Source organism: Mytilus edulis, chromosome 1, assembly GCF_963676685.1.
Source record: "Mytilus edulis chromosome 1, xbMytEdul2.2, whole genome shotgun sequence".
Taxonomy (NCBI): domain Eukaryota; kingdom Metazoa; phylum Mollusca; class Bivalvia; order Mytilida; family Mytilidae; genus Mytilus; species Mytilus edulis.
The window spans coordinates 66,203,244-66,347,422 of NC_092344.1; the positions used below are offsets into that span (position 1 = coordinate 66,203,244).

The following is a 144,179-nucleotide window of genomic DNA, read 5'->3' on the forward strand; positions in this document are numbered from 1 at the left end:
AATCGGGATGGTTATATGACATAAGTAAATATTAATTTAATTTTCTTATGAATGAAGAAACGCGGGAGCGTTTTAATTCGCAGTTGTAAAAGATGACGCTGATGAATTACTTAAAATTAATGATGAAATAAAAGAAACGTAGTAAGGCGTTAAAAACAGTTTCAAAACTAATTTCAAAACCAATCCATTTCTACATAAGAAAATACATTTACCAAGTCAGGAATATGACAGTTGTTTTCCATTCGTTTGATGTGTTTGAGATTTTGTTTTGCCATTTGAAGAGACTTTCTGTTTTGAATTTTCCTTGGAATTAGTTTTTTTATATTATACGTCTTTTTATATGAAACTATTCAAATAAACAAATAAACAAACAAAACAATAAAAATAAAAAAATCTAAGATCAACTAACAGATTCACTCCAGATAAACAAAACCACATAATACATTTTCATTGGTCAAATCTGTTTGGGTATGCATTACATTTTTCTCATTGAATTTAAGGCAACAACAATAATCAACCCTTTATCAGAAATATATATAAAACCATACAGGAGATAAATAAAAAGTTGGAATAATAATATTTTCAGGAACTAAGAGTAACACATTTGGCAGGGTGAAGAATGTGTTGGTTTCTTTTGATGTCTTTTCTTTTGATTTTGTCTTTCTTGAAATAATTTATTCATGGTCTGTATTAAACAAAGGCAACAGTAGTATACCGCTGTTCAAACTCATAAATCCATGGACAAAAAACAAAATCGGGGTAACAAACTAAAACTGACGGAAACGCATATATAAATATAAGAATTAAGTTAGGAATATGGCAGTTATTATCTAATAGTTCTTTTCTATGTTTGTTGCATTGTCGTTTGTTTTTGTTGCACTTCTGTGTTTCAGTTGATTTGTTGTTTTCCTCTTATAGTTGATGTGTTTACCTTGGTTTTTGTTTGATTTCTCTCAAAAGATGTATGATATTTGAACAGCGGTATGTTACTGCTGTCTTTATCTTTATAGTTATCTCGTTCGATCAATTTAAATCACAAACTGTAAAGTGTTTCTTTGAAGAAACTTGTATCCAAATTCAACTTTTAAAGCATACAAATATTTATATCTATATTTTAAATAATGTGTGCACTAACAAACGTCAGCTAAATAACTTTATTTCTTGTTGATGAGACCATGGGTTAGATGAAAAGTCGATTTCAATTTGCAACACTTTTTCTTAATCATAACTTTCTCTTTCAAGTAGTATATGAATGAAAAAGTCATATACATGTTATATATTTTTGAATGGATTACAATTATTTGTACAAAACAAATGCTGTAACATTATTTTTTACGATAAAAAAAACTAAGTATGACATTTTTTACAAGTAAATCATTGAATTTGCAGCAGATGTGACACTAATATGTTAAACGGGATAGTTTATACTATAATTTCTCAAAAAAATGTAAGGTATTTACTAGAACTTTGGAGTTATTATGGCTTCAGTGAACAGATCGACTATTGTATCGTCAATCAAGGCATTTCAGTGAGCAAGAATTTATATATACAAAATTTCAATCCTGATATCTTGGATGAGTTTATTTATAACGCGGAAAGAAAATACAATTGACGAAACTGAATGCCTATGCTTTATTTTTATCCTGTTTCTCTCCCAATGGTAACATTAGCGCTGTAGTCTGCACATCGATACTGAGATGATTTTTAACATAATTCACTTAAATTCTCCTTTGGTAAATTGAGAAATAATTTAGTGACTAAGTTTCCAACTCACTCAGGCAATATTGACCATAATTATATAGATTTGTCTACACTTTTCAACTGGTCAAAGGTAAACATCAAGTTACTCAAAATAGAAAACGGTGAAAAACTAGCAATTATGGCTTGAGTATTTATGCAGTTTGATTCTCCAAATATATTATTGTTTTGAACCCTTGAAATAAAAATGTTTATCCAAAAAATGTGCAGTTCGGGGGTCTTCAGTGGACATTACCAGCTTTTTTCTTGGTTATCTTGTTTTGTTTATTTAAAGATATTTACGAATTTCGATAATTAGTACACTACTGTTGTCTCTGATTAATACAAAATCAAAAATAGCCCAGTACACAAATAATGTGTCCAAAAATGCTAGTCAAATGCTTTGATGTGAAAATGATCAAGTAAAAAACGTATGCAACCAGCGAACACGTCCCACCCTTGAACTCTCATTGATCCTTAATAAAAATGGCATAGTATTTTATTTCAGGAAAAATTTAAGACTTATAATTGTAAACGTTCAATACAGAGGCAAGTTATTTTATTATACAATAACATACAATAGATTATTTCAATATACAATTGACATACAATAATTCAACTTAATAGTTAATGTATAAATACTACTACTTATCAATAGAGTATAAAACAGACGTACAATATTAATTTACATGGCAAGGGTTGAAAACCATTATTTCTTCGTTACATTTCAAGGTTGTAATGCCACCAAATCAAATTGCGTCACACACGAAAAAGGGTCGAAAAAAATCCTTTGAATCTGACAGTTGTATGTGTTTAATCCTGAATTTCATTGCAGTTATAACAATGTGTGGGCCATAAACACACATGTGGGGTTCTTCGAAGTACCATTCTTTTTTTTTTTTTTTTTGGTGTTTCTATAAAATATTTTGGAAACTTGAGGTGACATGGTTACTAAAGCTTGTTAACAGAAACAAATGGGTGGACATTTGATTGGTTAACTTCTGGTGATGGTTATTATCGTAAATGCAATGAAATGTTATGTGAAATGTTCACTGTATTACTGGACGGGATACAATATTTTCCCAATTTAACAAAGACAAATGGCGGGAATGCAATGGTGGTATCACACTAAATTACACGAGTTTCAAACAAACGTGTCATTTTAATAATTCGATTCATCAACATATTTTCTTAAATTCACATCGAAGATTTCAGTTTCAGCATATCGGGATGTCCTTTTTTAAAAACAACTGCTTACCATATCTGTGTCGGTGCAAAAGCTGAGAAGAACAGTTAATTTTTTGAAACTTGAAAACCAGTTCTTGTGTTAGAAATAAATTCCATTCCAGCTTTCGACACTTGTGAATTTTTTTCAGTTTTCAGAATCAATCAAAAAGACTTGCAAACAGAGGGTATATCAATAACTTTACCACAGGATACATGTTCCTCTCTTTCTAAGCATAACTACTAAATAAAAACATAAAATTTGATCTACAAAATCTTATCAGAATTCAATATCCTCACTTGCTCTTATTTTATGATTGATCGCTGCGTTGATAATGGCATTGCTTATTATCTACTGGTACAATAAAGTACCATTGTTTTATCTTGGTGTGTGGGGGATATTTTTTTTGCCATGGTGCTTGTGAAATATACACCGTCTCTAGTTTATATGTGTACAATACAATACATACACACAGTAAAAACAGTGTCTTTCATTATATGTACTGAGTTAAATATAATGGTAATGTTGAACAACATAAATACATAAAATATATATTTCTGGTATTATGGTTTTTAAAATGTATATCTTGCCGTTTGCAAGCTTAAAATATAATTGCAATGAATCTTGTCTTTATCAATCAGATCTCTGTCATTAATATCCTTCTGATGCGCAGTTAATATAAGAATCATATCCTCACGATGCTTCTGTTTGTTGCGCTACCACACTATCTTGTTCTTGTTTCCACAAAGATTTTATAGCATTGAATAGTTTATTCCATGCAGTTCTGTGAACGTCTGTCATTTCGTCACCCATAATTTCTTCCAAAATATCTATAAATACTGGTTTCAACCACTGAAAAAAAATACATCAACTTATTTAGATTTTTTTGTTTATTATACAGTAGAATGTTTTAATATTCCAAGTAAGCAGTTTATCCAATAGCCTTTATCATAATCCCGTCCTCTTTTTCTCGAATGCGAGCTACCAAATTAGACTTAAAGGTCGATTTTTACTTATAAGCAACACAACGGGTACCTTTAGAGAATCATGCTCTGCTAACTATACCAGAGCACCTGAGCTAGGTAGAAGGTTTGTTTTACTCGAGCAGTCCGTGTTTTTTTTTATGTTGTGTTTTATTTAGGATCGTTGGTCTTTTTGTTCGTTTTTTTTTTGTATTTTTCCATAACATTATCAGTTTTGGCATTGATTTATGAGTGATTTTCACTTTTCTATCTTTCGACTCTCTTTGACTGCTCTGTTTTCATCTATGGTAAGAAGATTTCTTCTTTTTCTATAATTCCTTGTATATTTGATGCCTTGCAGAAAAATTGATTTGTACTAATATGATCGTTAAATAAAATATATTCTCAGGGCAAAAAGGGGGAGAAGATGACGAAGTATAAACCAGATGCTCCGCAGGGCGCAGCTTTATACGACCACAGAGGTCGAACCTTGAACAGTTAGGGCAAGTATGGACACAACATTTAAATTTGATACAGCTCTGAATTTGGATTGTGATTAAATAGTTGACACAACATAGGTTTCTGACACAGAATGAATTTGGTCTAAGAACTTAAACTTAAAAACTTAAAAATTTTAAATTGGACATTTACCTGTTATGGTCCAATATCCAAAATCTAAATACATGGTAAGATTCAGCATACCATAGAACCCAAAGAATTCAATTTTTGATGAAATCAAATGATGTTCAATTTTAGACCCTTAGACCTCAATGTGGACCAATTTGATAACCGGGCCCAAATATTAAAAATCTAAATACATGGTATATAGAAGAACCCCATATATTCAATTTTTGTTGAAATCAAACAAAGTTTAATTTTTGACCCTTTGGACCTTAATGTAGACCAATTTGAAAACGGGACAATACTGTGCAATTGAATATTTCTTGCTATTGCGCAAAACTGTTCAATTGAAAATTGTTTGCTATTGCGCAATATTGTGCAATTGAATATTTCTTGCTATTGCGCAATACTGTGCAATTGAAGATTTCTGGCTATTGTACAATACTGTGCAATTGAAGATTTCTTGCTATTGCGCAATACTGTGCAATTGAAGCTTTCTTGCTATTGCACAATACCGTGCAATTGAAGATTTCTTGCTATTGCGGAATACTGTGCAAATTTCTTGCTATTGCACAATACTTAATGTAATAATTTTGGACCCTGATTTGGACCAACTTGAAAACTGGGCCCATGATCAAAAAGTACATGTTTAGATTCAGCAAATCAAAAAAACCCAAGAATTCATTTTTTGTTAAAATCAAGCTAAGTTTAATTTTGGACCCTTCGAAAACAGAACCAAAAGTTAGGAATCTGAATACACGGTAAGATTTAGCATATCAAAGAACCCTAATAATTCATTTTTCGCTGAAATCAAAGAAAAAAAGTTTAATTTTAGACCCTTTTGGCCCCTAATTCGTTGGGACCAAAACTCCCAAAATCAATTCAAACCTTCCTTTTGTGGTCATAAACCTTGTGTTAAAATTTCATAGATTTCTATTAACTTTAATATACTAAAGTTATTGTGCAAAAACCAAGAAAAATGCTTATTTGGGACCTGTTTTTGGCCCCTAATTCCTAAACTGTTGAGACCAAAACACCCAAAATCAATCCCAACCTTCCTTTTATGGTCATAAAAGAATGACGAAAGCTACCAAAGGGACAGTCAAACTCAGAAATCTAAAATAAACTGACAACACCATGGCTAAAAATGAAAAAGACAAACAGACAAACAATAGTACACATGTATATAAACCTTGTGTTTAAATTTCATAGATTTCTATTTACTTTTACTAAAGTTAAAGTGCGAAAACCAAATGTCTTCGAACGACGACGACGACGACGACGACGACGCCAACGTGATACCAATATACGACCAAAAATTTTCAATTTTTGCGGTCGTATAAAAAACTCACAAGTCGAAACAAATCAGAAATGAATCACTTGTTAACTGAAATTTATAATATCAATTTAGATGTTTTTCTTTAACGTAAAACAAAACAACAAAAGCCTTCTTTTCCGTTATATAGATAAGCAGTTTGTTGGGGGAAAAAACTTTTGTTTTTGTTGTTCCAAAATTACGTATAAAATAAATTAAGTGAAAAATATCGAATATCTAAAGCAAAATCAAGTATTTCAACTGTAAACATCCGTTTCAAACAAAAGTGCAAGACAAAAAATTGAAATTATGAAAAAAGTGTATGTAATTAATCTTTTTTTTTTCCAGTGTCAGTTAATTTCTTTAGCAGTTTCCAACAATAAGACATAACTTGCGAGATTACTTAAGAATTCTGACATTTTATTCATTGATATCTTAAAATCTTTTATCAGTAAGATTTCTTATTCACTTCGATGAAAGAGAAAATACCACCAGGTGTGAAGCATTCTTCAATGTTCATTTTATCTGATTATAAACGGTTATTAATTTTGAACAGGAACTTCAAATGATTATTTCGGTATCTGACGTTCATAACAAAAACTTATGTTGAGGAATTTGAAAGAAAAAAAAAACATTTTGAAAACGGTCTACCTAATAACGAAACATGAGTAGATAAGGAATTCTTGTTCCAACTGATGGTGATATGTTTATGGTAAATCCTATTTTCAAATGGCTCGTCTCTTCTGTTTGTGGTCTGTTGATAATAAGGAATGCAATGCCCCTCATATAGTATATGTGACGGTGTTTTTAAAAAACCATTATTCGTCAAGGACCAATGCACCGAGCAGACTTAGCAGCCAGTGCTTTGGTAAAAAAAATGTTCTGTTCACATAGCTTCTTTGGGATAATTTTGCTTCATCAACGGGTTAGCACTGCCATCTTTACATAAAGTATACAACTGCTTCGGTGGTCTCGTGGTAGTTTATTCGCCTTGACTGCTACTTCTGGTCGAATCCGATCAGAGTTGAAATTGCCCCTTGTTGCTTTCCGTTTAGTATCTGCCATTTAGACATCATTTTGTCATGAGACCTTGACGTCATCAACGTTTTTTTTTTTACATGATTTTCTTCTTAAAATTGGAATTCAGTGTTAGATTATACGCAATTACTGTAACATTTTTCTGTCAATTCAATATTTTATTATTAACATAAAAATGTGTTGCACACTTTTATACAACCTGCTACGCGGTTTATTCAGTGTGTTCCACATTTCATATGTTATTTTATCATTGACAGGAAAAATAGTACACTCCTTGCTTAAATAGATCGTAAGCCAGGATGTCTCCGTCTGAACTTCTCTCTGGGAATTCTTTTATTGATAAGTTGTTGCTCTTGTTTTTCTATACTGTTTTATATATGATTTGTGCTTACCATGATTTGTTTTTCAGTAACTTTCCTTTCAACGTGATTACTGGCGTTTTTCTTTACCAGCTCTACCAATGTTTCCACGTCATCTAGGTTGTCTATAAATGATTTTAAGGCGTATATCACTGACAATGCATGGGCGCGCAACTTTTTGTGTACTTTCACTTCTTCGAGAGTTAAACCGTTGAAGTCTTTAAACCTGCTTATTGCATCAGGATACAACGTAAATAATCTGAAAGATAGTATTATCAAATTATAATGAATTCGTGTAATATTGTTGATTAATGTATTTAATATAATTACACGAGCAACATGATGGGTGTCACATATGGAACATGATCTGCTTACTCTTCCAGAGAACACTGAGATAAGTTAAACCCCCGTTTTTTGTGTGCTTTGTGTTGCTCATTCTTTCGTTTTTATGTAGTGTTTTGTAAACTGTTGACATGATTGTGCTGACTTACGAGTTTCGAAGAAAGAGCAAAGAGGTAGGACCAATTAAGTATCCCTATTTCAGAATCTATATCATATAATTAAAAACCTTTTTTTCAACAATTTTACCATTGTGTTGTCAGTTTTTCTTCGATTAATGAGTTTGAATATCCGTTTGGTGGGGTTCGCTCCTCTTTTACATGTTCTATTAAATCAAAATGTATTGCAACCTCTATGGCTACTGTTGAAGACATATTGATACATTATTGCAAATTATACATGTGTCAAAATTACGGTCTTTGAGCTATCTTCTATCGTTGATAATATTAGGATCTGTTAGAAATAAGCCATATTCTTTTTTATTAACTGTAGATACAGTTTGAAAGACAATTTGAAAATGGGAATACACCAAGTTCACGACAATCTCATTTAAACATATTTTATATTACGCATAGTGATCTCCTCATATGAGAAAAATCTACCAAAAAGGATATCATTCTTGAGACATAAAAGGGTCAAATTAAGATATACAAACTTGACAAATATTTTGATTCCGTTGGTCTTTTTGTCATTCCAGATAACAGTCCAACTTTCCTTTACAGCAGTTTCCTCTTCTTCAGATAATAATTCGTTTGTACCGTTTTCAGACATTTTACTGAAAATAGAAAAAAGCTTTAATAGCATAAAAAAAACTTTATTATTAGCAGACTGCATGCAGATATAACCTTTTCACCCACGAGTTATTAGAAGTATCCATGCAGATATAAACCTTTCACCAACGAATTACAAAATTGAAAGGTATTAATTAAATCTTAGTACTGTCAACTGACTTTGCAAATAATTTAATATGTAAAGACGCATATAAATTATGAAATATAATTTATGAATGAAAATATTTTTCCTATAACACCATTACAACAGGTTACTCTAGCTTTATTGATAAAATATCTGTTTACAACCACCAGAGTCTTACGCAATTAGAATCCCGAGATGGAATAAAACATTCAAAATATCCCAAACATGCCGTTCCAATTTCAAATCTTTCGGGCTTTTACTTGAAAGGGTATCTTTTATTAGCGACATTCACTGTGACAACGTTCATTTTGTAATGCATGGGTGGTAATAGTGGAATATATGAAATATAAAGCAAGATCGGTTGATAGACTTTTACCTAGTAATACCAATATTGTAATTAGTTTGTCCTTTCTTGCTTATAATGTACTTTTAAAACGTTCTATTAATTACCAAGTTTTGAAAAAAATTAAAGTTAAAATTTCCTTCTCTAAGTCAGTCGATACATAAACATACTGTCTGAAATTTAAAAAAAGCATAGGAACCACTGAACGAATGCAAACATCTGCAATTGAAACGTTTATATACCGGCCTTGCAACCCTGTAAATTCTATAATTAGAATGACTTAGTTTTTTCCCCTAAAAGATTGAGTCGTATTTGTTCATGGAGGTAAAATGAAAGTCAATAAAATACTTCCATGCTCTGTTGTGCATGTACTCTAGATACTACAAACAGACGTACGGCCAACACAACACTACTATCTCGTTTCTGTAACGTTGTTACAGACACACGTGTTGACATGCAGTTGCTAACATAATTATGTAGACTCTGGTAAAAAGTGGTCTTCTAATTTTTCATCACGTAATTTTTTCTCAATTGTATACTGTTTTGCTAACTTTAATATCGTCTGATTGAGAAGATATTAAATAAAGCTTAGTACATCATGTACATTCGATATCAATCTGTCAACTTACTTTGCAAACTAATTTAATATGTAAAGACGCATAAAATTGAATCGTATAAAAAAGACAAAAAAATTAATAAATCTGAAGACTCCTTTTTTCAACTGCATGGAAAGGATTTGAAATGTATGTCAGTGTGTATCTTTATTACATAATATTGTTTAATTGAGTGGAAATTATCATATCAAATATAACTTAATCTCTAAACTAATTTCAAAGTCATGTGTTCTTATTGTACTGAGTTATATATATCTTCCTTGGGTACGATAAGATTTAAATTAGAAGAATATAGAAATATGACTTACCAAGTCAAGTAAATCACTTGTTTAACTAAAAAGTATTGCTATCGTTCGTTCGTCGTCTGCTCTTCGTATTCGTAATTCCCCCTAATATATGATGTTTTTGTGCGCCTCTTGTTTTATCTTTTCCGCATGATTTAAGGAATTTCAATTAATTAAGTCACCAACAGATTCGAACAGTTAACAAGTTCTTTATAATTATACATAAAAAAAGGAAAAGTCGTACTTTATTTGCGATTTCATCCTAAAACCAAGACCTTATTTCAATGACTTTTCAAGGACTGTTTCTTTTAAAGCACATCTCTAACTTATCTTATATTTCGATCTAATTAATTTTGCTGTCTTTTTTAGGTTTTCCATAATCATAAATATGTTACAGAATGGGTATGCATTTCTGGTCCTTAGTTTTTTACGAGCAAATTATATATATTGCAACATGTTTTGAACATCCCCGTAGCTTTTTTTAATCAATTTTTTGATGTTTCAATTTCCTGAATCAAAATGTATGTCATTTAGACTTTACAACAGTTTAATAAACCTTCAGACTTTTTTTTTTACATGTATTGTGATCTTCGAAAATCAAATTAAAAACAAATGATCTTTTTAAACCTTTACCTCGACATTTAAAGAAAGTCTATCAAAATATGCCATATGTCACACAATGTAATCCAACTTGTCATTTTACATTTGTCGCATTTATTAAAAAAAATAATAATAGTATTATCAGAAACGTAAAAGGTAACTCACCAGAATTTTTTTTTCTCTACTACAGCATTCCAAGACTCATCTATAACTTATTATTTTCCTTTGTGATAATATATCCTACAACACATAAATTATATATCTAACCACTATGAGAATGTTTATTTTTTTCAAGTACCGGTATGAAATTAATCACTTTGTAACAAAAAGACGGTCTGGTAACCGTTATTCCAAGACAAGCAGAATAACCAAGACTTTAGTTAATAGTACCTACGTCATTCAATTTTTAAACAAGCTCTCTACGGTTGAAGTGAGAAAAGAAATACAACATAAAACGTTGTTTATAAATGCTAGGAACATGTGTTAACTTTAATATATATATCTTATATGTTTCAGCGTCAGTTAATGTAAATAAATCCAGGTGATCTCATTACGTTTTTCTTGTTGACATATTGATCATTAAGGTATAGTGGCATTTATACAAGTAAAATCATATACATAGGACAACACATGCAGGCAGAGAAGTAAAACCCCTTTTTTATCAAAAAGAAAAAGAGAGATACTGCAAGCATATATATAATATATAAGATGACCGTTATGGAAGACATGGACACATGTGAACAACAGATAATAATTTGGGCCAATGCATGTAAAAATGATGTAAAATTTATGCTTATTCAATACATGTAATCTTAATCGTATTAGGTCAAAGGTTTTAATCATAATGTCCCAAGAAGTCCTTGATCGATTGCTGTTCTTTTAACGTCCAGTGGCAAATATTTCCGAATATGAAGGTCGAGATCAAATTCACAATGAATCTAATTGTTGCGTATTAAAGTAAAGCGGGTCGATTGGTAAAGGCGGGAAAGTAAGACTCTACAGGGAACGAAATTGAAATTAGTTTTTGCAAGGGCTCTTTACGAGCAAAGAGTGTCAATTTCACTACGCAATGCATCGGGGGGTTTACTTTATATTTTATTACAGACGTATGGGGTAGTTCATGTGACCATATTTCTATGCCCCAGTTCTTTAGAATCTTTAGAAAACCTCTTTACATTGCAGTAATCTTCCTTAGCTAGAAATAACAACTAAGTTGAAAGCAAAATGTGATACTTGCTAGTATTATAATTAGCTAGTAGCTTCAGTAGTCCTATAACATATGACTTCGCATTGTTATTCAATTTTTAACGTTTTTTTACCGATATTTTAATTTTAACTTTTTTTAATGCGTGGCACACTGATCGTACAAAAAAATAATCATAAATATAGAATAGAAATAGTAAATAATGCCCCATACTGTAAACGAGGTCATATCTTTAGTTAAAGGACTAACGGTGACCAATGGATGCTATAAGTACGAAATTTAGTCTCTGACGGATAGTTATGTCATTTGACATTATTTTATTCGAGCGTCACTGATGAGTCTTTTGTAGACGAAACGCGCGTCTGGCGTAAAGATAAAATTTCCATCCTGGTATCTGTGATGAGTTTATTTGTAATCATTAACATTTACTCAGAACCTCATTTGCTCTTAGTTAAAAAAAAACCAACATTATGTTAAGAATTTATTTGCCTTTTCTTTAACATGTGAACATTAAGCTTAATGAAATGTTGTAAAAACATTGCAGAAATTACTGTAAATTGTTTACGTATATCTTCTTAAATTTAAGTTGTTTTAAAACACTACTGTAAACGAACCAATTCGACGTAATTTCTCTAAAGTTTATTTGAAAAATGTTCTGATAACACAAATATTTATGTTCGATTTAAGTACATCACTTGTTTACTTATTTTTTTTATTACTTAATATTTTCAATTTTCAATGATATTAAATCATCGAAAATATTTTTTTTATAAAGTTAAAGGAAACAACATATTCTTTGTGTGAAATATTTTAAATGAATATGTGTTGTTTAAAAAAAGAGATCTTAAATATTTTCTTATTGTAATGACCTTAAACTATTTATTTCAACTTTTGGTTAAAAACTACTGATACTTACTAAGTGCTTAGTAAGTGCGTAATAATTTAATTCAGAAAAGCAACACGTTAAATATGCGTTTTTGCTTGTATATATAACATAGATCAGAGACATTCAGGTCAATGGTATACTAGTAGATGTATTTTTCATTACGACATAGCAGCAAATCGTTTATTAAACATTAAATATACATCAAAGGTAACTTTATGAACTTTTTAAAATAATGCGAATTCACAATACTTTTTCATCTAAAATGTTTACATGTGACAATAATGTTTTAATAGTACATTTTTATCAGAGGACATTTATGTTTCGTATTATTAAATCATATATTTTTACACTTTTTTCAGAATGAAAATGTAATTTATATTTAGAATTGACTGCTAGGGGAGTAATTGTAGGCATTTTTATTACATAATTCTTGATTTAATTTGCATTTAACCGAAAGCAAATTAATTTGGCATTTCTTCTGAAGATATTAAAGTCTGTATAGAAGAATTAACATGTAATCCCAATTAAGGAATTTTATTGGAATGATTTCTATTTAGAAATTTTAATAAACAATTCAATGACTACTAATATATATATATACAGACTGAGCCTTCTTGATTTGTATGAGTCTTCGAAGAGCTAGAGCTATCTTTGCAATCTTGTTTGTACCAAAAAAACGTTACCACGACTAGTTCTTATATCTAATAACTGGTTTTGGGACATTTTGAGGGTCGTTATGATCTCTGAGCTAATCTATGATCCTGAAAAAAATGTGTGCCGCTCTAAGAACGGCCATAACGAGTCCCGAAAACAAACAGACCACCATAAAGAGGATATCAAAGGGGCCGTATCAAAGGGTACGGATTGACAAAATCAAACAGAGAAGACCTAAGGAGAAGACAGTCGTCTCTTATAGTGTATGCGACGCTTTAACATAACGACTTCGCCGCTTGTTCAGTGTTGTACTTTTATACTTTTGAACTGAAATTTTAATCCGTTGAGCGACATCTTCTTCCAATATGGTACATGTGTTCCTTAATTTCAAAATCATTTGAATCATGCTATCCAGAGGCTGAAATATGCGAAGTTAGGCAATCGTTAGGACGCAACTAAGTTGATTTGATCTTCACGAATGATTAAATCCCAACCGAATGTCGAGCATAAGGAAATCAGTTGTGATCATCAAGTGGTACGGGTCAGTGGCGTTTGACCAAACCAAACTATAAAGATTTACAAATATTCTGTGTCATTCGTTTATTAATTCACCGCGTGACATTCTCTTCTTTTTAAATTATTTAGGAACACTGGGCTGATATGCATAAAACTACATAAGTTAAGATATCCAACCGTAATACTAATTTATCGTAGGTAATGAAGACAAATCCGTCCGTTCGGATTAATCTTAACTTTGGTCGTTTTATGCATTTCAGCCCAGATATTTTGACACCTACCTCTCTGTTTCTCTGCTTCGGCACCTCTCAAAATAGTCACAACTAGATACTTCCGAACGTTTTGCTCATGCTCTACATTTGTTTAAGAGTAGGAAGATTCCCAAGCATTTCTAGAATTTTTCGGATTCCACAACTGATTTACAAAAAAATCAAGATTAGATTATGTCACAATAGCCATAAATCTATTTCTAACAGCTGCATGATGTATAGGCTGAATTCTTTCTTTTTTATTTAACGTACTTTTATACTGTGTGTGCAGTGGCGGATTCAGGTGGCGTAGAACCAACCCCCTACCCTTTGACAGGAAAAGTTATCATTTTATGGCATAAAATCGTCCATTTTTTTTTATCGCCTGAGCGATAATATGACATTTATGAAATTTCGCCCCACCCTTTTAATAAATTCTGGATTAGCTCTTGGTGTGGCATGCAAAACTGGATTCTGTCTATTTCCATACAAGATACACTTTGATTCTTAGTGTTAACCTCCGTAACTGATAAATGAAAACAAAAAGGAACCCCATCTACAGGAAACGAAATTAATGTAATTGTATGGACAAATTAATTATGTATAGATGGATTGTTTGAATGCTTATCAGGACATGCACATGTTGACTTAAAAAAACGTTAAACCCTAAATTGTACTAGTCCAACGTGGGTTTTGGCTTTAAACGTCCACGTTTACAAGGTATATTATTGAAGCAAACATTTCACTCCATCAAGTTCCATTATTCTGACTCCTCGTCTTCGTTTACTCCTCGTCCTCGTTTACACCTAAATATCATGTGCTTATCGGAGTAATTGCAAATGCCCAGTCCTCCATTTGATCAGACCATCGTTCGAATACCCGAAATCCCTCGTCACTCAAGGCAAACACGCTGAACGTTATGGAATATCTGTTTCACAGATAACAAAATACAACGGTTGCCACTAGTGGAGTCGCATCTGCTTACTCGTCCGGAGCTGCCCCATTTTTGGTGGGTTTTGTATTGTTCATTCTTTTATTTTCTGTACGGTGTTATGTTTACTTGTTTTACATGTTTTCTATCATTTTTACAATTTACAAAGGTGTCGCCATTTTCTTTATACTTATGAATGTTGAAAATCTCATTTTCAAAATGGTTACAGCCTTACCTTTTTTCTATTATCAGACCACCGAGGAAGTTTGAAATAAATCAAGAACAATGAAATCAGCACACACAAACAAATAAAATACCATATGCACAGCGATTGGCACCCGTCGTGTTGCTCTTGTGAATACAAACCCGGTGATAAGTCTAAATCGGTAGGTCACATGAATAATTTAACATTTGCACAAAACAAACAATATACTTTAATATATGTAAAAATTAATATTCTTCTCGTTAAAATCAGCTTCATCATGTTTATGATAAGTCGACTAGTAACTGTATATCTGATTTCCCATTTTAGAAAGTGATTTCATATACAAAAATGTAATCTTTCCAAAGCGTACCCGAGATGTTTTGCATAATACAGAATATCGTAAATATTTTATATTTAACCTATGATAAAAGTTAAACGTTATTTTCAATTTTTTGTACGGAAAATGAAATTACTATAAACACCCTGAAGATTCTTCAACGGCAAATTAACTCTATGCCTGATTTCATATTCTATAATAACTAAAAACTTTACCGAAAATTTCAGTCGATTTTGATAATCCCATCAATTTTTCAATATTTCAAAACTAATTTGCCATATCAAATATGCAGTAAATAGAATACAATATTTTATCTAATAAAAAAATTTAAATTTAAAACAAAGATGTCTTACCTGTTATCTGAAATTTATCTCGATATAAACATCATTTCATAATTTAATAAAACGTTGAAGATGTCTAATTTGTCTGAGTTCGTATTAAAATGTAATATCCATCATGTCGATATGGCCATTATTTAGGTATTTATTCATTGTATTACAATGGATTTGTTGTATTCTATCTTGTAAGTCAGGAGATGATTACCATTACATAGATTCTCGTTATAAATTCATCTCTTTAGAAACTCCTTACATAATTCAAGTGATCAGCTGTAGAGGTATTTGTTGAATGAAACATGTGCTTTATTTCACAAAAACACGCTGATCTTAATACTTTGATTTATCTCCTTTCCGTATGCTCTGACATTTACAGTTTCAAGGTCCATTTATCAATTATTATATAAATTTCAACATACGAGTAAACCTTTTAAACTTTGCGAATATACCCATCCTTCGTTCAAAACGGGATGAGAAGTGCACTTTAATAATTGTCTAAAACTTTTTATTTTTATTGTACAGCTCAGATTCCTTATAATTGTGAAACAAATTAAAAGTCTTTCCCAGGATTATAGGATATGTTAGTGCTAATGAGAACATTCATATTAGCTTTACTATCCTTCCTACATTTTGTCCTGTAATAGTACAGATAAATAAAATAGAAGAATACTTACCGAAATAAGTTAACCACGGTGGGTGGATAGAATGACAGAAGTATTAATTCAAAAATAACAAGACAGAGACACAAAAAGAAAGGTGTCAATTAATATAATTGCAAATCAAGGCAATTTAAATGATACTTTACAATCAGTTTGGATAATACGAATCCGTTTAAAAGTCGGGACGATATCGCATACGGAACGAGTCCAGAACTCAGAGCATTAGTTATCAAAAACAATTGCAACCTCATCTTTATCATAAGTTTATAATTTCGTCGTCATGTCATGGCAATGGATGTTCTTGCCTAGTCTTACCTGTGTTAACTTTTCTATAATCTATGCAGATACATGTATCTAAAATAAAAGCGTTTATACCTGGTATCCTATCAATCAAAATGAGCGACGAAATGATTAAACGACTGTAAATAATGGAATGGTTTAAATTATATGCTTAGAGTGTAAATCTGCTGTTTATAAATAAGAGTAATGTTATAAACTAAGAATGCATCCCTTTAAGTCAAGTATGGCTTTCTTATCTCCATATTCTGTTTAAATATGTATCTGCATCCATAGCTTTTGAGTCGATCGTATTGACATTTATTCAATAACAACGGATTATACATTCCAAAAAAATGCAATACACCGCATCCATACTTAAATCGTTACCATACGTATACACAATGTAAGCGTATTAAAAATGCATTTTAAGCAAGTGGTAATTTTTCAACGTAGTTTCGAAAGCACGCGCATACCCTAGATTGTGATAATTTTTAAACTATAGAACAATACAGAACAAATAGCAAGCTCTAAGTACTTAGGTCAGTACTGGTAATATGTGAAAATGCATTCCTGCACTCTCGTATCGGCTTTGAAGACTATTTGAAATAAACAAAAAATACAGTTAGACAAGACCTTAAGCAATGCTAAGATTAAATGTATTGTACCTAATGAAAAAGGAAAAAGGAAAGAAGCAATGATTTAAACAACAGCATCGGCACAAGTTTTTATCGATAAGATAGTTAATACAACAATTAAAATATGAGGCGCAATTCCTCAATCTTCGAATTATATAAGAAAAGTGAAATACCAAAAATACCAAATACCAAGGAAATTCAAAACGGAGAGTCCCTTAACACAGGGCAAAATCAAAAGCTCAAACACATTCTCGAATATGTTTCTGACTTGATACAATAAAGTTCAAAAACAAGTTTGGTGTTATTACCAATTTCCCGGTTGTTATACTTGTAATAAATGATTGTTTGTTGATTGCTTAACATTCGGTGGTTAATATTGCATGTATTTTTAGAATGAGAACACATGAAAAATCACTGCAACAGGAAGCTTCTAGAAAGTGAGACAAAGAGAGTCACCTGAAAATGTGGTCAGTGAATAATGGATACGAGCATCAGTTTGGTTTGGCAAAATGTAATTGCTGACCTCTCGAAATTCTGCTAGAATGATGCACACTCTAACTACACTATGGACGCCTCCGGGTGCGGGAATTTCTCGCTACATTGAAGACCTGTTGGTGACCTTCTGCTGTTGTTTTTTTCTATGGTCGGGTTGTTGTCTCTTTGGCACATTCCCCATTTCCATTCTCAATTTTATGCACCAGGTTTATCGTCCTTACTTCGACCAAACGTGACTGAGTATTAATAAATCATGCTCAGTCGAAAGGCCCAGCCGTAACAACAGTAACATACCCTCCGTTCCATCACAGAACGACTGGATTTTAAATACGATGTGTCGGTGTCTCAACGACATGCTTTCTGAGTCTTGGATCTCAATGTACCGGTAAAGGTTTACGATCTGTTATTCTACCGAGTGTGTTCTATTTCCAACTGTGACACTTTAATGAGTGCGAATTCGAATGGGGGTTGGGTGATGGATTCTAGCAGGATACGTATACCGTAATGACAAAACCGGTCCCTTAATTTCTGAGGTGTATGCAATTCCCTCGGTTTTGGTTTCCTGGTTTTATTCGTCACTCTGTATCCATTTATGAGATTTGAACATTGACAATCTACTGTTGGCTTTATTTAGCATGTAGTTTACTGTCAGACGGAAGAGGTTTAGGGATGAACATTGACAATCTACTGTTGGCTTTATTTAGTATGTAGTTTACTGTCAGACGGAAGAGGTTTAGGGATGAACATTGACAATCTACTGTTGGCTTTATTTAGCATGTAGTTTACTGTCAGACGGAAGAGGTTTAGGGATGAACATTGACAATCTACTGTTGGCTTTATTTAGCATGTAGTTTACTGTCAGACGGAAGAGGTTTAGGGATGAACATTGACAATCTACTGTTGGCTTTATTTAGTATGTAGTTTACTGTCAGACGGAAGAGGTTTAGGGATGAACATTGACAATCTACTGTTGGCTTTATTTAGCATGTAGTTTACTGTCAGACGGAAGAGGTTTAGGGATGAACATTGACAATCTACTGTTGGCTTTATTTAGCATGTAGTTTACTGTCAGACGGAAGAGGTTTAGGGATGAACATTGACAATCTACTGTTGGCTTTATTTAGTATGTAGTTTACTGTCAGACGGAAGAGGTTTAGGGATGAACATTGACAATCTACTGTTGGCTTTATTTAGCATGTAGTTTACTGTCAGACGGAAGAGGTTTAGGGATGAACATTGACAATCTACTGTTGGCTTTATTTAGCATGTAGTTTACTGTCAGACGGAAGAGGTTTAGGGAGGAACATTGACAATCTACTGTTGGCTTTATTTAGTATGTAGTTTACTGTCAGACGGAAGAGGTTTAGGGATGAACATTGACAATCTACTGTTGGCTTTATTTAGTATGTAGTTTACTGTCAGACGGAAGAGGTTTAGGGATGAACATAGACAATCTACTGTTGGCTTTATTTAGCATGTAGTTTACTGTCAGACGGAAGAGGTTTAGGGATGAACATTGACAATCTACTGTTGGCTTTATTTAGCATGTAGTTTACTGTCAGACGGAAGAGGTTTAGGGAGGAACATTGACAATCTACTGTTGGCTTTATTTAGTATGTAGTTTACTGTCAGACGGAAGAGGTTTAGGGAGGAACATTGACAATCTACTGTTGACTTTATTTAGTATGTAGTTTACTGTCAGACGGAAGAGGTTTAGGGATGAACATAGACAATCTACTGTTGACTTTATTTAGCATGTAGTTTACTGTCAGACGGAAGAGGTTTAGGGATGAACATTGACAATCTACTGTTGGCTTTATTTAGTATGTAGTTTACTGTCAGACGGAAGAGGTTTAGGGATGAACATTGACAATCTACTGTTGGCTTTATTTAGTATGTAGTTTACTGTCAGACGGAAGAGGTTTAGGGATGAACATTGACAATCTACTGTTGACTTTATTTAGTATGTAGTTTACTGTCAGACGGAAGAGGTTTAGGGAGGAACATTGACAATCTACTGTTGGCTTTATTTAGTATGTAGTTTACTGTCAGACGGAAGAGGTTTAGGGATGAACATAGACAATCTACTGTTGGCTTTATTTAGTATGTAGTTTACTGTCAGACGGAAGAGGTTTAGGGATGAACATAGACAATCTACTGTTGGCTTTATTTAGTATGTAGTTTACTGTCAGACGGAAGAGGTTTAGGGATGAACATTGACAATCTACTGTTGGCTTTATTTAGTATGTAGTTTACTGTCAGACGGAAGAGGTTTTGGGATGAACATTGACAATCTACTGTTGACTTTATTAAGTATGTAGTTTACTGTCAGACGGAAGAGGTTTAGGGATGAACATAGACAATCTACTGTTGGCTTTATTTAGTATGTAGTTTACTGTCAGACGGAAGAGGTTTAGGGATGAACATAGACAATCTACTGTTGACTTTATTTAGCATGTAGTTTACTGTCAGACGGAAGAGGTTTAGGGATGAACATTGACAATCTACTGTTGGCTTTATTTAGTATGTAGTTTACTGTCAGACGGAAGAGGTTTAGGGATGAACATTGACAATCTACTGTTGGCTTTATTTAGTATGTAGTTTACTGTCAGACGGAAGAGGTTTAGGGATGAACATTGACAATCTACTGTTGACTTTATTTAGTATGTAGTTTACTGTCAGACGGAAGAGGTTTAGGGAGGAACATTGACAATCTACTGTTGGCTTTATTTAGTATGTAGTTTACTGTCAGACGGAAGAGGTTTAGGGATGAACATAGACAATCTACTGTTGGCTTTATTTAGTATGTAGTTTACTGTCAGACGGAAGAGGTTTAGGGATGAACATAGACAATCTACTGTTGGCTTTATTTAGTATGTAGTTTACTGTCAGACGGAAGAGGTTTAGGGATGAACATAGACAATCTACTGTTGACTTTATTTAGCATGTAGTTTACTGTCAGACGGAAGAGGTTTAGGGATGAACATTGACAATCTACTGTTGACTTTATTTAGTATGTAGTTTACTGTCAGACGGAAGAGGTTTAGGGATGAACATAGACAATCTACTGTTGGCTTTATTTAGTATGTAGTTTACTGTCAGACGGAAGAGGTTTAGGGATGAACATAGACAATCTACTGTTGACTTTATTTAGTATGTAGTTTACTGTCAGACGGAAGAGGTTTAGGGATGAACATAGACAATCTACTGTTGGCTTTATTTAGTATGTAGTTTACTGTCAGACGGAAGAGGTTTAGGGATGAACATAGACAATCTACTGTTGGCTTTATTTAGTATGTAGTTTACTGTCAGACGGAAGAGGTTTAGGGATGAACATTGACAATCTACTGTTGACTTTATTTAGCATGTAGTTTACTGTCAGACGGAAGAGGTTTAGGGAGGAACATAGACAATCTACTGTTGACTTTATTTAGTATGTAGTTTACTGTCAGACGGAAGAGGTTTAGGGATGAACATAGACAATCTACTGTTGGCTTTATTTAGTATGTAGTTTACTGTCAGACGGAAGAGGTTTAGGGATGAACATTGACAATCTACTGTTGGCTTTATTTAGTATGTAGTTTACTGTCAGACGGAAGAGGTTTAGGGATGAACATAGACAATCTACTGTTGGCTTTATTTAGTATGTAGTTTACTGTCAGACGGAAGAGGTTTAGGGATGAACATAGACAATCTACTGTTGGCTTTATTTAGTATGTAGTTTACTGTCAGACGGAAGAGGTTTAGGGATGAACATAGACAATCTACTGTTGACTTTATTTAGTATGTAGTTTACTGTCAGACGGAAGAGGTTTAGGGATGAACATAGACAATCTACTGTTGGCTTTATTTAGTATGTAGTTTACTGTCAGACGGAAGAGGTTTAGGGATGAACATTGACAATCTACTGTTGGCTTTATTTAGTATGTAGTTTACTGTCAGACGGAAGAGGTTTAGGGATGAACATAGACAATCTACTGTTGGCTTTATTTAGTATGTAGTTTACTGTCAGACGGAAGAGGTTTAGGGATGAACATAGACAATCTACTGTTGGCTTTATTTAGTATGTAGTTTACTGTCAGACGGAAGAGGTTTAGGGATGAACATAGACAATCTACTGTTGGCTTTATTTAGTATGTAGTTTACTGTCAGACGGAAGAGGTTTAGGGATGAACATTGACAATCTACTGTTGACTTTATTTAGCATGTAGTTTACTGTCAGACGGAAGAGGTTTAGGGAGGAACATAGACAATCTACTGTTGACTTTATTTAGCATGTAGTTTACTGTCAGACGGAAGAGGTTTAGGGATGAACATAGACAATCTACTGTTGGCTTTATTTAGTATGTAGTTTACTGTCAGACGGAAGAGGTTTAGGGATGAACATTGACAATCTACTGTTGGCTTTATTTAGTATGTAGTTTACTGTCAGACGGAAGAGGTTTAGGGATGAACATTGACAATCTACTGTTGGCTTTATTTAGTATGTAGTTTACTGTCAGACGGAAGAGGTTTAGGGATGAACATAGACAATCTACTGTTGGCTTTATTTAGTATGTAGTTTACTGTCAGACGGAAGAGGTTTAGGGATGAACATTGACAATCTACTGTTGGCTTTATTTAGTATGTAGTTTACTGTCAGACGGAAGAGGTTTAGGGATGAACATTGACAATCTACTGTTGGCTTTATTTAGCATGTAGTTTACTGTCAGACGGAAGAGGTTTAGGGATGAACATTGACAATCTACTGTTGACTTTATTTAGTATGTAGTTTACTGTCAGACGGAAGAGGTTTAGGGATGAACATTGACAATCTACTGTTGACTTTATTTAGCATGTAGTTTACTGTCAGACGGAAGAGGTTTAGGGATGAACATAGACAATCTACTGTTGACTTTATTTAGTATGTAGTTTACTGTCAGACGGAAGAGGTTTAGGGATGAACATTGACAATCTACTGTTGACTTTATTTAGTATGTAGTTTACTGTCAGACGGAAGAGGTTTAGGGAGGAACATAGACAATCTACTGTTGGCTTTATTTAGTATGTAGTTTACTGTCAGACGGAAGAGGTTTAGGGATGAACATTGACAATCTACTGTTGGCTTTATTTAGTATGTAGTTTACTGTCAGACGGAAGAGGTTTAGGGATGAACATTGACAATCTACTGTTGGCTTTATTTAGCATGTAGTTTACTGTCAGACGGAAGAGGTTTAGGGATGAACATTGACAATCTACTGTTGACTTTATTTAGTATGTAGTTTACTGTCAGACGGAAGAGGTTTAGGGATGAACATTGACAATCTACTGTTGACTTTATTTAGCATGTAGTTTACTGTCAGACGGAAGAGGTTTAGGGATGAACATAGACAATCTACTGTTGGCTTTATTTAGCATGTAGTTTACTGTCAGACGGAAGAGGTTTAGGGATGAACATTGACAATCTACTGTTGACTTTATTTAGCATGTAGTTTACTGTCAGACGGAAGAGGTTTAGGGATGAACATTGACAATCTACTGTTGACTTTATTTAGTATGTAGTTTACTGTCAGACGGAAGAGGTTTAGGGATGAACATTGACAATCTACTGTTGACTTTATTTAGCATGTAGTTTACTGTCAGACGGAAGAGGTTTAGGGATGAACATAGACAATCTACTGTTGGCTTTATTTAGCATGTAGTTTACTGTCAGACGGAAGAGGTTTAGGGATGAACATTGACAATCTACTGTTGACTTTATTTAGCATGTAGTTTACTGTCAGACGGAAGAGGTTTAGGGATGAACATTGACAATCTACTGTTGACTTTATTTAGCATGTAGTTTACTGTCAGACGGAAGAGGTTTAGGGATGAACATTGACAATCTACTGTTGACTTTATTTAGCATGTAGTTTACTGTCAGACGGAAGAGGTTTAGGGATGAACATTGACAATCTACTGTTGACTTTATTTAGCATGTAGTTTACTGTCAGACGGAAGAGGTTTAGGGATGAACATTGACAATCTACTGTTGACTTTATTTAGCATGTAGTTTACTGTCAGACGGAAGAGGTTTAGGGATGAACATTGACAATCTACTGTTGACTTTATTTAGCATGTAGTTTACTGTCAGACGGAAGAGGTTTAGGGATGAACATTGACAATCTACTGTTGACTTTATTTAGCATGTAGTTTACTGTCAGACGGAAGAGGTTTAGGGATGAACATTGACAATCTACTGTTGACTTTATTTAGCATGTAGTTTACTGTCAGACGGAAGAGGTTTAGGGATGAACATTGACAATCTACTGTTGGCTTTATTTAGCATGTAGTTTACTGTCAGACGGAAGAGGTTTAGGGATGAACATTGACAATCTACTGTTGGCTTTATTTAGTATGTAGTTTACTGTCAGACGGAAGAGGTTTAGGGATGAACATTGACAATCTACTGTTGGCTTTATTTAGTATGTAGTTTACTGTCAGACGGAAGAGGTTTAGGGATGAACATTGACAATCTACTGTTGGCTTTATTTAGTATGTAGTTTACTGTCAGACGGAAGAGGTTTAGGGATGAACATTGACAATCTACTGTTGGCTTTATTTAGTATGTAGTTTACTGTCAGACGGAAGAGGTTTAGGGATGAACATAGACAATCTACTGTTGACTTTATTTAGCATGTAGTTTACTGTCAGACGGAAGAGGTTTAGGGATGAACATTGACAATCTACTGTTGACTTTATTTAGCATGTAGTTTACTGTCAGACGGAAGAGGTTTAGGGATGAACATTGACAATCTACTGTTGGCTTTATTTAGTATGTAGTTTACTCTCAGACGGAAGAGGTTTAGGGATGAACATTGACAATCTACTGTTGGCTTTATTTAGTATGTAGTTTACTGTCAGACGGAAGAGGTTAAGGGATGAACATTGACAATCTACTGTTGGCTTTATTTAGTATGTAGTTTACTGTCAGACGGAAGAGGTTTAGGGATGAACATTGACAATCTACTGTTGACTTTATTTAGCATGTAGTTTACTGTCAGACGGAAGAGGTTTAGGGATGAACATTGACAATCTACTGTTGGCTTTATTTAGTATGTAGTTTACTGTCAGACGGAAGAGGTTTAGGGATGAACATTGACAATCTACTGTTGACTTTATTTAGCATGTAGTTTACTGTCAGACGGAAGAGGTTTAGGGAGGAACATTGACAATCTACTGTTGACTTTATTTAGCATGTAGTTTACTGTCAGACGGAAGAGGTTTAGGGATGAACATTGACAATCTACTGTTGGCTTTATTTAGCATGTAGTTTACTGTCAGACGGAAGAGGTTTAGGGATGAACATTGACAATCTACTGTTGGCTTTATTTAGTATGTAGTTTACTGTCAGACGGAAGAGGTTTAGGGATGAACATTGACAATCTACTGTTGGCTTTATTTAGCATGTAGTTTACTGTCAGACGGAAGAGGTTTAGGGATGAACATTGACAATCTACTGTTGGCTTTATTTAGCATGTAGTTTACTGTCAGACGGAAGAGGTTTAGGGAGGAACATTGACAATCTACTGTTGACTTTATTTAGCATGTAGTTTACTGTCAGACGGAAGAGGTTTAGGGATGAACATTGACAATCTACTGTTGGCTTTATCTAGTATGTAGTTTACTGTCAGACGGAAGAGGTTTAGGGATGAACATTGACAATCTACTGTTGGCTTTATTTAGTATGTAGTTTACTGTCAGACGGAAGAGATTTAGGGATGAACATAGACAATCTACTGTTGGCTTTATTTAGTATGTAGTTTACTGTCAGACGGAAGAGGTTTAGGGATGAACATAGACAATCTACTGTTGGCTTTATTTAGTATGTAGTTTACTGTCAGACGGAAGAGGTTTAGGGATGAACATTGACAATCTACTGTTGGCTTTATTTAGCATGTAGTTTACTGTCAGACGGAAGAGGTTTAGGGATGAACATTGACAATCTACTGTTGGCTTTATTTAGTATGTAGTTTACTGTCAGACGGAAGAGGTTTAGGGATGAACATAGTTCTCTATCCCAGTAGACCTGTGGTTATTTTTAAATTTAAAGATAAAGATATTACGATCATAGAAATCTGCGAATTCACTGTTACAACTTTTGCCTTTCTTTGTATTTTATACATACAGCTTTTATACTTGAACCATGCAGACCTTTACTTTTGTATGTATCGTCTTGGTAAGAAAACGATAATTATATCACTGAAGTTAGTTGACCAATGATACCTTTAACTTAATATTGGAGCAGAAGCGCAGTTTTGACAGATGAAACGTTGATAGTGCTTATTCTTAAAGAATTATATTCAAAAACTGAATTTCGGTGTATGAATGTAATGTTTGAATATTCTTTATTGGAGGCAGATGAAACTATTAAAAAATGGTAAAACATTAAAACAATAACTATTTTATTTAATCTTTTACTTGGACTGTATCTCTATACTAAGTTAACATTTCCGCTCAAAAAGTAGAACAGATATCAAGGGAGGCAGGTCAAATTATTCAGTCGACATATTATCCAAATCTGGTGCAAATTTATCTAAATGTTATATTATAGACATACAAATCAGCTAATAGATTTCCCCAGTCACTTAGTTTACCAAGCACTTAGTTCCTGTGATCGTACTGGCGTTCATAACGCACAAAAAGGACACAAACTAATATAAATATACATTTTTCTAAATATCCAATTCATTTTTATTGGTAATGAGATACTTGAACTTGTACATTCTGTCATTATATTTATAATATTCTCGTATTCTTGTCTTTCATTTTGCTAATGTGATTTGTCTATATGCCTTTTGGTGTTACTTCGAAAACTTGTTTGTTGCTCGTCTTTCATTTTCCTATATGATTTGTCCATCTTCGTTACATATATGACGTAGCTCTGTACTTATACATCCCGTCATTGTTGTTATTGTACTATGGTAAATTTGTGTATTCTTGTCTTTAATTTTTACTAATATGCTTGGTCTGTATTATGCCATTTTGTTCTTCTTTGTTACATGTTTATATTTTTTTTAGTGATTAAGATTATATCACAATGTTGAAAGCTGCTTAATGGACATTTTTAACTAGTATGTCTGTGTGTTTTGTTCACGCATCGTTGTCAATAAATATACGAAATAAAATTTGAAGCGACTGTAATACAAGTTAGAGGTTTATATAGATATAAAACCAGGTTCAATTCCACCATTTTCTATTGCATGAACCAATTCAGGAATATGACATTTGTTATCTATTCGTTTGATGTGTTTGAACTTTTGATTTTGCCATTTGATTAGGGACTTTCCGTATTGAATTTTCCTCGGAGTTCAGTATTTTTGTGATTTTACTACCTCTATAGTTTATTGTATCAATGATCAATGGTAATTTTAGTTTTACTAAAAATTATTTGCTTTAAAGTTAGTAACTTAACAAATTATGGTTACTTATGGAAGCTTAACCCCTCATTTATACATACAAACTAAGCTGTAACAAAATTCAAAGAAGCTTATCGTCTTATCCCAGATACAGTTAATATCAGGAAAATATTCTGTTAATTATTACAGTAAATCGATATTTCCTTATCACTTTCCATCTGTATATCCTTTAAAATTCGATAACAGAAAAAGAAAAAAAAATATACTGAAACAGATTGACCGACATCGTTACTTAACCTACACGTCGCGTTACAACTTGATAAACAAGATGTTTTGGAAATTTTGTTCTAACCTGAAGGCAATTTAACCAATTTCCCCTACATTTCAGTAGTTTATCTCTAAACGATTGCGATATGACTGTTATTATACTAATAACTTTTTAGAGAGAAAAAAAATACTAGTTGGAGCTGTCTGAAGATGTTTGATAAATATACGTTATGCATCAATTGTCGGGAAATGTTTCTATGAGCTATGTAGAATCAGGAAGTCACTATTGCCAAACAGTATTTAAATTAGTACAGTCAAGTTCATTAGAGATACCAGGACTATAATTTGGTACGCCAGACGCGCGGTTCTTATAAAACGAACCTGTGTGACCCTCGAAATAAAAAAAAAAAGTTCAGTTAAATCAAAGTTAAACCGTATTCAAACCAAAAAATGGGATAGAGGGTTGCTGCTCAGAAGGAAGCTTTTAAACCAAGAGTTCCAAATGGTGAAGTTAAAACAACATCTTCGTAAATTTAAGAGATGCCATCACAAGTTGGATGACTATTAATGAATATCCGTTTCACAGATGATAACGGATATGAATTAATGTCGTAACTATAATCCTGTCCCCTTTTCTCGCATATGACCTAGACTACCGAAGTAGACTTGTTTCTGGGTTGTACTAACATGAGCAACACGACAGGTGTCCCATGTGGAGAGGGATCTACGTACCCTTCCGAAGCACCATAGTTTTTGGTGGGGATGTCGTTGCTTTTTCTTTAGTTTTCCATGCTGATGATTACTGCGCTCCATACTGAGTATACTTATTTAAGATTTCCAAAAAAACAGGGGTTATTTTAGTTTTTTTTTTTTTTTTTTAGTAGTATCTTCCAAAAGGCATTTCTTTCTAAGACATTTTATAAACATGGGTTGAAAATTGGCAGGTAGAAAGGTGATACATGATGTACAATTCATGCTATACATGGTTTCTATGAAGTTAAACTTATGGTAAAAAGTAAAATCACAAAAGTACTGAACTCCGAGGAAAATTCAAAAAGGAATGTCCCATGTTCAAGAATATTGGACATTTCCAAGCGAGATAATCCAAGTTGTTTAAGAATTCTTTATTATAATAGTTTTGAATTGCTCACCGAGATATAATTATTATGACACATAATATCTCGTATGTGTATTTAAATTAAGTTTCATATCTTTGGTAAATTGACACTGAAACCTCGGATTTGAATGTATCTGTGTCATTCTATTGTTCATTTTTTTTTTATCGAAATATATCATGAGGGTAGTAATGGGGGTACCTTCATGACGTATAACGGTAAAAATTCTTGCCATACGACGTTAACGTTAATTTTAAGTGCGTGACGATAAAATGTACACTTTCTTTTAGACGTTAAAAAAATCAGCTGAATTTGACGAATTTTCCAAAAATAACGGTAACGATAATTATTTGAGACATCCGACTAATCACGATAATGTTAATTTGACGAAACACGTAAAAATTTTAATCGATTCGATCCATTTGTATACTGTACATACGACATCTGTCGAACGGAGGTTTGGAGTTTGCATTCATGACAAAATGCAGTTGACAACAGAAAACATTGATTTAAAAAAAAAAAATTCTTGATAATTTATTTAGATTGTTTCATCATGTTTCAATCTTATCTGCTATGGAAAAATTAACTGCGACGAAAAATGATTTTTTATGATTTTTTTAAAGCCAATTAAAGGTACACAAATAGAAACATAGGGGAAAAAGAAAAAAATATGAATGTTATTTTCAAATGGCCATTGACAACAGTAAACGCTGACTTAAAATATATTTTTTTTTAAATCATATTTGGAAATACTTCTAAAAGTTCACTTGCTATGGAACATTTTTATCACATTTAAGGTAAAACAGATATATTAAAAATTATAACAGGGTATAAGTGTTTCTCGTATACATCAATGATAACTATATATAGCTATTCATAAGATTTATCAATGACATAGCACGTGTACTGATTAATGTAACAAAAATAAATGTCCTTCATTCTTGTGTATGGCAAAACAGTTGCAGACCAAATCAAAAAAGAAGTTCAAGAGCATTTAAAAACGGGTGCACAAAGTGCTGGTAATTATAATACTTATCCTTCTAGAGAACCTTTGTCCGTTTTTTGAAGGGCCGGATTTACTTTGTTCATTTTTCTCCTTTTAAACTGTGTAGTGTTTCTATTTGTCTTGTTTTCTCTGAAAAATTTAATAAAACATTAATATACATTATAAAAAAGCTTAAAAAATTAAAAAAAAACTTGCTTTTTGAATACTGGTTAGTTCTTTGAATTGCATTTGTGCACACATAAAAGTCAACTATTTCTATAGAAATATTATATTTTGCCGGCTTGAATTCAGATATTCAAATCAAAGCCGGCAAAAAAGCCACTGCCAATAAGTCTGAAAATTACACCAAACAGTGTTAGAGTTAGATTTTCTACTGACAAAATTTTTTGTCCGTCCCTCAGCGGGATTCGAACTCACACCTTTGATACACTACAGCACCAATCGCTTAGCCTCGTGTCCAGCGCTCTAGACCACTCGACCACATCCGCTATATAAAAATATAACTTCAATAGTCGTAGTGTTACCTTGTCACGGAAGGTGAATCTAGAGATAGACATGAGACACGTGTTTTTTAAGCGTGTGTAGATGTTGTATTATTATTTTCATACACAATGTATTTATTATTTGTCAGCAATCTAACTCAACAATTTTTATATATCATATGAGATCATGATTAATTTCATTATACAGTCACTAGAAATAAGTATATTATACAAACAAGTCTAAACAAGTGACAAACCATACAATATACATGTCCACTGGATCTAAGAGTGATATAGATACAAGGTTAATGCAAATATTTATATAAGTCTGAAAATTACACCAAACAGTGTTAGAGTTAGATTTTCTACTGACAAAATTTTTTGTCCGTCCCTCAGCGGGATTCGAACTCACACCTTTGATACACTACAGCACCAATCGCTTAGCCTCGTGTCCAGCGCGATATATATATACGTGTACAAGATCTTGTCAGAGTCATGGATAGAAAACAAGTGCTTGTGATCTATGGTACTCGAAGTTTTTGATAAGTTTAATATGATCACTACGAATTCTGTTAAAAAAATATATAAAAAGTCATTACTATAGTGTTATTAACTGGCTGTTTCTGTATTGGCACTGGTATAGATTCAAGGTTTGCTGTATTGGCCTCGAGACCCGTAGGGTCGAGGGCCAATACAGCTGACCGAGAATCTATACCAGTGCCAATACAGAAACAGCCAGTTCATAACACTTTTATTAAATGATTATAAGAGAATTAAAAACCGGAAGTGAACGTCCTGTATTAGCCCATGGGCCAATACAGCTTTTTTCCCGCTTTTTTCTGTATTGGCCCTGTTTTTTTCGTTTCAAAACTTTAAGACATTACAAAACATTGCACATCATTTAACCTGTTTATTTTATGACTTTAATTTAAAAAATATTATACCAATGTTTTTATGCATAACGATACTTCCAGAGTTAAGTAATGGCGTAAGAAAATTGAAAACCGGAAGTGAACGTCCTGTATTAGCCCTAGGGCTAATACAGCTTTTTTCCCGCTTTTTTCTGTATTGGCCCTGTTTTTTTCCGTATTGGCCCTGTTCGAAGAGCAATATTAAATCTTGATTTATATCGACAGTGGAACGTTTTTAGTATTGCACATGCTGATTTATCCGTCTTGGGGCTTATTTGCTCATATCATTTAATAATTAATGATAAATCATTATAGAAATCACAGGTGAACAAACCTGTAGCAGTCGATCGGGACTATGACCGGAGACATGATCCAATTTTAGAAATACCCAAGGGACATAACCGACAATCGTTGCCAAGCAGTTGTAGCAACAAAAGTTCTCGGGGGTAAAATTTGGTAAGGTTTTTAAACAATACGTCATAGTAGCTGATGCATTTGACATTAGTCTACAAAGTTGAACAAAAACGCACTCTCCTCTTTCAATTTGATTTTCTTTCCTGTCCATTTAGTTTTTCAATGTACACGACGAAAACAACTTTCAAACTTTCTTTTTTCATCCTGTGTCGTCAGATCATAATTCATGTGTGTCAATTTTTTCATTGATTGATAATAAAATATGTGTTTATTTGAAAAAATCCACCTATAATTATTGAATTCGTGAAATTTACACCAATACATACCCGTGAATAAAGAATTGTTTATGTGGCATCCGTAGATAAATATTCCAAACTTTTTATGACAACAAAATTCAAATAATATGATATTGTTTTGAAGCATTAAAATTGTTGGAGATCAGAAATGGTATAGGCAAGTCTTTAAAAAGGCACTTGTTTTTTTATGATTATGGATTATAACCATGTTAACGTTAACAAACTATGCGACTATGTGACTATTTCAATAAAAACATTAGAGACGACTTTCCAGAACATTTCCTATGCCACAACCAGGCAATTAAATTTATTATGTTGCAGTAAAAATGGATTGTTTATTGACAACGTTTACAAATATTTACCCTGGGTCAAGACTTTAAAACTGGCATAACTTGTCCTTTATAAAAACTTAAGATTGTTTTTTTTTATGTAGATATTTTATATGCCCTGGCCCTGGTAATCTTTGATTTCATCGGACACTGATGCCACAGTGCTAAACAAGTGATTGTTGCATGACATCAATAGGGTAGCAAAATATTATCCCCTACAAACATTACAGAAACAGATTTCACCACTGAAAAAAGAGATAAGAATAAAATTTCTCTTTCTTCACACTAAAATTTGAAAATGAACTATGCATGTATGAAAATAAATTTTGTTGTAAATGTACTATAATAAAGACATTTACAAAATGTAGATGTCTTTGTAATTTGTTAAATAGTAGAAAATGCTGTATTTTACTGTTGTTTTAAGGGACCCTTGCACAAGTAATGTACCCGGTAAAGTTTTCCAAATACATGTATAGATCACAACTAATCTTAATTTACCTATAAAGAATCTCTGACTCTGCAATATGGATTTTTTCCCCCTAATATTGTTCTTTTTTTGTCAAAGAATGCATGCAAAAAAAGAATGAACCTAAGAATTCATTGATAGTATTTGAAAATAAGGAATGTTCTCTCCACAAATTTCATATACATTAAGATTCTAATGGGTACACAGTGAATTTTGAAATACCATCTTGTTACACAATCTATAAGAAAATCAGATATTTTCATTAAAAAAAACATTTTAACATCACATAAAATTTATATAATACTAAAATGCACTGGTATTTATAGTACATTTTTGCAACTGTACTTAACCAGAATAGTACTTCATACAAATGCATTCTTATTCAAGTTTTAGAGTTTAGAAAATAAAATAATGCAGTAATATTTAAGCTTACATGTATATTAGAATATTTCAATGTACAACAAAGTTCTGTGAATTTTCATGAATGGTTTCAGCGTCAAGTCAAAACAAACTTCCTACTAATAGCTATATAGTTACTCAATTTCTTGTACAAATTTGGATACTTTTTTATCATTCAAACAACATTTTTGAGGAAGGTGTTGATCTTTTTTTAATGTACAATGTATTTAACCAACATTCTGTTTTTCAGAAGAAGTAATGGGAACTTAATATTCAAGAAAGCATACATTGTAAAGTGAAAGAAAATGGAAGGGGAAGAATCCACCGCAAAGGATTCAGCGAGGAGTGAAAGTGAGGCAAAGATCAAAGAAGATGAAATAAGAACAGAGAAAGAGGAAGAAAGGAAAACTCCTGAAATTGAAAGAAAAATAAGTCCTGAAAATGAACAGAATGAAACACCAGAAAGATCGGGTAGCAGGCAAAGTAGAAAGGACAATGATAGTCCTGCATCAGGAAGAAAATCTGTAGAGAGTCGACCCAAAAGTTCGGAAAGTATTGATAGGCCTAAGAGTACCGCAAGTAATACATCAATTGGTAAAACGAGACGAGGGAAGAAAGGTGTGGCCCAAGATGTTACACATAGTGTCACATTTAAAATTACTGTATCTGTAGCAGTACCTACAGGTTAGTTTATTTTAATAACAAGAATGTGTCCCAAGTACACGAATGCCCCACTCGCACTATCATTTTCTATGTTCAGTGGACCGTGAAATTGGGGTAAACCCTCTAATTTGGCATTAAAATTAAAAAGATCATATCATAGGGAACATGTATACTAAGTTTGAAGTCGATTGGACTTCAACTTCATCAAAAACTACCTTGACCAAAAACTTTAACCTGAAGCGGGACAGACGGACGGACGGACGAACGAACGGACGAACGGACGCACAGACCAGAAAACATAATGCCCCTCTATTATCGTAGGTGGGGCATAAAAATATTTATTATGATGATATCTGTAAAATTGAACAGAAGAAAAAATATTATAACCAAACACTTTAAATCTTTTGATTTCTGGAAACTTAATGAACCCTCAATTTTTAGGTTCATTGTAAAAGTTGTTTTCAATAAATTGTAAAATTTAAGGGCAAAATATATAAAAAAAAAATTATATAAAGCAGTTCCCCTTTTGATTTTTTGATTTCTGTAAAGCCAAGGAGACCACAAAAAGCTGTTTATGGTTTGGTTACAGAAATTTTCTATACATGTAAATGTATTTAGGATTTCAAAAAAAATAATTTTTATTATATGATAAGGATTAGAAAAGACAAGAAAATCAGAAATTATCAAGTGTTTAATGGTTTAGATTTATTTGTTGTTCTATCTGTAATAAGAAATTATCCAGGAATTAGTTTAACAAGGTTTTATTCCAACTGGAAGCACCTTGTAAATTGTAATTTCATAACAACTACATGTACATGTAGCACTGAGATTTTCTGTGAGATTATTGCTGATGTGTATTTCTCATGTAAAGTGTATGAATCTTCCATGTTAACATTTTGACCTTAACAACAGTGAAAATGTGTCAATATAATTTTATATTCTTGAGCGTCATCAATGTATATAATTATATAAGTAACTGTCCTGTTTGAATAAATTTGAATAGCATTACTGTAAGTTCAGAAATTTTGGCTCATATTCATTATGTGATTTTATGCACTAAATGTTTAATGACTCCAGGAAATGCAGTATACGAAAAATGTATCAAAATTTATAAAATGCTTCTTTTTCTTTTTGCAAAACATATTTCGTTGCAATTTTAACAATTATAAAAAAATTGCAAACATTATTGAATATACAATACTGTCCTGGTTTATTTTTTGTATAAGATGTACATCTACACCTATGATTATAACAATGTTTCAGATGATATGAATGCAGCATCTTTGGCTATGAGTGGTAGGTGGTTACGATTCACCTTTATATTTAGGTCATATTATCCTTTTCCTAATTCTTTGGATATAAGATTAATACAAAAAAGATTGAATTTTAATATAGAAAATATTTCTGAATCAATTATTTATCATTCTGTTCATGTGAACATTTTACAGAATAACATAATTTTTAGTTTAATTAATAATTCAACTAGTTTTTAAATTGATTGAAAAATATTTGATTTATTTTGTTAAAGTTATTGGCATAATTCATCACAAGGGAGATAACTCAATTTTCTAAAGAATTAGTGACTAAGCAATGACCTTGGATGTACCTATAGTTGGCACTTGTAGAACATCTTTTTATTTTGTCTTTATAATTTTTTTTATAGAAATTTTATATTTTAATAATGTTTATAGATTTAATATAATGGAAAACTTAAAATGAAACTATCAAACTATTTATATACTTGTAGAGCTCTCATTTTTAAAATTTACTAATAATTTTATTTTGAAAATATTATATTATCTTGTGGTAACTTTTTTAGATTTGAAAATAGTTTTTCAGAAAACTTCATTGAAAGTGCACACTTTTTTGTTTGTGTTTAAATTTTATTCCTGCATGAATTACTGTTGTACTTTAAAGTTAAAAGATATTTTAAATTAGTTGTAAAATTTAAAAAAAAATGTATATATGTTTCAATGAAACTGTTGCCAAATTATTTATATTCTCATTTTTTGAGAGTAAAACTAATATTAATTATTAAATTTATTTATCTAGAATTGTGCTTCTCTGCTTATTAGAATTACACAGCCTAAAAGATATCCTTTCCACTAAATGCAAAACCATTTATATATAATTTATGTCTTCATACATGTATAGTTTCAAGGAATTTTTTAGGAAAATACTCATGATCAATAATGTGTATTTTTGTTGTATTATCGTCTTGCCTGCAACAAAAGTTGCTGAAGTGAGACATAGGCATGCTGTTTCCGTTGTGGATGCTGGTGGTTATGGCTGCATCAACAGTGTATATAGTTGGTGATAAGGTCTTGTCGAGGCATATCTTTGTGTTTACAATTTGTTTTTATATTAAACATTTAGGGTTGAATAAATTAGATGCAGACATTTTATTTTATTTGGTTTTGACTTTAGTATGGACGAAATTATTCATAGAGAAATGAACATTGTTAGAGCCTATATATTTTTTTAATTGGTATTCATGTTCTTTTATATTGAATAAAAGAAGATACAGTGTACACGCCATCTAGATACCGCCTAAAATCAATCAAAAGAGGTCTGTAACTATGTTTATTCAGTCCTTGACAGTGTTTAGTCATTTTGTTACTGTTCAGTGTTCTCCCCAGATATTTCCTACATCATCGACCTGATAAACAGAGAAATTTTAAATACCACCTTGTTTCTATAATTTAAAGCATAACATCCATAACGCAATCTACAAGAAGATTAAGTCAGATAGCATTACATTCAAGAAATATAGCATGAAATTACTATGCTGCTAATAAAGGCTTTGAGGAGAACACTGCTGTGTTTAGTCATTATGTTACTAAGTTAAATCATTCTGTTACTATGTTTATTCAGTCCTTGATTGTGTTTAGTAAGTCCATTACTGTGTTTATTTGTTTTGTTTTTGTGTTTAATCATTCCATTACTACATTCACTGTATGTTGAATCATTCAGCTACTGTGTTTAGTCAGCCTGTTACTGTGTTTAGTCAGTTTGTAACTATCTGTAGTCAGTTTGGCACTGTGTTCAGTAAATCTGTTGGTGTGTCCATTCAGTTTGTAATTGTGTTTAGTCAGTCTGTTGCTGTGTTGAGTATTTCTTATTCTTTTGTTTAGCCAATTTGATACTGTATTCATTCATTCTGCTAATGTGTTCATTCAGTCTGTTACCATGTTCAGTCATTCTATCAGATCTCTGGACTAAGGTTTTACTTTTGATCTCTACAACACTTTTTTTAAGGTACATTGTATAACTGGCAACTGACTCCTCATTTTAGATAAATTTAACTAGCCCAACCATGATTTTACTGGTCTGGGTCGACAGGCTTGTAACTAAATTTAAAGACTGGCGTGTTACTGTGTTAAATCTTTTTGTAACTATTTTTCTTTGACTCAGACTGTTATACAATTATTACATATTAAACAAGTTTATTACAAAGCCAAGTGGTGATGCTGTTTACATCAATTACTTAATCAATTTTGCCATGTCTCCCATAATGACATTTCAACACCTAGTTTTTGTTTTCAAAAACCAATTAATTTACAATGGATTCTCAAATTATTAACTTTCATGACAGACCACCATTATCATTGTCAACATGCCATTTTATGTTGAAGCCCTTCCTCTGCCCACAGCACCAAAAAAACCTTTCATGCAACCATATACTTAACAGGTGATAATGGCTTCGACATGATAAAAGTGTAAACTATTAGACTTAATTGAAAATCTTTAATTGGTTGTGTAAAATCAATCAATTCCAATTATTAATTAATCCTGGAGGAGAAGCTGTTAAAAGATTACAGACTTGTTTATTGACTTGTTTATTGATTAGTGTCCCAACATGGAATATACAGCTATAATCATACTTTCATCTTGTATGCTTTTTCAATAAAAATTGAAAAATTGGCAGATATTTTCCTCAGGGAAAATGTAAAATACTATTTAATATTGTTAATTAATCCAAATTGTTTGTTAAGAACTAATATGTGCAAGAGATTATAGGTGTATATCTGTTTTTATTGGTAATCTTATCTTAAAAGTCAATATTTATTTGTCATTTTCGTTTCAATTTCATCAATTACTGAAAAACCAGACTTTTGTTATTGATTATTATAAGGATGATTTTGTGTTGGGGAGAACATATAATGTTAACTTTTCAATGAGTTATATTGTGATAACCAAAAAATGTCGGGCATTAATCTTAAAAGTAAGTTAGGGCTAAATATGATTTTTTTTTTAAATCCAGACTATAATTTATGGGAACAACAAACTTAAGCTTTAAATATTTTAAGTGCCAAAATAACCCTGGTTGTGTTAGTGTTCAGAGGAGTTGTGGGTAAAGGCCAAAATTTAGAATCGGTCTAAAGAAGTAAGAATGTTAAATCTCCTAGTATACTTCATGCTCTCATGTTATAGTTTTCTCTTAAGTGATAAATTCCTTTTTGATTACATCAAGATTTTATTTCAATCAAGAGGTGTTGAAATAAAATTTTCAAGGCAAAACAGAGGCAAAGCTACGATAATTTTCTGAATCAAACCGTTTCGTCAGAGCAATTTTTAAAAAGATACAGAGTTAAAATGTCTATACATGTAGCCAAAAGTTAAATGTGTCTTCCAATAGTTCAAATTTTGCATTACATAAAAATTGCAAAGACCCTGCCAAAATACGAAGAAGTCTATTAAGTTGCATACATGATCTAATATTTATTGATCAGACAATCCCGTGACAATGTTTGATCCATGGTTCTAAGATTAATTGTAAACTTGTTATATAGCACTGATAGTTGCCATAAAAAGTGAAATAAAATTCTCGTTATTCTAACAGTATTTGATAGACTATTGATTTGTTTCTCTCTATTATACTTTCATTGATTCTTCCCAGGAAATTCTGTGTTTTGCATATCTATACAGTACAAGATACAACTTGTCACAAAGTTATGCAAATTACATTTATTTATTGGATTGGGGTTGTTATAACATTGGACGTTTCATATCGGACTTCAATTTCATCAGGGAAAGTTTTAAAAAATGTATAAGATCATGGGACTTGGTTTTGTTACATAGTTTTGCATATTTCGGCAGAAAAAAAACTTTGTGGATTTTTTTCTGCGGTAGTTTCTCAGGTAATGTGTTTAACTTCTGTTGAAAGTTTTTGTTGTCTTTCAAATTTCTTAATTCTAACCATGTTCATTGTTCATAAATGTATCATAAACCACTCTAATACTAACAAATGATTTTTTTCTCTAGGTTTACATGTATATTCAAGTTCAGAAGACGATTCATGGGGTACAATTTCATGCATGATATATATATAGATTTATTTCACTTATAGGTTGTCGAGCATGTCACATTTGAATTATATTTCTTAATAATTAAGATGATAGAAAAATGATACTAAGTTTATTTATTGGTCAAAATATGTATGATATCCCTTTCCTGCATGTATGGTCAGATACTTTGTAATTTTATACTGATTATGCAAATATTGCATGAGTAAGGTCTTACTGTGTATGTAAAATAACTTGTACTACGTCACTTTGCATGTCATGATTATTTCACAAAGAGTAAAGAATAATGATATATCGGTATATGATATATTATCACAAAACTGTGTGTGTTACAGAAATGTATTAAAACATCTTCATCATTTTCTTTTGGAAAAGGGGCCTTAATTGGTGTACATTTAAATTTTGTAAGATTTGCTTTTAAAATATTTAGGATCATTTTTCAAAATTGTCATACAATTGAGAGATATAGCTAGCTGTAAAACCAGGTTAAATCCACCATTATCTTCATAAGAAAATGCCTGTACCAAGTCAGGAATATGACAGTTGTCATCCATTTGTTTGGTGTATTTGAGCTTTTTACATTCCGATTTGATTGTGTAATTTCTATTTTGAATTTTCCTAAGAGTGCATTTTTTGTTATTTTACTTTTTTCATGAAAGAAAAAGCAGTGTATATGATATATATAATTGGGATAAAATGAAGAAACAAAATGACATAGAAGTTAACAACTATTAGGTCACTGTACGGCTTTTAAAATGATCAAAACTCATATTGCATAATCAGCCATAAAAGGCCCTGAAATGACAAATGTAAAACAATACATGTATTTCTGTCTCCAAAAAAAGTCTCACTATAAATTTTGAAGTGAATGCACTATATTAATTATTAATTTGTTGCATGATGGTAGACCAAATAATTTCAAAAAGCCATTTTAATTTATAATTTGAAAAAAACTAAAAAAGTTTTTTGTTAAATCACTTGTGGGAGGGAAAGCATATAGGATTGTATTAATATTATTGCTGTAATTTCTATTCGATATGAAAAAAAATGTTAAGTAAGAGTTAATAAGACTGAAACTCAAAATAGAACATCTGTTTTTGTCTTTATCTTCGGCAAACTTTTAAAATTTTGAAATAATTGATTTAAGAATAGTTGTGCATGACCCTCTTGCTTATAAATTGCCCTCATGCCTCTATCAAATTAGAATGTCCGTTCAAAATAAATGTCACTAATAATATTTCATTGAATGATTATCCTAGATGTCAAAAAAAAAAAAAAAATCAATGATTAATTATTTTTATTAATTTTGTAGTTGAGGATGATGATGTTCCAGATCTGAAAGAATTAATGAAGAAAAAGAAACGAACTTTTGAAGTCTCCAAACCGCAAGGTTATTTCCATACAGAGTATTCTGTACTTCCTGGAACATCGCCAACGGTTACAGATCTGGTATTGTATGGACCATTGTTTAGACTCTTCAAATATCCAGATGCTGCAAGAAATGAAAGAACTTGGCAGGAAGGAGACCTTACTTGGGTGGCATGGACCCATCAGTAGGTGGCATTAAATTTAAATATTGTACATTGTAAATGTAGGTGTTGATATTTTGGATGCTCTATGCTGTAATTCTGTGGGTTAATGCATTTTATTTAATTATAATTAGTCAGTTTATTGCAAACATAATTCAAATTTTTTAAAATTTATAACATTGATTGAAATTAAAACCCATGAATTCCCAGTGAAATAAAAATCAATAATTTCACTCCTCTGATATCATATATACAATAATGTTGTCAAGACTCACTCAAGAGGTGGTCAATTTCTTTGCATCAATGCAAATTTTTAATGCATAGAAAAAAATTTAGTTCCTTGCAATTTCTACTTTATTCCCATTAAAAAGCTCATTGTAAATGTAATATTAAGAATAAAATTAACTTGTCGAATAATGAAAATATCGAAAAAATATCAAACTAGATATCGGACATAACTGATAATTAACTTTGGCTACACACATTCATGAATTAATGTGTTGTGTTCTGTCACTGGTTGAATAAATTTCTACATTAAAAATCTTCTATTAATTATGCCCCACCTACGATAGTAGAGGGGCATTATGTTTTCTGGTCTGTGCCTCCGTTCGTCCATCCGGTTAAAGTTTTTGGTCGAGGTAGTTTTTGATGAAGCTGAAGTCCAATCAACTTGAAACTTAATACACATGTTCCCCATGATATGATCTTTCTAATTTTAATGCCAAATTATAGTTTTGACCCCAATTTCATGGTCCACTGAACATAGAAAATGATTAAAAGCATAATTCAATTTAGTTTGAATCTGTGTATTTATTTGTTATGACAGTTAACCAAAAAATATTTCTCACTTGTTAGCATTTGATAATTAAGCTTACTGAAAGTGTCTTATTTACACTATACCTAATCATTACAGAGTATGCTATGAATATAATTGATTTAGCAGAAAAAAGAACTGCTTAACTCTGATTAAAGGTGGTGTTGGGAGACATTGATGCGATATTGAACCCAATGACATTAATAAAACAATTAGGGTTAAACATATGGTTAGGGCTATAATATATGTCAAGCTTTTAATTGCTTTTAGTCCTAGCCTTACAACCATAAAACTATCAAGTACGATTTTCATACTCAGAATTGGAAAACAATCAAAACACAGGATTTCAAGCTCAAGTTTTGTACTCCCAGTACTGAGTAAAGTTTTATTAACAAAAGCCCAGCTAGAAAAGTTTAGAATATTCAGTTACAGAGGCTATCTAAGATCTGCCATCCAACACTTTAATATTTGCTTCTGTACTTTTGTACAGACATAATAACAACTGTTAATTTGTGCAGAATTTCAATGTTAAAAAAAAAGTGTCAAACCAAAGATTGATATAGTAAGATACATATATATATATATTGACACCTTATGTTTGTGGCATAACATCTTGGCCACAAGTTTATATTTTTCTGTTTAGTATTAAATTTAAATTAAGATCCATTTTGTTACATCTTGTGATCAATTGTATTTGGTAATTGCCAATGGCAGTCAGCAGGGTTAAAGATCATCAGTTGTTCGACCTGTTAGTCAAATGCGTTTTGTTTAAATATACTTTTTCACCTTTTTGGCCTTTTGGAAAATGTTGTTTGTGCTGTATTTAGACCCTTTTACAAGGAAATTTGTTTTACATGCACATGTATAAAAATTGCAGTTTTTATCCAACACAATCATAGGTTTGAACGTAGTTTTCAATTTAGACTTGTATATACTATATTATATATAAATCCTTGGTCAAACTAAAAATTAGTGAAATAATGTTGTATCATCCATTTTAAGATGAAATGAGGCTTCACATATTCACTGTTCTTTTTTTTTGCTTTTTTCAGTCAAACTATTGATATAAATAAAGATGTATTGTTAAAGTTATTTGACCATACCCTGGAAATGCGTGTGTGGAACATCAAGGAGAAACTGAAACCTACAGCTAAAAATGATAGACTTAACAAACCTATCAAATTGCCTTCCAATAGATCAGGTAAATATCACTTAATATGGTTTCAATCACTTCTAAGATATAACATTTCTCCGTGAATAAGAAATAGTGACCATAGTTTTGAAGGATATCATTTTTATTTTTTAATATTGAAAACCAATTTAAGAAGGCAACTCTTTATATACTGTTGATTTATGTATTTTCATGGTTCCAACTTTTGTGTAGTTTTTTTTCCCCTGCCAGGATGTACGATTCCTTAGTTTAATTTTTGCAACAAGCTTTAAGGAAATAAGTAAATTGTAATTATATGGAATATTTTATCAATATAATTCAGTATTCACCACAACACCCTAAAAAATGAGTATTCTACAAATAATAATGAATCCACTATGCAAAAGCTTATGATTATCTCCCCTTTGTAGTAAATTTGATAAATTTTAAAATGAATATGATGCTTTATATTAAGTCTTATTATTGATGGTGAGGTTAGATGTCACACAGATCACAAGAAAGTGCATGATCACAATTATTTCAGCTACAAACAAATAGTTTATTCTATTTTGCTAATAGAGGGCACTGACATTATTTTAGATAGAGGTTTTAATGCATGGACCAGAATTTATTAATTTTATTTAAAAAAATATTATTGCTGATGGTGTAAGGGCTGTATAGCCAGTCAAGGTCGTTAAAAACTACCATTTGTTGTATTTCTTTAACTAATTAAAAAATAATTTATGTTAGTCAGATGGAAACCCCTTCAGACAAATTAAAACAAATATTTAATGTATAAAAATAGTATTGTAATGTACCACAACCTTTGGTACAAACATTCCATTTTGATTATTTTATCATATGGCCATGGTTATACAATGTACCTCTTTTTTTTTTATAAATACAGAAATGCTTTTCATATTTTATAAATTTGACTTTGATGTTTTAAGGGGGATAACTCAGAAAATTTATTTTTATGATAGATATTTTCATTTTTTTTTTTGCATTATGCAGAAAGAAAACAAATATGATGACCAAATATCTTAATATCTTCAAATGTAAAATTATACATTATTAAAAAGATTTCTGCATGTAATTTATAACCAAATTATCTCACTTATTTTTCTTTTTATTTTCATAATTTTTCCTTTTCACTGTCTAATATTATGACATTCAAATCTTGAGAATTGTGCACATCTCATTGGTTAAAAACTACTACTAAAACAGCTGCTTTGTATTGTAAATTTGGAAATAGCAAAATATGAATAACATTTTTGACAAACAATAAAAAAAAGATATCTTATGTTTCGTTTACACCTTAATTATATAAGAATATGAATTTGTGGTATAATTGCCATGAGGCAACACGCTACAAGAGACCAAATAACACAGAAATTAACGAATATATTTTACCATACAAATGGCAACAACTGAATTACAGGCTACAAGACCAAAATATCAATCAGTACACATCCAACATCAGATGGATTTAATGTTAAAGAAAAACATGAACTTGTGCAATGCTCAGATAGATAACAATATCCTATAATAAATACATAAGCATATTCTTAATATCAAAGAGATGAAAGCTAAAACTAAAAACAAAAGATTTTGCCTTGATACATTAAAAGTTTTTTATAAGAATTAAGTATTTTACACCTCATAAAGAAATATAATGAAATGAATCTATATACTATCCGTACAGCGTATTGCAATTATATAACATATATTGAATTATCAAAAATATAAAAATGGATATAGAGAATTAAACTTCAATATCTTTATATGCCTATTATTATTATTTTTTTTTTTTTTTACATATACAGTTTTATCAATGTATATTTTCTTTATTTTTAGGGGATATAGAGAACAGAGGAGTAAGGGCTAAAGTATCAAAACAGTTCAAGAATTTTAACAAATTACAGCCAAAGAAATCAACAGATTTACGTCCTTTGCCTACACAGGTGTCCTTTACCAATTTAGAAATGGCAAACAAGAAAAAAGAAGGTAAAATCTAGTTTCATCTCACAAAGGAGTAGGTTTTGATATGGTGCCAATTTGGTCTGTACTTCATGCTTTGAAGCTTAAAATGGATACTAAGGATTTATTTATTTTCTGGGAAATAGGTTTCGGTGGATTTAGGAAAAACATATTTTTCTGGATACTTGAATTCCTGGTATTGCTGAATCTGCATAAATGCCTATATGTATTTCATTTAAAATTTAAATTTCTGGTTTACCATTACCAATGAGATCCAGGTATCTGACAAATAATGATGAATCAACTTATACTTAGAGACGACATCAAAAGTTCAATGTTGGATAAAAAACTTAATTCACATAGTTTTTCCACTGACCCCCCACCCCCTCTTAACTTAATTTGGGAAAAAATGATTTACCAATAGGGATATATGTAAAAATCGATTTTAGATGTACAAAACTTGCAGATCATTTGATGTCGTCCCTTACTACTTATAGTGTTGAAAGGAAAATGTTCTTTAATTTTATGATGTAAGAACATGTTTTTATGCCCCACCTACGATAGTAGAGGGGCATTATGTTTTCTGGTCTGTGCCTCCGTTTGTTCTTCGTTCGTCCGTCCGTCTCTGCGTCCATCTGTGCATCCGTTCGCTTCAGGTTAAAGTTTTTGGTCAAGGTAGTTTTTGAAGAAGTTGAAGTCCAATGAACTTGAAACTTAGTACACATGTTCCCTATGATATGATCGTTCTAATTTTAATGCCAAATTATAGTTTTGACCCCAATTTCATGGTCCACTGAACATAGAAAATTATAGTGCAGAGTTCAGGTTAAAGTTTTTGGTCAAGGTAGTTTTTGATAAAGTTAAAGTTACATCAACTTGAAACTTAGTACACATGTTCCCTATGATATGATCTTTGTAATTATAATTCCAAATTATAAGTTTGACCCCAATTTCACGGTCCACTGAACATAGAAAATGAAAGTGCGAGTGGGGCATCCGTGTACTCTGGACACATTCTTGTTTTAAAATGAATTAAGAATTTTTATTTTACAGAACCAGTAGCAGTAGCAGCTGCCAAGTCTCAGGATGATAATGCATCTGATAAAAAATCTCAGAAGTCTCGTCAAGGTTCTCCTACTCCTAAGACATTGATGGGTGTTCCAAGCGTAGCTATAGAAGATGGAAGGTAATTTTATTCTCCCTTGACACTAGAATTGCGAAATAGAGATTTAGTAGGCATCAAACAATTGCATCAGTACAAGTTTTTGAACCGTCATGTCTGTTCATGCATCTGTCAGTTACATCTTGAACACATAAAACAGCCGAAATACTAATCATTTGAACTTTGATAGATTTCAAACATTTGTTTCAATCATTTCTCAAGCTGTTCAGTTTTGCCTAAGAAGATTTATCTGCTTCAAAACATAGGGGATCCCTCCTATTTTCTGGTGTAGTCCTGTCCCTGTGGTGCAGGTCACAATTTATTAACCTGCAACTTGTTGGGAACGGCCAGACAAAATTAAAAAAAAAACACTCACTGCTTCTTGAATAGAACTTGAAGTTATGCACCTGCTATTTTTTTCGATTTTCCCCATTCATATCATAATATCAAGTTTGCAATTTTGCTTACATTATTTGGACTCACGCTTTTATCTCAGAAAATACTTGAGACAACCTTATAAGAATTGTATATCTTGGGACTCACGATTTTATCTCAAAAAATACTTGAGACAACCTTATAAGAATTGTATATCTGGGAAATCCAGATGATTATTAATTTTTGATCAAGGTGGTACATAACTAAACTGGACCCCTGCTGTTGTTTCAATCTTATCTACACAAAATGTGTCGAAGTATCAATCAGAAGTGGCCAGTTAAGTACATAACACTTCAGGGAGATAACTCTGTACTATCTGCTGAACATTTTAATCACTTTCTTTTGTTAATGAAATATTAAGCTTCTCAATGTTCAAAATTAGTGTATGTCAAATTGAAATTCTTTATCACTAAAAAATTTCTGATAAAGTGTGTGGTTCAAGTTTAAAAAAAATTTTTTTTGTCAGAGGGTCAAAGTAAATATATTGTCAAAATTTAATGAAAATTAAACAAGCCAAATTCATTTTAGTCCAGGTGTTTGGTACCACCTTAGAGAAAAACATATTTGGATAGCTAAATGCAATATAACTATAGAAAGAGTTAATCACTTATTTTTCTTGTATCTTTCTTTTATTTTAGGAATTCCTTCAGTAGATTAGGTCGATTAGCTGGACCTGACGCTGCACCAGGATCTCCCAAAAGGGATTCCCCAAAAAGAGATTCTCCCAAGAGTAAACAAGGAAGTTCAGGAAAACAAAGTCGACAGTCAGGATCACCAACTCAGAGACAAATCAAGTCATCAGCATCTTTGGGTAAAATGTTTTTTTTGGATCGTATGCCCTGCTTCTTGGTAGGGGGCATTAAGTGGGTTTTTTTCTGTCTGTACATCCCAAAATTAGTTTCCCTGCTCTAATTTTATTTTGCCTCAACTCTATGTTATGAAACTTGTGCACAATGCTTATCACCACATCTTGCTTTTATCATTGTCACTCTTACTGTTCTTGAGTTATGTCAGTTTATAACATTATATGCAATTTGGGGCATCATCCTTTTATTTGTTCTTTTTGTTGGCATGGGTCCAGGTCTTTGTATTGTGAAATGCCTGCCAGGTTTCCTAGTAAATAAAAACTTTGAAAAAAACCTTAATTTGGAAAAGTTTCCTGGTCACTTATATAACTACAGTATTAACAATGCTGATATTCAAATTTGAGTTGTAGAATAAAAAAAAATATGTTAGTTTAGCTATGACAGGTTGAACAGGCCTATAGCAGTGTTCTGCCCTGGCCGTTTTAGCGTCGCGGTACCGCGACGCTATATTTTTTCACCGTGATGCTATAATAATTCCCGCGACCCTATAATTATTCCCGCGACGCTATAATTATTTTGAAGATGCTATTTTACTTTTCCTCAATTTTGAACTTTCATCTATTATCGATTATGATCATAAGAATTATATCACCTTTAATTGTAATCCCTTTAAGTCGGACACTAAAGGCAATTAAGAGATTAAAAATAGCTAGGTGTTAATTGCCCTCAGGGTGATAACTGTTTGGATGCGAATATCCCAAGCTGACACTTGTGACATGACGAATACCACGTGTCTGCAATCACCAATATCTACATGGAAAAATGCAATCACAAAACAATTCGAAATCTACGTTTTGTATTACGAAATTTCAAAGATTGAAACGATTTTTATTTTTTTTTAAAAAGGTCGTTTATTTGTGCAACTTTCCAAAAATTACTTTCTTTCTCTTCTGGTAATACGAGAGCGAGAATTTTGGTTAAGAGCTAAAATAAGTTTAATACTTCTTTAAAAAGGTATCATAATTGGCTTCAGTTTATGTTTAATCCATTTCATGCATTAAAAGCGTCTTATTCATTCACAATCTCTTGTCAAACAATGTTTATTCTCGGACTCATTCTCGTAAATTTTACTACGACCGCCATTGCACATTTTTGTGTTAACTACGGATCGGCACCGGACCAGATATGACAAAAATCCGCATTTTCACGATAATGACAACAGATGGACAGTAGACAGAAAAATTAAACCAAGAGAGAAAACTATGCATTACCATACTTTTTGTTAGATAACTTTGTTAAAAATACATATGATTTTGATGTAAAGATAAGAAACAACTGGGACTAATTCATTGAGTGGCATGAAACAATGAATTTCATAAACATGATAAAAAAAAGTTTTTAAATTGATTTTTTTTGCTTCTTTTGCTACTTTATCTTTACTTGATATAATATAAAAAGCAGTTAATTTTGTGTACTAGATAATTTAGTTTTGTATATATACAGGTTGCACTATAATGAACCATTCATTCATTTGACTTATTGGGTAACTGAAACCACATATTTATTTTTATTTGGCACAAGAGGAAAAAAATAATTATGTAACTATAAATGAATAAAGAAGACATAAACTGAAACAACTGTTTTTGTGGTTATAGTTTAATATTATTCTCAGTTATGAATTGAACAATATAAACTAAAACGTATAAAGGAAATAGAGCATCCACGCGACGTGACAAACGACATTAAAAAAAATACAGTTATTTTTTTTTACGCAAAATGTGATGCTATCCAAAATTTCTGGGGAGAACACTGCTATAGATAGATTCAAAAACTAGGCAAGTTTACTTTTGCATTTCAAAACCATGTTTAATAAAATCTTAAAAAGCACATTGCAAAATAAATGCATATATATTTTCCTGTCTTGAATTTTCATAATTTGTGGAATTGCTGTAATGAAAAGATTAAGAAGATATAAGCATTATACAAAAACTTTGCTTTACTTTTGATTTTATCATATTGTGAATTTTATCAATAGTTGAATACAGTAAAAGCAATATTACTTTTAATATTTACATCTCTTAAAAAAAAATGTTCCAAAAAACATAGTTGTTGAATCAAAAAGTTGTAATAAAAAAGTACCTGCATGAATAGTTCAAGATGTAGAATATATAGATAAGCTTGGTAATTAAATCTGTTAAGTTTTTCATGCTCTTTTAAACAGGTTCAAGTAAAGGTGGTGGATTTGTAGATAAGGAACTGACCCAGATGAGACCAAGACGTCCAAAACGTATGGATGCAGCAACAAGGGAGGCAACTGAACATGCCAAGCAATATGGCGTGTGCATGATACCAATCAAATTATCCAGATTATTTTCAGGTAAAAACTATGATTTTTTGGCAAAGTGTTTTTTGTTATGTCAAAATTTATCAGAAAAAGCTTTGTTGTCTAGCCATGGCGTACAGATAGCAATAATGTCTATCTGGAGTTATTAAATTTAGAATTTAGTTTGCATAAAATAGTAAATTATTTTATGATAATGATATTTCAAAAAATTCTGAATTATTATAAATTTATAGTGAAACATTGATGTGGTGTTTATTCTTCTGTTTAAAAACCCAAAAAGTACTGGTACATGCATATCACATAATATTTCTGCATTTTCCCGTACATTTTTAAGTCCAAATACTTATGTTAAAAGTAAGAACCAATTGTTTAATGACAATTTTATGCCTATTTACCTCGAGTCATCTGGTATTACTCATTGATGAAAAAAACTTTAAATTGTCCATAGCATAGACTTTTTTAAGATAGAAATTGTGATCTTTCTCCTATCCCCATTTGTAAAAATTCTTCACCCATTCTATGAGTTATCTTTATTTTTTCTAATATAGAGCTTGAGGGCATTGGTAAGTTAACTGGCTAGTAGTTTTGTCTTATTCTAATTGAAAGGAAAATTTGGATATTGATTTATTTTCATTATAACATATGTTTGATTGGTAGCTCTATTTATTGTTAATGTTAACCATGTTAATTCAGCTTTTGCAATTTTCAGATTAATTAAAAACAGGATATCTGTTGTTTTTGGAAATAATTCTTTATAAAAAATTGTAATGTATTTACAAAATGCATATCTAACCAAATGTAACATTTGTTTAAGTGGGGTTTAGGTTTTGGTTTGACATTTGGTATGGTTTATAACCAACTAGTTAGACCTAAAATCATTGTTGAATCTCAAATGGGTCATCATATTTTTGAAACACTGTTTGTTTAAAGAAAACCAGACAGCACTATAATGTTACAAAGCCTCTTGTTTCAATATTTTAAGTATTATTTATATTAAAAAAAGGTTGTTTGAAAGTTAAGTAATTTATTTTACAAGATCAGAAATTTTAAGACAAGCCCCTTTGTGGGTGCCAGTTTAATGGATTTAGGGGGTAAAAGATATGTATTGACTGTCAATTTCTTTGTTTTTATTACTGCTTTTGACCTAAACAACTGCATTCAAACCTTTGGGAAATTTGTACATTGTTGAACAATTAAAATTTGCAGGTTTTTTAATCTGCGATTTCATTGCATGCAACTTTTTGAGTAAAAATATATTTTGTTTATCAACAGTACCAGTAAGTTGGAAATTCACATCAATATATATATAATTGCTGTATACAGCCTTTTTGTGTTGGGATAGAAAAATAACCAAAGAGTGATATAAATACAGTATGTTGTAAATTCAGAAAATATTGTGTGCATTTTATTTTCAATTTATGAAGAACAGACAAACATGTAAGATTTATTATTGGGATTTCAGGAAAATCTATTTACAGATACATGTATCATATATTAGAATGTGAGTTCTTATTATTGTGATACTCAACCAGTTGCATTATTTACAATAATAAAAACCTCCCAATAATTTGTGTCTAGCTCTTAGTCAATTCAGGAATTTGTTCAAAAAGTAGTGAATTAGTTAATCAGACTTTGATAGACATGCAATGACCTATAGTTGTTAATTTCTGTGTCATTTTGGTCTTTTGAGGAGAGTTGCCTCATTGGCACTCATACTACATCTTCTTGTTTTATATAAAAAGCATGTTTTCTTTGTAATTTCAGGAGTGAGGACAGTCACAAACAGATTAGAGAGCCCTGTACCTGGAGTAGAAGATTGTTTTGTAACTATAGAACTTAGTGATCCCTTGATGGCAAAAGAACACATAAAAGAACTTAATCCTATGATATTTAAAATATCTTCAGCTAAAAATATGCCAGATACACCATTATCATATAGTGATCTTAGCTTAAGGTAATTATAGTTTTTTACAAATACAGTTAACTCTTGTTGTCTCGAACTCAGTTGACTTGAAATTCTGGATGAGCTGAAGTTTTCTTGTGGTCCGGAACTTTGTTCCATATAAATTTATGTATTTCGACTCCTGATATGTGGAACTAAATCTACGGCCTAAAGGTTAACAAAAGCGTCCAAAATTCATTATTGATCTCGAACTAATACACATATGTCAAGACAATGATCTCCCAGATTGAAGAGTTAATCTGACAAAACGTGTGTAATTAAATTCCCCTTCACTGACCACCGTATTTATTTATGACATGCTATTTCCAAGAGTGTTTACATAAGATTATCTTTGTTCACCTTGATAAATAATTAGTGATACATTTTTAAAGTTAAGGACAAATTATTTGAAATGTTTATAATTTTTTTTTATTGCTATCCACACTAATGATGAGCTTGGATGTGTCTTAAGTGGGGGTTAAGACTTCTGTTAGGGATCACCTAAAATCTACTCAATTGGCATCTTTAATCTTTCTGTATTTTATATTGAAAAGATAGATTGAGATGAAAAGAATTTTTTTTAATTTCTAAAAAATCTCTTCTATACGAGAAAAAACAATTTTGTCAATTTTTAAAGACTTAAATAAAACTCAGATGGATTGGAAATTACTCTCTTGGATAAAAGCCATAGGAAAAGTTGTAACTGTTCAAAGAAATAATTAAATAAATGAAAACAATGATATTATAATAATAAAAGACCATAACATACAAATACATCAATGTGAGACCAAAATATTGAACCCCTTCCCATATTCATCCGGATTTAATTAGCATTACCAAGTTAAGCAAGAGTTGTGTCCCTTGTTCTGTAAAACGGCCGGTTTTCGTTTGAGTCAAACTACGGGTATCTCAAAACTATTCTCTTACTTCAAGATAACATGAGTGGACTGTATCAGTATCTTTAAATTGTTGTTTGTTGAATACACTTAATTTCTTTTTATGCCCCATTTATGGGCATTATGTTTTCTGGTCCGTTTGTCATCTGTCGGTTTGTTTGTATGTCAGTCTGTCACGCTTCAAGTTAAAGTTTTTGGTCAAGGTAGTTATTGATGAAGATGAAGTTTAATCAACTTGAAACTTAGTACACATGTTCCCTATGATATGATCTTTCTAATTTTAATGCCATGTTATAGTTTTTATCCCAATTTCACGGTCCACTGAACATAGAAAGTGATAGTACGGAAGGGGCATTCGTGTACTATGGACACATTCTTGTTATGAAATACTTCATGTGCCAAAATTTAAAACAGATGTGCCAAAAGTAAACAGAAATAAGTGAAGTGAAAGTGTGTTAATTCAAACATACATTGACCTATAATGGTTTACTTTTATAAATTGTTTTTTCGATGGAGAGTTGTCTCATTGGCACTCACACCACATCTTCCTATATATCTATATAATTTCTACACATACTAAAAAATAAGGATAAGTTGTATGATTAAAGATGAGACAACACCAAAGAAAGATCGATTGATTGATTACATTAGTGTATGCTTTACCAAAGATGAAAGTTAGTATGCATCAATGTAATACATGTACCTTGAAAAATCAAAAGTAAAAGAAAAACACTTTTATTATGGTTCTTCATCCTAAAATCGTTCTTTAAAATTACAAGGAGGCTTTCAACGAGGAACAAAACAACTCACACCTCACTACGCTACTTAGTTTACTAGAAGTGTTTATGTTTTCTTATAAGTGAAATTACTCTTTTATTTCAGATGCCAGCCTGTATATTGTAAATATAAGTTCTACAAACAGCCAGAACATATCAGTGTAGGCAGAGAACATGGAAAAAATCTCTATTGGGATGACATAAATGTTATTTTAGCAGGTAATTACCACAAATACATGTTTAGGGGCCACAGTGGCCGAGTGGTCTAAGTAGTTACTACTGTAATCACTAGCCATTCAACACTGAGGTTGTGAGTTCGAACCCCACTCGTGCAGATGCACTCGACTCCAATCTTAGTTGACTAGGATTGTCAGTTTTTCCATCGAAGGTCATGGGTTTCTCCGGGCACTCCTGCTCCCTCCACCAATAAAAACTGGTCGCCACGAAATAGCCTACATGAGGTGCTAAAAAGTGGTGTTAAAACACCAAACATCATCATCAAATAAATGTTTAAGATGGAATATGATGTATTAACTGCATGTCACACAATCCCATCAAACACTTGACAAAAGTCTAGGCAAAAGAACAGCAATTTTGTTTCTGCTTCATATCAAAATTACAGTGGAACGTTAACAATCAACATGAATTAATGCTTTTGCACACTTTTCTTTGCCTCTAGCACCTATTTCTGAAGATGAATATAAAATGCTACCTCTGTGCACTGACGAACACTGATGGGGATAATATCATGAGATCACATACTATGATCAGCAAAAAAAGCTAAGAAATGGCTGAAGATGTTTGATGTCAAGCAATCAGTCATCCATAACACTGATTTTTTGGATTTTTTTTTTAAATATCATCTAGATGCAGTTCTCATAAAAATTATCACTAATTATCAGTTATCAGGGAGGAAGAGCCTCATGAGTTTTAGTTACAAAACAAAATGAAGCATTCAAAATATAAATTCATAATTTCAGGTACAATAGAGCCTTCAGAATTACGGCAATATCTGAATGGACCAGCTTTTGAATTAGAAATACATGATCGTGATAGGAAAGGGGAGGAGTGTAAACCAAAACCAGCATTGTTTGGTGATGACCTTGAGGATGAAAAGATCAGTAATGTTGGCACTGTAGCAAGTAAGTTCCATTTTGGAAAAAAGTATAGGGGTAAATTTTGGAACAAAGTATACATGAAGGAGTAAAAATGTTTTCACTAATTAACTTTTTTGTAAAAATTTGATGTAAAATTTAAAGTAATATGGAAGTATCATCTTTTAAAACTATACATGTATTTTACCTATATGAACTCTAATAGAAAAGTTGTCTTTCTGGGTCTTTTATATCCAACTGAATGGTATGAGTTTTGTTGCTTACATGAACATCCACATCATTTGGTCTCTAGTGGATAGTTGTCTGAATGGCAATCATACCACATCTCCTTATTTTTCTACTTATTATTTTTTAATTTTCTAGATTGTCTAAAATTTTCACACATTTCTGTTCTTAAAAACCAGATTCATTCTATAAAGGTAGACAGTCACAGACAAGATCCAGGATTTATTCATTTTGTGTGGTTTTTAATGTATCAAATAGAACTTTCAAATACTCATTTGTTAAACATTTTTCATTCAATTCTCTTCTTGTTTACAGGTCGGAGGACAATAAATAACCCATTTGTAGGTAGAAACAAACCATGGGATCCATATGGTGTTGCCAAGTTAGATTTATCAGAGCTTTTACTAGGGCATCAGTATATACATTTAAAAGTTCCCATACATAATTGTGCAGTGCCTGAAATCTTAGGAAGTGGCGATAAAGTAGAAGGAAAGATCGTTGGAATGACTGGAGCTGTTGATGGACCAGGTATGTTTGGGTTGAGAAAAGGGAAATAACTCTTCATAAAGTGTGTATGTCTGAAGTACCGGGTTTATCTTCATCAAGGAATGTTCAAACCACAACATTAGAAAGCCATGGATGTAAATATATTCGAATAATTAAAGATCTCTATATGATCAAAAGGGTCTCATAAAGAATAGGGAAATCCCATAATGCTATCTTTGCCCTAGGGAGTTTGAACCTCACTTTTTAATAATTTTTAAATTATCTACGAATAATAACTGAATGGTATATGATAAATCATGTCATTACTAAATCATTGAATTCTGTAGTGATGATCGATACTGTTGAGGAAAAACTGTCCATCAGCAGCATTTTTCACCAATTTACCTTTTTGTTTAAATTCTTTTGTGTCACAATAAATTGTGACTTTTATGTACTCTGGATAGTTTGTTTCTTATAAAATTTGACAAATTATTGTTTATTTTCACATGTTAAATCAATGTCTACTGTTTTTCTTTCAGTTGATAAACCATTACCAGCAGGACATTACATTCAAGCACATACCATGCTAAAGGTCAAAGTTGAAGTGGCCTATCCTTTGGTCAGTGTAGGTTATGTGTCAGCCAAAATTGAATACCCACTTACAATAGAGGTTAGTACATATGAAATATTTTGAGTGTAAATTTACTGTTAAGTTCTTAAATTTACTCTCGTGTTCCAAAATTTACTCTTATGTTCTAAATTGACCATTCAATTTTGTTTTTAGATTTCATATTATAAATCTTTGGGATATTTTATAACCTCACCATTTCATGATGAAAATAGATCACACTTTCTTATTTTACAGTCTTTAATTTTCAATATTCATTTAAAAAAAAATTGGTCCAAAAAATGATACAGCAGTACTAAGAAGTTCCTGTCTTAGAGCAGCTGTTGTCTCTGGTACAAGTCATGTAGTCTTGAGTACTGTTTCATTAAAGGGAAAATAAGAAATTCAGTTTGATCATGTCAGATCTAGTGGTTAGAGTTTACTTATTTTGATGTCAAAAATTTAATACTATAGACTTGTATGTAGAATTGGTCAAATCTACAAAATAATTGGTGTCACATGCCAAAAAGTTTTTTTCCTCAAAACATAAAAATTGGTTACAACAAACAAGTTAATCTACAGTCCTTATATATTCTTTATTGATAGTTTCTATTCATACTTATATATTTTCTATTTTTAGTGTCCCTTCAGTAGGATAGTATTTATGTTTGACTACAAGAACACCAGCATGTTAACCAGGTTACAAGAACTTGTTGTGGAGATCAATGCCACAGCTCTAGAACTAGACGACATGCCTCAACATGTAATAAATGCTGCATTGTCAACTTATAAACTTTCACTGTAAGTATTATACAATGTTTTTGAAATTGGATTCATTGGTCGTAGTAAATAAGGATTATAAGGTTCTTTTTTACCAAAAATCTTACGACCAAATTGATTGTAAGTTATATACTGTAATGTTATAGTATAGAACCACTAATACGAGCCTGGTCAGAAAGAACATCAAAGAATTTAGTACATATTTTAAACAAAATAATTCCTGCATATAGCTGTATCTTTGTCAATAGGTGAAATATTTGGGTAGGTTTGGTATCAAATGAAAGCTTGGGGACTTGGGATCACTGTAGAAGCCACGATATATAAAATTATAATAGGAGTGCATATTTGCCATGTTATTTAAACAAAATAAAAAGTTATAAATTATTATATGAAAACAGGATAGATTAATTTTACAGCTGATTAATTTGATTTGTTTAAAGTGAAAAATAAATGAAAATTAAGACAGCATGGTTCTTATGTTGACCATGAAAGCAGGGTTAAAAAGTAACATTTTTCTTTATTAGCTAATCAATATATTAGTTCAGATCTTACATCAGTGTAAACTTAGTTACCAGATAAAAAAAGAAAACTTAAATTTTATACTTTCAATCACAGTTTGATAATTTAGCTGTTACAATATTTCAGAGAACAACAAAGAAGTAGAGATTTAGATATAGTAACAGGTTTCCAGCTTATGGATGGAGACATGCATCTGTTTATACTAGAGGGAATGAGAGAAAGGGCTGTGATGTCACTATGGGACTCCCTTCCTAGACCAGAAAATACAGGTATTAGGCTATGAATAGTTTTAGTTTATATATATTTACAGGAAGAATTATTGTTGGATATCATGCTTTCTGCTACTCATTTTGTACTGAAAGTCTGTGTTTTAAAGTTGTGGGGGTTATCAAGGGAAATACTTTTGATTTAACACTTTTTGTGCAGAAAAGAAGCATGACATCTGTTTGAAAATAGGAACATGGTTAGATTTGCAAAATGGTGCTGAGTCTATATTAATGACAACTAAATGAATGCTAACCTATCAATATATGTAAGCTCAAGTTTACTTATCTTCATTCATTGAGATAGATAGAGCCAGTAAAATAGATTGAGGAGTTTTTTCTAAGCTTTTGATGAAAAATAAAATGGAAACACAAATAATTATTATAAAAGGGTAGAAACAACTTGGAATAGTTGATTACAGGTCATGGATACCGCCAGTGTCATTAATTACCATAGAAATGGAATATATTATAATTTAATGTGCTATTTCAGATATTTATGTTTTATTTCAGATGTTCGTGTATTATATAACTCTGACTATAGTTTTGGTGAAAGATTATATGGACCGTTGGATGTTGATCTTTGTAGAGTTAAGCTTCATGAACCCCTGTCTATAATAGTCCAGCAACCGTTATTGTATGTCAGAGACATGGTGCCTAGACCATGTTTTGAAGCTCTAGTCAAATTGTATGAGGTAAGTTGGTTGCAGATATTTTATTTTATTTGAACAAAACCATTTAAAAAACAAAATTAAGGACTTTTTTAAAAATTTGCATGATCACTGTCATATCTAATATTCAGTGATGACTTTTTAATACATATATCTGTAGTTAAAGGTGTTTTGATGAACATCCACATTTGGTGACGTTACTTTAAACTTAAAAGTTTTGAGTGCACTTAACTCTCGTCTTTTCATCTTAATCATTGTAATTCCTACAAATGAATGATAACAGAGAAAAACTCATTAAACAAATATAGTCCAGAAAAGGAATTTGAAAACTTAACTTTATATATGTTTTCATAACTTTTCAGATAACAAAGTTAACTCAGATGAAAAATGTTGTGAGGAATGGATTGTTTCCAACAGCTGATATGGTAATATCTATGAGTAAAGAGTTTGGTGTTCCTTTAACACAGGAGGACTTTGAAGGTAAGATTATAGAACATGGTGGAAGGGTATACATAAGTGGAGTTTGGTTTTCAGAAGTGTTTAAATTGAGATATCTATGAGTAAGGGATTTTGTGCTCCATAAAAATTTGAGAAACGTTAGGTGAGAAAGGGAAACTTGAATACAAGATCAACAAAAAAGATATTTTGTCATAATTCCTACAGTGGAATGATAACCGTGGTGTAGTGGTTAGTGTATCAGACTACTAATACAAAGGTTCCTGGTTCAATTCCTGTCTGGTATGAAAGTTTCAGGGACTGAATTTTCGGCTCTCCCTTGACACCATTTGCGAGTATGGTCTTGAGGAAAGGATGATAGTCCGTCGGAAGGGGACGATAAATGGCTGACCCGTGTTAAGAGAGCGCCATACCTCTTGCACGTTAAAGACACCCTTGTAGATTTCAAAAAAGAGCAGGCTAATGCCGCTACAAGGCAGCACTCGCACCTGCAAAGTGGAAAGGGATTAATATAAGTTGCAAAAACTTGTTTCCCAATCCATTATAAATAATTATCTTTAAACAGTGGAATGATCTTTTGTTAGTCTATATATAAAGATGATATAGTAATCACCTATCAATCAATCTTTTGTCAGTCTGTGCATCCTATTTAGCAACAAAGGTCCTCTAAAGTTAGGTGACCTTATACTTATGCATCAAATGGCAATGTTAAGGTCAATATTTAAATTATTTCAAATCTATGGGGAATATCTTGTTGGTGTCTTTTGTTAAGCATCAGAGGTCAAGACTAAAATAAGGTGACCTTAACCTTCATTAATGGTATGAAAAGGGGAAAAAGAGGGATAACCTGTTGTAACAATATTTTTTAAATTGATCTTGTGAATTATACATTTTAACATTATTTCCACAGTAAATTTTCAGAAATTAATGTGTGCAATTGTTATTGGGAATCCTTAACCACTAGCTAAAATACTAAGTCTAATGATTGCACAAATTTTATGAGGGAAAAATCAAAACCGAAACTAAGAATACAAGTTTTTATTATTGCCAACTCAATAATTTTTTCACATTCATGAAATTATGAATTATTTCTGAATTTATTGTATTGCTTATACATTTTTCACAGAATTACAGCCAGTCAGAGAAAAGACAATGGAGGAAACAGAAGTCAGAATTGAAGAAGAACCAAACATACTGAGGCAGACGTCACGAATCTGGACTCCTATTGACCACTTGAACAAAGATTATATAGACAAATTGGCGTCACCAGAAAAAGAAAAGACAAAATTAGATTTTATTAAGGAAAATAAGGTACCTTTTTAAATTTCAGAATGAATTTTATATATAAACATGTTGAAATATTCTCTAACTTCTCAATTCATTGGAATTTTCATTTTCAATTACAATGTAAAAAAAATCAGGCATTAAAATGAAAAAAAACACATACATTGAAATGAGAGAAAAAAAGAGAAGCATTGAACATACTTATGAAACTAATAACTTGAAATCAATCCATTTTTTTTGTAACCAATCCAAATTCTCAAGCCTGAAAGTAATTTTGTTATTTCAAATTTGACTACATAACCTTGAAAATTTAGAAATATTATTATGACATTTTTTTCTTCTTCCAGGAAATGATTAAGTTTGCCAGTGATATCAACAAAGCTGAGAATGACATGAATAAAGTTCCTACAGTTAAAGCTGATGTCAAGGTGGCACATAATTATAGCACACATCATCTCAATTCAACAGAACTTGCTAAAGAAAAGCTCAGACAAATGTTGGCTCAGGTAAGTTTTTCAATACACTAACTGTGGATTTTTGTTGGATACCAATTTTCGTGGGCTACAGTTAACCAAAAATTCTCATGTACAATAAAAAACAAATTTTCTATAGGCTTTGTATTCAGGGGTTGGCGAAACCATGAAATCAAATATCCATGAAAATGCATGTTTTCCTCAATCCACAAAAATTGATCCCAACGAAAATTGATAAAACAACAGAAGTTAAAGCAATGGAAAAAATTAAGAATTCAACTTCAATCTTTCTGAGTTATGGTCATCAGGTTCAATACTTTATAAATAATTTTACGACCAATCGGTTACCTTAAAAAAAACAGCTTTCCCCATAATGCAACTAACTTCTAAATATGTCCTTGAAAGAATGCCAAAAAAAATATACTTCCAACTTTTGCTGAAGAATAATAGTGATGATGCATAGATTTTTTTTAAATGTGGTTTCATCTAAATATGCTTGCCACTGGATGTTTGCAAGAGCCAATAAATCAACAGTATTTAGCCACTGCCACTTAAAAGAAGAAAGTCTTTGAGTAACTATTGTTCATCTTTTATTTCTATTTTTGGCTCATTACTGATCAGTATCTATCTTTTCTTCAAACATTTTGTTGATTCACATGCAAACATAAGAAAATCTGCCAATTGTTTTTATTGTATGGTAAATATATGATTTCTTACAGAACCCTGACACAAGATATACATACTGCCAAGACTATCATCACTCTATGACAGTAGTACCAGTTAATGTGGAAGCTCTGAAGAAACAAGCAGAGGTGGAGTCAAAGGCTCGATGGAAGACGGAGAAAGGATTGATTTATCCTGGTTTCAGAACAATGCAGGAGAGTAACATACATCCAAAGAAACCAGGAACACCAAGAAGGGACTCTCTACGAGAGGTAAATAATTATCATAATAGTAGTCATTTGTTCTTAATACTAAGGATTTCTAGCTTTATTATGCAAAATCTATTTAGATTAGTTTGTGTCCTCAATGCTCTTCAACTAATTTTATATTTGGCCTTTTATTTAAGTCTTTTTTTTCTTTTTTCGTTCAAGCCTCAATAATGAGACTTTTGCATTAATATATCTGACTATATAGAACTTTTAAAACTGGATTATATAAATGAAATTATTAAAGGTTTATGGATAGAACAAATTATTTTTTGCTGTTTTTGAACAACAATACTGTGTTTGTCATTTCTGTTTTGTGTGACTTGATTTGACTACTCAGGCAAGTTTGGTACAATATTTCTCCATCAAAAGAATTTATTTTTCAAATTTAAAACTTGAGGATTTTAATATAAAAAAGACTCAATTATTGAGATTATAGAGAATTTGTTTTTCTAAATGATTTGTGGGTCAGATGCAAACTAACAAATAGCTTTTTCTGTGAAATGTCATTAGGAATGGTTTCTTTTTTTAGTGATGTTAAAATGGTAAATCAAACCATGGCAAGAAAATTGGCACCATCAATATATTTCGATAAATCAAGAACTGAGAACAACCCAGCCACTTGCTGATTATCAAAATATAATGAACTAGTCTGTGAATGTATAAATCTGCCAAGAACATATTTATTATTTTATTTTTTCAGCAATGGATTGAAAACATACTTCACGTTGGATTGCTACAACCACCACTTAATAGAGACAAGTTCCCATGGCAACACAGATCAGAAGACCTTGAACTTTATAGGAGACCAGCTACAACATTTGGTAGGGAACCAGTTACAATTCATCTGGCAGGACAAAAACTTAAACAAGAAAAATTAGAAAGTTTTAAACAAGACTATGAAACTTGGAAATCTAAAATAATTGTGAAAGATCCAAGGGGACATTTTCATAGATGTTTACCAGAAACAGAAATGAACGAGAAAGGCCAGAATCAAATCGATAAATTGAAAGGTTTATTAAAAGAAAAACCAGAAAAATTAAGTTTGAAGCGACCAGGTTTTTCCTTGAGAGATATACCACCTTTAAATGTTGTTCTCAATCCAAGTGTAGACTCTTTATCCAGACTGGAAGGCAAGCCTTTATTACCTGCTGTTCCAGGAGAAGGAAATGAGAAAAACAAAGGATTCAATCCAGGACCCTTTGAGGAAAACAGCTGGGTGATGGAAAAGAATAAAATACCAGTACCAGACTATGAACATCAAAGATTCAGGTTCAAGAAAGGACAGGACTTTAAGTGAGTATAGCATATATTCATTGTCATTGGAACCAATTTTTTGATAAAAAATTTGATCTAAATTAATTATAGATCATTATATTTGGTCAATCCTCCTCAAAGTAAGATGGTACTAGTTTCTAGTTGTAATATTTCTGTCATTTGAAATCATGCAAGTTTTGAACATTTGTCAATTTATTAGAAACTCAATTAATGCTATTTAAAGGGATAGAGTAGTAAGAAGTTGCTAAAAATATAGTATATACCAATACACATAATTAACAGCGCCTGGTGATGTTTGATAGCCTGACCGGTTTCGGTCCATAAAGGACCTTCATCAGAGGCAGAATGGTGGATTAATGTTTGCACCCTATTTATATAGATATGGTAACCGGCGGTTGAGTTAACCAGCGGTTGAGTTAACCGGCGGTTGGGTTAACCGGCGGTTGGGTTAACCGGCGGTTGAGTTAACCGGCGGTTGCGTTAACCGGCGGTTGAGATGACCGGCGGTTGAGTTAACCAGTGGTTGAGTTAACCGGCGGTTGAGTTAACCGGCGGTTGAGTTAGGCGGCGGTTGAGTTAACCGGTGAAAAATCCCAGTGGGATTTTCCATGGTTACAATTATCTATATTTAGCTAATGTTCATGTTACAGTAAACTTTTTGACATGTTACGGTAAACATTTTTACACTATATGGTAAACATGTGACCTGATGATATAACCATATTTGGGCTTTAGCATTGGATAAAGGGTGTTTTACTAATTTAAGAAGTACATAGTAATCATTTAGTCTTGATCTTTGGCTTATGATCCACCTAAATATCAAGTCTTGGAATAGTATTTCATGGTAGTTATGTGATCTTAATATTTGGCTTATGATACACCTAAATATCAAGTCTTGAAATAGTACTTCCTAGTAGTCATGCAGTCTTGACCTCAGGCTTATGATACACCTGTATATCAAGTCTTGAAATAGTAATTCATGGTAGTCATGCAGTCTTGATCTTTGGCTTATGATACACCTAAATATCAAGTCTAATAATAGTATTTCATGGTAGTCATGCAGTCTTGACGTTTTAGCTTGTGATACACCAAAACATCAAGTCAAAACTATTACCCCCCCCCCCCTAACCAAACAAAATTTGGTTTAGGGGGGGGGGGGTTCTTATTGAGAATGCTTCATTTAAGCCTTTAGTACTCCTTTCAAGATCAAAGGTAGATGAATATTAATCCTCAGTGTTAAAAAGTTTTCAACACCTTAAGTTTGTAATGTAGGTATTACATATATACATCAATTTCAGGTAATCGCTAGGCTTACGCTTAGAGCTCCTATGCCAGTGAAAAATCAATAGGCAATATAGGAAAGGTGTACTGACATAAGTAGTCTCTAAACACATTAGCTCCATGGAGCTTTCGTTAGTAGAAGCCATATTAACTATGTGTATCAGTGAGAAAAATGTAAAAGCATAAAAATATAGTATATACCAATACACATAATTAACAGCGCCTGGTGATGTTTGATAGCCTGACCGGTTTCGGTCCATAAAGGACCTTCATCAGAGGCAGAATGGTGGATTAATGTTTGCACCCTATTTATATAGATATGGTAACCGGCGGTTGAGTTAACCAGCGGTTGAGTTAACCGGCGGTTGGGTTAACCGGCGGTTGGGTTAACCGGCGGTTGAGTTAACCGGCGGTTGAGTCAACCGGCGGTTGAGTCAACCGGCGGTTGCGTTAACCGGCGGTTGAGATGACCGGCGGTTGAGTTAACCAGTGGTTGAGTTAACCGGCGGTTGAGTTAACCGGCGGTTGAGTTAGGCGGCGGTTGAGTTAACCGGTGAAAAATCCCAGTGGGATTTTCCATGGTTACAATTATCTATATTTAGCTAATGTTCATGTTACAGTAAACTTTTTGACATGTTACGGTAAACATTTTTACACTATATGGTAAACATGTGACCTGATGATATAACCATATTTGGGCTTTAGCATTGGATAAAGGGTGTTTTACTAATTTAAGAAGTACATAGTAATCATTTAGTCTTGATCTTTGGCTTATGATCCACCTAAATATCAAGTCTTGGAATAGTATTTCATGGTAGTTATGTGATCTTAATATTTGGCTTATGATACACCTAAATATCAAGTCTTGAAATAGTACTTCCTAGTAGTCATGCAGTCTTGACCTCAGGCTTATGATACACCTGTATATCAAGTCTTGAAATAGTAATTCATGGTAGTCATGCAGTCTTGATCTTTGGCTTATGATACACCTAAATATCAAGTCTAATAATAGTATTTCATGGTAGTCATGCAGTCTTGACGTTTTAGCTTGTGATACACCAAAACATCAAGTCAAAACTATTACCCCCCCCCCCCCTAACCAAACAAAATTTGGTTTAGGGGGGGGGGGGGGGGGGGGTTCTTATTGAGAATGCTTCATTTAAGCCTTTAGTACTCCTTTCAAGATCAAAGGTAGATGAATATTAATCCTCAGTGTTAAAAAGTTTTCAACACCTTAAGTTTGTAATGTAGGTATTACATATATACATCAATTTCAGGTAATCGCTAGGCTTACGCTTAGAGCTCCTATGCCAGTGAAAAATCAATAGGCAATATAGGAAAGGTGTACTGACATAAGTAGTCTCTAAACACATTAGCTCCATGGAGCTTTCGTTAGTAGAAGCCATATTAACTATGTGTATCAGTGAGAAAAATGGCATAGGAGCTCTAAGCGTAAGCCTAGCGATTACCTGAAATTGATGTATATATGTAATACCTACATTACAAACTTAAGGTGTTGAAAACTTTTTAACACTGAGGATTAATATTCATCTACCTTTGATCTTGAAAGGAGTACTAAAGGCTTAAATGAAGCATTCTCAATAAGAACCCCCCCCCCCCCTAAACCAAATTTTGTTTGGTTAGGGGGGGGGGGTAATAGTTTTGACTTGATGTTTTGGTGTATCACAAGCTAAAACGTCAAGACTGCATGACTACCATGAAATACTATTATTAGACTTGATATTTAGGTGTATCATAAGCCAAAGATCAAGACTGCATGACTACCATGAATTACTATTTCAAGACTTGATATACAGGTGTATCATAAGCCTGAGGTCAAGACTGCATGACTACTAGGAAGTACTATTTCAAGACTTGATATTTAGGTGTATCATAAGCCAAATATTAAGATCACATAACTACCATGAAATACTATTCCAAGACTTGATATTTAGGTGGATCATAAGCCAAAGATCAAGACTAAATGATTACTATGTACTTCTTAAATTAGTAAAACACCCTTTATCCAATGCTAAAGCCCAAATATGGTTATATCATCAGGTCACATGTTTACCATATAGTGTAAAAATGTTTACCGTAACATGTCAAAAAGTTTACTGTAACATGAACATTAGCTAAATATAGATAATTGTAACCATGGAAAATCCCACTGGGATTTTTCACCGGTTAACTCAACCGCCGCCTAACTCAACCGCCGGTTAACTCAACCGCCGGTTAACTCAACCACTGGTTAACTCAACCGCCGGTCATCTCAACCGCCGGTTAACGCAACCGCCGGTTGACTCAACCGCCGGTTGACTCAACCGCCGGTTAACTCAACCGCCGGTTAACCCAACCGCCGGTTAACCCAACCGCCGGTTAACCCAACCGCCGGTTAACTCAACCGCTGGTTAACTCAACCGCCGGTTACCATATCTATATAAATAGGGTGCAAACATTAATCCACCATTCTGCCTCTGATGAAGGTCCTTTATGGACCGAAACCGGTCAGGCTATCAAACATCACCAGGCGCTGTTAATTATGTGTATTGGTATATACTATATTTTTATGCTTTTACATTTTTCTCACTGATACACATAGTTAATATGGCTTCTACTAACGAAAGCTCCATGGAGCTAATGTGTTTAGAGACTACTTATGTCAGTACACCTTTCCTATATTGCCTATTGATTTTTCACTGGCATAGGAGCTCTAAGCGTAAGCCTAGCGATTACCTGAAATTGATGTATATATGTAATACCTACATTACAAACTTAAGGTGTTGAAAACTTTTTAACACTGAGGATTAATATTCATCTACCTTTGATCTTGAAAGGAGTACTAAAGGCTTAAATGAAGCATTCTCAATAAGAACCCCCCCCCCCTAAACCAAATTTTGTTTGGTTAGGGGGGGGGGGGGGTAATAGTTTTGACTTGATGTTTTGGTGTATCACAAGCTAAAACGTCAAGACTGCATGACTACCATGAAATACTATTATTAGACTTGATATTTAGGTGTATCATAAGCCAAAGATCAAGACTGCATGACTACCATGAATTACTATTTCAAGACTTGATATACAGGTGTATCATAAGCCTGAGGTCAAGACTGCATGACTACTAGGAAGTACTATTTCAAGACTTGATATTTAGGTGTATCATAAGCCAAATATTAAGATCACATAACTACCATGAAATACTATTCCAAGACTTGATATTTAGGTGGATCATAAGCCAAAGATCAAGACTAAATGATTACTATGTACTTCTTAAATTAGTAAAACACCCTTTATCCAATGCTAAAGCCCAAATATGGTTATATCATCAGGTCACATGTTTACCATATAGTGTAAAAATGTTTACCGTAACATGTCAAAAAGTTTACTGTAACATGAACATTAGCTAAATATAGATAATTGTAACCATGGAAAATCCCACTGGGATTTTTCACCGGTTAACTCAACCGCCGCCTAACTCAACCGCCGGTTAACTCAACCGCCGGTTAACTCAACCACTGGTTAACTCAACCGCCGGTCATCTCAACCGCCGGTTAACGCAACCGCCGGATGACTCAACCGCCGGTTGACTCAACCGCCGGTTAACTCAACCGCCGGTTAACCCAACCGCCGGTTAACCCAACCGCCGGTTAACTCAACCGCTGGTTAACTCAACCGCCGGTTACCATATCTATATAAATAGGGTGCAAACATTAATCCACCATTCTGCCTCTGATGAAGGTCCTTTATGGACCGAAACCGGTCAGGCTATCAAACATCACCAGGCGCTGTTAATTATGTGTATTGGTATATACTATATTTTTATGCTTTTACATTTTTCTCACTGATACACATACCGGTAGTTAATATGGCTTCTACTAACCAAAGCTCCATGGAGCTAATGTGTTTAGAGACTACTTATGTCAGTACACCTTTCCTATATTGCCTAGTAAGAAGTTGCTACTTCAATGTGCACATGTTTACACATTTACACGATAGATATAAGAAGATGTGGTATGAGTGCCAATGAGACAACTCTCCATCCAAGTCACAATTTGTAAAAGAAAAACCATTGTAGGTCAGTATGGTCTTCAAAATGGCTCACACCAAACAGCAAGCTATAAAGGGCCCCAAAAATGATTAGTCTATTTTTTTCATTAAGATAAAAAAAAAAAAAAAAAGCATTTTCACAAAACAGGCAAAAACTTAGACTTTTCAAAACTTCCAAGTTTATATTTGTCAGTGATTTAACAACAAGTTAGAGCCAGGTGAGTTTAATAAGTGATATTTTTCTATTTCTGTACTTACATGTTTGAAAGATGTAAATGAAATAAACGTTTCTCTAATTTCAGTGCAATACATAAAGAAAGGGCATTACTTCACAGAAAAGATATCATCCCTTTGACAGATTCTGAGAGAGATAATCATTTGTTTAGGATACCTGACGATCCAAAAAGATTTGGAGCACTGCCAGAATTGACATTGGGACCAGAGAACCCTGCCCAGGAATCAAGAACATCAATTAACCAGTCAGTTGTAGACCCGATGAACTCACAAACGAATATGATGACTAACAGTCAAGCACAATTAGAAACTGCTGTTCAGTAGTGTTTTATCTTAGAGATCTCATGAGATAATTCATAACATGTGCTTGTGCTTCATGATTCATCTGGAGATACTGAATTGAATTTGAATCCTTATAAAGGGAGGTCATTTGTTTTCACAATTCAGTGCTGTTTAAATTGTCTCCCTTTGCTTGCATGGGTATAGTAAATGTTTTACCATTCGTGTTTAAATGTGCACAAAAGGGATGCAGTGCAGAATATTTATAAGCAACAGTATGTACTGTTATATTGCTAGAGTGAATTATAATGAAGTAAATATATGTAGTATCAGAAGTCCATCACTAGTAATGAACAAGAAATGGACTAGTTATGGACTAGTTATGGACTTCTGGTATTATGAGTTAGTTGTTTCTTTTCTTTTTTTAAGATCAGATGAAAGCTTTCGAGTAGAAGCATGTTAATTAAGAAACAGGGTTCTGTAAAAAAAAAATATTTGTGGTGCATACTAATTTACATTTTACATTAATTTCTTTACCCTACCACAAAGTATTAATTTTCAACAAAAATCACCAATAAAGTATTAATTTTTCATTGATTATCTTTAATTTCAATATTCAATCTTTTAAATTGAGATCCCACCAATCAATAAATATTCAATAAATCACAGAATTTGATCAATAATTAATGTTGATTTTATCATATTGAGTAGTTATATCTATTTTCTGTTCTTTTCAACTAAAATTGATATTAAGAAGCCGCTTTTGTGATTCCTATTCTTAAAATAAATGGATGTGGACATAGTATGTGTTTTTCAGCTTAGGAAAACCAAACAAAAAGTTTCACCTGATAGTTGCTCTACAAAAGATTACTTATGGTGCTTAAGTTTCCATTATAAAAGTAATTAGTTGTTCATTCTTGAGAAAAGCTTGCATTTCTGTGCATGTATGCTAACTCTTCCAATATTATTTTCTATTCTGTTCTAAAATTGAAGGCAAATCCTTTCTATTTAAATTTAATGGATGATGATTATTTAAGAAAGAAAGCTTAAAACTTTATAGGAAATAATCAATTAAGATTTTATGTAGGGGGAGGTAATATAAAAAGTGCCTTCCAATCCCTGTTTGAACAGCCCTAACCAATATTGGAAACCCTAATTGGTTTTTGAATTTCTATATTATATTATTAGTATTGGTATTAAATAATACAAGTACACTAGCTAATTTATGCCTTAAATTATATTATTTTACATGCAATTAACCTTACTTTAAATGTAAATACTAAGTATCAGTCAATAGTTTTTCTGTGGTCTTTAACTGCTGTGTATATATTAGTAATTAACTGCTGTAGTACTCTGCTGAATTGTATATAGTATTTTAGATTTCGTTTTTACATTATTTATATATTTATTTTGTATAAAGGACATGAACTTAAGATTTGTCTTACCAAATCGGTGGTAAACTGCTGACATAATAGATAATAATTGTATAGAATAAGATAAGAGGTGTCAATTCTCCAAATGTTGGTGACAGGTCCCCAATGGAAAAAAACGTATTCCCACAGGTGACAAGTTTTCTTAAAACTGGACTGCCCCTGTCCCCTACAAGAAGTCTGTTGTTTTTTTGCTTAAGCAGTGTTCTGTAAAGCAGGAAACACAATGAGCTTATTTTCCCCATGCTTTGTGATTAAGGTCAATTCTTAAAGATATTCCCTGGATTAAATTTAATTTTGACAAAGATCAAAATTCAAAGACAAGGAAACCTCACAAACTGGCTTAGCTCTTCAAGTTGTGAAGATGTGAAATTTGAAAACAGCCAACATAAACCTTTTTTTCAATACATTTCTTTATCAGTTAATCTCCCAATAGAGAAAAATTCCTCAGATGGAAAAATCCTTTTTTTGGATATTTGGAAAGTTGACATCTAATATATTGTAGTATAGTATAGTGCCTTGTACATTTAGGACTAGGTGTCAGTATTTGATATTTCTAATATTGATGTTTAGTAATTGTTTATGAGCAAAATGTGATATTTTATTTTTTTTAAATATTTTATGAATATGTTATTCATGTGTGACTATTCCATCCAATTATTTTGTTTTATTATTTTTATTGATTTGTTCCAATCATTCCAAGTTTGTTGCTCAGTTTAAAAACACAAAAAAATATCTATAATAATAAATAATTTCTATTTAGAAATTAGGAACCAAAGATGGAGCCTTTGAAATTAGAAAAATAAACCATAAATTCAGTCCTCCATTTTGGAGTTCCAGTGATATTGTACCTTAAAATTTTAATTAAGCTCTGTGGCATGTTGCAAATTTTTGGAGTGATGCTTTATATGTTAATACCATAATTATATTAATGGAATTTTTCTGTTTTAATCTTTATTGTCATGCACAGATATCATCAAAATTTTAATTATATTTGTTTCAATAGTATTTTTTTTATTTTTGTTTATATGAAATCATTATTTCACAAATGGTGCCTAGAACTTTATTTTCCAGTAGATAGTCAACTGTTATTTCTTATACGTTTGTCATTTAAAATAATTTAGTCAATATCAAAGTTTACTGAGAAAAACTGCTGAATGTTGTTATATTGTAAAATTAGCAGTAAAATTGTAATTTTCTAAAAAAAAGAAGTGTTTTAACATTTTACTATGAAGGATCAAGTTTTATCCTAAAAAGCAACATTTTTTTTAAAAAGAATGTTTTAATTGAATTTTATTTAAATTTCTGGTGTTTAGGAATTTAATCTTTAAAAAAAAAACAGTTGAAAATATGTCTGGAAATAGTTGATACAAATTAATGGGTTATCACCTAAATTATTTAATTTTATTCAAGTAAGAGTTACATAATCTTTTTTTCTTTGTGTATCTACTTTCATTTCAAGAGAATCCTATCGAAACAAGTTAAAATGATATCTTATTTAAATACAAGCATCAGTTATATAAACCATGCAGACATGACATAGTTAATTAATTATTGTTAATTTTACACTTATGTATTCTGTTTTCTGTGATAAAACACTTGTTATTTTTGTGATTCAGTATTGAATACAATTTTGTCTCGACCAATATTTGTAATTTTTATTCATTTTTCTTTTTCTCTCCTTTTTTCTTTGTGTTCTATTTTGAATAGGGAGGACTTAGTGTCAATGGTCATACAGCTGTTTAATTCTAGCTTGTCAGAAAGAACTAAGGAACTGTATGTGATCATACACACCAATTTCAAGGTGCAATTTATCTATTAGTATTATGACAGTTTGAACATTACTTGCAAAATGTCAACAAATTACCTATTTGAATTCTGATTTCCTACACACCATGGCCAGTTCACCTCAAAATATAAACAGAATAGAAATAATGGTAAATATGTCAAACTTCATTGATTGATTGATATTTGGTGTTAAACAACGCTATCTGAATTGTAGTTTTTATTAGTGGAGCAAGTCCGATTCCCTGAGAGAAACCGAAGTGACAATCCTAGTGTATTGAGATTGGAGTCGAGGGTAACCTTGCCACAAGCAGGTTCAGAACTCACATCCTCAGTGTTGATAGGCTAGAGACCACCAATAAATGAATGACTTATGCCACTAAGCCACCCTGATCAAACTAGGATCTTTTCTTATATGAACATATTGTTTGTTTGTTGTCATTTGTTGATGTGGATTAGACCTTTAGTTTTCCTGTATGAATGGTTTTAGCCAAAGCTCCATGTTGAAGACTGTACTTTGAACTATACTGGTGATGGTTTACTGTTACAAATTGTGACTATGATGGAGAGTTGTCTCATTTGCACTCATACCACATCTTCTTATAATTATATATAAACAACTAATGCGCTATGTGGTGGCGGTCAGTTTTATGTTAGTGGAGGAAGCCAGAGAGAACCACTGACCTTTGGTACAAAAACAGACAATCATAGTTAATTAAGATAGGAGTCAAGTGCACCTGCCACTTGTGGGCTTAAAATTCACATCAGTTTTGACAGGCTATAGTGATACCGCAGTTTATACCACTTTGCCACAAGGGCAACCAATAAAATAAAAATAAATATAGTATGGATTTAAATATCAATGAGACAACGATCCATCAGACACCAAATGATGTAGATGCATACCACAATAGGTAATCATATGATCTTCAACAATGAGCAAATCCTTATCCATGTAGTAAGATACAATAGTTCCAAACGTGAAATATGACAAAATGTTCTGAGACCAATGGCCTAATCTACATTCAAAACAATAAACAGAAAGCAACTAACAACAAGCACTGACTTACAGAACATGGTAGGATTAAATATGATAAAGTAAGCTAGAAAGGACAAGATTGCCAATTAATCCAGATACACTTGTACATACTGGTTCCAACCAACTCCTCATGAATTCCTGAGAGAATTAATGTCTGTGTGTAATGTGATATTATTCAGGCAAAGGCTATATTCTAGTCCTGGCCCAGAACACAATTAGATGTATAACCAGATCCTGAAGAGCTCATGTTTTCCCAAGACAAACAGAAACTTGTACTTCAACCACTACGCACAGGCTAGAGTAGTACGCACAGGCTAGACCAGATAAACAAATATACCTGTTAAGTTGGAATGAGACAAAATACTGGTTTTTGGAAAACTCATCACAGTTTTATTAATTTCTTTCATTATACATATATAATGAACAATGCTAATAAACAATGAAAGAATCATAAAAAGTCCATTGTTTCGCAAATATCAATTCACTGATAAGTCTGTGGTACTCTGAACACTTGTCCGATGTTGCTTTTCCAGCAGTTGTTTATTGTTTCGTTCATGTCAAATTCGTGTGAGAAAAATTCAAATAAGAATATTATTAATCTTAATTTATGTGAAATTCACATGAAAATTTTCACAAGAGTTTCATGTTTTTTCCAAATCATTAAAACCATAACTCTTCACATTATTGAGTTTAGTGAAATATTCCATCACAATGTTCCGATCTGTTTGATTGAAGATGTCATAAGGAATTGAATAGTAAAGTAATGCTCTGTCCTCATCATTTAGCTTTTGGTTCTTCCTCAGCTTCTCCAGATGTGAAACTCTTATTTCTAATAAGGTGAAGATGACCTATAAAATAATCATACATAACTTATATTTAACCTATTAAAAAATCCTATATAATTACATTACAAGTTTATTTTATTATACTAGTAATATGTTATTTTGATTGGCTAACAATAATCTTGGTTCATTCCGAAATAAACTTTCATTTCAAAATGAAAAGTAATATTCATGATGACACTTGCTTCCACAATAAAGTGCACAGGTAAAAACTTGATAGAAATCGTGTTTTCATGATCCTATAAAAAATAATAAAATTTTAAGTATTGAATGCGCCATCATTAAACAAGTTATGGAGATCCCTGTATAATGTATGTTTTGAAAATTTTACTTCCCCATGGTATTTTTACCCCCCTTCTATAGACCATTTAATTTTAAAGTTCTAGTTATTCTTACTCCTTTACATAATAATTAAATACTCCAATAAGTAGTTTGTATGTATTTAACATGCTGGAAAAGATGTTTTGAAAATTTTACTTTGCCATATTATTTTGACCTCCTCCCCCCTTTTTACCATTGGAAATTTCAACTCCCTGTATATGTTTTCAAATAATCAAAGCATTCAAGGTACATGGTCTAGTGGTACTGCTTCAATAAGGATTTTAAATGAACTTTTGTTGGTAGGGACTGCAGCATGTTCAGAGCACTTTTACCAAGCCATGACATTTTTTCGTACCATGGGGGGTCAATTTACCAAGGGGGAGGCAGGAATTTTACCATAGCGGTATTTTGACACCAGGGTCAATTTTTCCATGGGGTTCAAAATACCATATGCCACTGGTGATGAAATCTTACTTTTCTGGAAATTGTTGATTAAATTTGTTCACTTTTTTGTACAATTAGTTTAAACATATTTATTTATAATGGATTGGGAAACAAGTTTTTGCATCTTATATTAATCCCTTTCCACTTTGCGGGTGCAAGTGCTGGCTTGTAGCGGCATTAGCCTGCTCTTTTTCGAAATCTACAAGGGTGTCTTTAACGTGCAAGAGTTATGGGTCAGCCATTTATCGTCCCCTTCCAACGGACTATCACGGAATTCTCAGTAGCAGCATGTAACTAACTATATCTCATTGGGTACCAATTTTCTTGGATTTTATGGTTACCTGGAAACCACAAATATCAATTTCCAACGAATTACAAATGTTATATAAAAATGTATGCAGACTTTGGCAAAACCACGAAATCAAATATCCAAGATAGTAAATGAATCCACATTATGTAAATTAAACAAGAGGCTCTCAAGAGCCTGAATCGCTCACCTTAATTCTTTTGGTTAAATCTCTCATCAATGATTATTTTGGCTTTTCAATTTATTTAAATGTTTTTTGGATCGTCCTATTTTCTTCAAAAGCCAAAAAAAATAATCATTTTCTCCTATGTTCTATTTTAGTCATAGGAGCTATGTTTCTTGACATACAAGGAAATAAAATATAAAATTTATACTAGATACTCTGAAACTCATTTAGCCTAAGTTTGGCTGAAATTGATACAGCAGTTTCAAAGGAGAAGATTTTTTAAGTAAGTCAACATGATGAACAAATTGTGAAAAAAGTCTTTAAAGGGCAATAACTCCTTAAGGGGTCAATTGACAATTTTGGTCAAATTGACTTAATTGAAGATCTTACTTTGCTGAACATTATTGCTGTTTACAGTTTATTTCTATCTATAATTATATTCAAGATAATAAACAAAAACAGCAAAATTTCCTTAAAATTATCAATTCAGGGGCAGCAACCCAACAACAGGTTGTCTGATTCATCTGAAAATTTCAGGGCAGATAGAAATTGACCTGATAAACAATATTACCCAACGTCAGATTTGCTCTAAATGCTTTGGTTTTTGAGTTATAAGCCAAAAACTGCATTTGACCCCTATGTTCTATTTTTAGCAATGGCGACCATGTTTGTTGATAGATCATAACTTCGGATACAATTTACAAACTAGATACCCTAAGGAACATTCAGTTAAAGTTTGGAAGTATTTGGCCCAGTAGTTTCAGAGGAGAAGATTTTTGTAAAAGATTACTAAGATTTACGAAAAATGGTTAAAAATTGACTATAAAGGGCAATAACTCCTAAAGGGGTCAACTGACCATTTCCGTCATGTTGACTTATTTGTAAATCTTACTTTGCTGAACATTATTCCTGTTTACAGTTTATCTCTATCTATAATAATATTCAAGATAATAACCAAAAACAGCAAAATTTCCTTAAAATTACCAATTCAGGGGCAGCAATCCAACAACAGGTTGTCTGATTCATCTACAAATTTCAGGGCAGATAGATCTTGACCTGATAAACAATATTACCCCCATGTAAGATTTGCACTAAATGCTTTGGTTTTTGAGTTATAAGCCAAAAACTGCATTTGACCCCTATGTTCTATTTTTAGCAATGGCGACCATGTTTGTTGATAGATCATAACTTCGGATACAATTTATAAACTAGATACCCTAAGGAACATTCAATTAAAGTTTGGAAGTATTTGGCCCAGTAGTTTCAGAGGAGAAGATTTTTGTAAAAGATTACTAAGATTTACGAAAAATGGTTAAAAATTGACTATAAAGGGCAATAACTCCTAAAGGGGTCAACTGACCATTTCCGTCATGTTGACTTATTTGTAAATCTTACTTTGCTGAACATTATTCCTGTTTACAGTTTATCTCTATCTATAATAATATTCAAGATAATAACCAAAAACAGCAAAATTTCCTTAAAATTACCAATTTAGGGGCAGCAACCCAACAACGGGTTGTCTGATTCATCTGAAAATTTCAGGGCAGATTGATCTTGACCTGATACACAATATTACCCCATGTCAGATTTGCTCTAAATGCTTTGGTTTTTGAGTTATAAGCCAAAAACTGCATTTGACCCCTATGTTCTATTTTTAGCAATGGCGACCATGTTTGTTGATAGATCAAAACTTCGGATACAATTTATAAATTAGATACCCTAAGGAACATTCAGTTAAAGTTTGAAAGTATTTGGCCCAGTAGTTTCAGAGGAGAAGATTCTTGAAATAGTTTACGACGACGACAGACGACGGACGACGACGGACGCCAAGTGATGGCATAAGCTCACTTGTCCCTTCGGGACAGGTTTAATTAGTTTAAACATATTTTATTTGCTCAAAGCGAAAAAGGATCAGACACAAGTAAAACATACTTATAAAGTCTTCTCCACAATACAATATATATAACAATACAAATTGAACGTGAGCATACATCATATAATATAAACAACATAAATATAACTTATCTATACTGAAAAAAGTAGAGGGAATGAGGAAAGAACGACAGAGATTAGGTTGATGATGATAATGATGATGATGTGTGTTTTACCTATGTTGATACTATACTACGAGGAATCGTTTTGATCTCTTTATAAAATTGAATACTTGTTTAACAATTTGCACATTTTGATCATAGGAAAGAGTGTCTCTTCCAAAAACCAGTAGTGTTAAGTCCAAATCGCAGCCTTCGGGAAGCCAGCTGAGACCATTAAACAGAATAGCCCTTTCATTTAGATAGAAAGGACAATCAAAGAAAAAATGGTGCATGTCCTCAATATCTAAACCACATTTACATGTTGGATCAGATATAATGTTAGCTCTAAACAAGTCACAATTCAAGAACGATGCCGAACATCTAAATTGGGTTAATATTATGTTCAATTTTCTTGGACCATATAAATAATGTTTTAAGTTAGATTGATTCTCATTTCGAATGTCGTAGTTTTTTTTCGGGACAGGTGAGCTAAAAGTGTTTGCTTATTTAATGGGTGGATAGGGAGAGGATAATCTACAAGCTTCTCTTATTTCATTTCTTAAAAAATCACCTTTACACCATCAATTATCATGCCAGGCATTCTTCCAACTTTTGCATTTGAGTCTTTTATACATCTGTTCAGGTCAAAAAGCAATTCTCCTGCATGCTGGCCAAAAACCTTATTACTGTTGTATATAGGCAGGAATCGTGAGCTGTTGATCACATTTGAAGAACTTTTCTTCTTTCTACGGACTCTTGAGAGATCAGCGGACAAATTGTCTGAGGATGTTGATTCCAAAGATGAACTATTTCCTGCAGATTGTTTCAGTTTTGTTAACTCCATTCTCCTAGCAAGTTCATCGACTGAATCCTTTCCAGATTCATTCATAAATTTTAAATCGGATGGAATTTTTACCTGAAAGAAGAAATTGTTCTTGTTATATTATTGTTTAAAAGATAGCCTAACAACAAAAGTGAGTCGATGATTAACAACTGTATATAGAGTTGCTAAATTTATAGAAGTCCTCAATTATTGTGGAAAATTGATATGGTCAAACATTTTTTTATATGGGTATAAGTCACTAAACATTTTCAAAAATCTGTCTGTAAATTTTTCATACTTCAGCTTTTTTTCAGATTTTTCAGGACTGATTGTAAAGTTGCTTTTAATGCTAGAAATGGAATCTGTCCATTTTCCAATAAAGGGCTGCGCTTTAGCGCATGATACGCCCGTTGCTCTTTTAACTTGTTTTTTATGCTTTAAATGAATTTATATGATCAACTAGAAATATATATACAAATCAAAAGAGATGTTACATTAATATATTCACCCAAGTTTCATAAAATCCCCCTTTTTTAAGTATAAAAATTCATTACTTAAGAAAACGTAAAATCTAAAATTTATAAAAATGGAAAGGGAGCTTATGTCAATAGATATAAACAATTTATCAAAGTTGCATAAAATTTTGTGAAAGTGTTAGTTATTGTCCCAAAATTGGAAAATCCCCCCTTTTTTGAGCATAAAAATTCATAACACGGAAATGTAAAATCTGAAATTTATAAAAATTGAAAGGGAGCTTACATCAATAGATATAAACAGTTCACCAAAGTTTCATGGACATTGGTGAAAGCCTTTTTGAGTTATTGTCCGAAGTGTTGAAAATCCCCCTTTTTTTTATGAATAAAGCCCCATAAATCCAAAACTTAAAATCTGAAATTTATAAAAATTGAAAGGGAGCTTACATCAATAGATATAAACAATTCACAAAAGTTTCATGGACATTGGTGAAAGCCTTTTTGAGTTATTGTCCGAGGTGTTGAAAATCCCCCTTTTTTATGAATAAAGCCCCATAAATCCAAAACTTAAAATCTGAAATTTATAAAAATTGAAAGGGAGCTTACATCAATAGATATAAACAATTCACCAAAGTTTCATGGACATTGGTGAAAGCCTTTTTGAGTTATTGTCCGAAGTGTTGAAAATCCCCCTTTTTTTATGAATAAAGCCCCATAAATCCCAAACTTAAAATCTGAAATTTAAAAAAAAAACGAAACGGAGCTTACGTCAATAGATATAAACAATTCACTTAAGTTTCATGGAAATTGGTGAAAGTGTTTTTGAGTTATTGTCCGAAGTGTGGACGACGGACGGACAACAGTATACCATAATACGTTTTTTGTTACATTTAACATGTTCAACTCCTAAAAAATTATCCAGATTGATTTAAAATTATGTGAAAGCCATTTTACATGTTTTATGAATACTTAGTAATTTTTCTGATCTGATTAATTTTTGTACCTCCACAATAGAAGCAACTGGCCATTCTGTTTCCTCATAACTGGAACAGAATTCTTCTGGTAGACCTCGTTTCATCAATCTCATATCAGGATTTGAAAATGCACACTGCGAACCTCTAAATTTTTCCCAAATAGTTGGCTCACCTTTAGCATTAACAAGCGAACACCTAAAATATAAAATCTTGTATTGATGGTATTCAAGTAGTCAACTGATGAGATATTCTAGCACAGCAGATTTGACAAAGGAAAATTCTTTGTATTTAGTCATTTTGATTATTTTGTTTTTGTGAAGTGTGGATCAACTAAGCTTTATTGTTTGTTAGAATGTTGTGTTGTTATGACACTCTCCAAGGTTTTTTTTTAGAGTTGAGTGCTCACAAACATCCTGAACATACTTAACTCCGCGACATAAATTATGTACCTGTATCATGTGTATATATACATGAATATGTACCATGCCAGAAACAAGTATTTCTGAGCTTTGCCATTGTCTGTGTATTAATATTCATTGTTTATTATTCTAAGTGAGCTACCATTTGATTTAAATGAGGGGAGCCGGGCTAGGATGAAAACCTTTGTCCTTCCTTCTTATTTTTCTTTATATCATGTCCATTCGGTCCTGCCTTTTTTAAATTAGTTTATCCAGACTTTTTTTTAATATAAATTGTAATTTTTTATGTAGTTTTAATGAGATTGGTTCAGAAGGAATTGTGCTTATTAGGCCCATGTCAAAAACAACTTAAAAAGTTTTAAAGCGCAGTTATCTCCCCTTGTAGGATTTAGATCATGATCATTATATATCATCATGCAAATCTACCTATAATGTTCTTCTTTTCAAAGAAATCCATTGAAAGGTTTAGGAGGAGTTGTGCTTACAAAACTAAGACAGTCACACTGAGTGATTCCTATCCCACTTTGTTTGCATGTTTGCAGGGAATATAATTAGAAGTTTTGGGAGATGATTTATCTATTAATTGTTGATATGTACATGTAGTGACTTAAAGTGATGGCAATAGTTCACAGAGCCTTTTGGGCAAAGTGAGCTAAAAAATTTTTGCATACTGACTAACAGCAGTCTTTCTAGCATCTTTAAAGCTTTGCATTTGTATTTGGAAGATTCATTTATGTATCTAGAGCTTACTTACTCTGGTTTCAAACAGCATAACACAGCAAAATCACTTATGAAACGTATAAATGTTCCTTCATATATTGTTTTTTTCAAATGTGTTCTGTACTCTTCACATTTTCTAGCAAGTGTCTGGACTGCTATCATAAACTCTCTAATAGTTGATCTTACAAATCTGAAAAAAAAATATGAAAGTACTGCAAATGTCTCACGTGGTGTGTATTAAACATGTTTACCGTAAGGGACGACATCAAAAATTCAATGTAGGATAAAAAACTTAATTTACATAGTTTTTTCACTGACCCCCACCCCCCTCTTAACTTAATTTGGGAAATATTGATTTACCAATAGGGATATATATATGTAAAAATCGATTTTAGATATACAAAACTTGCAGAATTTTAACCCCCCACCCCAAACTATTTGATTTAAGTTTTTTTATCCTACATCGATCTTTTGATGTATTCCCTAAATGTAAAAGTGACAAAAGAGAGAAAATTGGTTGAAAAAAAAATCAGCCAGGAACATCAAGAAGGATGACAGACGTACAAATGAGAACCTACAAATGTACATGTACAAATGTAGAAGTTATGGGAACTTCATTGACCTTGTTAAATCAGAGACATATATATACACATGTATGTCTATGGTTAAATTTGTCTATAAACAGTTTTCCTGACCTATTCATATATTTTCAAGATTGAAAAGGTGACCAATACAAGATCATACCAGCGGCCCGTCATTACGTCCTATCACTTTGAATATAGGAAGTGCCCCTCCTCCTCTATTGAAAATGTATATTTTGAATATTTACCTATCTGGATCCTTCATAGACCTCTCTATAGTGTCCTTTATTACATCTTTCAGGTGTTGGGTAATGCCTGTTGCAGGATAATGAGCCACCGACTGACATAATATCAGTTCCAGAAATCTAATATCAAAATTTAAATAACGCTTCACCTTCTCCATATATTCACTTTGCTTTTCGCTTAGTTCTTCATTTGTAATTTTTTCCAACATCGATGAAGGAGTTATCGCTGTGCCGCTACAAAAAATGTGTAACTCTTTCTCCACATCTTTTCGTAACCATTGCGATACCCAAATATGTAAATTGGAAGAAGGTGATAAATGAGCATTGCGTTTACTTTTACAGGACCCGCCGGACACATTGTTATCCATGTCATGCATTTTTAATTTATCTGACATGATCGCCAGATCGGTAACCACAATTTGTTTGTCTGAGTGGCGTACAATTTCGGTTAAAATGAAAGGGGAATGAAACGAGCAGATTGATCTATTTTTATATGCAACTTCTTCCAAATACGGAGAACCTCTCTCGTTTTGTAAATGTAAAGCTGATACTAGTCTCAGTGTAAACTCAAAATTGCTACACTATTTCACTCACAAAAATCATTTAAATCTATAGATCCCTTTGTGATATAATCAGGATTTATACTTGTCCGTGAATTAAAATCACTAATGAGGCTCAGGCTGAGAATTTTCGCTGCATTTGCAAAAACTACTACTTTCCTTTTTCTAAAGATTCGAAATCATTTTCATTTGCATGTACTGTACAGAGAAATAACTCTGTTTTCCTATGTGTCAAGTAATTTGGGTGTGTTATCCTATGAGAAATCTATGGGAAGAAATCAAAGAATTAACCACAAAAGAAATGTATTTACAAAACAGTATAAACAACTTAATCAATTCGAAAGAGGATGTCCTAAATTTCAAATCATATCATGGTGATTATTTACTCTCAAGCTCAAAATCCTATAAATATATATCTGAAATAGATGTTAACCCATTAATCAATGCTAGATGTATTTTTTGTTTAGTTTTGTCAGAGACATATATACACATATGTGTATATGTCTCTGGTTTTGTGTTTTATTTCTCAATTCAAACTTCTAGAACTTTTTCCCTCGTTTTTTCAGACCACTTCATACAAAATTGTAGATTATTATATATTATGAGTATTATTATAGGCTAATAGATTATATATAAGTATTAACTACCAGTAACCTATATAATTGATAATCTCTGATTTGAGATTTTAGAACCAGTGTCTTCAACATTGCAGTAAAACTTCTCGAAAAAGTTTTATAAGAAGAGATCATTTTAAATTTGTGTTCGTATGATTTTAATTCAAAGACATACTTTGGTTTAACTATCAAAAAAGTCTAATTCATATTTCTATCTAGCATAAATTATAAATTTGAGACCACAACTTATCATGAAAATGGAACGCATTTTTTATCACTGGTCATTTTCTATTTTTGTAATTTCAATCGATAAAACATAAGGTCAAATAGTTATAAATATAAATAAAAAAAGAATAAAATATTTCCCACTATTATGCTGAATACTATTAAACGTACTAACGTATATATATTTTGTTCAAAAAATGGTCCAATATCTTATCAGCAGGAAATGGATTGACAGTTCATTGTTCAGCAAAAGTAACCCAAAGTCAGCGAATGTTGGCCTGGTATTCCTATAACAGTCACTGGGGTAAAGCTGATGACCGTAACTGCATTCACGGTCATCCCAAGATGTCGGATGAAAAATTAGGTCAGTTTCTGTATTGTCTGTTAAAGTGTTTCTATATCATTTTCTTTACAAATCATACATTGAAACGATGTAAATTTATAAAAGAATCACTCGAAAATCACTAATTACTTCCGAGAAATGTGCATGAAACGGGAAATTCGATTTGAAAAAATCGTTAAGATGACCGTAAATCATAATCAAAATATTTTCAAGATGACCGTAACATAAAACAAGGATGACCGTGATTGGCAAAAAGATGACCGTAACTTGTAAAGGATGACCGTAATTTGTAAAGACTGACTGTAATTTATATAGGACGACCGTAACTTTTATAGGATGACCATCAATTCTAAGAAATATCCGTATTGTATTCAAAGCTTTTTTGTTGAGTTTGTCGATCTCAATAAGGGCTCGGTTAGCGGATATAAATATGTTTCATAAATTTCTTTTTAACGGATTTTTGTTACAAAAATGTCGGTTATTGATTTGGGGATGTACGGCGGGCGGGCGGGCGGCAATCAAATGTTGTCCGTGCATTAACCCATAAACCGTTCAACCAAAGCTTTTAAAATTTTAATATGTTGTTACTAACAACTAAATGAAGGTCAAGTTCAATAATGGCGATTTTGACTTGTACCGTTCAGAAGTTATGGTTCTTGAAAGATTGAAACATGGAGTTTCCAGTCGTGTCCGTGCATTTACTCATGCACTGTTCTACCTAAGCTTCCCAACTTTTAATATGGTGTTACTGATGACAAAATGGAGGTCAAGTTCAATAATGACGATTTTTACTTTTACCGTTCAGGAGTTATGGTTCTTGAAAGATTGAAAAATGGTGTTTCCAGTCGTGTCCGTGCATTTTCTCATGAACCATTCAACCAAAGCTTTTGAAATTTTTATATGTTGTTACTGATGGCAAATTAGAGGTCAAGTTCAATAATGACGATTTTGACTTTTACAGTTCAGGAGTTATGGTTCTTGAAAGATTGTGAAATGGCGTTTCCATTCACGTTGTTGCATTTACTCATGAACCATTCAATCTAAGCTTTTCAAATTTTAAGATGTTGATACTGATGACAAAATGGAGGTCAAATTTGATATTGACGATTTTCACTTTCACCATTCAGTAATGGTTCTTGTGATATTGCCAGGACACAAATAAATATTAATAAATCCGGTTTGCTGTCGTTGTGACAGCCTCTTGTTTTGAACTATAATATAATTGGCCATATTTAGGATTTATAACAATGATAGTAAATTGCATATTTCTCGTAAACAATGAAATATTTATTGATATCGACTTTAAAATTTTAACACAAATTGACAGCGATACGACGAAAATTTGAAGAAACATGAATGTGTCCCTGGTACACGGATGCCTCATCTACACTATCATTTTCTATGTTTAGTGGACTATGAAAATGGGATAAAACTGTAATTTGGCTTTAGAATTAAAAAGATCATACCATAGGGAAAATGTGTACTAAGTTTCAATTTTATTTAACTTGAAGCTGGACAAACGGACAAACAAACAGACGAACGGACGAACGTACGCACAGACCAGAAAAACATAATGCCAATAAATGGAGAATTAAAAACATTAATAATACATACGAATATTTGGTAATCGAGAGTATGGTTCCAGATGAAGCAGATTAAAATCTTAATTTGTCTTGATATATGCAGGCGGAAACACTTTTGAAATAGAACAAAAGAATCGAAGCTCTGTGTTTATCGAGAAAGCGATAAATGTTAACTTTAATGTTTGATATAGTAACAAAATTTTAAAAAGTTAATAGAAACAAATAAAACGACAATTTTCTTATTTTAAAAACACCATTTGCATAAGTTTTCAATGTATCTATTACATAGTAATGCAAAACAATAAGATATAAAGTCGACGACATGGTTCTTATCGGGGCCTTTTATAGCTGACTATGCGGTATGGGCTTTGCTCATTGTTGCAGGCCTTACGGTTACCTATAGTTGTTAATGTTTGTGTCATTTTGGTCTTTTCTGGATAGTTGTCTCATTGGCAATAATACCACATCTTCTTTTTTATATATAGTATCTAGAGTTGGATGTAGAAAATGCATAACCTCCGATTTTTTTTTATCAAGAACGGAGAACATATCAATATTTTAGTTCAGAAATTTTCGAGTCTGCCCTTCCATTATGTGAATCAAGAAAAAATTCCCCAAAACAGGTAACGATTGTATCGAAAAGAGAAAAATCGAGTGCACCTTTTTATGTTAGGGCATGTTTGGGGTGTATATTTTGTCTTTAAAACGTACAAAGCAAGAGTATTTTATATAGCATCTCGCTTCGGATTCTATCATTATTATATATCAAAGCTACAGGTTGACTTTATAACGTAAAAAAATGACAGTACGAAAAGATGAAATATAAGGGTCAAATGAGATACCTATCTAATGAATCACAAAAATAGAGTAGGTGTGTTCGAATAGCTATTTTTTCTATAAGTACTTGACGACAGTCTTTTAATTTGGATGATGAAAATGGATATTTTCGAAAAAAATATGACTTTCTTGTGTGTGATAACTAGGGTTTATAATCTTCAACCACTGAAAATGTTTAGTCTGCCCTTCCACGAAATATTTAATAAGAATTTTTTTAAATGCTTAAGGTTTATGTACCCTTCTGTAGCCATTTTTGTACGAACTTTTCAAACTTCAATTGTATCAAAACTACAGATATTATGAATAATAGAGATAGGCCATGTTGTATATATTCCAAGGGGAAACTTGATGCAAAGCATTATTTTTTACTGTTCCATTGCATTTAATAGAAAAAGAGGACTTTGTGGCAAATAAATCAAGATGTTTATAGAAAATCCATAAAAATCTTGATTTATTTGCCACAAAGTCCTCTTTTTCTATCAAATGCAATGAAACAGTAAAAAATAATGCTTTGTATCAAGTTTCCCCTTTGAACATGTACTAAATGGCCTATCTCTATTATTTATTATATCTTTAGTTTTGATACAATTGAGGTTTGAAAAATTCGTACAAAAATGGCTACAGAAGCGTACATAAACCTTAAGAATTTTCAAGAATTCCATCTGACATCCGAACAGATAATATTTTTAAGTTGAATCAATGTAGACAAGATCATTAACTAATGCTCATTAGCTAGTAGATACATTTGTCTTTTAAAATATAACTGACATATAACGATCGATCGTAATGGTGCGCGTGCTATGTGGATAAATTTATCAGTTTTCAAGAGCAAAATTGGCAGAGCGTCATCCCTACAATGGCTTCCATTTCTACGATTGTGGGCATGAACTGGCGTAATGGGGAGATAATTTTGAAGAAGTAGAATCCTGACTGTATGAATAACATTTCTGTATATATACAAATTGACAACGTTCCGCCTTGTGATACGCTTTTCGTACAATACTATTTTAAGGATCTACTTTGCTGGAGCTCACCTTCACTAGTTTATTCGAATGATATTTTCAAAATGTTTCTGTTATTTTATTTGCACGACAAAATGAAAGACGATATAATATCAATGGGTGTACATGCAATTTTTTTGGCATTTTTAAAAATGTGTATTTATTATATGTCATTAAAAGGAATCCCAGAAACAAACAAAAAATTTTTGTCGAGCAGTTGAAGGCTGTGCACCACATTTTTTTTTATTATGCTTGTAAGGTGTCATTTTATCGTGCTTTTGTGGCATGTTTTCCCTTCCTGTTCATTTGCATGTCTTTTGGCAATCATTTCATACAAAAAGACAGTTGTATAATTACGGATATTTCTTAGAATTGAGGGTCATCCTTTAAAAGTTACGGTCATCATTTACAAATTACGGTCATCTTAAAAGCAGTTACGGTCAGCCTTGTTATGAATCGCTGATTCTGTTACGGTCATCTCGATTGTGATTTACGGTCATCTTGGCGATTTTTTCAAATCGAATTTCCCGTTGCATGCACATTTCTCAGAAGTAAATAGTGATTTCCGAGTGATTCTTTTATAAATTTACACCGTTTCAATGTATGATTTGTAAAGAAAATGATATAGAAACACTTTAACAGACAATACAGAAACTGACCTAATTTTTCATCCGACATCTTGGGATGACCGTGAATGCAGTTACGGTCATCAGCTTTACCCCAGTGACAGTGTGGACAACCGTTATATTTATGTCGGAAAAAATACTAAATCATTTACCTTAAACTTGGTTGTTATATACTATCGATAACACGGATTTTATGCTCACTCAGTCTAACAGAGGCCTTTCAGTGGGGATATAAATAATCACTTGCTACATATTTCGATACCATAAGATGAAAAGAAAACAATACAAAAAAAAAACGAACTCAGAGGACCTGCTCAAATGGCAAATCAAAAACTTAAATACATGAAGCGAATGTATAACAACTGTCATATTCCTGACTCGGTATAGTCGTTTTCTTTTATAGAAAATGGTGAATAAAACCTGGTTTTAGAGTAGCTAAACCTCTCACTTGTATTAACTTTTTTTGTTTTAAACATTTTTGCATCCACACACACTACAGTATCATCTTAAAGAATAGTAATGTTCAGAACTGATACCTACTACTATATTTTTCAATGCATACATGTAGGGTTTGTTTGTGAAAAGAGTTCCGGACCATGAAAAAATAATGTTGTGCTTTGTTACCTGGAATTATTTTCCATGCATCCTCGTTTGATTAATTCAGTCATATAGAGAATTCATATGATTAGTTTGCCTTGGATGTCCAAGTCCCACACAACTTCTCACGAAATTGGTCTTTTTCTTCCATACTTATTTTCTTGTGGTGTATTCTTTAATTGAAGAATGCATGTTGCCCAGTATACTTTATCTTTTTTGTCCATTTTCCCCTATTATCTATATTGGGGGCTTTTTTAGGCTCTTAATTATGCCCCTTTCACCAACATTCTCTATTCTGTAAACCCATTACAGCAGGTAAAACACCCTTTTAAACTCGAATCACAACTACATATTTTTAATCTATTTTGACTAGCATTAATTTGGGTATAGTCATTAACACCAGTCTGGTTAAAACACCCCCCACTATCCTGTGGAAACTGGAAGTGGAGACTGGGGATGGTTATTATCAGACAGCTGGTCATTAACTTTTAAAGTTGGCGGCCTTATTAATTACTTTGAACAGGTTAACCGTTAGCCTTATGTGTCACTTTATTCACGCTGGTGAAATAGAACTTTATTGCTATAGAAATATGCTACGTAGCATGTAGGCTTTTTATTTAGATAAGAGCTGGCTAAATGGCATATTTTCTATGTTCCCGGCGCTGGCAATCAAAAACCAACACATGTTTTGTTTTTAATTTTCCACCACAATCAAAACCCACCAAAATCATTTCTTCATATATTGTTGTTGTTACCAATTATGTAAATCAATTGTATCTGATTTTATGCCCTTTGGGCCCTGTAATTTGGGAAATAAAAATATTCTATTCTATTCTATTCTATTCTATTCTATATTAGTACCTATTTATTTCTATTCTTTCTTTCTTTTGTCGATTTTTTTCTATTCATTTATTGTTTTTGTCACATGCATATTTTTTCTATCAGTCTGCATCCAGACTCTAAACAGTCTTTCGGTTCGTGGTTTGACACGGCAACCACCGGCACTGGGCTATATGTTCAAAAGTTCATTTTCAAGGCGAGAGAAACAAAAAACCGCATGTGTATTAAAGTTTGTTGAAATACAAGGTTTAATCTTAGATTGTCTCTTCAAATATTACTCTCAAGATGGACTCAGTGTTCTATAACTTGTTAATTTTTAACATTCAAAAGTTACACAGAAACACAATGTAATTATCAGCCATTTTTTGTTTACATTCGTCGTGGGTGCTGTCTATCACGTCCGCGTTTAAATTATAAAGGTAGCAACGTTAACGTTTGACAATCATTCCCGCCGTAAGCTGCTTTTGGACAACACGCTCCTTCTGGTTGTTGGTCATGGATGTTGAAGGAAGAGGAATGGTGGAGCCATGTGGTGAAGATTGCAGTAATAGTGTTGTGCATTGGTTGATACGATAGAAATTTGCCCCCTTTATTTTGAAGGGAATTTCACGGAATGTAAGAGCTATTAAGCGATAGTTATTTACAGGTGAAATTGACAAGTTTTCAACTGTGAACGCGTTCGTAACAGTTGGAACACGACGGTAGCTTTCGTGTTGTTTACTTGTTAGAGATCGCCTATGAGCATCCTTAGTTACAAACAACAGAATTTTGACCAAATTTCTATTGTTATCGGCCGATGTTACATATTAAAGATTGGATATATTCAGTGAATTGTGATTATTGTGATTATTGTGATTATTGTGATTATTCAAACCATGCAGTAACACCAGGCCAATGATTTGGAAGCAGTAGTTCAAGGCACCAGAAAGCGGGGATAAATAATTCAAAAAGAATCTATCAATTGTTGTACATCAGTGTTTTGTTTCTTTATTAAAATATGGCCATGTCCCTTTTTTCATATCAAGAACATTTTCTTTTCTCGTTTTCAAATTTCTTTATCCCCTTAACATATATCATAACTAAATTGAAATCTAAAAATACTTTTTCTTGTTTTATAATTTAATTTGTTTCTTATTTTAAAAATAGCCATGTCCCTTTTTTCATATCAATAAAATTTACCATTTGATAAAATTTTCTTTTCTCGTCCCCTGAGCATATATTTTTACTAAATTATAAATCTGGAAAAATTCTGTTTCTTGGTTGTTAATTTTTTGAGTGGTCAATATTTTTTTAGGGGACTGTTTTTTTCTTCAAAAAAATAAAATAATATAAAAAGGTGTCCTATACTTTTGAGAAAGAATGATTATTATAAAATTGAGAATGGAAATGGGGAATGTGCCAAAGAGACAACAACCCGACCATAGAAAAAACAACAGCAGAAGGTCACCAACAGGTCTTCAATGAAGCGAGAAATTCCCGCACCCGGAGGCGTCCTTCAACTGGCCCCTAAACAAATATATACTAGTTCAGTGATGATGAACGCCATACTAATTTCCAAATTGTACACAAGAAACTAAAATTAAAATAATACAAGACTAACAAAGGCCAGAGGCTCCTGACTTGGGACAGCGCAAAAATGCGGCGGGGTTAAACATGTTTATGAGATCTCAACCCTCCCCCTATACCTCTAGCCAATGTAGAAAAGTAAACGCATAACAATACGCACATTAAAATTCAGTTCAAGAGAAGTCCGAGTCTGATGTCAGAAGATGTATTAACCAAACAAAATAAACAAAATGATAATAATACATAAATAACAACAGACTACTAGCAGTTAACTGACATGCCAGCTCCAGACTTCAATTAAACTGACTGAAAGATTATGCATGCATCATATGAACATCAGGCACAATCCTTCCCGTTAGGGATTTAGTATCATACCATCATAACATATATGAGAAGAACATAACCCGTGTCATGCCAACAACTGGTTTTTGAATAAATGTGTTTAGTTCCGATGCAAAGACCCTATAAGTGAATCAATATTAACGCCAAAATATGCAATCTTTAATGACCTGACAACAGTATCGTAACTATATCCCTTCTTAATAAGTCTATTCAAAGGTTTTGTTAGTTTTTGAGGTGAATACTGACACCTTTGTGCTTTATAAAGAATATTTCCATAAAAACTTGGATGTGAAATACCTGAACCTATAAGAAGTCTGCATGTTGAGCTATATTTACGAATGATGTCCTTATACCGATGATAAAATTTAGTAAATGTTTTGACTAGTTTGTGATATCGAAAACCCTGGTGTAATAATTTTTCAGTAATACATAAATTTCTCTCGTTAAAATCTAAAACATTGTTACATACACGAGCGAATCGTACAAGTTGAGATATATAAACACCGTAAGATGGTGACAAGGGAACGTCACCATCTAAAATGGATAATTAATGATAGGAAATGAAAAATCTTCTCTTTTATCATAAATTTTAGTATTCAGCTTTCCGTTAGTGATATAGATATCAAGATCGAGGAAAGGGCAGTGGTCATTGTTAGTATTAGTTTTATTTAAAGTAAGTTCAACAGGATAAATTTCTTTAATATACATACTGAAGTCGTCATTATTGAGAGCCAAAATATCATCCAAATATCTAAAAGTATTATTAAATTTGTTTATCAGATGTTGTTTCGATGGGTCTTTGCTTATTTTTGTCATAAATTGTAACTCAAAGCAATACAAAAACAGGTCCGCAATAAGTGGTGCACAGTTAGTCCCCATTGGAATTCCGATAATCTGACGATATACGGAATCCCCAAAGCGAACAAAAATGTTATCTAGTAAAAATTCAAGGGCATATATAGTATCAAAGCATGTCCAATTGATATAGTTTTTTTGTTTATTGCTACTAAAAAATGACCTAAAAGAGTTGATTATGTTTACCATAAAAGACATTTAATTTATGATATCGGGCTTTACAAAGTAAAATATGAATAAAGATTGTCCTTTTGCTATTCCCTCTCTCTTTACATACGTGCACCTCACTTCATCTCTATGTCCGTCCGAAAAAAAACTTTCATCAAAGTGGTCTTAGCTTCTATAAAAAATATCGTCGTACAGGTTACCTCAATCAATTTCATGCAACAGAGTAAGTCCAGACCCGTAATTGTTCTAGAACTTGCTTTAAAAAAATACAAATTTAAATTTTCAGCAAAAAATTACTTATAATAAGTTTTGATGACTGTCTTTAAATATTAAAGAGGAGTTGGTATAAAGAAAACATATGGGAAATGGTATCAGAAAGAATATCCTACTCTCAAAATAATTTTGATGTCGTCCTTTTTTCATTCCTGCATTCCTAGCCCCTTTTTAACCCTTTTATCTATTTTTTATAAAGTTTGCATGCTATTTTCTATTCTCTATAAATTAGCACCCTATTGTTATCTTTTCTTTAATTTTCTTCCTATGTTTTCTTCTTTTTTTTCTCTCTCAAGTTATTCTGCAAATTTATCATTCTCTAAAACTATTATGTATGATTATGTATATAATCCTTCCACATCCGACAATATTGCTTATCATTCACAATATTATAACAATTTGTTTATAGTTAGTCAGCATGTGGTCAGGGGTTCAACATTCCAATCCACAATATTTTTTTATTACCCAAAATGAATTAAATCTGTAACCGGCGAGTTTAGGCCTACTAAGTTTTATGCCAAACTCCTTCGGTCTACAGATGATGACACCAAACAGAGACATTTCTGTATTAATGCTTTTTTTATTAGTAAAATACAAAAAGGATAGTTAGGGTATTAACCTTATATACAAGTACAAACCCATGCTTATTTTATATTAAACCCGCCGCAGTTTTGCGCCTATCTCAAGTCAGGAACCTGTAACCTTTGTTTGTTTTATGTGTAAAAATTCTCTTCTCTTTAAAATTTGGTTCGTTTGTATGTGACGGAGTGTTGCATAAACCAAAAACAGCAAAATTTCCTTAAAATTTTTCCGGGGCAGCAACCCAACAACCAGTTGTCTAACCTCCGCCCGATGCGAGTATGTTCGCTGTGTTGAAGACTATTGCGTTGTCGCTCTGTTATCATGTTGTTATCTCTTTGACAGATTCCACGTTTCCATTCCCTTTTCTACTTAATGTATATATGTTATGTACAAGTTATCATTTTGTACAAAAATATCGTACAAATTATAATTTGTATTTTGACTTTGTACAAATTGTAATTTGTACAAAAAGTGCCTGTACACATTATAATTTGTACAAAATAAGGCATAATTTCACTTATAACTTGTACAATATTTTGCATATAATAAGTGCTCAATCAAATGATAAAAAAATAATTTCAATTTTAATTACGAATTAATATGAAACACACTGACAACTCTATTTACAATACTATACAATAATATACAATGCTTTTATTTGTTGGAGCAGGTGAGCGAACCATGACACCTTAAATTACACAATACATTCTGCTTTTTGCATTTACACTTCTGAATTGTTACAGCCGCCTTCAGATTTGCAAGAGAGATAACCCTGTTCACCAGTTTTTGAATTCTTTTTCACAGCTTTTTTGTAAATCTGGAATTTGTGTAACGGACAAAGAAGTCACTAATTTATTCTAGTTGGTTTGTGCTTAAGACTCCTGATAAATTACCAGCTATTGTCCCTACACGATAGCCAAAATTTACTTCTTTTACAACAACACCTTGTATATTCCTCTTTCTGATTCTACCGATTCAGCATCTGTGTTTCTCTAGATCTCCCATTATCACTTTGGAGGATATGGGTGAACCAAAGAGAAGACAAATGTCAAGTAATTGATACGCAACTTCAGCAGCTCTCTTAGATTTCAGAGCTCTAAGCACGCCGCTAAATTTAATCAGATGATCTTGATAGTGCATTATCCATTTAAACTCATGGTTAGGGACAGATTGAAGGTATACAAGGTCAATCTGCCCTCTACAGTTGAAATCAGCAGAAAGTATTGGTTTAACAACTAGTTTTGGTGTGTCAGTACGTTTTCGTTTCAAGATACATTGTTCACAGTTGGTTGTAAATATGCGTATAGCTTCCCGGCTAATGTTAGCAAAATGTTTTTTTAAAGGTCTTTGTTAGTTTTATGGAGACCTCAAAATGTGCTGTTTTTATAATATCATACATAAATTATCCTCAAGGGATAGCCATTTTTTTTAACACCTTAACTTTTACTTGTGTTAATGACCATGTGAAAGACAACTGAACAGAAGTTCAATTTATAACCTCACAGCAATATAAATGAATCAATATGACTTTTAAAATAGCATTGAAAAGTTTTTATAGTGGGTATCAACACTTTTTTTTGTCACAATATCCATATGAAAAATTATTGTACAAGTTATAAGTGAAATTAAGCCGTATTATGTACAAATTGTAATTTGTACAAGCACTTTTTGTACAAATTATAATTTGTACAAAGTCAAAATACAAATTATAATTTGTACAAAATGATAACTTGTACACAACAAGTGTATATTTTATTTATTCATTTATTTGAAAGTAATTCCAGATACAAAAACCTTGAGATTATCGTCTTTGAGCAAGTTATTTTTTTCATACAGAAAATTTAGGGACTAGCTGTTTTTGTAATCTCATCGCTTCGTAAACAGAAGATTGAAAGAAATAAAAACAAGAAAATTGGTATGATTGCCAATGAGACAATCATCCTACAATATGAATTTTTGATAAATCTTTTATTAGAAAAATATAACATGCATAATCAGGACCAGGAGTAACAACGAATTATATAATTATTTGGAAGTTTATCTTTTTTCAGTTTCCTACTTGCCATTAGGGTCTGAAATAGATTTATTTCGATTTGTTAAGCATGGATTTTTATTATCAAGAGGAAAAAAAATTCTCAAACATGTCAAATTGGCCGTCTTTTAACGATCCTGTAATGCCGTTGATCGTCGTTTAAAATTATTTTCTTCTATTTTTCACAGATTAACAAAGACTATATGTACTATACAAACAATTAATAATAATTATCTCAAAATTTAAAAAAAGCATCAAGTATAACGTTTTATCACCCCTTGGGAAACCCCGTTTGAACTAAATTCCAAAAGAAAGACATTTTTTGACATGGTAGTTTTTCGGTCTCACACATCGATGTCACCTTGCATCTAAACACAGTCAATGTAGATCTATGTACACATTTAGTATGTTTGTTTGAAAAAGTAATGGCGAGATCAGCTGTGAATATTTGACTGGATTTATTCTCTTTAAGTCAGTGAAATAAAATTGAGAAAGGAAATGGTGAATATGTCAAAGCGACAACCACCCGACCATAGAGCAAACAACAGCCGAAGGCAACCAATGGGTCTTCAATGTAGCGAGAATTCCCGCACCCGTAGGTGTCCTTCAGCTGGCCCCTAAAAATGTATGAATTAACTAAAACAAGGTAAGGAAATCTTATATTGTCTTTGCACAACCTTAACTGCTTTAGATGACTGACATAAAACTCATTCGTTGTTTATAATATTTTTTTTTTTTTGTGATAGAGGAATCCTGCAAAAGTAAATGAAAAAGTATTGTCCTAAATTTGAACTTAGTCAGCCAACAACCATTTGATTTTCTGGTGGGGGTAGGGGGTGGTGGCTATTGATTGTTTTGAGAAAAAAAGTTTGTTTCCAATTTTTTGATAAAAATAATTTGTTTTTGACCCTGAGAAAAAAAATGTTTGTTTTACCCTCAGCTGCCATTAAATGAAATGCTAAAATTGAAAGAGAAGAATTGTTTTCAACTTGTCTGGGAAAAAATCCATAGTTCCCCCCTCCCTGAAAACAAATAGTTGCTGCCTTCAAAGAGGGGTTTAGATGGGGTTAAATGATTAAAGAATAATGCCCTTAAAAATGAAGATTAGAGAATAACGGGCAAAAAAATGAAGATTAGAGAAAAAAGGGGTTAATTTTGTGAAGTTTAGAGAAAAAAGGGGTTATTTTTTTTAAAGATTAGAGAAAAAAGGGGTGAAAATTAAATGTTTACAGAATAACAGACCCCCATCCAGACCCTCTTCAAACAATCTCTTTCAGAGTATCATTTTAATCAATCTTATTCAAAGCATTATCATACTGACATGAAGTGTGACTTAATTTTGACTTGTGATCTAAAACATAAACATAAAACATCTTAATTGTTGACTTAGCCCCTAGAAACTGCTCTGAAATACTTTTATATAAATATAAAAATGGATAGTTTTTTTTAATGTTATTATTATTTTTTTCAAATAGAAAAAGAAAATATTACTGAGTCTATTGTGTTCTTATTTATTTTCAAGTTCATGATTAGCACCATTTATTTATTGGTTTAGTGTGTTATTTTTATAATTTGAGTCCATTCATTAGAACTATAACTTGCATGAAATCAATGAGACAACATTTATTGTTATATTTAGTTTGTTCATACAAGGATTGCAAACTAATTTCCTTCTATTTAAAATAATGAAGATTTTACATTCAGAATACTTTCATTATGATCTCTTTTAAGTGTAAATGAAAAAGGTAGGACCAACTTGCAAGTGTCAGTAATGAAAAGGAACTCCTGTTTTTTATCATTTTAATACTGTCTTGATCCATTATTCATGAATATTTAGACTACCCCTTGTATAAATAATATTGAGTAGACATTTATTTCTGTGTTAAAATAATTTGGTTGCAGCAGTAAAAATACTTACCATAACACGAATATTAAATTAACTCTTGGAATATTAAATTAATATTAAATTATTAACCCTATTATGGCACATATATAGGGACACATAGGGCCTATATTTCACTGGGACTGAGTTCTGAAAAGTGATAAAATGTGTTTCTCTATTTTTTTGGCACATGTTTACAGTATCAAAATATATTTAATAAGATTATTTTTAATAATATCCACATGTAAATAACAGCATATATATGGTGCTTGATATAACAATAGTTTGTTTATGATAGTGTCAAACGAAGGGGCGTATGACATTTGCGCCGATTTTGAAAATTTTCATTCTTTCATTTGCGCCGATTTTATTTTTTCATTTGCGCCGATTTTATATTTGCTCCTAATTAGATTTACAGGTAAGTTAATATTTGTACATGTACTGTACTATACCATTGATAAAATCTGGTTGTTCATTTATGTTTAAGTTAGTTTTGATTCATATTGTTCTGGAACTTCGTTACATACATGATGGACATATTACACACTGAAACGAACCGAGGAGTCAATTCTTTAATCATCGAGGGGCATACATATCGGAAGGTTAGTGTCCTGAAACATAACAACATATCTTTCAAATGTACCATAAATCGTGTAAAGCCAGAGTCACCACGGATTTTATTGTCAAAACACTTATCGAGCATTTATAAACATGTGGCAGATGTCCGAAAGACAGAGGTTAAAGAACTACGGGTACTGTCAAGGAAAAAGTCTGGAGGTGTATCTTGTAGGCCTTATTCCATCTCCCCATATTGAGCAGGGGACAACAGTTATATAAATGTTATGATTGACAATTCATTACATTTGTACAAATGGCTAATGGAAGAGGTCTAAAATGATGAATGAAAAATAACATGACTTGGATTGAGAGTTCTCTTATTTGCACTCATACTGTACCACATCTTCTTATATCTATCCACCTGCAATTTACCTGTAAAAAAATCGGCGCAAATGAAAAAAAAAAATCGGCGCAAATGAAAGAAAAAATCGGCGCAAGTGAAATGCAGATCGGCGCAAATGCAAAACGCCGAAACGAAGGGACGTAACTCGTGAATTACCGTCGGCCCCGCTTCGTCAGAAATATCGACACATCGAAGTGGCACATTTGCGTATCTTAGCATATCAACTTGCACAAATTTGACATATCATAGTCCAAGTTATATTACATAACATAATTTAAATTCAGCATAGCTTCCCGAGAAGTTAAGAAAGAAAGAAACGATTTTAAGTTTCTGTGACCAATTTTTTTCGTCAACACCTTGACTTTGAAGACACATTTTGAGAGAAAAAAATGAGTTAAATCCATAATTGAGTTGAGTAATATATTTCTTATATACTCAAGAGTGTTCACTTAAAAGGAAATTAGTTTTAATTCATTCAAAAAACTACAAATTCCAAAAAACGAGCTTCACTTTTTTTGGTAAAAAAATGCCCATATATGGTAATCACATGACGTCCATTGTTGCTTTAAGAAATGGGGTCAAACTGGGGTCAGCTTTCCGACTGTAAACAAGCCATAATTTCCCAACCGGGCTGATAACCCATATCATGTGCGTCTCGGGCTGATATGGGGGTCTCGGGATGATACCCAGGCTGATATGGAAAAGGCCATGTATTAATCTCTATATATCCCCTCTCTATTTAATATACTTAGTGACCCGATGAATTTTTGTAAAATATTTTATGACTGGAGAATTTCAGATTTTTCTAGCCTGGCTAAAAAGTGGCTTCTATTTTTCCAAAATTCCCAGTATTTTGTTTTCTATTTATTTCAATAATACATGAAAAATATTTATAGCGCATATTTGTATATTATGAACATTTATATAATAGTTCTTGAAAAAGTGGTCATTATCGTGATATATGGATTGCCCACAGGACAGTGATATTAACTAAGATAGTGATAATGACTGAGTTAATACCACTGTCCTACGGGCAGTCCCTGTATCACGATAATGACCAGTTTTTCAAAAACTATTATGTTTATTTCATTGAGAAACCATGTTTTGGTTAAATTCTTATAAATTCAAAATGCCTCAAGCAAACTCGAGAAAATTTCTATGGCAAGAGTGAATACCAGTCGTAGTAATACTGATATTCTTTTAGCGTATTTTTCAGTATATAAATTCTTAATCAAGTTCTCTATAATTTTATAATTAACTTAAACATATATTTGACAATTCAACAACTTAAATAAAATATTGAAAACAGGAAAATGTTTTTAAAAGGGACATCTCCCTAAACAGAGACGCCACGCCCCACCCGTCATAAACAGAGAAACCACGGTCAGACGGAAACCTCGCCCCACCGGTCATTATCATGTCAAAAGTTCGTTAACGACCGGTTTTCTTGTCCGTTTTGTTCTGTTAATGACCGATTGTATGTATAACTGAAGAACAATGAATGTCATGTGACCTCTTTTATCCAATAGAAGCTTATTCTTAACCGATATGAAATAATACATTTTATAAACCCTCTCTATTCAATAAACTCTCTGACCGCCGTGGATAGTAAACTTGAAAATGATAGCAGATAGCAAATACACTTTATTCATAGTATGTGTGTTCAAAGTATACAGAAAAACGCAAACCAATAGTTTAGTCTGACTTAAAATTTCGTCCAATGACGGAAACACTATCTGGATACCTTTTTTTTTCGTTTTCCTCCCAAAATAACCCATACGGAATAATCATAAGCAAAGATGACAAATGCGACTATGTATGGTACCTATAGGACACAGAGGCATGATGATTAATTTATTGTGGAAGGAAGAGAAGCGACACACAAAATGAGGTCTCCTCGTTAAATAGTATAGATGATTAATCATTCTACCATTTAAATGCAGGACCAGAACAATCAGTTATGTTTCTGCCTCTCAAATTTTCAGTCTTCTTTGATTTATGTTCTAGACTGTCGACCGTGAGTTGAACTTGTTTGTTTTTTCTGCTTCCCATAGATATGCTACTTAATTTGGATTCAACAACAATTTCTCCAAATGTTGAGATACAGGTCTGGAAACTCTGCACATTAGAGCTCACATTCCAAGAAAGAGTGGTACAATTTAAATTTTTGTTCTCGACTAATGTTTGAATCAATTTATCCTTTCCGTCAACATCCTGTTCTATTTGTTTAAGGTACAAGAATGCCTGAAGATCTGATGCATGTTGTTTAATGTTCGCCATACCGTTATTTTGGTATTCTGTGACATCTTTTTTCTGTTTGTTGTACTGATGTTAACAATTTCCGTATTTGATTTCTCTCTGTTACCACTGACACGCTCAGTTCTTTTAATATGTCTTCTTGGAGTTGGTCAAGATAGTTCACGATTTTTTGTTTTGCCATTTTTATTTCGGACTCGATATCTTCTCTTGTTTCCTTGATTGATTTCAAATTTTCTTCTCGGTCTTTTTGAATTCTTTTAATATTTTCGGAAATTTCTGCTAAGGTGTGTTCGATTTCAACGAACGCATTTGAAGATTTAACATTTTTTACGACATCATCAATATCAACAAACGAATTATTCGCCATTATCCTAAAACTTAAATCAAAATGTAACATTACTTTGATTATACGTAATGAATTTATTGCTATGTGAACACAGTTGCTGATCCGGGGTTTGGGTCAGGAAGTTGGACCCACTTTTTTATTTTGACAACCGATGTATTCATTTCGTATGGCAACATTTTGTTGACCCCCCCCCTTTTTTTTTTCTTTGCAGAAATTGCATGTGTTGGAATTCCCCCTTTTCAAATAGATCCACCCCTATTACATATCATTGAAGGCCCGACATATAATAAAAAACTAGAAATTAAACAATTGGAAAAATCGCCTTGGCATTTGATAAAGCTTAACCAAATAAAACTTTCAGTATAAACAAACAGTGTTACTTTATATTAATTTGAATTTTATGATCAAAATTATGAGCAATAAATTACATGTGAATTTTCAGTTAAGGTTTGTAAATTGTGTCTGTGAAGCGAAGTTAAAATAGCTCGATTTGAACAGACAAAAAAAGCAGGATAAACCACAAAAAATGCTCAAGTTGGCAATGTCAGGGAGTCTTTCATTTTAAGTTCGCAAATTGTTTCACTAAAACTTAGTAAAAATGGCTTGAGCAGTCATAAAGCAGTATAAAGCGTAAAAAAATATTACTTTACACCTAATCTTACTCTGAATTATAAAATTGAGAATGAAAATGGGGAATGTGTCAAAGAGACAACAACCCGACCATAGAGCAGACAACTGTATTCAATATTTTTAGGCGCTTAATTATTGAAATGTAACAAAATTCTAACAAGTGGTGGATTCTGGGGAGGTACATTGCATACAGGGAAAAAAACCCGAAAAAAAATTCATTTTTTGTCTAAAAAGGGTCCAAAATTTTTTTCGCCTCGCTCTGCTCGCAATTTACGGCCCTGGTATTACAGAAACTTTAATAAAATAAATGAAATAATATTTTTTTTTAAATTGTGTTATTATAATTATATATAATAAAGATAATACATGTAAAAATTAAAAATAAAGAAGATGTGGTATAATTGCCAATGAGACAACTATCCACAAGAGACCAAAATGACACAGCTATCAACAACTATAGGTCAACATATGTAGCCTTCAACAATGAGCAAAGCCCATAATGCATGGTCAGCTATAAAAGACCCGGAAATGACAATGTAAAACAATTCAAAAGAGAAAACTTACGGCCTTGGCTTATTTATGTACAAATAATGAACGAAAAATAAATATGTAACACATAAACAAACGACAACCATGCACTGATGCTGCGTTCATACGTATTTCGAATTCGATTCGCTTAACTAATTTGAATTAGTTTAAAGTTCTTGGAGATGAGTAAAATTATATTTTGATGCGCAACCAGGTAGTCACAACAGTAGAGTTTGGTGATGCAGCCTCCCACCGTCTTCACGTGGAATAGACTTGTATACAGTGGTTGCCTATTGTTTGTGCTACAAATGTATAATGTGTGATTTCATTTAGTGCTGTTGTATAATTTGTGTTATATTATGCTTGCTTGAATGATTGTGCATATTATACTATGGCGCCGAGGAGAATAGTACATTGAGACATGGGGAAATTGACAATTGGAAAATTAAAATCGCCTGGCTACAAAAGTTTATCATAGAGTTTTGTTTGTAGTCGTCAATCTGTCTCAAAATCAAAGAAAAGGTCAAGATATATGACGCAAACATTCTAGTTTCTGTAGTATCCTTTATCACAATCTAACTGGGTAATGTAAGTACTGACTGACTAATGTGTGGGTAAAAGAGAGACCGGAAATCTCCAATATATCTGAATTTAAAATCAAAGACTTAACTAAGCAAAATGGTTTTCTTGAGGTCTTTGTAAAGGTTCTGCATTTCAAATTGCAGTGTAAACTGTAAATACCACTATGTTATGAGACTTATGCCTCATTCGTATCCACTTGAATTATAAACAATTTTCAAGTGTACGGCATGAACCATATTATTGTCATTTTGTTTGTTTATTTTCTTTGGTTACATCTCCTGACATCAGACTCGGACTTCTCTTGAACTGAATTTTAATGTGCGTATTGTTATGCGTTTACTTTTCTACATTGGCTAGAGGTATAGGGGGAGGGTTGAGATCCCACAAACATGTTTAACCCCGCCGCATTTTTGTCAGATAGTTTCCGGCCTCAAATTAGTTTAGTTTAAACATATTTTATTTGCAAAAGTAGCAAAAGGGATTGGACACAAGTTACAACAACATTAGTGACGTTTTCCCCCTATATAAATATAAACACAAAGTACATTAGGTAATGAAGAAAAAACATAGTAGGAATGCATGTAATACATTATACTACAAACGAAAATAAAATTCACAAAAAAAACAATATAATAAGGAATAATACTGAATACGAACTGGAGTAAAGAGTTGGAAAAGTTACCAGGTCTGATCTAAATAGTTCATCAAATAAACCAGAAACATATTTTGACTCTAATGGCCATCATTCTACTATGTTTATATTTAGAAAGAAAAATACTTAAAATATGCAAGTGTGTTCATATTGTCTAGGATTATTAATTCAATGATTTTTTTTTTATTTCAAAGAGAGTTATTGAAGAACAGATTTTTTTTATTTTTTTTTAACTTTGAATGTTTATTTGTCAAGGGAAGTTTGAGTAGCTGTTAAACGTAATGTTAAAGATTCAGAAAAGCTACATTTGTTTTTGTATTTGTATTGATTTCCAAAAAGACTGCATTGTAAAAAACAAAAACAAAAACTGATAAGGCACCATGCTTACAATTTTGCACGTCTCAGGCGCTTTTCGTCTTGACATTACAAAGTTCAACTATCTCCCAAAAGAGCAAATAATAATGAAAATTAAAACCCTGACCCCATGCACACTATCAATATATGTACAAACAGACAGCAAAGTGAAAACTTCCTACATAGAAAACTAAAACCGTAAAACTGGGTATATGGGAGAAGCAATTCACACGGATGTCGACTTCGATTTGATTAACTCGGGTTACTCGCGTAAACAAAGTTTAAATCGAACGGATAGAATTTTTCTAAAACGTCATCAACTGAACCTTTTGACCTGAGTCGGGTTTTACCTACCTAGATGGCGGGTTTAGTCGAGTCGAGTAGGAAAACAAGATGGTAGAACAAGTGAAGTAAGTAAAAACTGAAAACAAAAGATCTTCAAATTTAAGCTACTACTATCTGACCATGTTTACATTGGGTAACAAATGATAAAAAGTTTATAAAACCAAAATATGAAAAAACAGCTCAGTTATTGATACAATACAAAATGAAAATGTGTTCATCGATTAACTCTTATAGTTTTACTTAAATAAGATATAACACTTTTAACACCAATATCATTACTCTTATAGTTAAATAAGATATAAACAAGAATGTGTCCCAAGTACCCGGATGCCCCATCCACACTATCATTTTCTATGTTCAGTGGACTGTGATAAAATCTCTAATTTGGAATTGAGATTGGAAAGATCATATCATAGGAAATATGTTTACTAAGTTTCAAGTTGATTGGACGTCAACTTCATCAAAAACTACCTCGACCAAAAACTTTAACCTGAAGCGGGACGAACGGGCAAACGAACGGCCTGACGAACGGACGCACAGACCAGAAAACATAATTCGCATAAATGGAGCATCAATATGAATATTTAAGATAATCGTGTAAAAACATTTTTTTTAAGGGTTTGAGAAGTTTACTCGACTTGTAAGTTATTGCTTGATTTAACTGTCCAGCGCGCTTGCGCAGTAACCCGAGTTAATGAAATCAAAGTTGACCCGGAGGGTTAGACTGGTTACCGATCGCAATATTACATATAACAATATGAGAGAGTACGGTTATTAGCTAATACCTGGAAAAGTATATATATAAAAAAGAAGATGTGGTATGATTGCCAATGAGACAACTGTCCATAAGACCAAAATAACACAGAAATTAACAGCTATGGTTCACAGTACGGCCTTCAACAATGAACAAAGCCCATACCGCATAGTCAGATATAAATCAAAAGGCCCCGAAATGACAATGTAAAACAATTCAAACGAGAAAACTAACGGTCTAATATTTATGTACAAAAAAATGAACGAAAAACAAATATGTAACACATAAACAAACGACAACCACTGAATTACATGCTCCTGACTTGGGACAGGCAAATACATATATAATGTTCCAGGGTTAAACATGTTAGCGGGATCCCAATCCCCCCTAACGTGGGACAGTGGTATAACAGTACAACATAAGACCGCATGAACAACATAAGAAGCATGTTTATCTATACCATACAAAAATAACTGCATATACTCTAACTTTTCTTTTACAGTACTTTGTATACCCCCATCCCTGTTTCACTTGAATTATTGTCAGCTTATTCGTATATGTGCATGTTTTCTGACACATAAAAGAAATGAAATTCATCTAATGTTTGAATGTTCATTTATACAGTCATGTAATTATAAACATTTAGCATGTTTGAAAAAGTGCAACACACGGTATTTTGGAACAAGAAATCAATTTTTCTTACAGTTTTAAAATTCAATTGAAGTAAAACATGACATGCAAGATAAATCAATATTCTTGACGCAACAATGACATTCTGTTACACAGAATAATAGTGGTGCATTTCTTTCCAGTGGGTCTCAAATCAACATTTACAGAAAATCTTGGTAAGAATTTAGTCTTAGATGCATATTTTTTTATTAGCTGTTATTGGCTTTGAACAAGCTGTCAGTAACTGCGAGTACTCTTAGATATGTACTTAGTGCCTCTGTTTTTAGGATATACAAGTAAACGGCCACGGCCACTCTGTATATTTGTTAGATGTATTTCTATTTGTATTCAGCCTTTTTCAACTGATTTGTATTGTTCATTCTTATGTTGTACTGTTACACCACTGCCAGGTTAGGGAGGGGGTGGTTGGGATCGCGTTAACATGTGTAACCCCGCCACATTCTTTATGTATGAGCCTGTTCCAAGTCAGGAGCTTGTAATTCAGTGGTTGTGGTCGTTTGTTGATGTGTTACATATGTGTTTTTCGTTCTTTTTTTTGGTACATAAATTAGACCGTTAGTTTTTTCGTTTGAATTGTTTTGCATTTGTCATTTCGGGACCTTTTATTGTTGACTATGCGGTATTGGCTTTGCTCATTGTTGAAGGCCGTACGGTGACGTATAGTAGTTTCTGTGTCATTTGATCTATTGTAGAGAGATGTCTCATTGGCAATTATACCACATCTTCTTTTTTATATATACAAGTAGTGGATAATTTACTCGTTTTAGATTAATTTGATAAAGTATTTTCAGATAGATTCACACAGCAATTTGTTTTAATTCCTTGATGTTTCTATTTTTTATATCAAAGAGACATCAGCCTGACCAAAAAGCAGATAAACATGTTAAATCCCGCAGCATTTTTGCGCCTGTCCCAAGTCAGTAGCCTCTGGCCTTTGTTTATCTGGTTTGTTTAAAATTGTAGGAAATATATGGAATTAAGATATAATAACATAAAATATTTTCCTGACTGCTTCAGACTGATTTCTTTATTGTAAAGGTATGCAATTATCTACTGATATGCTTTACCACTCGAAGTCACGATTTATTCATGTGTAAAATAACGTGAAGAATTTTAAAAGATTAACAGCGGTCTTGACAATCACTTTTGGCACTTTGAAACAAGTTTTGATCGTTTGTATTAATAATTAAGTTAGGTAAAAAGTTTTTACTGTTCATTCTGAAATTATTGCGAAATTTTTCATTAATATGAATAAAGCGACTGTGTGAGTATCGCAAAAATGAGAACTCCCATTCTGGAATCTGATGCATATATACTTCTTTATTTAGTTTTTCCTAAGGTCACAATAACTGATATCGCATTTATATCCATTGTTTAAAAAATGCAACGATAAATGCACGCAATAACTTCTGAATTTACAATACTGGAATATATTTTAAATTCAAATTAAACAAACATTTTAGTGAAATTAGTGGATTTTTACACATTGTATGATTTTTTTAAATATATGTTTCTACATATTGTTGGTACTTGAGTGTGATTCCCTAGGTACCCGACCACATCAACAGACACATTTACATCCGAAACCGGAAGAAAAAGTGTCGATTTTTAACCAATTTTATTTTTGTTATGTTTACAACACAGCTACAGTTATGCTTTTTTTTAAACACTTTAATCATTGTAACACTTTGTTTTTCAATAACAATTATTACACACATTAACATGACTATAAGTATCTGTAGTTAAGACAAGCAATATATATTAGAGGGCTTTGAGTACCTAGGCCTAGTTTTACGAAGCTGACACAGGACTAACACATGTCTTAGGATGGTCTTACGACATAACTTAAGTCTAAGTGGGTTTCACAAAGTGTTTCTAAATTATGACATCTCTTAAAGTTGGTCATAAATATAGGACTACACGAGAGGTGTCTCATGATGGTCTTAAGATAATCATAAGTTTATTTATATAAATTATAATCATTTTTTAGATAAATTTTGCAAATTATCTTGTTATTCTCTAATTATCTTTTCTCCGTTATCTGCTTATAACTAGATCTTATAGGTTAACAGATTAGGATTTGTCAACAATAAAAATTCGATGTAATGATATCAAGAATGCATGATTTTATCCTTTAACTTTATCACTACCGATACAGGGGTAATAGTAAATTGAATTCAACTAACTTGAACCAATTAATTTCTTCATTTTATTCTTTTTTCTCGCAATTTCGTATTTAAAGTTTTATTTGTACATTAAATTAGTATTTATCGATATTCTTTATATGAATTACATTTACTTTTTTTTTTTAAATCAGTTTTTAAAATTAACCAATACTGAGATATTTCCTACGATAGTCATAAGTTGATCGTTCCTACATGTATGTTCTCTTAAGGTAGCAATACCATAAAAACGAGTATCACACAGCACACAATATATTATATTTGCATGCAAACATATATCAATGTCATATTTGTTATGTGCCTCTTCCGTCTTAACTTTTCTTATCCCAGGCATAGATTACCTTCGCCGTATTTGGCACAACTTTTTGGAACTTTGGATCCTCAATGCTCTTCAACTTTTTACTTGTTTGGCTTTATAAATATTTTGATATGAGCGTTACTGATGAGTCTTATGTAGACGAAACGCGCGTCTGGCGTACTAAATTATAATCCTGGTATATTTGATAACTATTAACAACCTATATAAAAAGGAGAGGTGGGAGAGGAAAAGAAGATTTTATAATGCAAAAAAATAAGTAGACCACTTCTGGCTCATTATCGAAGATTAAAAAAAAAACAACAACCCAGGTCATTCAAATATTGTTTGTAAGTAAAAAAAAGTGATAAAACTCAATTAAAATTGAGAATGGAAATGGGGAATGTGTCAAAGAGACAACAACCCGACCAAAATAAAAAAAACACAACAGCAGAAGGTATTAAACTATTTTAACATATTTTGTTAGAATAATGAAAAAGGAGAAAAAAGTTTGTTTAGAATGTGTATAATTTATTTTAATTTGAAATTCTCATTGCGTTATCATTGTACTCATGTTATTACTGTTGAACCGTTGTTTATGATTTATATTACATTACAGGGTGGTAAGTTACCAGCTGCATTTCGTATCATAATAAACGACCCTAAACCTGAGATAACTACGAATTATAATGTTCACACCTCAGTATTTGAAATCAAGATTGGTTCCTTATATAGTCAACAAATGCTGCATTGCAAGACGATATAACATTCTCACAAAAAATGCCACAATCAAAGTTCGAAGAGCTACCTTAGATGATTATGACAACGTTATTGAAATAAGAGACCCGAAAGAACTTCATGGAGGTTATGACCCATTACCAGATACCTACAAAATGCTTGTAGAAAGTCCAATGACCAAAGCATACGTTGCAACTGTAAATGAAAAACCGGTAGGTTTATTACTCATAGTTTTTTGTGTGAACCAATCAATCTGGGGAAATAAATATTGTACGGTACATGGACGTAGATTGTTTTTCAGTTATTGGATAATACAATCTGTTCCTTAATAAAAATAATTGGTGACATAGTAGAATATCAAAATACGAAATCTTAGATAAATTCAAATGTAAATAAAAATTTGATTGCTGGAGTATTTTAATAGTTATCAAAAGTACCAGGATTATAACTTAGTACGCCAGACGCGCGTTTCGTCTATATAAGACTCATCAGTGACGCTCAAATCGAAATATTGATAAAGCCAAACATGTACAAAGTTGAAGGGCATTGAGGATCCAAAATTCCAAAAAGTTGTGCCAAATACGGCTAAGGTAATCTATGCCTGGAATAAGAAAATCCTTAGTTTTTCGAAAAATTCAAAGTTTTGTAAACAGGAAATTTATAAAAATGACCACATTATTGATATTCATGTCAAACCCTTATTAAAGAAAATACCAAATCATTAGAAAACATATTGCAGAAAGTAGACTCAACTAGAGCTATTCCTCAGTTTAAAAAATATAAAATTGCAATCCTGGTATCTATGATGAGTGTATATGTTACACTTCAAAACAAAGATGCACTAAAATTTAAAAACTTACAAGACAAACAAATGCCAGGGGCTCATGACTTTGGATAGGCGCTTAAATGCGACAGGGTTAAACATGTTTTGTGAGATCTCATCCATCTTTTATACATCTAGCTAATGTAGAATGAAGAAACACACATCAATACGCAGTTAAACTCAGTTCCGAGTCCGAGTCCGATATCAGAAAAGGTAACAAAAGAAACTAAGAAAAATGACAATGATACATAAATTTACAAAGGACTACCAGCAGTTACTGACATGTCAGCTCCAGAACTCAATTTGTACAGCGGTTTAGTACTGTTACCTTTCAAGCACAATCACTCCCGTTAAGGGATTAGTATTATACCATCATAAAATATACCAGAAGACCATAACCCGTATCATGCCAACAACTGGTTTTAGAATAAATGTTTTTATTTCCGATGCAAAGAATCTATGAGTGAATCAATATAAATACCAAAATATGCCATCCTTGATGACGTGAAAACAGTATCGTAACAATATCCCTGCTGAATAAATTGAGGTGAATGCCGACTCGACATTTTTGAGGTTTGAATATGAACATAAAAGATTGAAATACCTGAATATATAAGATATCTGCATATTGTTTTATATTAACGAATGATGTCCTTGTACCGATGATAACATTTAATAAATGTTTTGACTAGTTTGTGATATTGAAAACACTGGTTTAATAATATACATACATATACATTATGATGTTAAATCCTTACTGTTCTTCTGCCTGTAATACAAGTCGGTTTTGACTGTCCATTACGTTAAACCACTTATTCCATGGGATGTTTTAGTTGATTTTAGTCTCTGATGTTTGACTTTTTATTGTTAATTGTTTTTGGCTGGTAAGTAGTTTTTGGTAACTTCGAGTACTCTCAAATCGTACTATAGTTTGACATTTTGATAAAATTTGTGATGCATTTTTGTCTTTCAATGTTTACCCATTTTGTGTTATAAATAACTCTCATCTCACTATTTTCAATATATTATACCACCTTTTATAGGTTTAAAGTGTGATGATAAATTTTCAATTCTTTCCTCGCACTTTAGCCCAACAAATTTATTTATTTTTAAATATTTCCGTACTCAATGTACAACAGAAATATTATCTTTACCTGTGTAAGTTATTTTATTACACGCCATTTAGTCAAAGTTTATTCGTTCAGTGTATGTTTGCATGCTTTTATTTATATGTCTTTAGATTCCGTTAAGCTATTTCAATTGATATTTTATAGTGAGTCTTTGTATGTCGTAATGTTCTAATGCACAAACCTATTATTCAGTGGTTGTCGTTGTTTGATGTGGTTCATACGTGTTTTTCGTTTCTTTATATAGATAAGTCCGTTGGTTTCCCTATTTGAATGGTTTTACACTTGTCGTTTTTGGAGCCCTTTATAGCTTGCTGTTCGGTGTGTAAAGTAAAATCACAATAATACTGAACTCCGAGGAAAATCAAAACCGAAAGTTCGTAATCAAATGGCAAAATCAAAAGCTTAATCACATCAAACGAATAGACAACTGCTATATTCCTGATTTGGTACAGACATTTTTTTGGTGAAGAAAATGGTGGATATAAATGTGGTTTAACAGCTAGCTAAACCTCTCACATCTATAACAGTCACATAAAATTCCATTATATTTACAACGATGTGTGAAAAAAGCATACAGCAAACAACATCTTCCTATATCTATTTTATAGGAAAAATTGTCAAAAATAGGGGTACAGCAGTCAACATTGTATTGTTATGTTAATCACTTTAAAAACAAACAAATATGTAAGCAAACAGTTACCACGGCACAATAACACAATGATGGGATGTATAAGTACAGATCCACGTCATATGTAACAAAAAATCACAAAAAGGCATATAGACAAAGCCTATTAGGAAAAATGAAATACAAGAATACAAAAATTATCATACCAAAAACAGACTAAACAGTAAAAGTAATATGCATAAAGACAAACTAAAGAATACTATAACACGCTATTAAGACTATAAACAACGTCAGTGCCCAATGCTACCTCATACAGGCCGTATTTAGCCGTAACACAAAGAGTTGTTCCATCGGCAATAATACCTCATCCGCTTATATCTAATTTAAGTGATTACAGTAACTACTTAGACCACTCGGCCACCGAGGCCCCTATTATGGATTGATGATTTTGATGAATATTTCGATTGTACCTTTCCTTTCAGTAACACCCTTTTTGATAGAGTGTAAGAATCATTACAAAAAAATAAGTTAATTTCTTCTTACAGGTGGCATTGCACTTTGCATCGTTGATTGATGACGAAGAAACTATTGGACTGTTCGGAGTAAGAGTTTCAGCAAAATATCATGATTATTGTCTAACCCCAAAAATGTTTGATCACCATAGAACTGTCAATTATGAAACTGCAATGCAATTCGTTGCTTGCATAGATGGGACATCCAGTCAGAAGTTTTCTAGTGGATTTTTTCTCAAAAGTGCTGACAAAATTATGTCAAAGGTTAGTGTACTTTCATGTCTCTCTTGCACGTTTGACCTTTCTTAAATATTTTTTTCACGGTAATGTTATTGTGCTTTCTTATACATTTGGCGTCGATGATATTGTAACTGCCATTATTGTTGTGATGTCTTCCGTGATGTCATCACTATGACGAGGATATAGAAGTTTGTATGGGTTTAATAATTATTTATTTCATGTACTGCTGAGTGCAACTTTAAATATAAGCATACAGCTAAACACTAAATTGACAATTGGGATATAATCTTTATTATAAAAGATACCAAAGAGACAGTCAAACTCATATATCTAAAACAACTGACAACGCCATGGCTAAAAAGACAAACAAACAAAAGCACACACGACACAACATAGAAAACTAAAGAATAAACAACACGAACCCCACCAAAAAACTAGGGGTGATACTGTTGGGTCAGTTAAAACAAACTATAAATAATGAAGAGACTGTTACATGTTTTAACCTTGTAACAAGCTGGATGTCATAACTTAATTCTTACGTTGATGTTGTCCGAAGAATTCCGAAAATTTACATACGACCAATACTTTCCTGTGTCCCATTGAATGAATGCATTCTATAACTTTATCAATGTTATATTGTTTTTAAGTCTTCCAATATTGACTTTATCGTTTCTAACATTGATTTTTTTTCATGAATTAAACTATTTCAAAATTTATCGAAACACATTGGTCGATGACACTGCTGGTGGACGTTTCGTCCCCGAAGGTATCATCAGCCCAGTAGTCAGCACTTCGGTGTTGATATGAATATTATTGATACGGTCATTTTTATAAATTTCCTGTTACAAAACTTTGAATTTTCGAAAAACTAAGGATTTTCTTATCCCAGGAATAGATTACCTTAGCCGTATTTGGCACAACTTTTTGGAATTTTGGGTCCTCAATGCTCTTCAACTTTGTCCTTGTTTGGCTTTAAAACTATTTTGATCTGAGCGTCAATGATGAGTCTTATATAGATGAAACACACGTCTGGCGTATTGAATTATGATCCTGGTATCTTTGATTACTATATAGGGTGCCATTTATGGTGAAGGATCGGCTTACCATCTTAGATCACCAATTAGCTTCGTTTGTATTGCTGAGTTTTTGTATTTCTATATAATGTTTTGTACGACTGTTGTTTATCTTTTATGTGTTTGACAGATAATGGTTGGTTATAGTGGTTTCATTTTCTCTTATACTTATGGAATTCGATTGCCCTTCTGTATCTTTTGCCGTTTTTTTCAGTCTAAAAATACGATCGTGTTCTTGAGCACATCTCTGTATTTGCCTATCTAGACCATGTGTCGTAAAACTCAAAAACACATAAATTAAGAGTACATAAATGTATAGACCACAACTTATCATTAGAATAAAAACGAATTTATATCATTAATCATTTCCACTTTCTGTAATTATAAACGATAACATAAGGTCAGTTTGTTGTAAATATGAATAAAAAAGAATAAAATATTTTTCACTATTATGATGAATATTATGAAAAGTACTAACGTATACATGTACTTATTCTTTTCAGAAAATGGTCCAATACTTTACAAGCAGAAAAAAGATTGTAAACAAATTAATTCTCAACGAAAATTATCCAGCTTCAGCGCAGGTTATTACCATTAACCATCTTAAAGAATTATTTTCTTCGCATATACTATGCAAGTATCTTTTCCCAGAAGGTCGATTATTGAAATATTGGATGGCGTACCGAACACTTCCTTCAAATATCCCTTTAATTATGAATAAAAGGACAACGACTGTTGCCTCGTGTTTGCATCAACCCAACAACGCATTAATAATCATAGGAACATATGCTTATACTTTCAACGGATTGTTCTACCACCTTGATGTTTATGGAAATACTGACGCAAATTTTAAAGAACATCTTTTCCTTCATTTAAAAGAAATTGTATGTCTTGCAGCAGATAATATTTGCGTGGAAATAGTAATAGCAGACGAAATACCAAGCAAAAGAGTTGACGAAGCTTTTCTCTTATTCGGCTTTGAAAGAAACAACAACAGTAACCATTTTAGGGTAGATGTATGGGAGAGCAGCACTAAATCACTTTTGAGTCTGAGATTTTTTTTTAGTTCAAAATCTGATAACAAATATTGATAATTTTTCTTTTATTTTATCAATCGTTAGTTGTCTACGTCTATGAGTTGTTGTTTGATCGAGGAACACATGCAACTTGAATATGTTTACGTTTTTCGTTTTCGTTATAACAAAATTTTACAAATTTCGTACATCAGAATCGTTTTTCTGCATTGATCGTCACCAGGAACGCTCAAAGCCGAATATTTCAAACCAAGGATGTATAAGAAGTGAACTATTAAAGAGCAATTTTTTTCATAAAAACCATGAAAAAAACCTAAATCCATCAAAGGTCAACCTTACTTCAGCGTGTTGAAACCTTTTTCAGTTTCCTAATTATACTTAATTTTATTAACGGACAATTTTAGAACAATTTATTAGACAAATGGCACAACTAAATTGATAAATGATATAATGCATTGAACATTTCTTCAATTAATACATTAACTATACGAAAGGCACAATAAATGAGACTTCACCCCAACAAAAAGTGTTAACTAGATAAAAAAAAGTTATAGGTTAAATTTGATTGTATGCTGTAGTATAAGGACAAACAAAGAATTTAACAGGATCAAGAAAAGTGTAAAAATGATTTTCATATTATAATGTGTATCGTATTTTCCATCTCATCTCATTTAATATTAGTAGGATTTGACAACTTGGTGTAGACCATGTAGTTTATAAATGTACTCGTATGTTTGAAGTGCTTTGCTCGATAAGCCTTCATCATGAACTCTCATACCTAAACAATTGATACCAAGGGTTGTAAACATACGTAGACAATTTAGAATGTATTTGACCAAAGCGACCTTCTAACGATTTCCAAATTATTCTAATGTAAACTTACTATGAGGGATATGAAAACATAAATCAGAACCTTAATTTCTAAAAAGTTTCTTTAGTTATCAATGAGGAATTTCAGAAATGTAAGTTGACCTTAGATAGATTTGGCTATTTTGTTTAGGTCCCTGTATTTATATTGATATCTAATCAAGGAAGGTGCTTTGGACGTACCCAATTTATAAAGTGTTATTTCCATATTGTACTTATCTAGTTGTTTTAATTTTCATACCAGTTGCAAAATCCAAATAAATAGAGCATACAGATGAAGATCTGATTTTGACACACTCGCAAGGATTTATACCGCGACAGTTTTAACATTCAAATGTCGCGTTATAATGTCATTCTCTAAACTGATTTGGTTTCAAGTGCAATATTAGGCTGATATTCAAAAAGTTTGCTTATCTATTAGTCGTCCCGATTTTTAAAATCATGTTTAGTAACTGAACACTACAATGGTATACTTCTAGTCTAGTGGTGTTCCCACCTGTGAAAAAGGAACAGAAGATACCAAATTGACATTGAATGCGGCTCCACCTGTGAAAAAGGAACAGAAGATACCAAATTGACATTGAATGCGGCTAAGACAAAGAGCAGCTGACAACGCCATTGAAAAAATACGAAAGACAAAAAAATTATGAATCAATGTCATTCCATTCGTTTGGTGTGTTTGAGCTTCTGATTTTGTCATTTGTTAAGGGACTTAAAAATAAAAACTAAAACTAAATGGAGAATGAATCTATGGGCCACAGATGCCCCCGCTTGTAAATATGCCTGAGTCAACTTCCACAAACAAATGCATGATTCATTTAGTTATAAGCAGTGTGTATAAGTTTCATAACATTTGGATGAAGCAAACTAAAGTTAGAGAACGGAAACGAAAAATGTCAGCATTTTTTATGTTTATAAAGGGTAATTTAAAACGGGGCCCAAAATTAAAAAAAACCACTTTAATACTCGGTTAGATATTAGCATTTTAAAGAACCCCAAGAATTCTAGAATAAAACCCCATTGAAATTGGTCAAGAAATAAGCAATTTATACAAAGTTTTAGAAAAGTAGTTTTTGACTCCTTTTTGGTCCTTAATCCCTGACCACTTAGGACCATATTCCCCAAAATCAATACCAACCTTTCTTTTTTGGTATAGAACCTTGTTGTACAATTTCAGAAAGATACATACACTTACACACAAGTTATTGTCTGGAAACTAGAAAAATGCTTATTTGGATCCCTTTTTAGGCCCCTAATTCCTAAACTGTTGGAACCATAACCCCCAAAATCAATCCCAACCTTCCTTTTCAAAGGTGGGTTCAAACCTTGTGTTTAATTTTCATAGAGATCCATTCACTTAAACTAAAGTTATTGTGCGAAAACCAAGTGTCTTCGGACGACGACGACGACGACGTGTTATCAATATACGACCGCACAATTTTTTTGCGGTCGTAAAAAAATGAAATAGAGGTCGTATCAGTTTAACATGTCAAACAGACATGTCAACCTTTATAAGTACAGAATGAATAATTTAGACCTAACAATGATTCTATAGTATAGCAAATACATTTGAAATTCTTCTTACAAACTTTTGACCATTTACCTTTAAGTTAACCATAAAAACTTTACAAAACCAAATCAAGCACCCCATTTGTCTATTTATTAACGCTATTTTGCTAAAACTTGAAATCAGTTGATCTGAATTGTGTCACACAAACGTTATCATTTTTTAACAATCATATTAAAAAAGAAATTATTTACAAAAAGAATGGTTTGCCTCTTTATAATGCTTATAAATTTGGACACCATTTTTTATAAAATAACTACAATGAAAGACATTGGCTTATATAATTGTGAAACAATCAAAAATGAGAAAAATAACGCCATGAATTATGCTTAACAAAATTAATATATACTCCATGGACTTTTAGCTTTATATGGATATTTGTATTTCGCTAATTTATTTTGTACACATGCTGTTAGTTTTCTTGTTTAAATAGTTTTACATTTGTCATTTGTGGACTTATTATAGCTGACTATGCGATATGGGTTTTGGTCAATGTTGAAGGCCGTAAAGTAACCTATAGTTGTAAACTTCTATGTCATTTGGGCTCTTGACGAGAGTTTTATTTCTCAGATTTATTGTGATGTAACTGGATGACAGTTTTGAATAACAGTGGCAAATTTTAAAGTAAAATTATATCTATTATCATGATTATTAACAGATTGAGAATAAAGAATAAAACAAGATGTTAATCTTAACATTAAGTTTAAAATCTTCGAAATTATTTGTATGAAACAACAAAGACTTGTGCCTTTGACTTTATATGTACTAAGCATACGCATATCAATATTACTGATATCTCATTCCTATTCTCCTATATGTATATCCTCAGATATTACAGTTACTTTCCTGGAACGTTCATTGATCAAACTTACTATTTCAATGTGACCTTGTTTAAAAGCTATCTTTACAGGTGACCAACCTTCATTGTCACATTTATTATAATCTGCTCCTATGTCTAACAACATCCTTACTATTTCTGTATGTCCCTTACTACAAGCAAACAATACAGGTGACCAACCTTCATTGTTACATTTATTATAATCTGCTCCTATGTCTAACAACATCCTTACTATTTCTGTATGTCCCTCACTACAAGCACTCATTACAGGTGACCAACCTTCATTGTCACATTTATTATAATCTGCTCCGATGTCTAACAACATCCTTTCTATTTCTGTATGTCCATTATCACAAGCAAACAATACAGGTGACCAACCTTCATTGTCACATTTATTAAAATCTGCTCCTATGTCTAACAACATCCTTACTATTTCTGTATGTCCCTCACTACAAGCAAACATTACAGGTGACAAACCTTCAATGTCACATTTATTATAATCTGCTCCTATGTCTAACAACATCCTTACTATTTCTGTATGTCCCTCACTACAAGCAAACATTACAGGTGACAAACCTTCAATGTCACATTTATTATAATCTGCTCCGATGTCTAACAACATCCTTACTATTTCTGTATGTCCCTTATTACAAGCAAACATTACAGGTGACCGATCGTTATTGTTACATTTATTATAATCTGCTCCTATGTCTAACAACATCCTTACTATTTCTGTATGTCCCTTACTACAAGCACTCTTTACAGGTGACCAACCTTCATTGTCACATTTATTATAATCTGCTCCTATGTCTAACAACATCCTTACTATTTCTGTATGTCCCTTACTACAAGCACCCATTACAGGTGACCAACCTTCATTGTCACATTTATTATAATCTGTTCCTATGTCTAACAACATCCTTACTATTTCTGTATGTCCCTTACTACAAGCACTCATTACAGGTGACCAACCTTCATTGTCACATTTATTATAATCTGCTCTTATGTCTAACAACATCCTTACTATTTCTGTATGTCCCTTACTACAAGCACTCTTTACAGGTGACCAACCTTCATTGTCACGTTTATTATAATCTGCTCCTATGTCTAACAACATCCTTACTATTTCTGTATGTCCCTCACTACAAGCAAACATTACAAGTGACAAACCTTCAATGTCACATTTATTATAATCGGCTCCGATGTCTAACAACATCCTTACTATTTCTGTATGTCCCTTACTACAAGCAAACAATACAGGTGACCGATCGTTATTGTTACATTTATTATAATCTGCTCCTATGTCTAACAACATCCTTACTATTTCTGTATGTCCCTCACTACAAGCACTCATTACAGGTGACAAACCTTCAATGTCACATTTATTATAATCTGCTCTTATGTCTAACAACATCCTTACTATTTCTGTATGTCCCTTACTACAAGCACTGATTACAGGTGACCAACCTTCATTGTTACATTTATTATAATCTGCTCCGATGTCTAACAACATCCTTACTATTTCTGTATGTCCCTCACTACAAGCAAACATTACAGGTGACAAACCTTCAAGGTCACATTTATTATAATCTGCTCCGATGTCTAACAACATCCTTACTATTTCTGTATGTACATTACCACAAGCAAACAATACAGGTGACCAGCCTTCATTTTCACATTTATTATAATCTGCTCCTATGTCTAACAACATCCTTACTATTTCTGTATGTCCCTTACTACAAGCAATCATTACAGGTGACCAACCTTCATTGTTACATTTATTATAATCTGCTCCTATGTTAAACAACATCCTTAATATATCTGTATGTCCCTCACTACAAGCAAACATTACAGGTGACCAACCTTCATTGCCACATTTATTATAATCTGCTCCTATGTCTAACAACATCCTTACTATTTCTGTATGTCCCTTACTACAAGCAACTAATACAGGTGACCAACCGTCATTGTTACATTTATTATAACCTGCTCCTATGTCTAACAACATCCTTACTATTTCTGTATGTCCCTTACTACAAGCACTCATTACAAGTGACCAACCTTTGTTGTCACATTTATTATAATCTGCTCCTATGTCTAACAACATCCTTACTATTTCTGTATGTCCCTTACTACAAGCCCTCATTACAGGTGACCAACCTTCATTGTCACATTTATTATAATCTGCTCCTATGTCTAACAACATCCTTACTATTTCTGTATGTCCCTCACTACAAGCACTCATTACAGGTGACAAACCTGCAATGTCACATTTATTATAATCTGCTTCGATGTCTAACAACATCCTTACTATTTCTGTATGTCCCTTACTACAAGCACTCATTACAGGTGACCAACCTTTATTGTCACATTTATTATAATCTGCTCCTATGTCTAACAACATCCTTACTATTTCTGTATGTCCCTCACTACAAGCACTCATTACAGGTGACAAACCTTCAATGTCACATTTATTATAATCTGCTTCGATGTCTAACAACATCCTTACTATTTCTGTATGTCCCTCACTACAAGCACTCATTACAGGTGACAAACCTTCAATGTCACATTTATTAAAATCTGCTTCGATGTCTAACAACATCCTTACTATTTCTGTATGTCCCTTACTACAAGCACTCTTTACAGAAGACCAACCTTCATTGTCACATTTATTATAATCTGCTCCTATGTCTAACAACATCCTTACTATTTCTGTATGTCCCTCACTACAAGCACTCATTACAGGTGACAAACCTTCAATGTCACATTTATTATAATCTGCTTCGATGTCTAACAACATCCTTGCTATTTCTGTATGTCCAATACAACAAGCAAACAATACAGGTGACCGATCGTTATTGTTACATTTATTATAATCTGCTCCTATGTCTAACAACATCCTTACTATTTCTGTATGTCCATTACCACAAGCAAACAATACAGGTGACCAACCTTTATTGTCACATTTATTATAATCTGCTCCTATGTCTAACAACATCCTTACTATTTCTGTATGTCCCTCACTACAAGCACTCATTACAGGTGACAAACCTTCAATGTCACATTTATTATAATCTGCTTCGATGTCTAACAACATCCTTGCTATTTCTGTATGTCCAATACAACAAGCAAACAATACAGGTGACCGATCGTTATTGTTACATTTATTATAATCTGCTCCTATGTCTAACAACATCCTTACTATTTCTGTATGTCCATTACCACAAGCAAACAATACAGGTGACAAACCTTCATTGTTACATTTATTATAATCTGCTCCTATGTCTAACAACATCCTTACTATTTCTGTATGTCCCTTACTACAAGCCCTCAGTACAGGTGACCAACCTTCATTGTCACATTTATTATAATCTGCTCCTATGTCTAACAACATCCTTAATATTTCTGTATGTCCCTCACTACAAGCACTCATTACAGGTGACCAACCTCCATTGTCACATTTATTATAATCTGCTCCGATGTCTAACAACATCCTTAATATTTCTGTCCAACCTTCTTGGGCAGCTATATTCAATGATGTTACTTCATCACTCCCACACTGATTAACATTAACACCATGATTAACACACCAATGAATCATAGGAATGTCACCTATAAAACAAAACCATGACAGGACAGTATTAATGTTATATACATCACAGGTGTGTGCTAATTGTCTCTGGTAAGATACATCCAGTTTATTCAAAACACATAGATATCTCTGTCTGAAATGAGGTATCTCCATATTGATGTTACAATGCACAACATCGACTTCACCTTTTGACCAGTCATTAATCATTCTTTGTATGTACATTTCATGATACTTATGCGGCACAATTGTCATGAACTGATCCATATTGTCTTGTTTTTCTAGTAAAAATCTTTCCTTGATTAAACTACTATGTGCATTCTTTATTAAACAGTGGATTATTTTCTGTCCATAGTAGTACACTAAAAAGTCAAATATTTTATCATGAATAGTTTTGTATATGTTTTGTTCCTTTTTCAGGAATGTATGTATAAGTGAGTTCAGTTCATCCTGTAAAGTAATCCTTGATGTCCCTCTATCCAGTCTACATGCCTCACAAGTGTTCTCAATAATAGTTCTTGTTTCTGCATTCACCTCCTCTGTAAATATCTCTTCCTTTAAATTGTTGTTAAATATGACACATAGAGCCAAAGCACAGTATTTACTAGAAAACCCTTTTGTCCGTAGTTTGTCAATTTCTGCTTTATAAACTGTAAATGGGTTCTGGAAAAAATCCGTGATATTAATGGCAGGATTTTCATTGTATAACTTACATAAAAGTGGGAAACAATCATATAAATCATAATAATCTATAATCTCAGGAGCTTTAGTTTTCAGATATAACACAGCTATTGACTCCTTTTCAGTTTTTGTCAAGCACATGCTTTCTGATAATAGGTTACATACACATGATTTGAAAACTGATAAACATTCAAACTTGTCATCCTGATAGACTTGTAATCGACATGCTGCAATTATCTTAGCTTGTGTATTCGAAAGGATCTTTTTTAGTCGCTCCATGACTGGTTCCCAAACTTTTATGTCGGTCTGGTTTAAAGAATAATTTCCACATAAATCATCAATAACAAACAATGTTTTCTGATTTGGGTTATAAAACTTGATAATGTCACCTGGATCTGTCACTAGAAGTATATCGTACCCTTTATCTGCCATTTGTAATGCCATATGTCGGAGTATTGCTGTCTTACCAACACCAGAACTAGCAGTAACAGTTACGCAACTGTTCTCCTTTATACATTTAAGTACATGTTTGGTAGCTTCTGTTGTTATAAACACCTTTTCATTGTCCTTCCACTCCTCAAGGATCTCCTTAATTTGTGCTAAAAAATGAATAATAAAATCTTTATTACTGTCTTTATTTAGATTATTCTGCAGTTCGAATATTTGGATATTGTCTGAATTGTGATTTTTCACCACAAACAAGAGTTTGCTAGTTTCAAATAATTCAACTAATTTTGACCATTTAATTGAAGTAAGAAGGCAGCGTCATTGTCTCTATTTATATAGGCATTGGCCCTAGATTTCGTTTGATGTTTGGTGTTGTTGTCACTTTAATTACCCTTAAGTATTTATCCCATAAGTCTATAATATTTTTCTTGCTTTTTGAACTATTTTGATAGAAACTATATAGCTAGTTTCAGCAACATAATTTTTCTTAAAAGTTATTGGTTTTTTTTTTACCTAGTCATTGATGATATTTTAATTCATTTTTGACCAATTTGTTGAAGTTTTATTTTACAGTTGATTTATTTTATTGATAATGCTTTAAAACGTATTTTTAACTTTGTAGTTTTGTGTATGTACGAATTTGTGTATATCTATTATTAACATGTGAAGTAATCGAGTAATGAATGTTGTTTAACACATGCCAAGGGTAAAATCTCTTTGTTCTTACTGTGCTATAATCTATATAATGCACAGCAAAGGTGTAGATTAACTATCTCAGATATACTGCTCAGTTCAAATCTATTTTTACCTTAAGGGGCTATTCCTGAATTTTGAAAGGGACGTTATTCTATAAAATAAAAAAAAATATATCACCGTGTGAAGCGAGACTAAAAAGTGGGCAATTGACCATTTTGTTCATGTTGACTTATCTTTAGTTCTTATATTGCTGTACATTATTGCTGTTTACAGTTTATCTCTATCTATAATAGAATTCAAGACAATAACCAAAAGCTGCAAAATTTTCTTAAAATTACAAACTCAGGGGAAGCAACCCGACAACATATTGCCTGAATCGTCTGAAAATTTTAGGGCAGATAGATTTTGACCTAATGACAATTTTAATTAGTCAGATTTGCTCTTACTGCTTTGGTTTTTAGAGATATGAGCCCAAAACTGCATTTTACCCTATGTTCTATTTTAAGACATGGCAGCCATCTTGGTTCGCGCGCCGGGTCATCGGATACATTTTTGTCTCCCCTTGAAGGAGTCAAAAATCGAGACATAGGTCGGTGGCGATGACGTCAATTGCTACTGGAAGAACGCTAACACCCAAGAAAGACGAAGTCTTGTCCAAAGAGAGATAAAATCTAGAGAAGAAGAAAACAGACAAGCAAAGACAGTAGAATTAGGGAGCCAAGGTGCTTGGTCGAGATGGGATTTGGAACAACGATCCCGTAAATGGTCAGATATATGGTGATATCCGCAATACCAACTGCAGTTCCTTCTGAGATCAGTGTATGATGTGTTACCAACACCTTCAAATCTGCACAGGTGGAAACTTTCAGAAACACCAGACTGTCCCTTGTGCGGAAACAGAGGAACTCTACAACATGTTCTTTCAGGGTGTAATATCGCTCTTACACAGGGGAGATATACATGGCGACACAACCAAGTACTCCGGGAACTTGCTGAAGTGATAAAGAAACAGAGGAAAGATGCAAAACACATTAGAGACAAACCTATCAAAATCCAGTTTGTGAAGGAGGGTGAAGTAGGCCAGAAAAGTAAAAAGAACATATCAGGAATGCTTAACCAGGCGAAGGATTGGCAATTAGAAGTTGATCTAGGAAAGAAGATGCAATTTCCTGATATTGTACCAACTAACCTAAGACCAGACATGGTACTTTGGTCTACAAGCAGTAAAAAGGTAGCAATCATAGAGTTGACAGTTCCCTGGGAGGAGAGATGTGGCGAAGCAAATGAAAGAAAGAGGGCAAAATATGATGGACTGTTGGCAGAGTGCAGAGATAGAGGATGGCAGACATGGAACTTTCCTGTTGAGGTTGGCTGCAGAGGATTCCCTGCACAGTCAGTGTGGAGAATGTTTTCTGCAGTTGGAGTGACTGGCCAGAATAGAAGAGCAGCAATCAAGAAACTGGGCCAAGCAGCAGAGAAAGCATCTTGCTGGATATGGATGAAGAGAGATAGTAGTAGCTGGAAACCCACCACCAATGCGCAGTGATTGATCACCACTGTGGACCCCCCATCCTGAGAGTGTACCGAGCTAGGGGTCGAAACACATGATGACGGATGGCCTCGGCTGAGGACATTGGCGGTGTTTGCAGTAATTCCACCAGTACTGTATGTAAGTAACTTGTTTATGATTATATCTAGTTTATGGTGAACCACAAGTAGTAGGTCAATCATGTTTGGTATGCAGTTGTATAAGCATTGGCACATCTCATCTCCATGGAGATTATTTGGCCCTGCCTCTTCAGTCATGGTCTATTGATCTTGAAACTTATCTTAGTTATCATGTCTTAGTTTGTGATTAGGCCAGTTCTAGTGGAACCATTAGTGGAAGGCCAATGTTAATTTGTATTCAGTTGTATAAGCATTGGCACATCTCATTTCAATAGAGAATATTTGGCCTCGCTCATCAATCACAGTCTAATGACTTTGAAACTTATCTTAGTTTAAATATATTAGCTTGTGATAAGTTCAGTTTAAGATGAACTTCTAATGTTAAGTCAATGATATTTGGTATGCATATTTATTGGCATCTGGAAGTATCGTTTCCATGCAGATTATATAGCCCTGTCCACTCTTCATGGTTCATTGACTTTGAAACTTTTTTTTATAGTTTTTATAGTTTACAAGTTAATGTTTGTATTTAGGTTTGGGAACGACTTAAAATAAGTCAATGGTATTTGGTATACAGTTGTATTAGCTTTGGCACATCTCATTTACTATACAAGGAGATTATTGAGCCATGTAACTCAGTCATGGTTCATTAATATTTGCATAACTTGTGTAAGATGTTAAAGTATTGCTATTTTGATTTCAACATTTGCATAATCAAAATTACAAAAAGGCGAGACATATCTCTGAGATAACAGTTTACTTAAACTAGATACCCTAATGAAGATTATAGACAAGTTTGGTTATATTTGGCCCAGTAGTTTCAAAGGAGAAGATTTTTGTAAAAGATAACAAAAATTTAAGAAAAAAATGGTAAAGTTGCCTATTAAGGGCAATTACCCCTTAAGGGGTCAACTGACTATTTTGGTCATATTCGACTTATTTGTAGATCTTACTTTGTTGAACATTATTGCTGTTTACAGTTTATCTCTTTCTATAATAATATTTAAGATAATAACCAAAAACGGAAAAATTTCCTTAAAATTTTCAATTCAGGGGCAGCAACCCAACAACCAGTTGTCCGATTCATCTGAAAATTTCAGGGCAGATAGATCTTGACTTAATAATCAATTTAACTTGATGTCAGATTTGCTCTAAATGCTTTGGTTTCAGAGTTATAAGCCAAAATCTACATTTTACCCCCTATGTTCTATGTTTAGCCATGGCGGCAATCTTGGTTGGCTTAGTTCATTTTTTAACTAGAAACCCCAATGATTAGTGTGGCCAAGTTTGGTTACATTTGGCCCAGTAGTTTCAGAGGAGAAGATTTTAGTAAAAGTTAACAGATGACACCAGAGGACGACGACGACGACGGACGACGGACACCAAGTGATGAGAAAAGCTCACTTGGCCCTTCGGGCCAGGTGAGCTAACAAAAAGTTATTAATTTAAAACTTACTAAAGTCGTATTTTCCCCCTCTTTACCCTACAATAAACTTTCCTAGGATCCGTAGATTGCGGAATATCGTCCAACATTTCTAAAACGTTCACGTACATTGATTGCGTCATGTGTTTAAACAGTTATTGGCCAATCAAATCGGTATATTGGATTAAATTTGCACGGCTCGTGTGACCCTTTAACCCGAACTCCTGCGTGGTTCGGGTTAATCGGGGTCACACGAGCCGTGCAGATTAAAACCCATATACAGACTTGCTTGGTCAATAACTATAACATAATGCGCTATAACAATGCCTTGTAAAAAACCTGACTCATTACAAAATCATGATTAAAGGACAAACAAGTAGGTTTAAACAGGTTAAACAGGACATATTTAACCCTTAGAATCACACAATGTTTACAGTTTTCAGTTTTGAATATATTACGTAAGAACAGTAAGTTAATCATAAAGCATGAGTGCAAGAGTGCAGAGGTAAAACCCCGAATAGTTGAGCAAGTACAACATTTAAGTGTAAAACTGCTCTGGATTTGGATTCCGATTGAATACAAATTTTAAACGGCATAGGACACAAAATGAGTATGATTAAAGAACTGAAAAATTGATATTGAACATTTTTCTATTATGGTCCGATATCCAAAATCTAAGTACATTGGTGAAAGCATAATTATTAATGAATCCCAAAAATTCAATTTTAATGAAATTAAACAAAGAGATGTCAAAAAGTTAATTTAAAACCATTTGGACCTCAATGTGGTATTATCTAATTAATAATGAAAATAAATACAGATTAAAATTCATCATTCAAGGAACCCTATATATATTCAATTCATGTTGCAATCAAACTAAGTTTAATGTTAGACCCTAATTTGGACCTACTTGAAGACTGGCCCCACAATCAGAAATTAAAATATATATTTATTGACAGACAATGAAGGCTTAGTTTTTCTTAGCTTTTTGAAGGAGTTCACTTCATCAAAAATTTATATATATAGCATTGAGAAAATTAGTTTTTTACAGAATAAAAAACAAACCTGCCACAAAATTCTTAAAACAATTTACCAAAGAAAAAATAAAATCCAAGATAGTAATTATTTTTGTCTTTTAAAAAACTATAGAACTTATCTGTGATTATCTTCAAAATGTCCAATAATGAACAGTAAATTTCTAACTATGTTTTAATACATAGTCCTATCATGGAAGTAAAATTTCCAATATTACTTCCATGGTCCTATATAGCTTTTAATCATCAACACTTTTTTAAAATACATCTGTCACTCAAACTATAATAAGCGTGTGATAAGTCATTAACAATATGCTCTGATAACAGGTGAAAACTATTTATAAAGGCTCAGTGTAATCATGGAAGTAATATTGGAAGGAATAACATCGTCGTCACTTCAAAGGTTTCATCTGCGTTACCGCCCATCTTTCAATAACTCGTTAATTGGTTCAATATCTGGCATGGAAGTTTATTCTCCGCATGTGATCGATCAAATCACTGACACTTATCGGTCATTTTCGTGTTCACGGAGAACTACGAACAGACAAGTTTTTGTCGAATATACATGCGAAGTAACCCGAATAGTCCATTCGTTACATTCCGTTGATGTACGCTGCCGAAAAGAGTCATTCGTTCAATTTTTATTTTAGTCCAATTTTTCCCTAATTTTGGTTAGTTTGAACTTAATAGTTAAAACCGACAGCTATCACATACGAAATTGGAGAACAAAGTTGTGTCATTTCAATTTTAAAATTTACAGACAATTAAAAAACCATTTCCGTATAAAGTTAAGAAGATGACTGTACAAAAAATACGTTTGGACACCCTTTATTAAATACGAAAAATCTAAATCTCTCGTGTATTTATAGTCAATTAAATTATTAACAATTCTAAACGGTTCTATCCTTCGATTTAAGTTCTTGATACATAAACTAATTTGTGTAAAAATGAATTTACCGTAAGACAGATAGATCCAAGCCCATTTCGTCGGTTTGTTATATTTTTTGCTGTATAGCTTATTATATTAATACAAGCATTCCACAATAAACACTTTTTAAATATATATTTACGAAAATATTATCCCCGTTTTAGTCCAGGTTCAATAATGCAATCAATGACATTTATGACATATACATAAATTTAGAATACTTGAAAGTAAATATTATTTCATTGAATCTCGATAAACTTTGCACATTTCAACAGTAAAAAAATCTATGCCTACATTTGCCTACATTATTTTGTTAAACATCATGTGAAACCTGATCGATTCATCGGTATTTAACTGTTTAACTCGGGATCCGCTTTTAACCGGAAAATACTTTTAGAACAGTAAAACAAACGGTAAAAAGCAAAAATATGCTAAATTAAATACAATTTTCCATGTTAAACTGCTGTAGTTTGAACAATTCTCGTCCGTTTTTCAAGTTTTTTTCACCATTCGATTTCTTTCTAAAGGTAGATATTCTATGTGATACAGCGCTACCTTGTTATTAATAAACTAGGGATTTCCCACAGGTGCGCTATAATTACCGGACTCGATAAAACCACGTGACTGATAAGAAATTCCAGATGCTTTTACAACCGCGGTAACGCAGATAGTAACCAAAGGCGTCTTACCGCTGAGACTATAATTGGATGAAATCGTATGACTTTAGTACAGAGCTCAGCATGCTATAAATACATGCTAATTAGTCGTTGTTATTCCTTCTAAATATTACTTCCATGGTGTAATCAAAGTTTATATATTTAATTAACAAAGTAACTCATTAACAAAAAAGTACCACTAATGGGTATTAAAAAGGGCGATAACTCAACAAGGAGAAAAGCTTAAAACGTGACAATTGAACCTGGCCTTCATTTAGTCACCAGACACAACATATCTTTGAGTGATACCTATATACAAAATATTAATAAAAATCTTACTTTCAATTTTATCAAATTGCAGTCCGCTATAACACTGAAGCATTTGACTGCACTTTTAAATAGCAGTCTACCAGTCATTATAAAAATCACCATAAAGTATATTAATGATTGTTTTTTTATTGAGAACATCTGTATAATTATTAATTCTTTTAATATACAACCTAATTTTTGTTTGTGTTCTTTTTTTAATTGGTTATGAACATTAAAAATGTGTTAACTGTTGATATTTTTAGTTTTTTTTCTTCGCTGTGAATACCACTGTCACTCTAATATAATTATAATCAATTTAACTAATGTCAGTTTATTGTTCTAATTTTGTATGTCATAACCATTCATGTAAATGTGTTTGTGCTAATAAATATTGTCTATTGTTTATCTAAATTTGAAATACAATCTTCAAAGCGTTTTCATGTTATTGGACGGACACTGTTTGGTATACGCTCTCCCGCCAGTCTGCCGTGAACCCCAAGAATACGATTTTCCCTTCAAACATCCAGTTAAAACATAACACTGATAAATGAACGATCATGAACCATTAAATGAGGTCAATGTCAGATGAAACCTGACAATCTGCTATAGTAACTGAGAAAATGACTTTACTGTACATCTAACATTAACCCAAATGAACCACAAAATTAGGTCAAGTCAAACAGACCGTCAATTAAACAAGCATTCGGTACACAAAATATTGTTGACCTATAGCAACCAATTAAAGTATCTGAAAAAAAAACCTAATTTAGAAAATTTAACCTTGATCCCTAATCAATGACATGATGCCATGGTCATATGAACCACAACTTTCAGACACAAAACCCCTACAGGGATACCGTATAGTAAATACAGTTATCCTATTACTCATTATAGGTAAGGTGAGACATACTGTTTTTAAGCAGTTGTAGAACCATGAAAATGAAGACAATCAACTTTTTTTCAAAAAGACTTCGTAAGAAATCCATATACAAGGCTTATAAAACTCGTGGTAGCCTTCACCCTGAAGATGAGCATCTCATATTCTGCAACCTTTCTACCAGGAGAGAACAAAGCAAGTTTCTTTTCTAATCTTTATGGGACTGTTTCAGAAAGGTTTATATTCCATGCTCTAACGAAATGGACTGGGTTTTTTTTTGTTGCTTATCACCCATAAAAATCATAATTTGTTTATGAAAGATAATAACTCTGTCGTTAAGCAAAGTGACCACACACTAAATAAATGAGAAATTAAATTGTTTATAACAAAATGTCGTGGTACAACAGTCAAATTATGGTTAAAGTCACAGTAAAATAGAGAAATCAAAATGATGGTATAATGTAGTCAACTACACATGACTGCAAACAATCCTACCAAGTATGAGAGCTTTAAGATAAATTGACTCAGCGAAGTAGCATTCACAAGGTGTCATTGTAACAATACTAAACAAAATGGTCAAAGTCCAATAACTAAACAATTTCAAATCAAACTTAAGATATACCCTAGTCGAGAGAATATTAGACAAATAATTCTACGATATACGAAAGCCTTATGCCAAACGGTCTCTGAGTATTAATGTTTTGAATGGACAAAGGGACAGAGACAACTTCAAAATTCCCTGATTCACTGGGACAAAAAAACTTAAAAAAACCCAGCGTAGAATATAATAAGAGGCTCTCAAGAGCCTGAATCGCTCACCTTAAATGTTTTGCTTAAATCTTCCATCAATGTTTATTTTGGGTTTTCAATTTATATAAATGGTTCTTCGATTCTGTCATATCTTCTTCAAAAGCAAAAACAAGAGTGGACACACTGAAATGTCTCGTTTGTCTCGTGTTTATAATATAATTTATGATGAAAGTATAAAAAAAACATTGTATACCCCAAGCATTACATTATTGCTGTTTACAGTTTATCTACATCTATAATAATATTCAAGATAATAACCAAAAACAGCAAAATTTCCTTAAAATTACCAATTCAGGGGCGGCAACCCAACAACGGGTTGTCCGATTCATCTGAAAATTTCAGGGCAGATAGATCTTGACCTGATAAACAATTTTACCCCCATGTCAGATTTGCTCTAAATGCTTTGGTTTTTGAGTTATAAGCTAAAAACTGCATTTTACCCCTATGTTCTATTTTAAGCCATGGCAGCCATCTTGGTTGGTAAGCCGGGTCACCAGACGTAAGATTTTTGTAAAAGATAACTAAGATTTACGGAAAATGGTTAAAAATTGACTATAAAGTGCCATAACTCCTAAAGAAGTCAACTGACCATTTCGGTCATGTTGACTTATTTGTAAATCTTACTTTGCTGAACATTTTTGCTGTTTACAGTTTATCTCTATCTATAATAATATTCATGATAATAACCAAAAACAGTAAAATTTCCTTAAAATAACCAATTAAGAGGCAGCAATCTAACAATCGGTTGTCTGATTCATCTGAAAATTTATGGGCAGATAGATCTTGACCTGATAAACCATTTCACTTAAGTCAGATTTGCTCTAAATGCTTTGGTTTTTTGAGTTATAAGCCAAAAACTGATTTTAACCCTATGTTCTATTTTTAGCCATGGTGGCCATCTTGGTTGGTTGGCCGGGTCACCGGACACAATGTTTTAACTAGTTACCCCAATGATGATTGTTGCCAAGTTTGGTTCAATTTGGCCCAGTAGTTTCAGAGGAGAAGATTTTTGTAAAAGATAACTAAGATTTACGGAAAATGGTTAAAAATTGACTATAAAGTGCCATAACTCCTAAAGGGGTCAACTGACCATTTCGGTCATTTGACTTATTTGTTACTTTGCTGAACATTTTTGCTGTTTACAGTTTATCTCTATCTATAATAATATTCATGATAATAACCAACTAGAGGCTCTAAAGAGCCTGTGTCGCTCACATTGGTATATGTGAATAATAAACAAAGGACACAGATAGATTCATGACAACATTGTGTTTTGGTGATGGTGATGTGTTTGTACATCTTACTTTACTGAACATTCTTGCTACTTACAATTATATCTATCTATAATGAACTTGGCCAAGTAGTTTCATTGGAAAATGTTAGTAAAAATTACAAATTTTATGAAAATTTTTAAAAATTTACTATAAAGGACAATAACTCCTTAGGGGGTCAATTGACCATTTCAGTCAAGTTGACTTATTTGTAAATCTTACTTTTCTGAACATTATTGCTGTTTACAGGTTATCTCTATCTATAATAGTATTCAAGATAATAACCAAAAACAGCAAAATTTCCTTGAAATTACCAATTCAGGGGCAGCAACCTAACAACCAGTTGTCCAGTTCATCTGAAAATTTTAGAGCAGATAGATCTGGACTTGTTAACAATTTTACCCCACTGTCAGATTTGCTCTAAATGCTTTGGTTTTTAAGTTATAAGCCCAAAACTACATTTTACCCCTATGTTCTATTTTTAGCCATGGCCGCCATCTTGGTTGGTTGGCCGGGTCACTGGACACAATTTTTAAACTAGATACCCCAATGATGATTGTGGCCAAGTTTGATTTTATTTGGCCCATTAGTTTCAGAGGAGAAGATTTTTGTAAAAGATAACTAAGATTTACGAAAAATGGTTAAAAATTGACTATAAAGGGCAATAACTCCTAAAGGGGTCAACTGACCATTTTGGACCTGTTGACTTATTTGTAAATCTTACTTTGCTGAACATTTTTTCTATTTACAGTTTATCTCTATTTATAATAATATTCAAGATAATAACCAACAAGAGGCTGTCACAACGACAGCAAACCGGATTTATTAACATTTATTTGTGTCCTGGCTATATCATAAGAACCATTACTGATGAATGGTGAAAGTGAAAATCGTCAATATCAAATTTGACCTCCATTTTGTCATCAGTATCAACATATTAAAATTTGAAAAGCTTAGATTGAATGGTTCATGAGTAAATGCAACAACCTGAATGGAAACGCCATTTTACGATCTTTCAAGAACCATAACTCCTGAACGGTAAAAGTCAAAATCGTCATTATTGAACTTGACCTCTATTTTGTCATCAGTAACAACATATTAAAATTTCAACAGCTTTGGTTGAATGGTTCATGAGAAAATGCACGGACACGACGGGAAAAACCATTTTTCAATCTTTCAAGAACCATAACTCCTGAACGGTAAAGGTCAAAATCGTCATTATTGAACTTGACCTCCATTTTGTCATCAGTAACAGCATATTAAAATTTCGGAAGCTTTGGTAGAACAGTTCATGCATAAATGCACGGACACGACTGGAAACTCCATTTTTCAATCTTTCAAGAACCATAACTCCTGAACGGTAAAAGTCAAATTCGTCATTATTGAACTTGACCTCCATTCTTTCATTAGTAACAACATATTAAAATTTGGGAAGCTTTGGTAGAACAGTTCATGCATAAAAGCACGGACAACTCCATTTTTCAATCTTTCAAGAACCATAACTCCTGAACGGTAAAAGTCAAAATCGCCATTATTGAACTTGACCTTCGTATAGTTGTCAGTAATAACATATTAAAATTTTAAAAGCTTTGGTTGAACGGTTCATGAGTTAATGCACGGACAACATTTGATTGCCGCCCGCCCGCCCGCCCACCCGGCCGCCCGCCGTACATCCCCAAATCAATAACCGACATTTTTGTCACAAAAATCCGGTTAAAAATAGCAAAAGATTCCTTAAAATTACCATTCAGAGGCAGCAACCTAACAACGGGTTGTCCGATTCATCTGAAAATTTCAGGGCAGATAGATCTTGACCTGATAAACAATTTTACCCCCTTGTCAGATTTGCTCTAAATGCTTTGGTTTTTGAGTTATAAGCTAAAAACTGCATTTTACCCCTATGTTTTATTTTTAGCCATGGCGGCCATGTTTTTTGATGAAATGGGAATTAAAACACAAACTTTATTCTAGATACCCTAGGAATCAATCAGATGAAGTTTGGTTTGAATCGGTTCAGTAGTTTCAGAGGAGAAGATCTTTGAAATAGTTTACGACGGACGGACGACGACGACAGACGGACGGACGACGACGGACGCCAAGTGATTGCAAAAGCTCACATTTCCTTTTGGAAAGGTGAGCTAAAATGTGATAGCTAAACATCTTTAGAATATTTTTTAAGAGCTACAACAGGTATACATAATAATGGAAAATATATTTCCAATTCCATGACCGGATTTTTTTCTACTTTTGGTTCCGATAGTTAAATCAGATCTTTAATATTTGTATTAGGTTTTGGATTTCAAATATGTTTGCCCCAATCATCACTTAAGACACACATATTGTTGAAATGTGCATCTGGTGCATTAAAATTGTATCGTTTAATGTTATAACATAATACAAAAACAAAGGATATGGGGTATCCAACTATGAAACAAAATCAGTATATGCACAACAAAAAAACACAAAAATACAAGGAACAGCGCTTTTATTGTTGTTCTTCATCTAAAAGTCGCAGTGAGGCCTTCAACACGGAGCAAAAAACAAACAAAAAAAACCTCTCACTCCAATGCAAGTTAAAGGTAAGACGACCACTATTACTGGTTTGAATTGAGTTATTCACAAAAATTATTTGGGTAGACTTCGTAAGATGTAACACCACAGAATAAGGCCCGGTCTAAAAAGAACATGCTGGAATGTAGTAATTATTTAAAACAAAATAGTTCCTACGCATAGGTGTTAATATAAAACTAAATAGAATACATTGTAGTAATTAAGGTAACAGATGAAAGGTGAAGGAGTGGTGGTCCTTGTAGAACACATATTGACTGATCATTTTGAATATTACTAATAAATAAAGGCAACAGTAGTATACCGCTATTCGAAAGTCATAAATCAATTGAAAGAAAAAACAAATCCGGGTTACAAACTAAAACTGAGGGAAACGCATAAAATATAAGAGGAAAACTACGACACAACAGACACACAACATTAAAATGTAACATACACAAAAACGAACTATAATATAGCAAAGGCCATTTTTCTGACTTGGTACAGGACATGTTAGGAAAAAAATGGTGGGTTGAACCTGGTCTTGTGGCATGCCAAACCTCCAGCTTTTTACATTTAAGTATAAATTAATTCTAATATTGAGGGCATATATTGCCTGTCTCTCACATATGAAGTACCGGGTTTGGTGTATCCTAATTTCCAGTAACCAGTTATGTCTGATGTATAAAGAACGGGACATAGATCCAGCTCCTTATAAAATGTTTGGAAGTGAAAATGTTAACATGGATAGAAATGAAGGCCAAGAATAGTTAGTACACACACCGTCTTAAAATTTAGAGAATGATGTGGCACACATAAGAGACGTTATCTCAAGAATTAATATACCATAACTTTAAAAAAAATACAGAAGAGAAGAGGTCAGGAAAATCAATTTTAAATACATCCGTGCACAATAAAGAATGTATGTAAATGTTGTCGGCCTGTATTATTTGACTTCCTATTGGTATCTTCCCTCTTTTCCCCAAACAGATGTAACTAATTTTAACTGCAAAACAGACATTGAGAATCAACTTGCAATATCATATTAAACATATCTATAATACTAAAATAACGAGGTCTAATTTATCAGCCGTCATCTGGTAAAAACGACAAATCAAAGAATTCAACTTTATATATAGCTTATATAGGACAATGGTGTTGATTAAAAATTACACCACTCCAGACCCTTTTGTTTTCCCAATAATTAAAATTGCCAATAATTAACAAGTTCTGGGTCGAATCCGATACCGATACCAATAGTACTATATTCACATGTTACCTTATCTGTACGTTCCGCATCTGACAGGCGCACCATCAAACGGTGTATTTAGGATTTGCTATATACACGGGTCATAATCACATAGATGACATTACTAAACTATATCATTGTCACATTGTTTCCTATTGTAATATTCACTTTAAAAGATGACAATACGAATTACTAAAAATCGAGAGTTAAAATTAGGCGTATAGGTAGTTTCCAATTTGTTAGCCGGCATGACGGAAAACAGAGAAACAAAGAATTCAACTTTATTTATAACTTATATTGGACAATGCTGTTGATAACAAATAAATCCATTCCTGGCCCAATTGTTTTTCAAATAATTAATATTACCAATAATTGATAAGTTCCAGGTCGACGGTTTTAAACAGAAAGATTTTGAAAGTAGAGAAAACTGCATCTTATAATCAGCATGACTTTACTAAATATCCAGGCTGAAATAAGGCTTACACATAGTTATATACTTTAATTCAGTCACGGACCAGCGATTTCACGGGTGTGTTCTAGTATATACTAAAAGTCCTAGCCTTGAAGTCATAAAACTTTCGAGTCAGTTTTTTGTACTCATACTCCAAGGCCCTATTTGAAAATATCTTTATATCATTATTATTATTAACATATACAAAGTAAATAGTTATCAAAGGTACCAGGATTATAATTTAGTATGCCAGACGCGCGTTTCGTCTACATAAGACTACAGTGACGCTCATATCAAAATATTTATTAAGCCAAACAAGTAAAAAGTTAAAGAGCATTGAGGATCCAAAATTCCAAAATGTTGCGACAAATAAGGTAATCTATCCCTGGGATAAGAAAATCCCTAATTTTTCGAAATATTCAAAGTTTTGTAAACAGGAAATTTGTAAAAATGACCACATTATTGATATTCATGTCAACACAGAAGTGTTGACTACTGGGCTGGTGATACCTAAAATATCAGATATATAAAAAAAAAAAGAAGATGTGGTATGATTGCCAATGAGACAACTCTCCACAGGAGAACAAAATGACACAGCAATTAACAACTTAAGGTCACCGTACGGCCTTCAACAATGAGCAAAACCCATACCGCATAGTCAGCTTTTAAAGGCCCCGAAATGACAATATAATACAATTCAAACGAGAAAACTAGTGGCCTTATTTATATAAAACCAGGTGCCTCGCAGGGCCTGCTTTATACGACCGCAGAAGTTGAACCATGAACAGTTGGGGCAAGTATGGACACAATATTCAAGCTTGATACAGCTCTGAATTTGGATTGTTATTAAATAGTTGACACAACATAGGTTTCTGACACAGAATGATTGTGGTCTTAGAACTTCAAAACTTTAAAATTGGACATTTACCTATCATGGTCCAATATCCAAAATCAAAATACACGGTAAGATTCAGTATATCAAAGAACCCCAAGAATTTCATTTTTAAAGAAATCTAATAAAATTCAATTTTGAACCCTTTAGTCCTAAATGCTGAACAATTTGATAAATGGGGCCAAGATTCAGCACATCAAAGAACCTCATCATATATATTCAAGTTAACCTCGATTTGGACTAAGTTGAAAACTGCCTTCATAATCAAAAATCTAAGTACATCTTAAGATGCAGCATATCAAAGAACCCCAAGAATTTTTTTTTTGTTAAAATCAAACTAAATTTAATTTTGGACCCTTTTGACCTTACTGTAGACCAATTTGAAAACGGGAATTAATATCAAGATTTTAAATACACGGTTAGATTCTGCATATCAAGGAACCCCAATAGTTCATTTCTTGATGAAATCAAACAAAGTTTAATTTTTGCTTCTGTTGGCCCCTAATTCCTAAACTATTTGAACCAAAACTCTAAAAATCAGTCCGAACCTTTTTTATGTGGTTAGTAACCTTTTGTTTAAATGTCATAGATTTCTATTTACTCATAATAAAGTTAATGTGCGAAAACCAAGAAAAATGCTCATTTGGACCCTTTTTTGGCCCCTAATTCCTAAACTATTTGGACCACAACCCCCTAAATCAAGCCCAACCTTCAATTATTGGTATTGTACTAGTTTGTACTAGTTTGGCTTTATAAATATTTTGATATGAGCGTCACTGATGAGTCTTATGTAGACGAAACGCGCGTCTGGCGTACTAAATTATAATCCTGGTACCTTTGATAACTATTTACACCACTGGGTCGATGCCACTGCTGGTGGACGTTTCGTTCCCGAGGGTATCACCAGCCCAGTAGTCAACACTTCGGTGTTGACATGAATATCAATAATGTGGTCATTTTTATAAATTTCCTGTTTACAAAACTTTGAATTTTTCGAAAAGCTAAGGATTTTCTTATCCCAGGCATAGATTACCTTAGCCGTATTTGGCACAACTTTTTGGAATTTTGAATCCTCAATGCTCTTCAACTTTGTACTAGTTTGGCTTTATAAATATTTTGATATGATCGTCACTGATGAGTCTTCTGTAGACGAAACGCGCGTCTGGCGTACTTAATTATAATCCTGGTACCTTTGATAACTATTGAACCTTCTTTTTAAAATTGATAGAGATCCATTCACTAAAACTAAAGTAATTGTCCGAAAACTAAATGCTTCTTCGGACGAAGACGACTCAGACGACGCAGACGACAACATCATACCAATATACGACGCACAAATTTTTTTGCGGTCGTATAAAAATGAATGTTTAAATACATTGCATATTTGATTTTAGGGCCAATTTAACCAAAATTGAACCTCCTCCTTAAAAATTACAATTGTTGACTGCCAAATATTTACCTCTAATATTCCACGGAACTGTATCTGTATTGGCTTTCTTCAACCTTTTAACTTCTACTGCCATATCTTCATTCGATGTTTTCAACCTTTTCACTTCAACTTTCATAGCTTTTTTTGTTCTCTTCAAGCTCTTCATTGAATTATTCAAGCTCTTCACTGACTTTTTCAGTTCCGACATTTCATCTTTTGACCGTTTAATGTCCATCATTATTTCCTGATTAGTCTGGTCCAGTATCTTCACCTTCAAGTTATAACACTCGTCCTTCATTGTTTGTCCACCTAATCTGCCGATAGCCTAGAAATGAATAAAGATCATTCTCCATCAGTAATAGAATAACAAAGGTTAGTATGGCCAGGTTACAACATTTAGTCTTGAGAGAAAAAAAAAACGATAGTCTGAAAATGTCTTCATCAGTTAAACAACAAAGGTACATATCCTGCTTCGTTGATTGTTCAGCTAATCTACTGATAGCCTAGAAATGTATAGAGAACAGTCTTCATCCGCTAAATAATGACTAATCACACGCCTGCTTCGTTGGTTGTCCACCTGATCTGCTGATAGATATATGAGTGTCAATGAGACAACTCTCCATCCAAATAATAGCCTAGAAATGAACAGAGAACAGTTTGCATTAGTTAAAAAATATAAAGGTGAATTTGACTTATAACACTCCTATTTCATTGTTTGTCCAGCCAATCTTCTAATAGCATAGAAATGTACAAATAACAAAGGTTTAATTTGACTTATCACACTCTTGCATCCTTCATTGGTTGTCCACATGATCTACTGATAGCCAAGAAATGTACAAAAACAAAGATAAATATGACTTATCACACTCCTGCTTCAGTGGTTAACAAAGATGAATTTGACTTATCACACTCCTGCTGTATTGGTTACCCACCTAATCAACTAATAGCATAACTTACTATTTAAGAGATAACTGTATTGTATTATAAGCTCCGACGGCATCAATTGGGGATTTGATGGTCGCAAATTATTTTACTGGCGACGCGTTAGCGGAGACAGTAAACGGGTATTTGCGACCATCAAATCCCCTATTGATGCCGTCGGAGCTTAAAATACAATATTGTTATCTCCATTCGGATGAAACTTACATAAAACAACGTTAAAACATGTAATTAAAATCTGTAATATGCCGTCTGCGCTTGCGCGTTCATCCGATAGCATCAGTTGTCAATTGATGCCATGTAAATAAGTGACGTTATCTAATCAAAATGAACGTTACAAACGTTGTTGCATTAGGATTTGGGTTTTATCATTACAAAAAGGGGGATTTTCCAGTTTTCAGACATAACTCAAAAACATTTTCACCTATTTGCAAGAAACTTCACATGAGCTTTCGAATTTTATAAACTTTCTATTTTACATTTCTCATTTATGGGGTTTTATTCATTACAAAAAGGACGATTTGAGATGGTTGAGATCCTAGGGTCTGCTGAACAGAAAGTTTGACACCTTTCTTCATAGAAGGTTGATGAATGAAGAACATTTTCAATTTCGTTTTGGAAAGACAGCGATGAAACTTACAGTGAGTTGACTATGGGTGTTACTGTAAAACTTTACCTATAGATCATTCTGTTTTTAAAATTGACAATACAATAGGGACATTCAAATTGACCAGTTGGTATTGTTAGATTTAAATCTACCTTGATTCTACCTGTAGTTTTTTTATTTACCAGTTCCAACCTTACAGCATGCTTTTTTCATGAAGTTTTTCTTTACCTAAGATTTTTCTTTTTTAAAATTGATAGGGAAGAAAAAAGTTTTGGTTTTCATTGTTTTAAATCCCCAATATATATGATTTATCTATATTTTACCTAAAGTTCTAAATCAGTAAAAGATTTGATAAATATTTGTTGAAAACTTCTGATTTAAAAAAAAAATCACTTTCCATGTTTTTCGTTTGAGAATCCTTGAAAAAAGTAAAGCAAATAAACATTGCAATTACAATCTTCTTATTATTGAAATGAGTGTATTCCTAGAAGTAATTGGTCATACAATTGCCAAAGAAACAATATTCAGAAGGAAATAGAGAGATTTTTATGTTACTGTCATTTAAAATATTAGGAGTGATCAAGCCAAACAAGAAGGTCTATTTGTTATTTTCTTGCAGTGTATTTAAAATTGCATGGCCTAAAAGGCACTACACTTCATCTTAATGTTTTCATAGCCAGATACTAGCAGTGTTTAATACCCCGAATAATCCAGTCACAATATTTCACTCACTTTAATCGCTACATTATTTCATTTGTATTGTTGAAAAAAAACTCCTTTTTTTCTCTCTCTTTGGCCTTTTCTAATGGGAGATAACTAAATATAATTTGCTTTTGCTCTTGTGGAAATCTTTAATAAATTTATTATTTCTATAATTTGATGAATACTTGACATGTTCCTTGTACAAATTGTTGATGCATATTGAAATATCAAAATCATAGTTGAATAAACATATTTATTTATTTATTGACACTGATATTTGACATCTCATCCAGAATTCCAAAGATTTAAAATATTTCCCAATTTTATTCATTTTTCACTATGTCACTAGATTTTTTTCTAAATCCATAGATTCTGATTAACTTCCCATGATAAACATCCAAACTAAACAGGTGCAAAATCTTTACATAATTCAGAATCTTGTACATTTTTTTTATCATTTCCATTACTATATTCCAAATACAACATGTAGTTATCCTCACTTTACAAATATTTTGCAATATTTTATTCATATTTTTACTATATCACTTGATTTTACTATATCCACAGTATGCATTTTTATTTCATTTCCTATAATAAATTTCAAATTAAAACAATATTTGGTCCAGAATTTTATAATGACTATTTCCAATATCACATTCACTAAAAACATATCCTCACGTTAGAATATTTTACTTTCATTTTTCACTTTATCCCTAGATTAGACTTTATCCACTGCATTAATTCAACATTTTATTTCATTTCCAAGATCCCATTTCAATGGTGAATTATCTAAGATTGTAATAGATCCCAAAATTAATAATGAATGTTTTTTAAAATCACATTTAAAGCCACAGAAACATGTTGGATGAACTCGCACTATATCTCCTACTTGAATTCCAGTTTTGATTTTTTTTAATCTTTAACATAACTAAATCCCATCTTATGAAAATTGAATTTCCTTGAGGGAACACAGCATTTTATGCACTTAAGTCCTACTAATATAATAGTAGATTTCAAAGAAAAAACACTGCAAGGTATACTCTAAAATTATTTCGAATGAATTATTTACTCCTTGATACCTTCATGGCAATAAATTCTTGAAAAAAACAAATCACATTTTAAGAAGCAAAATTACTATAAAAAGTCTGAGAGGTGAATTCAAATAAAATAAATCCAATATTGTACCCACAATGATACCAATAGATTTCAAATATTGCAAATAATAATCCAAAATGGAAATCTTGAAGGGTCATGTGAAGAAATGAACAACATATCCATCTGAAAATTTAAAATGTAAACACCTGAACAGCTATTTCTTGTTTCACTGGCAGCTGGACAATACTATGTATAAGGGTTAGAATTTTAAAGAAGCATTTAGTATGGAAAAACAGTTTACATTTTCAAACATATTAACATGTAGTTAATTTAATTTTTTACTGATTTAGAATTTAAGGTCAAAATTAGATAAATAATATATATTAGGGATTTAAAACAATGAAAACCAAAACTATTTTCTTCCCTATTAATTTTTGAATAGCATAGTCCTAGGTAAAGAAAAACTTCATGAAAAAAGCATGCTGTAAGGTTGGAACTGGTAAATAAAAAACTACAGGTAGAATCAAGGTAGATTTAAATTTAACAATACCAACTGGTCAATTTAAATGTCCCTATTGTATTGTCAATTTTAAAAACAGGTTGAGCTATAGGTAAAGTTTTACAGTAACACCCATAGTCAACTCACTGTAAAGACAATATATTTATCACACTCCTGCATCATTTGTTGTCCACCCAATCTACTGATAGCCTAGAAATGTAAAATAAGCAAGGAAAATATGACTAATCACACTCCTGCTTCATTGGTTGTCCACCTAATCTACTGATAGCCTAAAAATGTACAGATAACAATAATTAATATGACTTAGCAAACTCCTGCTTCAGTGGTTGTCCAGCTAATCTACTGATACCCTAGAAATACAGAGTATAGTCTTCATGAGTTAAATAACAAAGGTGAATTTGACTTATCACACTCCTGTTTCATTGGTTGTCATCTTTTCGGCTGATAGCCTAGAAATTAACAGAGAACAGTCTTCATTAGTTTAACAACACAGGTTTATATGACTTATCACACTATCACACTCCTGCTTCAGTGGTTGTCCACCTAATCTAATGATACCCTAAAAATGTACAAATAACAATAATTAATATGACTTATCAAACTCCTGCTTCAGTGGTTGTCCAGCTAATCTACTGATAGCATAGAAATGTACAGAGTATAGTCTTCATGAGTTAAACAACAAAGGTGAATTTGACTTATCACACTCCTGTTTCATTGGTTGTCATCTTTTCGGCTGATAGCCTAGAAATTAACAGAGAACAGTCTTCATTAGTTTAACAACAAAGGTTTATATGACTTATCACACTATCACACTCCTGCTTCAGTGGTTGTCCACCTAATCTAATGATACCCTAGAAATGTACAAATAACAATATTCATCAGTTAAATAACAAAGGTAAATATGACTTATCACATTCCTGTTTTATTAGTTGTTCTGATAGGTTTAGCAAGCTATAAAACCAGGTTCAGTCCACTATTTTTTACATCAGGAAATGCCTAAACCAAGTAAGGAATATCACAGCTCTTTATCATTCATTTGGTGTGTTTGATGTGTTTGAGCTTTTGATTTTGCATTTCCGTTTTGAATTTTCATCTGAGTTCATTATTATTGTGTTTTTACTTTTTAGAGAAAAATGTTGAACATCTATAATACTTATAAAAACAAGTCATTCGTTTGGCGGACTTCCAGTTATATTGGCATTACACATATTTTATTTTCATAGATTAGTATACAATGTGTTAGAAATTAAGCATATCAGTGCTGAGATGCAGCCAATCTGACTATCTAAACTATCATATTAAAAAAAAATAAAAAATTCTGAGACAGCAAATATTCTCAGGTCTCTTTTGAAGTACTTCAAGGGATGCGAAAGAAACATAGGTAAATTTTGTCTTACTTTTATAGATCTTATTCTAGCAAAGATTTGTTATTAAAATGAAACATAATTAATAGGTCAGTTACATTTTTGTAGATAGCTGTCAATCAATCAATCAAAAAATAAAAATAATCAATCAAAAGATAATCAATCAAAAAATAAAAATAATCAATCAAAAGATAATCAATCAAAAAATAAAAATCATAAAAATTTAGTAGTTTCAGAGGAAGCAAATGCTGTACAGTAAAGTTACGACGGTGGACGACTGAAGATTGATGCAAAATGACGAGAAAAACCTTTCATTCAGGGGGCTGGAAAGATATAATGTAAAAAAAAATACAAATTTTACAACCAGTACATAGCAAACGTATATGGCATGTACAGATACGTTGGCCATGCACAGAATCTTTTGTAAATGTATAGAAATCAAGTGTCCATGGGTTACAGATGATGCGATGCTCCCAATTGCATATAACGCTTTAAAGTAACATACCTTATGAATGGTAATAAAGACGCTACCCAAATTCGTATTAGATCTGATGTTCGTAGTAATAATAATTGTGTATAATTTATAGGGTTACGCAAAACTTGAGTTAGAGAACGGAAACCGATTTCTGGATGTCTGACGGACAAAGGCTTATTGATGACCCCTCCTGTCGTATTTTAACAGCAGCTGAAGATACGCAACCTGTACTGATTCTTCTGTAGGGTTTGTAAACATGTACTTTTGTTATTCCACTGATCAATATTAAAGATGGAAAGGTTACAATATTAAATTTCTAATAACTGTGGTAAACAATATATCAGTTTAAATGAACTTACATTAGTTATATTGTCCCATGCTGTTGTGAATGTAGAGTTGTCTATTTTCCCCTCATCCAGGTGAGCCATGATGTTTCTGTAATATTTTATCCGGGCTAAATCTGAGGTTGGTGAAGTTTCATTATCAGATGGTAACTGGTCATATCCACCACAAGGAGAGGACAGGTTGGTTAGGTTTCTAAGTAACGTAATCATTAAAGTTACATCAAATGTTTTAGAATCAGGAACATCTAAAATAAAATATTTGCAAGATTATAAAATCATTGAGTAGTGAAGTGTACTCCACTCCAAAAAAGGCGCTTGTTGCATGTATCATGTGCTTCTTTATTCTACATTGGCCTGAGGTATAGGAGGAAGGTTGAGATCTCACGAATCATGTTCAGGAGCCTGTATACGTAAGTTAGTGGTTGTCGTTTGTTAATGTGTTACATATTTGTTTTTCGTTCGTTTTTTTCTACATAAATGAGGCCGTTAGTTTTCTCGTTTGATTTGTTTTACATTGTCATTTCGGAGCCTTTTATAGCGGTATTGGCTTTGCTCATAGTTGAAGGCCGTACGGTGACCTATAGTTGTTAATTTCTGTGTCATTTTGGTCTCTTGTGGAGAGTTGTCTCATTGGCAATAATACCACATTTTCTTTTTATATAAACCCCGCCGCATTTTTGCGTCTGTCCCAAGTCATGAGCCTCTGGCCTTTTTAAGTCTTGTATGTTTTCTGATATTTCTTCATTAAAATGTTTTGGAGTAAAGTGAGACGTCCATTTAAACTGAACTAGTGCACAATTTTTTTAAGGGCCATCTGAGGACAACCTCCGGGTACAGGATTTTTTCGCTGCGTTGAAGACCCATTGGTGGCCTTCGGCTGTTGTCTGCCCTTTGGTCGCGTTGTTGTCTCTTTGACATATTCCCCATTTCTATTCTCAATTTTATTGTGCTCTATGTTGGGTTAATATTTTGGAACCCTAGCATACAAACCTTTAAATGAAATGGCACATGATTGCACTAGACTAAATGAACATTTTGGCGAGATGACAAGCCTTGTAAAAAGTCCTTTGCTAAGACAAGAGCCAAAGTACAACCTTTCCTTGACAATTTTGAGAAATAGGTAACCATTTGCTTTACTATTTCATTACATTGAAAATATTAAAACAAAATAGAATTTTTATTAGAGTTCCCAGGGTGACCACTGCTGACTCCCTGACAAATTCATTGATCCACCCCTGCATTATTCTGGAGGAAACATTTTTATGTATTAGGGTACTTTTTTGTTTGTTTGATGTTTAAGACTGTAAAGTATACCTACAAGTTAGGTCTTTCAGTGACGATAGAGTCAAAGACAAAAAAACAAAATGACTCCTTAATCACAGGGGCATACAAACAAAAAAAATATTTTTATTTACAGGCACCAAAAAAAAGATTTTTTTCTTCTCTTAAATGTCCTCGAAAAATAGGAACACAATATTTGTTTGCCTTCTTGCATTGTGTATTTAAACAATCAATCAATTACGCCCTCGGGTCCATTTCATCAGTTTATACATAATCAACCATTCGTGATTTATCTGGGAAACTTTGATGTCATAAAGCCATTATAATTACGTCACAATGTTTTATGAAGCATTGCCCCCAATGACACAAAGTCAACTGGGGCAGTTTATTCATAACATGGAAATTGGAGTGTCGTGGATCGTGTAGAATTGAAGGTCACAAAATTGTTTTTAAAAATAGTGCTCATTAAACCCAGAAGATTTAGGGACAATCTAAGGTAGCAATGCACAGTAAGAGAAAAATCATAAAAATTGACAATCATAATGTTAACCATCCTCTTGTTCTTGCTTTCTAATGAATAAGGCTTAAATGTTTGTGTTATGTATGTTCATGATTATATATATGGTCACAGAATCTTACATAAAAGTTGAAAAATAATCCCTTTTTGGTGAAACCATAGCAACAATCTGCATTGATTTGATACAAAATATTGCAAAAATGGGGGAAAATGTCACCCAAAATTAGTCCCAAAGTAGATTTGCAATTCATTAAAGTGATACTGTTTCTTAAACCATTGACACATATCGATCTATA

The 144,179-nt window shown here is 32.5% G+C and overlaps 5 protein-coding genes across 17 annotated transcripts in view; 2 read left to right on the top strand and 3 right to left on the bottom strand.

Annotated features, from left to right (window-relative positions):
* Window positions 1–2,279: 2,279 nt before the first annotated feature.
* Window positions 2,280–29,561, bottom strand: LOC139487438 (globin-like). 5 transcript variants are annotated; one of them, XM_071272222.1, is made up of 6 exons: window positions 15,687–16,047; window positions 13,894–14,026; window positions 10,518–10,592; window positions 8,252–8,371; window positions 7,291–7,516; window positions 2,280–3,814 (listed from the first exon to the last, which is right to left on the bottom strand). In XM_071272222.1, the coding sequence occupies exons 4-6, from the start codon at window positions 8,365–8,367 to the stop codon at window positions 3,656–3,658; spliced, it is 501 nt and encodes a 166-aa protein (XP_071128323.1). In that variant the 5' UTR covers window positions 8,368–8,371; window positions 10,518–10,592; window positions 13,894–14,026; window positions 15,687–16,047; the 3' UTR covers window positions 2,280–3,655. The 5 variants fall into 5 exon arrangements, with proteins under 5 accessions (XP_071128323.1, XP_071128348.1, XP_071128339.1 ...); XM_071272247.1 differs by lacking the exons at window positions 13,894–14,026; window positions 15,687–16,047 and adding an exon at window positions 29,545–29,561; XM_071272238.1 differs by lacking the exon at window positions 13,894–14,026 and having other exon boundaries at window positions 15,687–16,147.
* Window positions 29,562–31,284: 1,723 nt separating this feature from the next.
* LOC139487380 (uncharacterized) lies at window positions 31,285–69,691 on the top strand. 9 transcript variants are annotated; one of them, XM_071272161.1, is made up of 25 exons: window positions 31,286–31,350; window positions 33,049–33,482; window positions 34,725–34,757; window positions 35,980–36,030; window positions 40,080–40,320; window positions 42,163–42,311; window positions 44,118–44,267; window positions 45,294–45,426; window positions 46,476–46,648; window positions 48,865–49,020; window positions 49,536–49,550; window positions 50,752–50,941; window positions 52,708–52,820; window positions 53,582–53,743; window positions 54,257–54,469; window positions 54,967–55,097; window positions 55,675–55,835; window positions 56,460–56,602; window positions 57,110–57,291; window positions 57,630–57,747; window positions 58,850–59,034; window positions 59,355–59,513; window positions 60,200–60,415; window positions 61,113–61,705; window positions 67,318–69,050. In XM_071272161.1, exons 2-25 carry the CDS (start codon window positions 33,104–33,106, stop codon window positions 67,571–67,573), a joined length of 4,302 nt encoding a protein of 1,433 aa, XP_071128262.1. In that variant the 5' UTR covers window positions 31,286–31,350; window positions 33,049–33,103; the 3' UTR covers window positions 67,574–69,050. The 9 variants fall into 9 exon arrangements, 8 of the variants coding, with proteins under 8 accessions (XP_071128288.1, XP_071128308.1, XP_071128262.1 ...); XM_071272162.1 differs by lacking the exon at window positions 35,980–36,030 and adding an exon at window positions 38,727–38,765; XM_071272163.1 differs by lacking the exon at window positions 49,536–49,550.
* Window positions 69,692–72,149: 2,458 nt separating this feature from the next.
* Window positions 72,150–80,646, bottom strand: LOC139487561 (uncharacterized). The gene is made up of 5 exons (XM_071272452.1): window positions 80,134–80,646; window positions 79,339–79,494; window positions 78,195–78,360; window positions 76,467–76,811; window positions 72,150–72,630 (listed from the first exon to the last, which is right to left on the bottom strand). Exons 1-5 carry the CDS (start codon window positions 80,523–80,525, stop codon window positions 72,424–72,426), a joined length of 1,266 nt encoding a protein of 421 aa, XP_071128553.1. The 5' UTR covers window positions 80,526–80,646; the 3' UTR covers window positions 72,150–72,423.
* A 25,613-nt stretch (window positions 80,647–106,259) lies between these two features.
* On the top strand, window positions 106,260–111,956 carry LOC139487461 (histidine N-acetyltransferase-like). The gene is made up of 3 exons (XM_071272271.1): window positions 106,260–106,585; window positions 109,497–109,727; window positions 111,280–111,956. The coding sequence occupies exons 1-3, from the start codon at window positions 106,325–106,327 to the stop codon at window positions 111,865–111,867; spliced, it is 1,080 nt and encodes a 359-aa protein (XP_071128372.1). The 5' UTR covers window positions 106,260–106,324; the 3' UTR covers window positions 111,868–111,956.
* A 2,969-nt stretch (window positions 111,957–114,925) lies between these two features.
* LOC139487468 (ankyrin repeat and KH domain-containing protein 1-like) overlaps window positions 114,926–144,179 on the bottom strand; it is a 30,957-nt gene continuing 1,703 nt past the window's right edge. Inside the window, exons 2-4 of the mRNA XM_071272284.1 lie at window positions 142,101–142,330; window positions 136,070–136,364; window positions 114,926–119,951 (exon numbers count right to left, since the gene is read on the bottom strand). Coding sequence (XP_071128385.1) covers window positions 115,048–119,951; window positions 136,070–136,364; window positions 142,101–142,330 — 5,429 coding nt within the window. The 3' untranslated portion in view covers window positions 114,926–115,047. The remainder of the gene's footprint in view (window positions 119,952–136,069; window positions 136,365–142,100; window positions 142,331–144,179) is intronic.

What these genes read in the sequence shown, in the direction of transcription:
- LOC139487438 (XM_071272247.1), bottom strand. Translation starts at nt 8,367, where the DNA reads ATGTCTGAAAACGGTACAAACGAATTATTATCTGAAGAAGAGGAAACT. An exon ending in GGAATCAAAATATTTGTCAA is followed by an intron (nt 7,517 to 8,251) that starts GTTTGTATATCT and finishes ACTATCTTTCAG; the next exon opens with ATTATTTACGTTGTATCCTG. An exon ending in TTACTGAAAAACAAATCATG is followed by an intron (nt 3,815 to 7,290) that starts GTAAGCACAAAT and finishes ATTTTTTTTCAG; the next exon opens with TGGTTGAAACCAGTATTTAT.
- LOC139487380 (XM_071272161.1), top strand. Translation starts at nt 33,104, where the DNA reads ATGGAAGGGGAAGAATCCACCGCAAAGGATTCAGCGAGGAGTGAAAGT. An exon ending in TGGAGCTGTTGATGGACCAG is followed by an intron (nt 54,470 to 54,966) that starts GTATGTTTGGGT and finishes TTTTTCTTTCAG; the next exon opens with TTGATAAACCATTACCAGCA. An exon ending in CTCTAGTCAAATTGTATGAG is followed by an intron (nt 57,292 to 57,629) that starts GTAAGTTGGTTG and finishes ATAACTTTTCAG; the next exon opens with ATAACAAAGTTAACTCAGAT.
- LOC139487561 (XM_071272452.1), bottom strand. Translation starts at nt 80,525, where the DNA reads ATGTCAGATAAATTAAAAATGCATGACATGGATAACAATGTGTCCGGC. An exon ending in TCTATGAAGGATCCAGATAG is followed by an intron (nt 79,495 to 80,133) that starts GTAAATATTCAA and finishes TTTTTTTTTCAG; the next exon opens with ATTTGTAAGATCAACTATTA. An exon ending in TTATGCTGTTTGAAACCAGA is followed by an intron (nt 78,361 to 79,338) that starts GTAAGTAAGCTC and finishes TTTATATTTTAG; the next exon opens with GTGTTCGCTTGTTAATGCTA.
- LOC139487461 (XM_071272271.1), top strand. Translation starts at nt 106,325, where the DNA reads ATGTTCACACCTCAGTATTTGAAATCAAGATTGGTTCCTTATATAGTC. An exon ending in CAACTGTAAATGAAAAACCG is followed by an intron (nt 106,586 to 109,496) that starts GTAGGTTTATTA and finishes TTCTTCTTACAG; the next exon opens with GTGGCATTGCACTTTGCATC. An exon ending in CTGACAAAATTATGTCAAAG is followed by an intron (nt 109,728 to 111,279) that starts GTTAGTGTACTT and finishes TATTCTTTTCAG; the next exon opens with AAAATGGTCCAATACTTTAC.